Source organism: Urocitellus parryii, chromosome 9 (genome assembly GCF_045843805.1).
Source record: "Urocitellus parryii isolate mUroPar1 chromosome 9, mUroPar1.hap1, whole genome shotgun sequence".
NCBI lineage: Eukaryota > Metazoa > Chordata > Mammalia > Rodentia > Sciuridae > Urocitellus > Urocitellus parryii.
Genome location: NC_135539.1, coordinates 58,803,471 through 58,925,538, shown reverse-complemented (window position 1 = coordinate 58,925,538; position 122,068 = coordinate 58,803,471). Strand labels below are relative to the sequence as shown.

The 122,068-nt window shown below is 37.8% G+C and overlaps 2 protein-coding genes across 2 annotated transcripts; one reads left to right on the top strand and one right to left on the bottom strand.

The window, feature by feature from the left end:
• The first annotated feature begins 1,631 nt into the window (after positions 1-1,631).
• C1ql3 (complement C1q like 3) lies at positions 1,632-8,136 on the top strand. Its single transcript, XM_026408146.2, has 2 exons — positions 1,632-2,219; positions 7,957-8,136. Exons 1-2 carry the CDS (start codon positions 1,632-1,634, stop codon positions 8,134-8,136), a joined length of 768 nt encoding a protein of 255 aa, XP_026263931.1.
• A 2,607-nt stretch (positions 8,137-10,743) lies between these two features.
• Pter (phosphotriesterase related) lies at positions 10,744-71,653 on the bottom strand. Its single transcript, XM_026408129.2, is given in 6 exon segments — positions 10,744-11,523; positions 17,751-17,859; positions 17,862-17,890; positions 35,887-36,152; positions 37,420-37,893; positions 71,555-71,653. Coding segments are annotated over 5 exon segments (1,047 nt in total). The 5' UTR covers positions 37,852-37,893; positions 71,555-71,653; the 3' UTR covers positions 10,744-11,312.
• Positions 71,654-122,068: the final 50,415 nt, after the last annotated feature.

The window sequence follows — 122,068 nt, the reverse complement described above, 5'->3', positions numbered from 1 at the left end:
TTTATTGTAAGACTTTTGAAGGTATTTTGACAAGTGATTATTTCTCATGCATGTAGCACCTTTAAGCAAATGCGACTTCAAGTCCAAATGACAATATCTTCTGAAAGGCTGCTAGAATTGTAAGCCTGTAAGTCAAGTACATATGTATACTTTCCCCATTGTGCAGCACTTGTAAAAAGAACCAATACCCCTGCCCCTTCTTTATGCAGTGGACATGTCCATTTAAAATCATTGAGAAATGTCTTTTGGTTTTTTAGCCCATCTCACTGTTCACAGGGTTAACATCTAATTTCATTTAGGAGGCAGGGGAGAAAAATCATAAGGTTAAAAAAATCATATGTACCATCTGGAAAATTCTACAGGGCCTTCCTTATGTTAAAAGTGGTATTTTGAAAAACACCTGAAAGCGCTGACTGCGGGTGAGCCAGTACAGAAATACTGTCAACCAGGCCACCCTCCTTTCAACCTTCATTTCCACCCTCCACCCGAGGCTGCCAGCAGTGGGGACATAGAGGACTTAGGTGTGACCCTTGAATCCTGAAAGCTGTTGCACAGCTGTCTCCCTCCCCCAAGTATGTCCAGCGAGAGCACTGCTATCGCCTGGGTTCAGCAAGGGAGTATTCAGGATCTCACTGTTCATCCATGTGCAGAGAGGGAAAAAAAAGACAGGCCGAAAAAAAAAAAATCCCACATTGTCAGAGTAATGCCAAACTCTCTCTGAGTGGGATGAGCAGAGCAGATGCTGCAATGAGATGCCAAAGCGGCTCCCCTTCCTCTGTGCCTTGGGTGCCTATAAATTGCTCCAGCGCGCGTTTGTCAGCCTCCTCTTCTCCTGGCAGGTGGTACCCAGGCAGAATTCAGCGTTCAGTCTCTCTCTCGCTCCGCTCTCGGCCGTGAGGCGCTCGCCGCTGCTCGCTAGCTCCTCCACTCCAGCCCCGAGGCTCGCCTAGCCAACAGTGCCAGCCGCCGCCGCTGCTCCGCGCACCCGGGGGGCGCCTGGTCAGAGCTCGTGCGGCCAGCGCGGGACTTTGAGGTGCGCTTCTATTAGAGTTGTGGTGGCTGCAGAGGAGGGGGGAAAAGGCAGGGGACGGGCGAAGAGACCGAGCGAAAGAAGAGAAGGAGGAGGCAGAAAAAGGCAACTTCAGACGGAAAGTTGGTGCGAACTGGCGCAGTCTGCAAAAACGGAAAAGTCGATCGCAGGCAGCGGTGGCATAAAAGTGTGAGCGACCAGGACCAGCGCTAGAGGCAGCGGCTGGTTCTGCCCTCCGGGTGGCCTCCCCGGCGCCCGCGCCAGCCACAGGTGCGAAGGGGCTCGCAGGAGGCGAGAGGGCGCCCTGCGCACCCCTCCCCCAGCCCCCACCCTTTGCTCGGGACTTCAGCTCAAGTCACTTGGCGCCCTAGCTCCCTCCCCAGCCGCAACCTCAGCTGGGGGAGCAGGAGCCGGCGAGGAGCAGCCGGCGCCCGCCAGCCCAGGGGAGTTGGGGTTCGAAGGGGATTGTTTTCGGCTCTAAGGAGGTCCCCGCCCAACCTTCAAAATTTTGTCCAAAAGCAGACAAGAGGATCGCCCCGCGCTGAGCCGGCTGGTGGGCAGCAGGAGGCGCCTGATCGCCGCCGGGGCGCTGGGGGTGGTGATGGTGCTGCTGCTGGTCATCCTCATCCCGGTGCTGGTGAGCTCGGCCGGCACGTCGGCGCACTACGAGATGCTGGGCACCTGCCGCATGGTCTGCGACCCCTACGGGGGCACCAAGGCGCCCAGCACCGCCGCCACGCCCGACCGTGGCCTCATGCAGTCCCTGCCCACCTTCATCCAGGGCCCCAAAGGCGAGGCCGGCAGACCGGGAAAAGCAGGCCCGCGTGGGCCCCCAGGAGAGCCCGGGCCGCCGGGCCCTGTGGGGCCCCCGGGCGAGAAAGGCGAGCCGGGCCGCCAAGGCCTGCCGGGCCCGCCTGGGGCGCCCGGCCTGAACGCAGCCGGGGCCATCAGCGCCGCCACCTACAGCACGGTGCCCAAGATTGCCTTCTATGCTGGCCTCAAACGGCAGCATGAAGGCTATGAGGTGCTCAAGTTCGACGACGTGGTCACCAACCTCGGAAACCACTACGATCCCACTACCGGCAAATTCACCTGCTCCATCCCGGGCATCTACTTCTTCACCTACCACGTCCTGATGCGCGGAGGGGACGGCACTAGCATGTGGGCTGATCTCTGCAAAAACAACCAGGTGAGTGCTAACTGGCAGTGGGGAGGGCGGGGAGCGGGGATGAAAGGTAAAGGCAAGAGGGAGGAGACCCCGGAAATGGGGGTGGGAGCCGGCAGAGGAAGGGCGCGGCAACCCTGATCCCGGGAGCTACTGCTAGGCGGACGTGGTGCTAAGCCAGAGAGGCGGGGATGGGACACCGAGGAGGGCGCCCCGCGGCCTGGAGAGGGTGGTTCTAAAGTCTCTCCCCGGCGCTCCGTGAGCGCGCTTGTAAGCACTACCCTCCGGTAGCTCCAGCACTGGACCATCTACTCCCTCCGACGGTCCGCGTGCCCGGGGAGGTCCGGAGCAGGAAATAACCTTTTGAGCTTGGGATTTTCAGCAGTTTAGGGTCGCTAGCTTTCCCGGGAATGGGTAGGATTGTGAGAGCCCAGAATGGGCGTGTCGAGGTGACAAACTCCGGGGAGATAGATAAGGGGTCCTAGGAGAAAAAAGGGACCCGAAGGAGTGAGTCCAAGCGGGGCGCATCCAGGGCAGAAGCGGGACAGTTAAGACCCGGAGTCACAGGGCCCTTGCAGCGTCCCAGGCAGAGAAACTCACAAATAATAAATTTCACACTCGAGTTTAGTTCTTGGCTGAAGAAACCAGTTGTCAGCTGAAGAGGCAAGGAATGCTAAGAGAAGCAAAAGTTGAGACTCGGGATTTACACAGTAAAATCACGCACCCAAACACGGGACCCAAACTCTACTGACTGGAGTAAGAACTCGCACAGGAAGGTGGCCTGGAAGGCGACCAGTTTCATCGCCGCTGTGTGACAATGGGTCTCACCTTCAGGGAGACCCCAGCTACCTGTGAGAGAGCCTTTCCAAACTCAGCCTTCTGGCTCACCTAGGGAAGCAGCCGTGGCCTTGACTAAAATAGCCTCACATTAGTCTCAGTCACTAGGACCTGCTGTCCTGAGCTGTTAGCCTCTGACATAGGGGTCAGGGGTTTGCAGTGTTAGGATAGGGCCACTATACCGTTTGCCAGAGAAATTCGCGACCATTGCAACACTGAAGCATGTTTGATCTCTTAGTCAGAGGAGGAAAAGAACTTTTCTACTACCTAAAAGTGTAATCTGACCTTTTGTACACGGCAAATCAGCAGCCGCTGGGGCGAGGCCTTTCAGCTTGCAGCCTGCAGTCGGAAATAAGTTCCTGGGCTTTGCCTGCTTATTGAGTGGCACTGGGAATGGCCGGAGACCCCGCCATCGCCCTCAAGAGGCTTCATCTCACGCAGCAACTTTGACTTAACAAGGGTTACAGGGTTTCAGGTCACTGGCCCTCTGGGAATTCAGACCACCTTAGCTTCAACCATTGCAATGGAAAAATGACGTAATTCAGTGTCAGAATTCTTTCAAAAGTGAAAGACAAATGTCCGAAGATGTATAGGAGAAAAGAAAATTAAAGAAATAAAAATGCTGACCCTATCTTTTTCTACAAATAGTTTAGGGTACCCTAGGGCACACAGAACAAAAAAGAGGGGAAATGACCACCAGGAGGCACTGGCAGGGTTGTTTATTATAGTTATTATGCAGGAAAATAATGTTAGGATAAATAAAAATTATTCACGGAGCTGTGGGATAGTTATAGGTAAATGGCTGTAAAGGGCATGACTCACCATTACCAAAATAGAGCTAGTGTGTCACTCTGACAAAATGGTTTTGAACAGCCCCTCCACAGGCAGCCATGAGGCACCCCTTTATTTACAAATTGGCTGTCTTCTGACCAAAAGGTTAGGTCTGGGAAATACTATCAGGCTGAAGAGATTTTTTTTTTTTTTCCCTTAGAGGTATCAATTAAAATGGAGTAAGTTTCCAGTTTTGTCCATAAGTGTATAAAAATGGTCATATTTTAAGACATCTGGATGTTGCAACTGCATACACAAGTCAGAATAATACATAAAAATTAGTTTAAATGTTGATGTCTAGACTATGGAGATTGTTTATTGCAGGATTCTAAGCAAAACATTTTCTTCAGATACTCTGTGTGCATTTTGTTTTTAAAATTATTTCATTGTTTGGGGTATAAGCTGCTCCTTTGTATCACTCTAGCTTACACATTCTATGAGGATCAGAAAAACAAGGAAGGCAAAATAGTCCAACTACAAGGTATAATGCTTTCCGATGCCAATATTAAGCTGTATTTCTGCAAAAGGTGTGCAACAGGTAATTCAGAAAAATAAATAATATAGTGGTAAACAACATATTTTTTTAGTTTGGTGTGGACTATTTTAGAAAATGGTTCTATTTCAATATCATTGTTAAGGAATTTTATCTCTAGAACTATTTTATCAAGTCTGGTCTGCACCACTTATGAATAGGAAATCTTGTAAAAATCTCTTTTTTATTTTAAATAAATACTTTATCTTTGATTTTCAATTATACTCTTGTCTGATCACTTTTTAGAATGGCAGTTTTTCCTCACTCCCCAAGCTGAACCAGTTTGTTTTCATAAAATAAAAAACTCATGTCAGAGTAATGTTCTATGGTTTGAGTGGATTGAGAAGTGCAAAAAATAAACAAAAAAATACAGTTCACTCTAGGAGGAAGCAATGCCTTTGGACCATAACTGTATCAGAGCCATTTTTTAAAAAAATTCTTTGTATTGAATGTAGGATCACAGATGGAAACATCAAAGGCCAGTAAATTAACCTGATGTGCCACTTAACCTTTTGTTTATGATTCCACAGAAGTACAATGAAAATGAAATTATGAGAACATCAGCAGCAATTAATTAAATTAGCAAATGTTACCATCAACATTGTCTCTAATGATAAGCCCTCAACAATAAGATAATGCTAAAACTATACAACCTATTACATCCTCAAAACAGACCACTAAAAGGACCACGGTTCTCATATTCCCCATGAAACCATCAACCTAAATTTAATCTTACCATTTGTTGAGAGCCCATGACAGTGCATATTAAAGGTAAAAGTTGGACTCAAATAGCTTACAGAGATACAGGGAAAGAATTTTAATGCTTATATATTTGTAGCTGGAAACCTGAAAAAATGTTATATGAATACAATTATTATAATGCTGCTCTAATAAGCCCCTCTAATAAAAATGAAACTGGCTTAGGATTAGAATTATAAAATAATAAAAGACCAGTTTTTTACTCGTAAGAATTTATTAGCTATGGCAATAAACACGAAATATATTGGAAAAAAATGAGTAGTTTGTGGTTTGATATTACTTTATTAGAGAGATTAATGACACATCAGACTAATTATTTTTGTAGGGGCAGTGAAAGATGGACTAAAGATAAAGCAGAATCTAAATAGTTTACCTAATAAGAAAAGATTTTAAAGCAAATACAGGTAGAAATGAGTATATTATAGAAAAGGACACATTGTAGTCCCTGACAAAATGCTGAAATCAGTGTACATTTAGGAACCTGAAAATAGCCTTCAGGGTGAACGCATTACCTTCCTCAATAGTTTGATGGCTTAAAGGAAGAATTGCTGAAGTCACTGTACTAGATACTGGAGCTTGAAATTTCAAGTCCCATTATACCTGTAGAGTATGAACAGGTGAGTGGGCATACTCAAGCCCTGTGCACTGAAGTATGGAGATTACTTAATTGGGAAAGTCTTGTGATGGAATATAGGTTTAAATCTTAGAGAACTGCTTTCATTATACAGCAATCACACTGGCTTTATCCAACAAAGGAAGTGAAAACCGTTCAGGGTGACCGTCCAGTCTCTGGAATCTCTCCAATGCATCTTCAGGGTTTTGAATTGAAAATGGTAATGTTTATGTGGCTTTGTGATTATACCCTATAGAATAAAAACTACATTAAAAAAAGACTACTGTCTCTAAATTAAGTGATTTTTAATGTGTCCTGGTTGCCAAGTGCAATCTTTGTGTAGAAAACAATGATACAAGACTCATAGGATATTCACTAAATACACAAAGCACTGAATAAAATGTGTGTCTGGTTATTAATAATAGCTGAGATGTATATTATATTTGATAATTAATACATTACTAACATAGCTAAGTATTCTTTTGTATTTAAATTTTCTCATCCATTAAAAATCCACGTGTTAAAAAAAAATCAAGTCATAACCCTCTGGTGTAGATTTTTTCCCCTGGGATTTAATGACTAGATGAAATTAATTAAATTAATCAAAGCCTTCAACTTCTACAAACTGACGATTAATTCCTAGGAAATACTGTGTGTGTAAATGTGTTAGTATTTAGTGGTCAAGACCCATCACTTCACTATTGAGTCAATTGCCTCTGAGCATAATTGCATGGTATATTGCTTTCATCATATTAGTGCCAGTTAGCACACTGTTAAGCAGTTCTAAATCCTTTAAGCCCTTTACTCCTTTTGCTATGTGATATCCAAAAAGAAATTTTTAAAATACTGCTCATATTACTTCACAAGTTCAGCAGTGTCAAAGATCCTTCTCCTTTTTTCACATTTCAGCATTAATGTGAGGATATATCACATGAAATTTTAATTTGAGAACCTATCATTTAAATTTTGAAAGAAATGCATGGCAATTCTTGACTTATGTCTCATTTCTCTCATTTTGCCAAGTGATAAAATCCAGCATATTGTACCCCAAGTCATGCATTATTACATAGTGCAGGTTTACAAAACCACTAAATCACTTGCTATGTTATTCAGGGAAATATCCTTATGGTGGAATAGAAACAAGCCACAAAGTAGAAGATGTGTTACTGAAATAAATCAAATCCAAGTCTGCCTATTCAAAGAGTTTCCAAGGCAGAATCAAAATATGTCTAAATGAATATGAAGCCTAATTTGAGTTGAGGATGTGACAGAATGTCCATATTACATGATAAGATAGGCAATTTGACTGTTTGCAAATGTTTATCAGCTCACTAATGAGACCACAGGCTCAACATGAGCAGATTATAAGCAACCTATGTCCTCAAAGCAAAAGCACCTTAAAATATAAAAGGATATTAAATGAGCATTCAAAAATTCTAGAAATATGAGAGAGCTCAAATCATGGTGATTTAGTTCCTTCTATAACTTTTAGATATGTTGCAATTAAATTGTTGATTTAAATGCACATATAATTGACAAAAAAGCACAAATAGAAAAAAAAGAACTCTGAAAACGTGGGTGGTATAACTAAAGATGTTTAAATGAGTTGAGCTTTAGAAGCAGCCTGGTAAAAGGGGTTTTAAAATGTGTTAGATTTTGAAAGTCCTAAAGCAAAGGGCTTTCTTTTTTCTTTTTATATAGTAGCAGAATGGTACTTCTCTGGGTCTTTACCTACTGTGGATCTCAATTTTCTAACAATTGTGATGAGCAAACGAAGTTAAACTTGAACTTCGGTACTTATACTCAGTTGGTTAGAATATTGCTATTTGGTTTATATTAAAATGCAAAACAATACTATTACTTCCATTTCAAAAGATGATTGGGCATAGGGATTCAAGGAGTTAGAAAAAGTAGTGATGTAGGAAGAGATTAGATTGGTATGTTTTGTTTACAATGATAGAAAAGATTGCTGGAATAGCCCTCAGTGAAGCACCATTTTCTCCCTTCCTTTGCAATAACATAGTTGCAACTGTTACAGAGAGGGACTTGCAAAGTTCAGAGGCCATGTAGATGTCCCCACACTGTCTGCGCTCCAGTAGCAAGTCTGCTTAGGATGCTGTGTGAATGGCAAAAGACGAAAACTTGAGAATTCTCTTTTACAAACTCTAATTCTTGTCTATTTCATATAGGTGCGTGCTAGTGCCATTGCCCAAGATGCTGATCAGAATTACGACTATGCCAGTAACAGTGTGGTTCTGCATCTGGAGCCGGGAGATGAAGTCTATATCAAATTAGATGGTGGGAAAGCCCATGGAGGAAACAACAACAAATACAGCACATTTTCTGGATTTATTATTTATGCTGACTGATAATGCAGAAACTAAGCTTATTATTCTGAGTTTGAACACTGGATTTGAATGGCTACCGTCAGTGAATCAAGGATCCCAGGGGATGCCAATTGCAGGGCACCTCGGTTGTGTAAATGTGGGGAAATCAAATGCTACCTGACTCACATCTGTATCACTCAGAAACATTATGTAAAAAAGTATTTAAAGCAAGATAAGCAGATGTGTGATCCACTACCGCCAAAGCAAATACTCCTATCGTTAGTGTCCATGTGAATGAAGTCCTATTATAGATCACAAATTTTTATAGAAAAATCTAAGACACTGAATTATTTCTTCAATATATATGATACTTTGGTGTACTGTGATCTTGCTGCTCTTATCCATATGTCAGCTTTGGTTCTTGTGAGTTTTCCTGCTTATTATGATACTGGAGTCCATTCATAGTGTATGGAAGAATCATTTTACCCTGCAGGAGAAGGTCTAATTGAAGTAATGCTGCTTGTCCCCAAAGAAATTGTTTGCCTTGTACTCTTGTTAACTTTAGAGCTAGACCTGGGAAAGATTCAACTTCAAGCCTTAACCTGGAATTTTCTGGATTTGTGGGAATTCCCAAGCCTATGATCATTTTCACATTTTCCTTTTATTATGAATTTTCTTTTTTTCCTTTTCTAGTGATAGTCTTTAAAAATAGATATTGAAATTGTACCATAGGATTACCCTCTAAGTGTGAAAATGTGTAATTATGTATGGTATTTAGAAAATCCCCTGTGTGTCCATTTTGTCAATAGAATACACTTAGATTTACTTGGAAAGTCAGAGAAATTTATTCTTTGGTTTTAAATCAGACTGAGGCTTTTGCCTTTTTTGGAACAAAAGGTTATTCATAACCCAATGCACAAAGGTTTAATTTGAGCTTCTGCATGCGTCACCAAGGGGACACTAGGTAAGGCCTTCAAACAGTTACTACAAATCTGTGGCCTGAGGTTATTTCAAAATTAACAATTTCACATCTAACCAATATGATGACAAAGTGTATATATTTTATATAAATACCTGCCACACACATTTATATACATATACATATATGTTAGATAAAATATTATATATATATGGCTTCAGTCCATGAGGCACAGTGGCTGTACAGCCTCAAAATTTTAATTTAAAAAAGTATATGTGTATATATACACACAGAAACATGCATAAATTATTTGACTTATTTTGGATTGAAATATATTTTAGATGATGAAAATATATGGAGTTATCAAAATAATTAAAACAACTTCTCTTTAAGAGTTATACAGAAAATGAAATCTTAACTAGGTTAAAATGCCCTATCTTCACATGTATGTAAGTTAAGCCTATGGTTGCTTTATTACCATATGCCAATCAATACTTTAACTGCATTATCTGGCAGACTATTAATATCAGGACTGCAGAAATAAAGTGGCTCTCCTTCACAGATGTTTATGAATAATTTGCATTTGAGTTATCAGTTGTTTTCTTTTTTCTTAGTTGAATTGAGGCTGACGGTCAAGCAGATTTTTAGAGTAGTGCAAACCCTTTCTCTCTAGTTAAAACACACCACCACCCAAAGCCATCTCTTTAAGGAAAAAATTAAAATGCATGTTGATTTGTCTTAACTATATGAGAAATCGCTTCCTTTTTCATTGCCTTTGAAGACTTTGACAAGTAGATTTCAAAATCAGAGATTTAAAAATCTGCTTGTTTTACTGATGAAGGACATTTGCATTTTTCATTTAAAGGATTTGGTTTGTTATCCTGGCTCATTCCTTTTTGGTACTTTCTGTTCCAATACACGAAGAGCTTGATCATCTTTGATCAGCTGAAATATCTTTAATTTAACAAACTTCGACTTTCCAAGAGTTATTCATGGTGTTCCCTTCTGAAGGTGATGCTTGCTTTGTTTAAATGCCTTGGTCTGAGTAACCATCGTGATTTATACGATTAAAAACACTTAGCCCTTTCATCAAGAATAATGACGAATTCTATTTGGCCTTTCTGATATGTAAGATAGCTCACAAATGAATTAATAGTTTTTATTTCTATTTAACAATATGTATTTATCAAAGAGAAATTGGCAGTAAAAGTTTGGAGACATGTTCTAGGTACCAAATGGCATAGTGAGGATTCAATCAAATGATTAATTTATGAACAACAGTGAATATCAATTAAAAGTTTTAACTCACAGTTTTAAAAAAGGGTTTATTTATACAAAATATCAGGGCTGGATACCTTTTAAAGAGGTAGGCTTTAGAATCAGACTGTCATTTCCAACAGATTTGACCTTTTCTTCAGATAAATAAGCATTGTTTTCTCTGTTTAGGCCCGAGGACAAACAAAAAAAGTAAAGGAAATAAAGGGACCTTTTTTTTTTGCATTATATCTTATAAATTAATTAAATTGTGGCCTTTGTTATTATAAATGTAATGATTCATTAAACTATATTATGTAATATATTTTGACTTTAATGATTGAATTTTATAATTCACTGTTATGTGTTTTTATACAAACCTTGCAAAACACAACAAAATTTATAGAAAAAAAAATGGATACAAGAAAGCAAAAGGCATCAAAACTTATTTATTATGGGTATATGTATGTAGGTAGATGGTATATAAATAATCTTCCAAAATATTTTTATTGTTGTGATTTGGTAATTATATTACAGTAGTCTTTGATAAAAAGTCTCAAACTTTAATTTCCCTTACTGCAAAAGCTATTTTAAATTGCCATATTATTCATTAAGCATTAATTAAAGAACAGCAGGATAATTAGTAGGATCATCAATATTACAAGAAACATCAGATTGCTCCAGAAGGGGGCAATTTAACCAGAAACACTTTAAATTTTCTCAAGTAGTGCAGTTGATAGATTAGGAAAAAACCTAAAAACCCCACTTAAGGGATACAGGCTTTAAATCATTGTTTGGAAATACATAATCCTGTATTTATTTTGTTAAAGCAAAATGAAAGGGCTCAATTAGGTTCAGTAACTCCCCAGAGGTGCAAATCTAATAGTTGGCCAGTTTCAGAGAAGGCAAACTTCTCTTTCTCATAAGAAGGAAATGATCTGTCATTAGTTCTATGTAGCTCTGGCTAATATCTCACAGTAGGTTTGAAATCACTGAATGTTACCTGCAAGGGTTATACTCAAGGTGTAAACTCACACATAACATCCTATTTGAAAGTTAGCCATTGCTTAGGGTTTTCTATTAGTATCTTATCAAGTGCACGCTGAGTTATACCTCTAAGTAACATTTTAGGAACGATGTTGGTGAGTATATGAGAATAGCCGTGACCTCCATACTTCATGAGTCGATGCTTCGTGTGTATGTCATGTGCCATCAGAATTCGATCTTCATAGCCCTCCTCCACCAGGAGACGCACCCTGTGGAAAAAATTAACCCATGATGTGCCATTTGTCTCACGGTTTGGATTTTCAGGGTGTTTTAAACTTTCTGCTCAGAAACCTATTGTGCTTATGGTAAAGAGACTGTGGCATGTGTATTGGGAGACCCTTAATAAACATTGTGTGGCAATGATGGAGGTATTGCTGCATCCTAGCAGGAAAAAAATCTTTATTCTACGCACACAGAAATTTCTAGCCTGTGATATTTATGGCAATGCCTGGCAATGCTGCATTAAAGATAGCTTCTAATAGGATGTGCCAGTTCCAATGAATGACCGCGTTAGCATTTCACTAAATAACTTCATTCCAGATTTGTATTCAGCTCTGATCTCTCAAATGCCCCCCTTTTAAGCCCATTTTGAGATCTCATTCTCACTCTCTCTTTTGATCTAGCAAATAAAATCAGTGGGTATTTGGGATTAAAATACAGAAACAAAAGGAATCTTCATGATAAAGCCCTGGGAGAGTAAAAATCAGTTGGTTTGCAAATGAAGGGCAGTTGTACAGTCAGTGAAGAAGGGTTGGCAAAAGTACTTCTGTTTTTTGAGATTTTGTTCCTTTAAATTCTATGGGAACTATGACTCAGTACCGGTCTCTGAGCATTGGGTTAAATTGACCAAAAAAAAATTTACTCCACCTTTCTTCCTTATCAATAAGATTGCTAAAATAATAAGTGGTTCCTTTAAATTTATAATCAGTTGACAAAGAAACAGCTTCCTGACTATTGTCTAAAAATGTAATCCTCTTTGCTTAGTTAAGTGCTGTAATCTGTAGTGTGAGTCACCTCCCGACAGCCACCATCTGTATGTGTCTGGACTCTGGGCAGGGTCTGTCTTGATTCCCATGGTAAGGCAAAAATGAAACTTGCAAACAATGGTTCTTCTCTGAGATTCTTGTGCAGTCTATATGGGTGCTGAGAGTCCCAAATGGATGCAGCTGGGGAGACAGCACTTTCCTCCAGGTTCTGAGCATTTGAAAGATATCCTTTTGCTTTCAGTAGAAACCATTTCTTTGCATTCCCTGCATGAGACCTATTTAATAACTACCATGGTAAGCAAAAATGTAAGGCACTCACACAAAACACTCAGGCTCAAAGTCCTGCCCTCTGAGAATGTGCATTTTAGAATACATCATAACTGAAGATTAGATCTTGTATTTGCAGGTCAAAGGAATGTAAGTACCAGAGCAGAAGAGCCAACCTTGGTGCTTTGTCTAGGAATCAGCATTCATACCATGGGTATCCCATGCCTGCCCCATAAATGCACCGAATGCCGTTTGTGCCATCAGGTTATTTGGTTCCTTGAAATGTGCCCTGATCTGCAATTCCTTTTGGAACTAATTCTATTTAAGGGAATTATCTAGAAGGGGCATATGATCATTAGTGGAAAAAAGGGAAAGATTTGACAGAATGCATACAAGATGCTGAAAATTAGTGTGATGTACTTTCATCCACACCTGCAAAGGAATATTGTAGTACAGGAGCTTGTAGAAGACACTTTCTCCTCAATGTTTTATGAATAGTTTGAAAATTTTTAAAATTTCTTTTCTTTATCTGAGAGTTATGAGAACTCACTACCACAAGGGCACACATATGGATAAACAAACTCCTACAAGATGCCTTTTGTCAGGGCTGGGGATGTGGCTCAAGCGGTAGTGCGCTTGCCTGGCATGCACGGGGCACTGGGTTCAATTCTCAGCACCACATAAAAATAAAAGATGTTGTGTTCACCGAAAATTAAAAAATAAATATTAAAAATTCTCTCTCTCTCTCTCTCTCTCTCTCTCTCTCACTCAAAAAAAAAAAAAAAAGAGATGCCTTTTGTCATGTTTTGAAACACAAGGTTATCAAATTGGGAATCAGTAAAGAAAGAATATGGTGGGTAAAATGTTCTTATTTAAAACAGAGAACTAATAAAGCTCATTAAGTCAGTGATCTGGAGATCAGTTATCTCATGAGCCAAATCATGTTCTGGCTCTAGAAACATAATACTATTCTGACTACTAGGGAAACCTGCCTGATCATGCCTTAACGAAGAGATGATCTTTCATGTGGCACCGTGTAGAAGAACAGGAGTTACAGAGATGCCGCCAGAAGGGAAGAACCGCTACAGATGAGAAGACAAAAAATCACAGTAATTATAGAAATACAAATGAGTTAGTGTTTTGCAAACAAATATTAGAGAGAGACTACAAAGTGTGAAAAGGCAGAGATATAATAAGATTTGAGAAATGGAGCAGAAGATTGAAAACAGGTGTTAGACACAGAATTTGTGGTGCTGAAAACCAGAGGTAGGCAGAAGCATGCTTATATGTTTTTGCACTTCAGAGATGTCAGACTACTATGGCTAAGCAGGACTGCAGATGAATGATAGAAACCAAGATGTGGGAAACAATGGGGTATGGAGTACCCATAACCCACAAGGTCATTCAGCTATTAACATGAGCTGTTCTGGAGTACACAAAACACACAAGGTCATTCTGTTATTAACATGAGTGACCCCAAGGCATGGCTATAATTTAAAGAAATTAAGCATACGCACAAACACATACCTATAAACATATGCATATATGAAATAGCACATATGTATCCCATTTATATATATATATATACATATCTATTCACATATTAAATATTGATCTATGTTCATGTATTCAGAATAATTAAATTTGGCTCAATAAAAGATAACCAAAATTAAATTCTTGTTCTTGAACTACTAGTCAGAAGGTGCTAAAAAGGAATTCTGTGGAAGCCACTGGTCATCTTTTCCTCATATCTCCTTTATATATGCCCTTTTTCAGATCTCCTGTCTCCCAGAAGGTCTGGGAACCTCGTGGAAAGGCTAGGGGTGAAAGACACACATCACTTAGGAAAAGAAAGCAGATCCAGAGAGCAAACTTCCAATTTCCAAGATGAATTGCAAAACATGTTGAAGACATTCATCATGAAATCATGTTTTTAAGATCATAAAAGATAAGAAAGATCTACCAATCCATTTTAAATTATGATTATCTTTGGGCAAAAAATATTCCCTCCTGAGTAAAAACCAAACTGGTAGTTCCCTAGGGAAACCTGTTTGTCGATATTGGTATTCCTGAGCAAGAAAATTAAAATCATAAAATAAAAAGGAACAACAAATCTGTCATAGAACTGGTTTAAGTATTAAAAAAAAGAAAAAAGAAAACATTTGGCTTTTGGTTTGGGGGGATTGGCTTATTTTGCTTAGCATGATCCTCCAGTTCCATCCATTTATGATATGTGGATGCTAATTCACAATGGGGGGAGGACTAGGAAAGAATAGAGTTACTTTAGGTAGAGGGGAATGAAGGGAGGGGAGGGGGTATGAAGATAGGAATAATAGTAGAATGAATCAGACATTATTTCCCTATGTACATATATAATTATACAACTGGTGTGATTCTACATCATGTACAACCAGAAGAATAAGAAATTATACTCCATTATATATGATGCAGCAAATTGCATTCTACTGTCATGTATAACAAATTAAAACAGATTTTAAAAAGAAAAGAAACAGGAGTCCTGTGTAGTGTGGCACCCTGTAATCCTAACAACTCAGGAGAGGAATGCAGGAGAATCTCAAGTTCAAGGCTAGCCTCAGCAACTTAGTGAGAACTTTTCTCAAAAAAGGACTGGAGATGTAGCTCAGTGAAGTGCCCCCAGTTTCAATCTCCATTACCCAAAACAAAACAAAACAAAAAATCCTAGCTGCTAGCTTCATCAGTCAAGTCCATTCAATTGGTTTGCTCATGTAGAGTGGTTGCCACCTTACACAGCTAGCATAACATTTATCAACTAGCTCTGTCCTATGATATTAAACTTTAAGCACATTTTAATAGTACTGAGGCAAGGAGCAATGTCAATACACAGGGGAAGCAAAAGGCATGAGAATGTCAGGGTCAACCTCCCAGAGTAGCAATCCTACGGATGTTCCAACTATGATCACTGGCTCAGGATAGTTCCTTCAGCCCCAGAGCCTGCCATGTTTAACTATTGATTCTCAAGCCTCATACTCTCTGGACATCACCTCTCAATTCCAGTTTTTGCTTACTCCTATTTCAACCAACGTGTTACACTCATAACCATGTTCTAGTCCTTATCATCATGGAGAGCTGCTCCTCTGATGGCTCAACTTTCTGCTGCCCAGTCTGATCACGTGACCTCTGCCTACTGTTACTATTTACCCCCTTGCACTGTACATATTCATCCACTTCATTGAAGCATCCAGTTCCTTGCCCTGATGGGCTATTCCTATACATTTCCTATTTCTTTCTACATTTCTTCCCTCCAGCTTGATTCCATGACCCTCATGTCAACCCCTCCTTTGTTCCTCTGGCTATCACCCACATTTTTTTCAGATAGAATCCCAACCCTAGATCAGACTGTTCTGATGTTCTCATTCTACCCACAAAGTTTCTCTGAACCTATTCCAAAAACTCATTATTTTTTTTTTTGAAAACAATCCCCAAATCATTCGAATTGGTGGCCATACACAGTCATTGTAGCATGCTTTCCAGCCTCCACTGGGTCTCTCATGTCCCCCTCACTCACCAACAGCATGCCTTGCCTTTATTCCCCCTCTCCAAGATCCTTCCTTCCCTGCATCCACTCCTTCTTTTTCAGGAGATGACCATGTTTACCTTACCGGGGTACTAGAAAACCCATGGCTATGTGGACTCCATTTCCTGTTCCTCTCACTAAGACATTTTTCTGCATTCACACCATTGCTTGCTTGTGCTTGTTCATTGCAATGGAGAAAATCATCCTTTCAACCAATTTTCTATTTACTCTCCGGATTCCATCTATTCATCTTGTAAGGAGTCCTGATCTCTATTTCTTATCTCTCCAGATTTTTTAAAGTGAACCATCTATTGAATACCTCCAAATTCTGCACTCAGAAACTTTGCACACTTTATTTCATATAAGTTCCATAATTCTCCTGTGCAATGCCATTGCTTTCCTGGATCCATTCTTTCTGTCTCGTTTCTCTCTGTCACTGCTCTTGCTGTAAGCCACATAAGCCATTCACCTCTTAATGGACATTTCCAGAGATCCTGTGTTATCTTCTAATGTCAGCCCCACCTGCTTCCTTCTTTCTCACCTCCTCATTCTTCAAGGCCATACTTACTGACCATGAAAGGAAAAATTCCTCATTTTCAGATTTGATGGATACTTTCAGTCTTGATCTCATTTGATTCTCTCATATGACAGTTGTTTAACCCTTCACCTTTAAGCACACTTCTCCATGGACTTTCATAACACTTTCCTCTGATGTTATCAATTTGAAAATCTTTTCACCTGTTCTTGAATGGCTGTTCCTAAAACTCTATTCCACAAATATCTGGGTCCCCGGGTCCTGATCCTTATCTTTGCTGTGAGTGATCTCATTCCTTCTCTTGGATCAAACTATCACTTACCAATGAAGTCTAAATTTATGTCCCAGCCCAAATCAGAGACATAAATGTATGTTTCTGCCCTGAGACTTACATCCTTACCTCAGGGCCCCACAAGATAACAACAATACTTCTAAAGTCTTCATTATCAGACCCAAATCTGTTTCTCTTCCCAGGTTCCTGAGCTTGGTTCATTCAATCTTCATATGACCATGGGTAGTTATCTTTGACTTGCTAAAATTTTCTACATGATTGCAAAGCATCCTATTATTGTTTGCTTTATTACAAATTAAGAAATTTGGGGAGGTTGTATTTTATATGATATTGGGTGCTTGAACATTATATTTTTAGCATTTAAGTTGCAGTAGCACCTTTAAAGAATTCTTTGAATGAAGCATTTCAAATATTAATTGTAGGAAGTCCTGACTTTATTGTGGTCAACCTGGAATAGAAACAGCTTATTTCATTATGGGAAAGAGAAGGAAAATGTCTTTTGTTCTCTTCCTGTCGTGGCAGGGATTGAGTATTATATGTCTTATTTTTTTTTGTCAGTTGCCCATCTGAAGTGAACTTCTAAGGCTCTGCTAAGCCTTATCCTACTTAGGATGACTCATTTTCTCCTTGAAATAATATGTAGAAATTTTCTCCCTGAAACAGCTCAGATATATTTTTCTCTGAAAGTCTGTGGTTCAGCCTGCTTACTGTTTTCTAAATCTTTGCTAATACTCACCCAGATATGAAAATCCAAAAGGACTGGTAAAAGAGAACACTATGAGAGATTTTATCATATTTACCTTCTAATTCTTTTGTTATCATCGGGCATATCAATATCTGGGTTGAATTGATAATTGAGAAATTCAGTACCAAAGAGATCATATTCCAAGTAGCAGCCAAGTTGAGCAACTCCATTAGCTCCTTCTTATCAAGTATAGACCTAGAGACAATAAGACAGACATCTAGTTATTATTAAGAGCATATTCTCCACATACACAGATTAGAAGTTTTAAACAGGCTATGTACTTGAATATAGTTTAACCAAAAGAACTTTTGAGTTCCTTTTTATGATGTGACTATAAAATAGTAAGATCAGGGCTGGGGTTGTAGCTCAGTGGCAGACCACTTGCCTAGCACAGGTGAGGTCCTGGGTTCAATCCTCAGCACTACATTAAAATAAATAAATAAATTCATAAAATAAAGATCAAATGCTTTAAAAAATTAGTTCAATTTGTTTTTAAGAAACAAAAGGACTTTCCCACCCCAAAGGGAATTTTTCACTTCTAAAATATGTGGGAACTATATGGCTTATTTGAACTACGCTGGCATTTCTGAAAAATAATTTTGTAACCATCTTTTGGAACTGTCCTTATGATATGTTTCACATTCTTCTGAAAATCCTTAATGGGTCAAATTTTCATTCTCTAAGGATTTCCATGAACAGTGGAAACTATCAAGGAAAATTTGGTATTTGGTGTGATAAATTAGGTGAGTAGTACTAATCTGGGTGAAACCAGAAGTGTTACTCTAATGTAGCAGGGAGATTTCCTTATGAAGATTGTAAAGGGGCTCTAGAATTAATTCCAAAGTCTATGTGAATATCACTTCAAAAATTTATAAGGGACTTATACAAATATATATGTTTGGTTCTGTTTATTAAAAAATAAGATCATTTATGGTAAATTTTGTGGATATTGTCTCATTTTAATGGGTATATTAAATATCTCTATTTTAGGATACACATATGTATCATACACACATATGTACATCAGTGGGAAGACAGAGAAATGTAAGATAAGTACAGGTTACAGATGGGGAATAGGACATGGAGCAAGAGTCGATGACCTCTACAAATTTAGATTATAAAAACTAAAAACATATGCATTAAAGAAACTCTGAAGTATCATTGTAGGCATGAAGCCACAGATAAATAAGAATAACCATCCTGCCAGAGAACAATATGAAAACAAGATGTGAGGGCAAAGCACTGTTTAGACATTAAGGGAAGAGAGTCAAGGATCTAGAAAAGGAAGTGATTGTTTGGGATCTAAACTTGGCCTGGAGAAGAGTGGGCAGTGCCAGTCATTGCTTTATTTGGCTTTTAGCCAGGCTGACATTTCATCCCTTTGGCAACTCCAGATGCAAGAATTAATGCACCATTAAATGTCTATAAAATCTGCTTCTAAGAGGTCAGAAGTATTTTTAAAGCATTTGTTCCAAATCATGGGAAGACCAATTAAGCTTCCATGTGTCATGGGTACGAGGGTCTTCTACGTTCCTGGGAGTCGAGTATGGACTTTCACTCTCTGAGCCAGTATATTATTATGGCTGGCTTCTTTTTCTTCTATTCACCAATTTTTCATAATTCATAGTTTACAGTATTGCTTTAGGAAGGGAGGCTAAGCAATCTTTCCTTCATATTCTAAAATATGCATTAGCACCATGTTATCTTCTATTAATACTACTCTTTTCCCATCTTCTTACCATGGAGACCATCTTTTGCTTTCAAAATTACTAGGCTAAAAGAATATCTGTTTTTCTATAGTAAACATATTATGTTTTCCCCCAAAGAACCATGCTTAAAAACAAAATATACACAATTGAAATAGCATAAGGGAGAAGAGATAAGTTTAGTATTCTCCCTTATGAGTCAATTTGATTTGATTTGTTAATTACCCAAATATGAGCAAGGTACTGGGTGAGGGAAGTAAGGAGGCAGATGGAGGTACCAATAGGTTGGATCAGACTCTTATTTCTGTTTCTAATGCCTTTTTCCCTTCTTTTTCTCTAACATTCTACAACTAAGTTTTCTAAAATGAGGTATATACTTACTGAAAAATAAAAATGTAAAAATTATAGAAAATCTTCAGTCTTAGTTCCAATTGAAAATAAAAAGTAAAGTTGCCTATCATCATCATAATAGCTAACAATTTAAGAACTTTCTATATGTCTGGTATTTTACTAAGTGTTATACATTTATTATATCACTACTCTCCATAATTCTCTTGGGTCTCAATTTCACTGATGAAGAAACTGGAACTGAAGAGATAAGATTCATTCTAAGGCTGGCACCTATACTCTTCACCATCATACTATATATATTTCCTACTTCTGATTTTACTCAATAAAATTACAGTGCATAAAGCATATCACTTTGAGATTTAATTTCCTCCCCAAGACATCCTAAATGGCAGTTGAAAAAGTAGGAATTTACCATCAAGGGATAATATGGAGTAAGGAAGTAAAAACCACAGAAAGGCAAGAAAGGGTTAGCTTGTAGAGAACTTTAATTACCAAGTCAGAATGTAACTATGTATAATGAGCAAGATTTATGGTTATTTTGGACAAATTGAATGTCATTATCAAAGGACATGGAATAATTTCAGTCAAGATGGTTGCTTGCTTTCTTCCTATAAAACTCATATTGGTCTCGGCTCCTTGCATATATTTAGAGATACAGGACCACTTTCTATCACCAGATCAGACGTACTGTTTACATTTGATTTCCACTTAGATGTATAATAGTTTGAGCATAACATGTCCCAAACTGAACCCTCCATCCACCACCCCAATTGGCTGCTACAGTACCTTTCTGTGTCTCAACTGGTGGCAACTCTGCTATGGTTTGGATAAGGAGCCCCAAAGGCTCCTGTGTTAAAGGTTTGGTCTCCATCCTATAGCACCACTGGGAGGTGTTAGAACATTTAAGAGGTAGGGCCTAGTGGGAAGTCTTCCAGTCATTGTGGGGTGCATCCTTGAAGGTGATATTGGAATCCTAGCTCCTTCCTCTCCTCTCTTTCATATCCCAGCCATGAGATGAACGGCTTGGCTCTGTCTTGTGCTCCCGCCATAATATGCTGCTTCTTCCACCAGAGGGCTAAAAGCAATGTGTCCACCAGATCATGAATGGGGTCTCCTAAACTGTCAATCAAAATCAACTTTTCTATTTACAACATGATTTATATCAGCAATTTGCTACAGAAATGAATGGAAAGCTGACCAACACTCTCACACGCATCCCACCCAGGCGATGGGAATGGGGTTCCCCTTGGTGGAATGGGATGGCTACAAAATAAAATCTAAGAAAAATAGAATGCTGAGAAAGCTACAGGACACAGAAAATATTTTCAGAAAGCAGGGATGGGACAGGTTAGCCGATCATACAGATGGAGCCTGTATATTAAAAAGCAAAATGAACCCCGTGCTTGCTTTATTTATGTCAGGGAATATCAAAGGCCTTCCATAGAATGTTCTTCACCAAAAAAGGTTGAAGGTGGGCTGTCCAGTTCCCAAGGGGTTACACCCATCTTCGGAGCCACTGTGAAGGGTCTTCCTAGTAGATCAGAGATAAAGGTCATGTGCCTTGGGCAATCTTTTTCATGGGAGAGATACAGATAGTTCCCAAGGTTAAACCTAAAATCTCCCTGGCTGCCACACCAAGAGAAGACCCTCAAGTAATTCACAGGTGGCTTCCCGCAAACACAAACTTCATTCTACCTGCTTAGGCCAAAAAACTTATGGTCATTCCTGATCACTTTCCTACTTCCAAATTCCACATTTAATCTATCAGGATATCTTCTCAGCTCAACCTTTAAAATACAATGTTCAAAATTGCCTCTCTGGCTACCCCGTATCAGAAAGACCCCATGTCAGAATGCTGGATCCTTGCAATAGAGTCCCAAGTGCTTTCTTAGCTTCTACCTTTGCTCTATTATTGTCTATTTTGGGGGGAGGGGGGCGGGACCAGGGATTGAACCCAGGGGCACTTAACCACTGACCCACATCCTCAGCCCTTTTTTGTATTTTATTTAGAGATAGGATCTCACTGAGTTGCTCAGGGCCTCGCTAAGTTGCTGAGGCTGGCTTTGAACTCTTGAGCCTCTTGCAGCAGCCTCCCAAGCCACTGGGATTACAGGTATGTGCCACCATGCCTGGCTAATAACTGTCTATTTTAATAGCAACAAAAATGTAATTTATGCACCTAAGTCAGATCAAGCCTCTCCTTGCTCAGAACCCACCAGTGGCTTCCCATTTCCTATAGAGTAAAAACCAAGGCCTTATGATAGATAAGCTGCAAGGCCCTTGTGATATATTTCCACGTAGTCTTCCAAAAGCCTCATCTCAAGTGAATGGGGACTACAGGGACCCAATTCTCCACAAGGATATATAAATGTTACATTGTAAATGTAACATTACATTGTAAATGTTGTCTGAAGAATGTCCCCATAAATAGAGATTTGTTCCTAGAGGAAGACTAACACTGGTCAATGAGATTTTATGTACACATGTAAGTTTAAAAACAAAATAGGTAAATAAATAAATAAATAAATAAATAAACAAACCCTGAGAATTCTTACCCTGTAGAAAAGTACATAGAAATGAGTGTGACTTGCCAGGTGTCATGGGCACACCTGTCATCCTAGTGACTCAAGCCGAGACAGGAGGATCAGAAGTTCAAGGACAGTCTAGGCAACTTAGAAAGACCCTGTGTCAGAATAAAAATTAAAAGGGTGTAGCTCAGTTGCAGAGTACGTGCCTAGCATGCTTTACAGTCCTGGATTCCATCCCTAGCAATACACACACACACACACACACACACACACACACACACACACACACACAAAAGCAGTATGATTTTGAGGGAACTGGTTCATATGTAAAATATTCTTTAAAATTTTATAGTCATATGTAGTGGAGAAGATTTCTTTAGAAGGAAAATAATTAAATAGGTCTTTCGGACATTAGGAAAAGGTACTTGAAAAAAGAAAGGCAGACAAGTTTGTTGTCATTACAAATGTGTATCTCTATATGTAGTTATTTGTATTTTTTTAACTGCCATTTAGTGATATGATCTCCCTCTTCTGGATAACTAAACATTATTATTAAGCAATTAAGAAATACATTCATTTAAATTCTTCTTGTGGAAGAAAGAAACAGAGCAAAATCCATGGGAAGAAAACAGTCTAAACGATAATGCATATTTTTCAAAGGAAAGTCCTAAAAAACAGCAGGTGGAGGGAATAGGCATTGGATGCTACTGAAGATTAGGGTGGGGAATGTAGATAATGCCAGAAAATCAACACCTAATAATCACCAGTTATGTAATACATATCTAGTTCTTTTTACCCTTACAAAAGTAACATGAAGAAGGTATGAATATCCCGATTTTACAGATGAGATAACTAAGTCTCAGAAAAGTAACTGAGCTTTTGAATTGAGAGGTTGTGAGGAAGCCTAGATTACTTTTTGTATGTAGGAATCGTGTTCTTAAACCAATCCTGTCCATGATGAGGCACACACCCATCAGACTAGATCCATTCTACCTTGCCAGATCTCACTCTGTGGAGAACTATGCACCATCATGATGATACCTAGAAGCACCCTCTTCTACATTGTCTAACAAAGTGATGTAGTTACATGACATTGCCATAGGTTGGATGACCTCCAGGGACTGCCAATGTGCCATCTGAAATTTCATTTATGCAAGTGAATTTTTTTTTCTACTTGGAGAAAGAATTGACCCCAAATGTCAGGATGGCACCATGGGAACAAAGACTCTGCTTGATATCCTTCAGATGAGGATAAGCAGAGGTCTTGCCCTTCCTGGACATCCGTGATCTCACAGCACATCTGATCAGAGTGGAGAAGCTAATCTCAGTCTCCCTCATTTTATATTCCACATCCATGAATAATTCTATTTTTTTTCCTATTTTGCTCTTCCCCAGGTTTTAAAGTAGGTATTTTTCAGGTCATGCCCTAAACAGTGAGGTGTCTGTGACATACAGAAGAACTACTGCAGTTCACACTGAAGGATAATCCCTTCTTCAAGGACGGTAAAATAATTGCAATATCACTTATGAAATATCTTGGGCTTTACTTTCAGGAAAGTGAGATTTTGGTGTTTGTTCTTATCATTCATAGGAAATAATTTCTTCTACTGCATATTTTATACTTTTGTTCTCCAACTAATAAATTGGTATTACATATATAACATGGAATAAATTGATACATCTTTGCAAGGAACAGACATAAATTTAACAACAACATGTTGCCATCATCCTAGAAAATGGTATCTGAATTGATTTTGGCTATCTTCATTTTCAGAATATACATATCATTTACCTAGTGTCTTAAGGCTGGAATGAAAACACAAGACATTGATTCTATTTTTCAACCCCCTTTATATTCTAGATCTTATCCATGTGCTGAGGGGTTTAGTTGAATGTCAAAATGCACTCTTGAGTGGGAGTAAGAAACTGAGTGAAATGAAAATTAAGACGGGGTCTTTGAGCTCTCTAAGCAGAAAACTAAATGGCAGAGGAGAGGCTGTGATTCGTGGGAATGAGTGATAATAACCACACCTACCACTTGTCTTAAGATTTACAGTTTCAAAGAACTCCCAAACACATTATTTTATTCCATACATTCAAACACATCTCTGCAAATTAATTCGGAAAACATCTATTGTCACCTATCTGGTGCTATCCTTTGTGTTCAGAATACAAATATGAATAAGGAACTTCAGCTGCTGTCTCAGGGGACTTAAAGCCTGTGAAAGAAGATAGATATTTAAACTAATGATTGCTATTGTGTTAAAAGTTTTTATAGTACAAAAAATACAAAATATTATGAAAGAATAATGAATGAAGTAATTCACTTGCATTAATCTCCAAGTGTACTATTCATATAATGTGTGATGAGGTTCCAGTGTGGGGTGAGGGATGGACATTCCATAAGAACATCTATTGAGAGTCAAAGAAAATAGTTTACTATTCTTGATTTATAAGACTGTAGCCTAACAGAGGTAAAATACATGAGGGAAGAAACCTCCATCCATCCATCCACCCATCTACCCATTCATTTTATAAGAAATTGTCAATCACCTATTTACTATGAAGCATGAGCAGGAAAACAAAGACAAATAACCCACAGTCCTATTCTTCAAGAGTTCAATGTTTACTGGGGAAAAGAGAAATGGAAACAAATAATTGCTATATAGAATTTACCAAGTATATTAATAAGAATACTTTTAGGAACTGGGCTAGCAAAGAGAAAAAGATAACAAACACAGCTTGGCTATTTCAGTAAAATATTTGGAGAGAGGAAAGCCTTTTGTGAGTTGACTATTAAAGGAAGACTACCAGCGATTCGTAGCGAGGTCTAATGTATGGGGGAAGCCATAATAATGACCAGTCATGGCACTCAAAGACATGGGCAGTGTGGCTGTAGCCCAGATTCTGTGTGGTTCCTGAGGAATGATGGCAGAGGTGGATGAGAAGTGAGGAATCTAGAGCATAAGGGACTCATCGAAAGACTTTAGGTCAAGGGGCAGGAAGGTAATCACATTTGCACTTGGAGAAGTGATCAATCTGGTGGTTTGTGGAGGTGAGATTCTGGAAGAAAGCCAAGGGAGTGGTTCTCTTCTGCAGACTCCTAAGAGTTCAGATGAAAAATGAGGGCCTGAATTCAGGTAGTAACAGAGGAACAGGCAGGGTTGTATTTGGAGATCTTAGTGAGGTTGACAAGTCTTATCAAGTGGGTGTGAAGGGAAGGAAGGAATTTAGCTACACCTTTGGGTGTACAGTACTGTCCTTGACCAGAATAGGGAAAGGAGGAGCAGTAATTAATGAGGGGCACTGTGAACACAATAAGGATGAAGGAGGAAACTCAAGGGCAGGTTTTGGGAAAATGATTAATGCTATTAAATGATACCAAGAACATGGAAGGAGTAGGCTCTGAAACTCATTGAAAAAACTGGTGAAATAATTATGACAAATAATAATGGTGTTACAGAAATGAAAAACTAAAGCATGGATCTTTTATGTGATCCACAGCCCAGTTATTCCAACTCCTAGTCTGATGCTCTTTGCTTTATGATGTGCTGTGACTTGATGGTAGGCTGTCAGCCATTCTAATCTATGAATTCCTGGGTACCCAGAGGTTGGGTACCATGAAGGCAGCTCTGTTTTGTTCACTGAGCTAGTTAGGGCAAAGCATGAAACATATACCCTGATAAACCTTTTATCTTTAATCAAATAATTTTTTAAAATTGGCACACAAATGCAACAATACTCTTACATATGACTAATTTAAAAGTGAATTTCAATGACTTACCATTATAAAAATTGTCTATCAAAAAAAGTGATTCCAAAACTACTCTATTCTCCTCATCCTTGAATTTCTCAATTAAAAACCAGTGGATGTACAAATATACAGATAGAACCATACAAAATTCTTTATTCTTCTCCTTCATCTTTTTTAGCCATTTTCAACTGCAACTTAGAAGAATTACTAAGCTAGAAATATTCACCTAATAACTGAAATGAATTTTAAAATATTTTTGTGCAATTTTAAAGAAATTAATAAGTGGTTATAAGCTAATGCTTATAATCTAATTTACTCTAATCTAATAAAGTCAATATTGGCAGTTTCAAAACACGATTCATATGTTCTCCTACACTGCTAATGGCAGCTCCATTTAAAAGATAAACTCTGCAAATTATTTATTTATTTATTTATCTATTTATTCATTTATATTTTTGTGGCGCTGGAGATTGGACCCATGCTAAGCTCTACCACTGAGCTAAATCAACAGTCCCTAAAAACTTCTTAATTGATGGATTTCACTTCACTTTATTTCAACTAATTAAAAGTAAATTTAATTAATTAAAAATAAACTTAAATGTCAGAAATGATATGTGATTTAAACATTGCCAATTATTCTTTTAAAAAATCATAATTTGCTACTTCAATTAAATATTTACCAAGAATTTTTCTTTCACTTAAATTCAATGATGCATTCACACTAATGTACCAGCTTATGCCTATAGATAGATATGTAAATATTTTAAAGATTCACTTCTGCTTTTTTAATAGGATTTCTTTTGCATTAAGCCATTACTTTAAGGGAAGAGGACTTTCAATATTAGAGATTAACTGGGAATTAAAAAGACAATAGAAAAGTAATTCAGACTGCCATTATCTATATTTTATCAAGTGTCTTCTGCCCACACTTTTCAGTTCTCTGATTGCTTAAGTCCATATTTGATGACATCATAGGAAGGAATGATGTCACACTTTCAATATTATGACTTAAGTGTAGGTTTAAGCAAAAGGAACAGATGGCTCCAAGAGAAAAACCCTTGCTTAAATTAGACCAAAACGAGAAGCTGGCTCCAAATTGCAAAATGTAATTAAAATGTTATTTTAAAATACATTTCACAGTTTATACATCTGAGGAAGAGCTTTTTACCATATGAACTTTCCAGCTGCCACAGAGCACAAAAGAGGTTGCATTTTTCCTGTAAGGCGCTACACAGTTCAGGGAATGACGGTATTGAAGAGAGTGAAGATAAATCTCATAGACATGGCAATCCTATTTGTTAAAATGTCACATTTCATGCGAATGGTGTCAGAGGCATGAAAAATTGCTTCAGAAAAAAAATTACTAGAGCCAGTTTTCAGTGGTAGAATATACTGGGTAGAATCCACAGCCAGGGCTTTCTTTGCCCTGGCATTGGTAGAGCTGTTCAAATGTCTTAGTTAAAGAGTACAATTTGGGACACTCAGCAAATGTCAGTAACCATCATAACGTAATTGCATTTTCTTAATGTTGGGTGTTTCCTTTGTGAATGGCACATTATAATTATACATAATAGTGGGACTCATTATGCCTTATTCATATACGCACATAACATAATTTGGTCAATCTTGTTTCCCAGGATTTTCTCTTTCCTCTTCTCCCTCTCCATGATCCACTTGCTCTATTCTGCTAATCTCCCTTCTATTATTATTCAAATAGTGCATTATAATTTCATATGTGTACACACACACATATATAGACAAGATTCATTGTGGTAGATTAATACATGCACGTAGCATAATTTGGTAGATTTCATTCCCTAGTACTTCCCATGTCCTCCCTTCCTCCCTCTTTCTGGATCTCCTTCCTATATTCTATTAATCTCCCTTCTACTTTCATAATTTTTTTAGAAATTCTTTCTCTCTCTCTCTCTCTCTCTCTCTCTCTCTCTCTCTCTCTTGGCAATTGCATTAGTTAGGCACTATTTATGTATATAAAGAAGTGTTGCTGTATTTCACTTTGTCAAATGTTTGCCTGGATTTATTTCTTCTCTCTATCTCTGTCTCTTTATATAGGTCTCATATTGAGAGGAAATCCATAGTAAGTAATAACAGAAAGGGAAATTTACATAGCACTTTTAGGGTTAAAAATAATTTTTCTTAACCGCTTTGACATATGAGCAAACAGACTTTGGAGGCTTAGGTGACTTGCTGAAAGTCACACAGCAAGTAAATGCTAGTGTCATAACTTGTAACCAGGCAACCTGGCTCCAGTATCCTCTATTTCTCCATCGTCCCTCATGGACATGAAATCTGTGTTGCATAAATGAAAGAATAACTGTACCCAGTGTCATCAAAAAATGTATTCAAGATTTGTGTCAGTGGGTACTCTTTATACAATGATGTATATTTTTATGTAAAATTTATCACCTGTATCCAAACATGCATGTGAATGGCCATGTGGCACGTTTAAGAACATCTGGATTTTCTTAATTAAAAAAAAATCTTCCGTCACAGCAAAAACAGAGGATATGCACTTTTCTCAATGCACTTCATACATTATGTATATAATGTATGCATATACATAATCCTAATATGAAACTGTTAACAAATACAGAACCACATTCACAGGACTCTAAATGTAAGAAACCATTCCATGTGGATAACATTCCAATTATTCTTTTTAAAAGTGCTAGTATACTATTTAACTGTATAAAGATGTTTCATTCAATTTCCATTTGCCAAACATTTGCTTGGAATTGTTTTTGAATGACTTCACATTAATTCACTCGTATTTATTGAAATGAAAAAAAATGTACAGTTTCAAGGATAATTATTTTGTGGCTTTTCAAAGACAACCTTAAGGTTAAAATTCACCACAATTATAATTAAATAATCATTTTGAAGGCAGAGAATGGGTCTTTTTTCTGGCTATAGTTCAGTGTCTAGTATATACATATGATAATTAGTCACTCATATGTTTGTTGAATGAATGAAGTGATATTCCCCTCTATTTAGTAAAAAGCATGAAAAAATGTTTCAAAATCGTATCATTTCAAGAGTTGGTTTGATTTGGCAGGAACGATCAGAGGCAAAAAGAATTAAATGTGCTGTTGGCCCATTCCCTGAGTTTTCCCTTCTTGTCATCTTTCAGACTGCCACAGGTCAAATTTCTTTATCTTCCACAGGGAACAATTTTCAAAGAGAGTGATCTTCCTACACTTAATTTTTATGCCCTGAATCAAACCCTGAGTCCTGGATTTCCATCAAATTCCTATGGTTGGTTAAATAGATAATCAAGAAAGAAAAAAAGATTCAGGTATAGCATCCATCTATTGCACTCTCGGAAGCTCAAAAGTTTAATCAGTACATAGTATCCAAATATCCACCAACCATGTCATTTTACCTGGCTATCACTAGTCATGAAAGAATTTTGTTGTCATAAAAGCACCTACAGCTACTCTACTAGTGCATTAAGGTAAAAACCTAAAGATGAATGGCATACATATCAGAGAGGTGTTTGTTTAGTCACACATAGCCCATATATAGCAGAGGGGCTGCAGTCATTGTCCGCCACTTGGAAATACAGATAGAGTTTTAACAGGTAGTAAAATCATTATAAATGATTAAATGGTGGAAAGCCTTGTGGATTAAAAGTCCAAACAAGATCACAATAGCTGTTGCTATTTTCCAATAAATGTTGACTTTGGGTGGCTGCATCTGTCAAGGGCAGCCCCCTGCGATGTCCCTGAGGGTTAAATTCACAGCAGTCAACTGGCTCTTCAACAGGCCCATGTTTCTTCAAGGGAACAGATGGTTAGGGGAGGGCCTGGACACAGGAGCAGATTTATCTTGTCAAGCTGTTATCTCCTGGTAAATGACCTTGAGCAGGTCACAAGTGGTCACATGACAACTATGTGGTTCAGAGGTCTCCTAAGGTGATGGCCATTCATTAACTCTTTCTTTTCAGTATAGCAACTGTCCCTTTTGGACAGCCATGTGGCAAGCTGTTGTTGTACTCTGTGTGTGTGTGTGTGTGTGCGTGTGTGCATATTCATGCTGTGTGAAGGTGTGAGTCCCAATGAAGTTTTTATGTACCTTCAGAAATATTTAACTGTTTCACCTTTTGGACATACTGAAATATCTTATTTCATGTTCTCAAAAAAATTTGAAGTACAACTTTGAAACAGGAAAATAAACATTTTATAGGTGGTCAAGGCCACGGGTCTGTCTTGCTGGAGAGCGCCAGTGTTCTGAGAGGGGCCGTGGGGGCAGAGCCTACTTACTGTCTCATAAACATAACAGCCTGTGGCTTCAGAACGTTCTCCTCTGTACCTGGAAAGGCATGGTGGGAGAAAGGAAATGATTTTGTTTTGCTCTGGGTTTTGTTTAGAGGCCATGTTCTCAGGAGGATCTTCTTTTTGTCTATCCTCTGCATTTTGTTGCATGAAATGCATGTCTGTCTGTGAATTGTCCCCATTATAGAAAGCTGAAGTCCTGGGCCCTCTTGGTTCAGATCAGGTAGTGTGCATGGCCCAGCCCCATGACCCCAGAGTGTGGGAAAGGGTGACCTCGTCAAGCTGCAGCCTGCAAGCTAGCTTGCTGTGAAGTCACTTTTGAGAGCATCTGCCTCCTAAATGTTTTTTCCTGTTTCTTCATTTGGTTTGTTTTCCCAAATGTACTAGTTTTTCTACAGCTATTTTCTGTGCTCGCTTCCCCACAGAAATGCTTCCATGTATTTCTTTTTCAGACATCTAGAACTCTAATAATCCATCAATAAAGGTGGAGAACGGGCAGCTGTTGTAGCAATGATCTCAGGATTTTCTAGAATGCTCTGAGTTTGTGTGATATCAGATCAATCATTCCACTCAATCCTGAGCCATCCAAGAGGGAAATATTGAAATTGCAGCCAGTGGAAGTAAGGTAACATACCTTTAAAAGAAAAAAATATGTGTACATTTCTATGTATATTCATGTCATTTATTTAATGTATGTACAGGTATGGTGTGCACGTATATGTATATCCTAGGAAATGAACACTTGTACTTTATACATTGTTTGATTTTATGAGCCAGGAAATATTACTGTGGTAGGAGTTAAGGTTTATTTCACAATTTACTATGAAAGCTTATTTTCTATTTATGCCAAGCATAATTTTCTAACTCACATATACTTCCAATTGTAAATAGATAGGGAGAATAAAATTCTTCTTTAAGAAGCATCTTGAGCCAGTTTCAAGCAGTATGGCAGACTAAACATTCACAGAAAACCTTTCCAGCAGAGTACATATAAAATACTAAATAAAACTGAAGAGAAAAACACTCATATTTTTAAATGATTGGTTGAGTGATTGAGAAGTTAAGACTTGCTCAGGAGGTAAGAACAACAGGAAAGATGATCAAGTGTGGACCAAAGCGAGATCTAGCATTGCTTTAGGGGTTATTAGTGAGTTGCGTGAGACAGAGTTGGCACTAAACAGGGAAGGAGATCAAAGTACAGATACATACAGGGAGCTGCCCTTCACCTAAAGACAGCACCTTGCGGATGAACTAGATAAAAGCTTGGCTCGAAGATCTCTGTGTAGAGATTATAGGTCTTTCTCAGTCTGTCTTCTGGTGAAAGGGAGGCAGGCAGAGTGGATGGTTGGGGGACTCTCTTCAGAATCCATAACCACAGAGGCAAGGGGTGGTGGTGGGGTGGCATACGCATGTAATACCAGTGGCTTGGGAGGCTGAGGCAGGAGGATCAAGAGTTTAAAGCCAGCATTAGCAAAAGCAAGGTGCTAAGCAACTCAGTGAGACCTTGTCGCTAAATAAAATACAAAATAGGGCTGGGGATGTGGATCAGGGGTCCAGTGCCCCTGAGTTCAATCCTTGGTACCACCTCCCCTGCACCCCCCCCACCCCGAAAAAAAGAGAATCCATAACTCACCAAGCTCCAAGCTCAGGGATTCATATCAGCACATGAGTCTAAATCCCTCAAGTAAAAAATTGAGTTTAAAACATTGCAAAAATCTTTGTGTGACTCCAGTTCTTTGAGACAGTAGGGCAGTCAGATTCATAGAGATGGAACATAGAATGATGCTTGCCACAGGATATGGCAGGGAATCTACTTCATGCGATGGAACCGTCTGTCCACTGCACAGTGTTTAAGATGGTTAATTTTGTGTCATGTATATTTTACCAAAATTTTAAAAATTTAAAATTTCTTTAAATTTAGTTTAAAGTAGTCTCAGCTTGGTCAAGCCTCCTAATTGCCTTCCACAAACAATCAAAATGAATAGCCATAAAACCAGCCACAAGAAGAAGAAAGAAACACAACCAACCCACTTCTCATAATTTCCACAGAATCTGAGCTGTGCTGATAAGAAAAACATTCTGGCATGCAAGGAAATAACCTTAAATGAATGACTCCAGAAGAACAAACACACTTTATAGTTTGCCATAGTCATTACAGTAGTTTAAAAAGATAGAAATCAGAGTTATCAATTATAAGCTAAATATTGGATGTTAAATATTTTTAAAGATTTAATTGAAAACATGTTGGAATAACAAATCAGCAAATGTAAACAAGCCGACTTGAAAAAGAACTAAGTAGAATTTAATGAGTAAAAGAAAAATTGTGTCTTAATCTCATAAACCAGATAGGGGAAGCAGTGGATTGATTCTGCTAGAAAGAGAATTAATAAATAGGAAGAAAGAACTGGAGAAATGACAGCTCAAAGATGCAAATGAATGGAAATATGAGAGAGATGTTAAAAGTTATGAAGGGTAGGTAAGAAAGTCTTACACACATCTAGATGCAAATAATAAAGAACATGTGAGTGAAGCAGTATTTGGAGAAACAATAAAAAAATACATCCTCATCTTCAGGAATTACAGGCAATGCCAAGCATACAATAAAAAGAAATTTGCACTGATTTCAGATCATGGCAAAAATGCAGAATACCAGAAAGGAGGATGTTGAAGGAAAAGACAGAGAACTTCAAAGGAAGAGCTAGTTTCAGCTCACTTATCAACAGGAACAATGTATGTCAGTTGAAAATGAAATATCTTTGAAGGGCTTACAAAAATACCTTGTAAATGTAATTATTTATTTGCATTAACAAATTTTATGACGTCATCTATTGTGAACAAAAGAATAAGGACATTTTCAGATAAATGAAAGCTAAATATTATGACAGACCTTCACTGAAAGAATATCAAATGAATGTACTTCAGGAAAAAAAGTAATTACAGAATGAAGACCTAAGATGCCTAGATGCAAGAAGGAACAGCGAGCAAAGAAAATAGCAAATAGAAAGATTAAGCTTGATAAACATCGACCATTTATATGCTTTATAATAGCAAAATAATGTCTAATCACTGGGCTTAAAACAATCAGGCCAACTCAACATCCTGGAAAAAAATAACATCTACCTTATATGGTTAATAGAATTGAGGATTCCATGGGTATTGTATCATTAGAAAGAAGGGCAAAAATATTTATTAGATTTAAAATTTGATATAATTAGAGACTAGAAATAGTAATTAGTAATTAGTAAGGACTAATGAGGGAAATAATAAAAAGAAATCAAGAAAGAATAACTAACTCTGAAAAAAGCCTAGAACAAGCCTATTAGTAAACAGTCTATGAAAATAGACAGATTTCTCCATTAAAAAGAGAAATAATGTGTGAATAGGTAAACGCCAAACCAGCCACAGGTTTTGTATATAAGACACAACTAGAACATGAAGACTCTGAAATGTGGAAAGTGTGATATGAAGAAAAATGTAAGTGCAATGCTAACACAAATATTTTTGCAATAAAAAAATATTTTTGTTAGAGTTTACATTAGTAGACAAAACAGCCTTTGAAGCATAAAACATCACTTGCATTGCTAGATGTAAGACAGCTCAACATATTTTGATACAAGATTTAGAAAGACATAACAATTTGTGTGCCTACAACAATACACCTTCAAAATATAAAGTATGTACAAGAAGGAAACAAAAATCCATCATGAGAGACTTCAATATATTATTAGTAATCAATAGATCAGTAATCAATAGATCAGAGTAAAAAAAATCAGTGGGAATACAGAATATTTGAGCAATTGGTTTTATCTATTTGTTTATTTAGAGATACTTCTCTCTGTTGCCCAGTCTACTCTCAAATCCCTGGGCTCAAGCAATCTTTCCACCTCAGCCTCCTGAGTAGCTAGAACTACAGGACAATCAATATAGACGACCTGTCACTGTGCCCAGAAATACATTGTTTTAAATTCAAATGAAGCCACCCAAGATCTCACAACAAATGGTAAAGTTATGATTTAAAGGTCTCTCTGGGTCCAAGGATTCTAGTCTTTATTTTATGCCACATCACCTCTATGACCAGTATTTAGACTCACTCCACTGTTTTATGAGTACAACTAGAAGATTCCCGAAGATAGTCAAGTATGGATCTGGATACCAACCCAGTTGCCAGGAGTTCTACCTTTACCTAGCTGTTCTTCAGTTTCTCCATTTATTATTGGCTTCTCTGTTCTGCAACAATTATAACTTGTTTATTCTTTTCTGTACAGGATTTTGCAATATTTCTATTAAGTGGAAGCATTTTATCAAGACATTCTGTAGGTCTGTTCATTTATTAAATATCAGAATGTCAGGACTGATGATCAGGATTTATCAATCTGTTAATATGGCTTTATTCCAAAATGCAAGATAGAACTAAATACAATATATTATTAGACTCCCTAGTATTTGTTAATTTTTTAAAATAATCTAATCTACTCACTTAAGACTAGCCTTGGCAACACTATTAGGTTTGTTCATAAAATTAATGGTAGCCAACACCTGTTCATGTAGGCATTTGTTTGCTGGCCCCTATGCATCTAATATAGCATAAAAGGGTTTGAGTGGTGGATCCTCAAAATCACATAGACATAATCTAACCCTTGGAACTCCTGAAAGTGACCTTATTTGGGAAAATGATCTTTTTGGATATAATGAAGTTAAGGACTTTGACTTCTGAGTGGGCCCTGAGCAGATCATCTGGGTAGCCCATAAGTCCAATGACAAATGTCCTTAGAAATGACACACACAGAGGAGAGGGCCATGTGAAGAGAGAGACAGAAACTACACCTGTGCAGATACAAGGTAAGGAACAGCCAGATTTACCAGACAATGGACAAAGCCAAGAAGGATTGACCTCCTTTGGGGGTCACATCAACACTTTGATTTTAGACTTCTGTCTTCAGAATAGTAAGAGATTAAATTTCTGTTATTTCAAGGTGCCTGGCATGTTGTAATTCATTAAAGCCACCATGAGAAACTAATACACTGTATTATCAGATACCACATTCATTAATCTTATGTTTTATAATTTCATTTTCCAAATCATATTCAAATCATAAATAGGTGTGCAAACATAAGCATTTATAGTAGTAGTTCTTTCCAAGGTAAAACCATTGAATTTCTCTCCCTTTATCTTTGTGGATATATTTATTATCCCAACTACTGACAAGCATCAGACAGGTAGAAATGGCAACTATTGTGATATCATACTGTAAGATAAAGAAATGAAGTAGACAGTGACATCTACTATGTAAAGCTATATATGATTAAGTAAGCTAAAAGAAAGACCCATGAACTCTAATGCTGATACTATCTGAAACTGGGGGGGGGGGGACACAAAAATGGCAGGTTTGACTTTTATTTATGCTAGTTTGTAACACTTTATTAATACTGTCTTTGAGGTGGTGAGTTTCCCTTATATGATTAGTAGTCCATTGATTTTATTACTGATGATTTTTAAATGTCGATTCTCCATTAATCATAGGGTGGTTTACACCAGTTTGTAAGATAGCCCACTTACCTATCAAGGTGGCCCATAACTGTTTTCGAGATGTCTGCACCAGCTTCTTGCAATACTCGGATAATCTGAAATGGTGCACTTGAATTCCGTCCAGGATGGATTGTAACAGGACAGCCAAGTTGAGCCTGTGCGTGAGCTGTTGCCTGCAGAACCTTTCTTTCACTCTCTGTCAAAGGCCAGGAGCAACCAATTTCTCCAATAACGCCACACTTGATACTGGTTCCATCAGCTCCATGGAGAATTTCATTAATAAGGACATCAGTAAGCTAAGCAAGTGGGAGTGAACATGCTTTATTGATGGTGGAATTTATCAAAATAAATTCATCATAGGACATGAATGAATTCATTTATTCAGTCATGCACTCTTTTGAAAGCATATTCAATATTTATTCAATTAATATTGGCCAGTGAGAAAGGTATTTTGTTGGGCAAATAGCAATTCAACAAGTTATTCTAAATTTAAGATTCAATAACATCCTACTGTGATTATTTCACAAGAAATTCACAGCTCGAGGAAGCAAAAGGAAAAAAAAGTGACTCTATGAGAGTACATTCAGTTGGAGAAAAATCTATAATTTAATCTGGAAGCAACATCTATGAATGGCACTGAATCTATGTTGATTGAATCAAGGAATTCTTTATTTCTCTCTCTTATTCAGTACTGTCAGCACACAATACCAATATGACACATTTTGGTTCACATGTATATTAATGTGTAAGAGTAGTTTGTCAGACATAATCCCTGTCTTCAACTTAGTCTTTAAATAATATAAATATATTAAAAATCAAATTCTAATTAGAAAATAATACAGATGAATATTTCAAATACAAGTAATTTTAAATTTTCAGTGATCCTTTGTGAAAACTTCAAATGAACATGTAATGAAAGACACACATGAATATTACCTATTGGTATAAACACATGTAAACAGACTTGTGTGCATTTAGAAAGAGCCCATACTTGTGCAAAAAAAGCTTTGCCGCATATTTGCAGCTATTTTTTCATGAAAGATTTTCTTCCTTCTGCCCATTCTTGCTTAAGATCATATTATGACAAGAACAGGAGAATGGATTTTCTCCCACCCCTCCTGTTTTGTAAAACGAGAAGGAAACATATTTGCAAAAGTGCCAAGTCTCTGCCTGCCAAGTTTCACCCTACAGTGAATTTTCATTGCTGGTTATTACAAAATCCAGGGGGAAAAAAAAATCAAGGTTGCATAACTGAAGCTTATGAGGGGAAAGTGAGGTTTACAAATAGATTGTGGTGCCGCTGCTGAGGACTGATATGGTAAACTTAAATCTAAGCATTAATAGGAACAGTTTTTTTAATGACTAAAGCATTAAGATGTCCTTCTTCTAAACTTTTTCTTTATGAAATAAAAGGTTATTAATTAGAGGCTCAATTGGCAGATGCCTTTGCTAGTTAGCAAATTTTTGCTACATGCCCACTACTTCTGAGTCAATGGCATATCCAAGGTTTGGGCTATTCTGAATTGAAACACAAACACTGTCAAAGAGCTTAATGCTTTTTACCTGCTCCACTGACATGGCTCTGGTCTCTGCAGAGTGAGTTGCATCCACATAAAATCCAGCTCCAGCTATGATGTGGACTCCAGTCTGTTCCGCAAGCCGCTTCAATGTCTGCACGTCTCTGCTAATCCCGGTGGTCGTGTTCTCTACCAAGGCCCCTCCACCTTTAGCTTTAAAATACAACAATTCTTCCTTGATGGCTTCTGTCTCCTGATTCAGCTGAAGGTTCTCTTTATGGGAATAAGGATTATTCTGAATCCAAAATAAATTTTTCATCATGATCGGTTCCTTAGAGATAGCTTCATGGCAGGGAGAAGGTGGGCAGTAAGAGCAATCGAAGGTCATTGTCAAATGTTCATGGGTCAGGGTGCGGCCCAGTTTGCTTGGTTCCACAAGGCCCAAAACAGTTTGCACTTTCCCACTTAAGGAAGACATTTCTGATGGTACCACCAGGAGATGCTCTGAAAGGAGTGTCTCCTGGGACGGGGGAGAAAAAAAAAACAATAACCAGAAAACTTAACACACATATACCCATAGGGAGTAGGGGGCTGTGAACATACACCCATGTGAAAAAGAGAATCAACCTCACTTATCATCCTGCCAAAGTCAGAGTCCACCCCTGTGCAGCTCTGAGCGCCATGAGAGGTACCACGCATCCCCTCCACTTCCACTGAAACTTTGCCTCTGCTTGATTTAGTCCCAACTTCAACTCTTGGAAATATTTCTTGATATTCAATACTCATTATTTATTTATTTTCTTGGTACTGGGGATTGAACCCAGAGGTGTTTTACCACTGAGCCACACCTCCAGCCCTTTTAATATTTTATTTAAAGACACAATCTTGCTGAGTTGCTTAGGGCCTCACTAAGTTGCTGAGGCTGGCTTTGAACTGTCGATCCTCCTGCTTCAGCCTCCCAAGCCACTGGGACTACAGAAGTGTGCCGCCACATCTGACTCACATTTATTTTTTAATCGAATTAAATTTCATTAGTTATAGTTATGCATTTTTGGATAATTCAACAATAATCATCTTAAAAAAATCTTCATGGCTGGATAGTGTAGGTCACTGTGTCTAGCCTCCAGGAGGCCTTAGGTTCAATTCCCAGCACTGCAAACACTAAAACAAAACAAACAACAACAAAAACCCACAACTCTTCGTAATCAATAGTTTGCATCAAAACCAGCCCTATGTCAGTACTGTTTCATCAGTTTTCAGCTAAAGTTAAGTGTGCTGAAGCTACCAATTATTTTATTATTCATTTGCAATTACGTGAACAAACTTCTGTTGAAGGTCCAGTAAGCACCAGAAATTGGAGCAATAAAGAAACATGAGACCGCTAGCCTGCGTGGTTTCAGAGAGGATGTCCCCAGAACAGCCGAGGGGAGAGGGAAAGTACACCTGGGTTTAATAATGAGATCCCTCTACCTGAGGTGGCTTATTGTCTAGGGCATACAGAAAGAAACACTTCAAAAATTCTTAAAAGCAAAAAATTTTTTTTGTCATAACGAAAGCAACTGTGATGCCATTGATACTGAAACTGGGTGTCCTAAAAAAGAGCACAGACCTCTTTATCCTCTACATCCTTCCATTTTTACACAAATTAAGTATTCACCAAGTTTCTATCAGTGACAGCATGAACCCCAGTTCCAGCACTTTCCTGTTAAAAGTCCATTTCCTAAGGGAAGGGACAGGGCTGGCAAATAAAAAGGTGCCGCGGAAAGTGGTGCCTCTAGACACCCACGTGGCCAAGAGCAAAACCACTGCGAGAAAGGATGTTCCATGCCGAGCACCAGCCAGACACGTTCAGAGGATGGTGGAAAAAATTGACTGGGAACTGAGAGGAGAGTGTTTTTGAAAGCTCTGAAACTGTTCCTACGCAAGGAAATCTGAAATCATTATTTTTCCCCACCACCCTTTGAAGGCCTTGTCTGATGTTCTGAGCACCTGTTTTCTGATCAGTAAATGAGAATAACAATGTGAATTTCATAGTTTGTCCTAAGAATTAAGTGAGATGAGATAATCCAGGTAGAAATACCTGTCGAAGTGTTTGGAGCACAGCCCATACCAACAAATCCCAGCTCTTTCCTCTGGGTCTAAGAACTAGTTTGCATTTCTTGGGTTGTTTCTTTTCACAAGAAGAGGTTGATGATTTGGGGGAACTGTGGAAAAATTGTAATCGGTATAGAGTGCATACAGAGACAAGGTGAAAACACAGTTCGAGGTCAGGGAAGGAGGGTTATAAAGTTATAGGTCAGTTTACTTACAGTCACTGAAATTATCTTGAACATAGATATTTGAGCTATATTGGCTCCATGGAAGTACCTGATTTAGACATTGTTCTTTTTTTTTTTTTTTTTTTTTTTGATACCAGGGATCAAACTCAAAGGTGCTCAATCTTTCAATCTTCTGAGATAGGGTCTTACTAACTAAATTGCTTCAGGCCTTGCTGAGTTACTGAGGCTGGCCTTGAACTTTCGATTCTCCTTCCTCAGACTCCCAAGCCACTGGGATCACAAGTGTGCACCACTGCACCCAATCTGACTTAGACATTCTGATAGAGCACTTAGGACCTTGTGACTAATGTGTCCACCAAGTCCTGTTTGATGGCGCTCCTCTACAAGCCAAGCCTCTAATCGCCAGGCCATCCACGTGGTGGCCACTGATGACATCTAGGCAAGTACTGTTCAATGACTCCTTGTTATCAGGAGCAATGAGCATGCCTTTTATTCCTTCAGTGGATTACATCATAGCACCACTAATGATAGATCCAATCCTCCAAAATGGATTAATTTGTTGTTTTTTTCCTTCTGGCTGTTGGTGTCACAGATGTGTTTCAGAGAGCCACAGAGGGGTTGAAATTAGGATCAACTGATAAAACATCCCCATTTTTACGAGAAAAGTACCAAACTGCATATTTAATTGATGTATATTTGAAAGAGCAATGTGGTACATTTCAAGCTCACAAGCTGTGAGTCTTTGTGAAAAACAAAATCACTTAAGAAATGTCATCCCTTCTGGGAACCTCCTCTAATGCTCTCAGACAGAGCTTGTTGATTGGCTCCTCCTATGATCATACACAATGTAACACACGCTCAAAGGATAAAGGAAGATTAAAGAACAAACTGGCCAACATCGCTTCAAGTCAGAGTGCGTCTGCGAATGGGATAAAGTACACACCTAGAATTCATGATTCCTGTGCACCAGGAGAGCCCTTTTCTGCTTGTATTTAGCCTGGAAGTTGCTCTCTTTTTAACAAATGGGTCTGTGGCTGTTCAGGACCTTCCACCACAGAGATGAGTTCACAGAACCAGGAGGGAAGTCATGAATGATGAGAGCAGCAGTGCACGGCTGTGCAGACAGGAGTGACCACCAACAAGAAAGGGAGACTTTGGGCGTATTCCCCAGCATCTCCGGGAAGCTTTGGTATTGCACATACCTATGCTAGTGGGAACAGGGATAGCTGGAGCTGTTAATATGTAACCAAAAGTTTGGTTGTACTTCAAATGTGAAAGATGAACCATCTGGAAGACAGAGGATAGTTGGAAATTTCTATTACAACTTGACCTAAGATAATAACCCTTCTAATCCTGATGATTCTAGAATAAAAAATTAAAAAAAAAACATATTAAAACAAAAAGGACAGGAGGAGGAGAATCAGAGAACCTAACAGTACAACTATTATAACACAATTTTAAGCCAGAAACAATTAGTAGAATTTGACTGTTTCGAAAGTATATGTGTAATCCCAACTTTTATGAAATATGTAGAAAAGTTTGTTGCCTAATTGATGAAGATTCAGCAAGGAGAGGGAACTTTGGAGAAAATTTTAGTTTTAGCTTTTTAGATTTGGCCACAGTTATTGCAAAACTGGGCCATCAGGCTTAAGATTGGTCCGTGTAGTTAGCTTGAATGTGCATTTCAGTTGCATTTCACATTGAAGAGGGGAGGACTTTCAGAACTCTGCATACTTGATATGTTAGATTTCTTTTAAATGCAATACTTCATATATATCTTCCACTCAATTTTGTAGACAATGTTCTTCTCCTGCTCCTGTCTCTGCTGCAGTGGCCCTAGACCTGGTTGAAGGTACTTGTCTTGCAGTTGTAGCTACAGAACTTAACTTATCAAACTGAGTTTTAGTGAATTGCTTTGCAGTTAACTCCCCCAACTTCTTCCACAACTGGAAGTCTTAATCCCTATCCCAAATCCCTTGTTTCATTTCACTCAGTTGTTTCCATGAACAAACCCTTGCTGATAAAAAATGGGCAGGCATTTCAGACTTTGGCATGGGAGAAGAGATGGAGTGAAAATTCTGGTAGCTCTGTGGGGAAGGGATGGATGAGAATCCAAGGGAGCCTGCACAGAGATCCGCAGGGTATTGCTATCAACCAGGAGAAGATCAGGAGGTGGCTTGGTCTGAGGTGACATCAGTGGAGATGGCAAAAAAAGCAGAAGCAGGAAGAGGTAGAGCAGATGGAACTTTCTAACTGGACTTTCTTGATGACTTGCTGCTACTAAAAAAGTATACTTCAAATAAATGGTCCAAATATATCAGTACTTCTATTTTTTTATGTGTTACATCATGCAGTACAGCAGCACTCCATAAACACTGCACTTAAAGCTGACATTTGATTTGTGACAAAAATGTTTTTTAAACTGTATAATATTTTTTAAAGCTTGTTTGAATACTTTCATCATGCAGGTTCAGATCTGTGACAGGTCTTCTCCCAAACAGCATGGGTCTGGTTGCTGAACAAGGGTGACACCAGGAGTCCCTCTGTGTATGCAGCCACTGAACTTTCAGTTTCTCAGATATTTATGATGAAATAGTTCTACTGCATGCAGATTTACTGTTTTTAATATTAAACACTTTTCAAAAAAACTATGCCCAGATAAAGAGAAAGAAACCCAACCTCTTTGGTACACAAAACAATAAGGGGACCCGGCCCAGCAAGTTCTGCAAACTGTGACACAAATAAAACAAAACTGCTCAGAGATACAAATGGACAGTTCATATCATATTCAGAGGAAAATGGTGGGTTTCATTCCTGAGGGTTTTTTTTTCCGTTTGGCTGAGAAAGTGACAATCTGGGGATATTATTATTAGACAAGCTGGAAAAGATATCAGAGTGCTTAACTAAGGAATCAGCTTATGACATCAGTGGAGACGGCAAAAAATTGATTCTTCAGGTCAGTCAAATATGGGCCATCTGGTCAACCCTTCAAGTCAGCACACAAGGTGGATTCTGGTAACTGGTACTACTGATTTCTTCAATTTGTTGCCTTTTGGTAAACTAAATACAAATATGTTTTAATTTTAAAAAGAAAAGGAGGGCTGGGGCTATCGCTCAGTGGTAGAACGCCTGCCTTGCACATGTGAGACACTGGGTTCGATCCTCAGCACCACATTAAAATGAATAAATAAAGATATTGTGTCTATCTACAACTAAATAAGTATTTTAAAAAAAAATAAAGAAAAGTAGGAAAGGAGGGAGGCAATGGGAAGAAGAAAACAGCATCTCTGCTTAGGTCAGAATGTAACATATTCATTATTTACTGGAGTAACAGCCTAGAGTTGGGACAAGTGGAATAGTATTGTCAAAATATTGGCAAAAAACCTGACATTTTGTTTTTCCTAAGTTGAAAAGCCAAGATCTGATCTCAGCCCTTCTACCTTTCAGAAGAAGTTTCCACACTCAATGCTGTCAGGTCCATATCTTGATTTCACTACTAACATATAGTCCTGAGAATGAGACAGTTACCTAGTTGCCAGATACAACAGGTATGTCTTTTCCTTTCCTCCAAGAACACTACACACTGAGGTGAGACCTCACTTTTTTTTTTTTTTTTTTTGGTACTAGGGATGGAGCCTTGGGGTACTTAACCACTGAGCCATATCCCTAGTTCTTTTTATTTTTTATTTTGAAACAGGGTCTCACTAAGATGTTTAGATCCTAAATTTCTGAGGCTGGCCTTAAACTTGCAATCCTTCTGCCTCAGTCATCTGAGTTGCTGGGACTACAGTTGTGCTCCATAACACCCAGCATCTCTCAATTTTCTATAAAAAGAATTTTGTCCCATAGATTCCTAGCAATTGGTTGTTACCTAGAAACAGCAATATTTTGAAGAAATCTTATAGTGGGTATGTCACTTTATTTTGTTAATAAAGAACTTTAAATTGTTGTTACTTTTAATTCCTAATGTGTTAAAAACACGAAAGGTCCATATTTCTCACACAATTTCATTTGGAAGTCTGCTCTTAAGGGGGCCAGGTCTAGGTGGAAGAAGAGTTGGGTTCAGAGTCAAGAGTTCTTGTAGCTCTTCCATTAAATAACTGTGTGTCACTTTGGGCATGTTTTTTCCTATCTGTGTAATGGAGAGTTTGAGTCAGTTGACTTTTCAAAAACATCTGTGCTTCTGTGCTTCCTTTAACTTGAAGTGGATTTTATTGGCCTTCTATAGATACTAACTATCACTGAAACATTCTTTAAGAATGGTGTTTCAAATGTGCATTTTCTATACGTGTACAGACATACATATACATGTAAAGGGGGAGTTGGATTTCAGTTTCGGGGGCTTTAAAATTTTAAAGAAAGCTCTAGAAGGAAGGAATGGTTTGAAAGAACCAGAAATTTAGGGTCTTGGCTTCACTGTTTCCTTACTGTGTGACTGTGGAAAATTTAAAAGCTTCTGATGAGTTATTTTCCTCACTTGAAAACTAGAATAAAACCTGCCTGACCTACCACATAAGATATGAAAAGCAAATAAGATGATACTTAAAGGCACTATTTAAATTATAAAGCACCCTACAAATGTGTGGAATTATTATTGTACATCAAACTTTGAATTATTTTCCAAATATTTGCTTAGTATCCTTAGGCAAATGAACCTAAACTTGTTCTTTTAAAAAACTAACAATAGGGGGTTGAAGTGTATGAATCAAATGGAGGCTCTAATTTGCTTAAAAATGAATGCCTTCACTTCAGGCCTGTGATTGTTAAAAGTAGATTGACTGTTGCGATTGACATCAGAACTCATTAGGCTTTTGGACATGCCCACCAAAGTGATTACAGCTGCAGGAGGTCCTCATTATCCATGGGCAACTGGAACTGGAAATGCCTTTTTAAATGAATGCACTTAATACAATGCATTAGGCAGACTCTATGGATGGCCTTCGGTGAACATGCTTTCCTATCTTCACCCTTGTGTGTGGCTCCTACCACTCTGAACTTGATTCATCTTAACCAAGAGAATATGGCAGAAGTGATGCAATACCAGTTTGGGTCCTAAATCTTCCGAAAACAGCTTTTGCTTTTGTGCTTTGGGAAAACTTGAGATGTAGTGTGAGAAGTCTGGCTATAGCTTTCTGCAGAGAAAGAGATGCTCTGAGACCACAGGGAGAGGGGGCAGGGGGGCTCCCAGCAATCCAAGGTCCCCACTGAGCCTCAGCCTTGTGACTGTTCCTGTGGGATACCAGACAAGTAAGTGAGCCATCTTGGACATTCAAGTGCAGCCAATATCCTGACTGTCTGCAGATCCAGTGACACCCAAGGCTAGCCCACAGAGTTGTGGGAGATAATTAAATGGCTGTTATTTGGTGCTATGGATGGAATGCTTGAGTCCCCCCTCCCCAGAATTCATACGCTGAAGTCCTAATCCCTCTCTAGCTATAACTTGGAACCCATTGACCAATCTTTCCCCATCCCTCTTATTCTCAGCCTTCAGTAACCACTATTCTACTCACTTATTTTTTTTCTTTCCTAATTTGTTATATATGACAGCAGAATGCATTACAGTTCATATTACACATCTACAGCACAATTTTTCATATCTCTGGTTGTATACAAAGCATATTCACACCATTCGTGTCTTCATACATGTAATTAGGATAATGATGTCCATCTCATTCCACCATCTTTCCTACCCTCATGCTCCCTCCCTTCCTCCCACCGCTTTGCCCTATCTAGAGTTCATTTAATCCCTCCCGACTCCACTATGATCAGCCTCCTCACATCAGAGAAAACATTCAGCATTTGTTTTTTTGGGGGATTGGCTAACTTCACTTAGTATTATATTCTCCAACTCCATACATTTACCTGCAAATGCCATGATTTTATTCTCTTTTATTGCTGAGTAATATTCTGTTTTGTGTATATACCACATTTTTTTTTATCCATTCATCTACTGAAGGGCATCTAGGTTGGTTCCACAGTTTTGCTACTGTGAATTGTGTTGCTATAAACATTGATGTGGCTGTGTCCCTGTAGTATGCTGTTTTTAAGTCCTTTGGGCATAGACTGAGGAGTGGGATATTTGGGTCAAAAGGGGGTTTCATTCCCAGTTTTCCAAGGAATCTCCATACTGCTTTCCATATTGGCTGCACCAGTTTGCAGTCCCACCAGCAATGTGAGTGTGCCTTTTCCCTCACCAAAGTTTATTGTTGTTTGTAATATTCTACTCACTTCTATGAGATCAACTATTTTAGATTCCACATATGAGTGAGGTCATGTGGTATCTGTCTTTCTATTCCTGGTTTATGATCTCTAGCTCTATCCATGTTGTCATAAATGATAGACTTTCTTCATTTTTAAGGACTGAATAGTATTCCATTTGTAGATATAATACATTTTCTTATTCATTTATTAGCTTCCATTTCTTGGCTATTGTGAATACTGCTGCAATGAATATGAGAGTTTAGATATCTCTTGAATATACAAACTTCATTTCTTTGGATAAGTACCCAGTAGTTGGGGTTGATGAATTATATGGTAGTGCTATTTTTTTTTTAAAGAGAGAGAGAGAGAGAGAGAGAGAGAGAGAGAGAGAGAGAGAGAGAAATTTTTTTAATATTTATTTTTTAGTATTCAGCGGACACAACATCTTTGTTTGTATGTGGTGCTGAGGATCGAACCTGGGCCGCACGCATGCCAGGCGAGCGTGCTACCGCTTGAGCCACATCTCCAATCTGGGGTAGTTCTATTTTTAATTTTTAAATGCTCCTCCCTACTGTTTTTCATAGTAACTGAATTAACTTAAATTCCCTCCAGCAGTATGCAAGAATTCCCTTTTCTGTAAATCCTCACCTGCACTTACCTTTTGCCTTTTTGATCATATTCACTCTAACTAGAGTGAGGTGATATCTCATTGTAGTTTTGATTTGCATTCCCCTAAAATTTAATGATGCTGAACATTTTAAAATTTCCTATTGGCTATTTGTATGTGTTCCTTTGACAAATGTCTGTTTAGGGTGATTGCCCATTTTTAATTGGATTATTTGTTGTTGTTTGTTGTGGTTGAGTTGTCCGAGTTCTTTATATATTCTGGATATCCTTTTGTCAAATGTCGAGCCTATAAATATTTTTCTCTCATTCTGTAAGTTGTCTTTTCACTCTATTGTTTCCTCTACTGGGCAGAAGAATTTTAGCTTGATACCATCTCACTTGACAGTTTTTGTTTTCATTTCCTGTGCTTCAGTGGTCTTATAAAAAAAAAAATCCGGCCCATTCCAATATCCTGAAACTTTTCCATTATATTTTCCTCTATCAGTTTCATTTCAAGTCTTAAATTTTAACTTGATTTTTGTGTGTGGCAAGAGAATGGAGTGAACTTTTATTTTCTGCATGTGGACATCCAATTTCCCTAGCCTCATTTCTTGAAAAGATGGTCCTTTCCCAATGTGTGTTCTTAGCTCCTTTGTTGAAGGTCAGTGGCTCTATAGATGAGCAGGTTGTCTTCTTAACTTCTTATTCTGTCCCACGGGTCTACGTGTCTGTTTGTATGCCAATATCATGCTGTTTTGTTTACTATAGCTTTTTAGTATATTTTGAAGTCAATTCATGTAATACCAAGGCATTTACATGGAATTACTACTGCCAGATAAGTCCAAAGACATGGTGGGGAAAAGGGTCACAGTTTTTGTGAACTTTAATGTATACAACATTTAAGAGACTTAACTTATACAAGCAACACAATGTAGGGAATACGAAATAACCAATTGGAATTTTCCATGAATAGAAATCTAGTTTTCACTTTCCAGGAAAAAAAACCCTTACCATTTTACATGGTTACTTAGTCCTGAAAAATTACAGAAGTTGCCACATTGTGGGATCCAATAGAAAGCATAATTTGAGACTCAGCTATAAGACATCTGGCTACTTTATTGACTAGGTAAGATTGTAGTGAACACAATGATACAAGAGTTCTCCTATATAGAATGCTGGCAAAATTGAGTTCCCCCAACTGTAATGAAAAGTAGTTTAGCAATATTATTTAGTCTTAAAAATGTTACTTGCCACTAGGAATCTGTCTTCAGGAAAGATCTAGACAGGTGTAAAAATATTTATGTGCAAAGATTTCATCATGGTATTATTTAGAATAGCAACAAAAATGTATAAGAGAATGATTACATATACAATGTATAACCATTCACATTGTATTTTCAAAGAATAATGACATAGGAAGATGCTCTAATTATAATATGTAAAAAAGCAAAACATAAAACTAAGTATGATAAATATTTGCATGTAGAGAATACCAACTAGACATACAAAAAATGTTCTATTAGATAGATCATTTTGTTTCTTCTTTATACTTTAGTATTTTCTAGTTTTTTAATGCTTATCTATGACATCAATAATCAGTGAAAGGGAATAAAATGGAAAAGGATCAATGTTACTACTGTACACCCATCAGATGCCTATAGGAATGTCACATGTAAAATCATCAATTATAGATTTCAAATTTCCCAATTAAAGCACACAGGTAGGCAAAGATTTATGCACTCAAGAGTTACTTTGGATGGATTCTTCTTTATTGTCACAGATTTGCTGATTTCTAGTCTTTCCTGGGATTCAATACTGTTTGTTATGCAGATATTTCAGATCAAATTGCATGCCATTTCAGTGGATAAGGTCATTCTGATTAAATTCAAACTATTTGACCAAGTCCTTAATGGATTTGACCTTGAAGTTGACCGGCCCTGAAGTCCAGGCCTTCGGGTGGAAGTCCTGGAGCCTAAACACAATTCTGGAGAAGGCTCAGTGTCATGAGTAATTCTTATCACAAGTGAGCCAGACAAGAGCCAGGATCTCCTGAAAACACTTCTATGTGGGGTTGGGAGTAGCAATGGCAGGGTGTTGTTTTTCATAAGATGTTTTATAAGAAAGGGTCAGAACTTGTGGCTCAGTGGTAGAGTACTCGCCTACCATGCATGAGGCGCTGAGTTTGATCCTTAGCACCACATAAAAATAAAATACAGATATAGTGTCCACCTAAAACTAAAAAAATAAATATTTGAAAAAAAGGAAAGGGTCAGAAAATATAAATATCATTCATTTGTAAGTGAAAAAGAAGAATCAAGAAAAAGACATTTTAAATTAGGATAAACCATGTAATGATAGAACCATAAGAGCCTTGGCAGATGAGCAGAAAAACAAGAAGATGAAATAAGAAACAATTGTCACAAACTTGATAAATAGTTACTGAGCATCTGTTAAGTGTAAAATGCTAGGCTGGGTAGGTAGAGTCTATGGGAGATAAAAAGAGTAATAAGAGGGTTCTCGACCCTCACTTTGAGGCTGGGGACAACATGATGCCTTTTATTCATTTACTGAGCTCCTACAAAGTGACAGGTGTCACTTAAAGTACTTTGAATCAATCAATCTCTCTCTCTCTCTCTCTCTCTCTCTCTCTCTCTGACTTTATTTATTTATTTTTATGTGGTGCTGAGGATCCAACCCAGCGCCTTGCAAATAAATGCTAGGTACACGCCCTACTGCTGAGCCACAACCCTAGCACTTTGCATCTGTTATCTTGAATTCTCACAAATGCTGCCAGGTTGATGTGGATGAGGATACTGAAGCCAAGAAAATCTTAAAAACTTGTCCCAGGGCTGAAAAGTCACAATCTAAAATTAGATGAATTTAAAGGATGCTAGTTATTGATTATGAATGGCACTTTGGGGATAATTCTGTTAAAATTAACCAGACCAGTTAAGCCTCCAATGACAACATTGAATAATGTCAATAATAATAATAATAATAAATAATAAATATCAACTTTTGAATAATTATTACATGCCCAACATGGCATTTGGTAATTTACACAGGTCATGATATTTAGTCCTTAGAGTTTGGCTGTCTATATTCTCCATGCTCTCTCTGACACTGCGTCTACCAACACACATGTAAACAAACAAACAACTCTGATTTTATCCAAGATTCCTGCCTCAGATATCCATTTGGTTTCCAAATCTGTAAGTCTGACTCCCTGTCATTGATCTTTAATTCATCTTTTCCTCTTTATCTTCACGGGCACTGCCCCAATGGGAAGCTCCATCTTGTCAGGATGCATTAGTGCGTAATGGTCTTCTAGCCTTCCCAATGCACCACACCAAGCCTACACAGTGCTCTCGGAAATGTACACGCATGTGTGTCTCTTCCCGAGCCTCTTCCTACTTTAGAAACAAATCTAAAGGTAGAGTCTGATAACACCCCGGATACCACTCTGCACTTCAGGCAGGACTCAGAATTGCCTGCGCTTCCACAGACTACCCAAGCTCTCACCTGCCTTGAGCTCTTTAAATGGTTTCTGCTTCCCTGGTCTCAGATGGCAAACCCATCCCAGCCCTACTCTGCCTCCCTAACTCAGTCCCTATCATGACAGATTTCCACCTGGTCTTCAGGATGTGACTGTGGCCGATTTCTAATTAGAAGCTTTTCCTGATGTTCTTCATCCCTGCCCAAGAAATCTGAGTAAGGTGCTGACTTTAGGCACTCTCATAGCACCTGAAGCTTAACCTTGAAAATGGACTTCTTCTGTTTTGTCTCTTTGGGACTTGGAAATCTTGGAGGGCACCTCCGTGTCTTATCTGTCATCAGTCCTCAGCTCTCTGCAATGCCTGGCACATAGAATGGTTTAACTAATATTTATATGCCTGCTTATTTTAACCCAGCCTATTCCACACATGACTTTCACAAAGGAAACATATAATGAAGAAATCACTTTTTTTTTAAAGCAGGAGCAAGAAAATTACAAATAGAAGTAGAATCGAGACCAATAAAGAACAATGTAAATGTGTAGTCTATAGCAGTTAACAATTCTTAGAAAAGAGCTGCACATTTTCCTTGGAAGAGTTTTTTAAATATATTTCTGACAATAGATAATTCTGAGATCATAACAGATTCTTTTATGGAATATCACATTACCTCCCCAAATCAGAACACTTAAAAATGATTAAAAAGCATGGAAAATATTTTCCCCTGGGATTTGAGGCTGTGGAATTTGAAGCCAATGTTTGTTCAACGTTTTTGTGTCTTCACTCTCCCAGTTCTCAGAAGATAATGAACATGCCTTTAGCTGATTCTTCTGTGCCCACTACACAGGAATATAAACCCTTTCTTTCTTTCTTTCTTTCTTTCTTTTTTTTTAAACTTCCTTTAGTGAAAACAAGACATTTGAGCACATAAAAATAACAGTCAGTGACTTCATCTTCAAGGATAGTTCCTTTCTGAATTAGTAGAAGTCAACTGTAAATCAGAAAACTATAAATACCTAGTAAAATTACAGCAGGTGATTCATGGTCACGGGCATTCCCCCACATGGAGTAAAACTGGATAATGACTCTTATCCTAATGTTTTAAATGTACAGACCATCTACACTAATTTCTTTTTATGGCAATTTAATTTTAAAATAATCTCCTTTGAATGGCAGAAAGCCTTTGTGATTCAGTTACACAACTAACTATATATCTAAAAGGCATTTCCCACAAAATCTTCTCAGATCCTTTATCTTAAAGGCCACACAGTAGACTCTTTTTAGAAAAAAAAAATATCTTGATTTTTGTTGCTCTGCTTAGCTAATTCAGACTTAAAATGAACCATACCAGGTATGTTTTTACATGGTCAGACCCAGCCTGGTTGGTGTAAAAAATGGTAGTAAGGCAGGAAAAGGTCTGAGTCACTGCAGGGAGCACTAGAGACACTTCCAGTGATGCCAGCCCTCCTTGTCTTTCTTTGGAGAGCTGTGTGCTGCTTACCTGGACACCCGTATGAGAACCACCATGCCATACTTGGTGAGAGGAGAGTCACCAAGTTAACTAGCTTTCGTTTGATAACTCCTTCAACTCTTTCCTGTACACCGAGCTGTAGGTACCAATGGTGAGCTCTGATCTACTTCAGGAAGAAGTAGATGCTCAGTCAATATCTATCCCATCAAACAACCGATGTTTTGTTCTATCTTACCCACTTTTCACTTCTACACTATAGAATGTCACCTTACAATCTGATATTTTCATTATTCTTGTGTCTTCTTTATAGTCTTATGACCAGGTATGGCTATTCTTATGAAATATTAGCAAAAGCTGCTATGATTTACAGATCAGAGGGGAAAGTTTGGGCTATAAATTCTCCATATATAGGATGCAGATACAGGGAAGGCAGCTGTCAAGGCACCAGCATATTTCACCTGGTAACATTTCAGTTCAGTTGTAGCCAATGCTCCATGATGGTCTACTGTATCTGAAGGAGGAGATTAAGGAATACAAAGACCATAAGGAAACAGTCTTACTCCTAGCAAATTAAAGAGCCCTCAACACAATGCCTGCTACACAGTGAACACTCAGTGAGAGATTGATACATTAAATATTCTAATGAGATGCCTAGTGATGTAAAGCAGAGTGCCACCAATGTTAGGAAGTAAGGCCCGGAGCAAGTGCCCTGTGGGATGGGTTTGGACAATACCAGAGGAACTGAGAAGGCTTCTTGGAGGAGGTGGCATGGTCACAGCATGAGCAATTAAGGGCATGTCTTAGGACTAAAAAGAAGCCTGTAGGGGGCTCATACACAGGGTCCACTGTGAAAAACACTGACACGTGGGGCATGGCCCAGAGGATGAGACCTGATTCAGGGATGATCATTAAAGGTGGAGTGTGGAGCGTAAGCTGAGTGCTGGAGAGACAGACAGCCAGGAGAAGAATTAGGAAATGAAAGCAATTTTCCTGGTTCCTCGGGGATCTTCAGGGCAGGACTACATTTCAAGACAAAGGTAAGATTGACGAACAATCTTTTCCTTTGGAACTTGCAAAAGGATTGTAATGACCATTGTCTGAAAATAATCGGCGAGTCTTAAAAGTTATCTAAAACCAGAATGACTTGATTACTGAACTGACCTCTAAAATGTGTGATTTGTTGATGGAAAAAAATTAAATCAGAACACTTAGAACAGTTACAGAAAGTTCACAGTAATTGAACTCTGCACTCTGAAACCCTTCGCCAGGACCTTTACTAATGTAACAGTGTATGAACGTGTCTTCATAAAATTCTAACTGTATGGAGACCTCAGCTTTCTATATTGCTGGTTTCATTACCTTCAAGAGTTTCTGGAATACTAAAAAAAAAAAAAATGTCATTTACAATAATAATGCCAGGCATTTCCCTGAAGAGCTTAAGGCACTATGTACACTTTAATTAAATCTCCTAATGTCCAGGAGAAGTCAGCAGGGGACCAATGGGAGGTGAGTCACCAAAAAAGTATCCAAGGGTGGAAGATTGGATCATAGCATGCCTGCTTTCAGATGAAATCCACTTTTACTGTTTTTGTTGTTTCCATTTCACCAACAGGGAAAGGGGGTTATTTTTCACACAAGGACAAGGAGCTATATGCTACTTTCTCTAAAGGCAGAACACACTGCTGCTGTAGGCGCTGGAAGCACCCCCGAGAGACTTTAAAAACAGTACGACAATCGTGACCCCAGAGGGTCCTCCTCTGAGAGTCGACCAACACTTATAAGTGAATTCCTAAAATGTGGGCCAAAGGGAAAATACAGACTTTTTTTCTTTTAAAAGCACATAGGAAATGAATCCCTGTTCGTTATGATGGATAGCTCTCAGCCTTCACTGGTCATCAGAAGCTCAGCTGAATTCTTAATTTACTGCTTCCCTCCGTCTATCCCCGTATTTTCCTCAGTTCCAGAGGGGTGAGTGGCACTGGGCTTCAGGAGGTCATGTTAGGAGTTGGGCTGATGATGTTGAAGACATGGCACAAATTATAGAGCTAAAACATTGAGAAACCTATGGTACGGTTTGGATATGATCTGAGAGTGTCCCCCAGGGTTCATGGTTGGTCCTCAGGATGGCAATGTGAGAAGTGGTGGGATCTTCTTGAGACCGAGTCTAGTGCAAAGTAATTGGCTCACTGGGGTTACTGCCCTTGGAAGGAACGGATCTAGTTCTCCTGAGACCTTGGTTAGTTCTGACAGTACAGTTGTTATAAAAGAGCAAACCTGACCCTTCCTGCATCTCACTGGCTTCCTGTTTCTCTACATGATCTCTCCCTTTCACATGAGCACTTATATACTATTCCCATGATGTGACAGCCAAAGGACTCTTGGGGAATTGAGCTGATGTTGGTGTCCTGCTCTTAAAGCTCAAAAACTGTGAGTTAATTAAATCTCTTTTTAAAAAAAAAATAAAATACCCAGTTTCAGGTATTTTTGTTATAGCAACAGAGAATGGGCTGATACAAACTAGAAAACTCTGAGCAAGTTCTGACTCTTGCTACTTCCCTTAGGATAGAGTATAGAACCTAAAATCAGACTGTGAAAAACAAACATGTATGCAACTATCATATACAAGTCTGGTATACAAACCAACTCCCTTTCTTATAAAGGAAATTACCAGACTATGATACCACTCTGTCAATCAAACTACCTCCTAAGGTCCAGAAAATAGAATCATGGTTTCCAGGGAAATAGAGACTTCTATTTGGAGAAAAAAAAATCATAAACAAATAAATGCTGGTGTTTTGGGGGAATAATTTGCTATTATTAAGGTCTTAAAAAGAACTAGAGATGCAAATAATGAAATCCTGTGGCAATTTTGGCTGTAAAATGGATTTAGTGATCCGGAATGTTTAAAATTGTTTAGACTATCAAGGCAATGAAAACCCAAACCAAAAACTTTGTTGACAATTTGTGAAACTTTTAAGTTTGAGGGGAAAAAATGCTTTAAACATAAAGTTTATTAATGGGTCCAGGAAAGAAGTCAAAGTAGAAAATTCTTAGTCCTAAGAGAGCATGGCACTGACCCAGAGATCCTATTTTTGGGAAAGACTAAAAGTAAGGTAATGAACAACTTATTTCTTTTCCTGAAAGCTTATTTCCTATGAAGGGATCAAGGGCAAATCTGTAATAACTCCCCATATCTTAGAGCAATAATTACTCTTCCCAGTGTTTGGGATGACTGTAAATAAACTCTAATGGAGTTCTAAGTTCTCTAGAGAAAAAGTCTCACAAAATTAGGAGAAAATCCAACCACCAAATAACAAATTTTTAATTAACTAATCTATGCACACACCCCCCACACATAGACATACATGTAAATACATTATTATTTATTCATATATTTTCCCCATAAAAATAAGGTGACTTAAAATATTTTAAAAGATTTGTCTAGCACTACATTTTAATTTTGTACTTCAATCATTGTATCACCTGCTTCTAAAGAATTCATAACTGTTTAGATACTTGTTTAGATACTTACACAAATATCAACTAGTTGTTTAGATTACTTAAACAAACATCAAGGAGATATTGCCTTTAATTGTAGTTTTAATTTTACTGGGTCAACACTGTCAATCTACCAAAGAACTATAATTTTGATCACTTTTTGGATTTGATTTATATTTTCAACTTTAATAATTTCAGTAAATTTTCTAAATAAAAGAGGCATTTTAAGTCAAGTCACAAATCTACTACTAAGGGCTGGGGATGTGGCTCAAGTGGTAGCGCGCTCGCCTAGCATGCGTGCGGCCCGGGTTCGATCCTCAGCACCACATACCAATAAAGATGTTGTGTCCGCCGAAAACTAAAAAATAAATATTAAAAAATTCTCTCTCTCTCTCTCTCCTCTCTCACTCTCTCTTTAAAAAAAAAAAAACAAATCTACTACTAAAAGATGTCATATTGTTAAATGCCTTTTAAGTAAAGTATGGTTTTGATTTTAATTCAAAGTAGGTATGATATTAAATATTCTTATTAAATATTGAAATGTATATTTATAATAAAAATATTTAAGATTCCTTTAATGTTATATGCTATTTGATCACAATATTTTTGAAATGTAAGGAACCAGGAGGATCATTTTTTTCCATGTCTTCATGTTTAGATGCTAAGACTGAATCCTTGATTTTTTGAAGGTCAGATAACCAAGACTAGAGTCCATTGTCATTTTAGTGTTCTTTTCATTAATCCATGCAGATAGTTACTATGAACATCATGATTGGTTAGCCCAGTTTCCATTTATATGGAAGTACGATTGACAGAATAACATTACTCATTGGTCTCAAAAAGAGGCCACAACCACCCAGAACCGGAAAATCTATTCCCACTCCACTGTTTACTGGGTGATGTGAAGAAGGCACTGCACAGCACTTTCCTTTGCCTAATTATACAAATGCAGATTCTAGTAGTTTAGTCCTACCATCTTAATTTGGTTGTTGCAAGAAATTATCATAAAAATAACTCTAAAGCATACAGCATAGCTAAATGTAAACTAAATACTTCATAACAAAAAGTCAGCTCAACTACATCGAAACCACACCGCAATAAGAACTTGAAGTCACTATTAGGAGAGAGTACACATGAGCTACTGGGTTCTATTCAGAGAAGCTAGTGCAAGTGTGTATTTAATGAGGATGTATCTGACTCCTAGATTTTCTTAGTTTTTCATGATCTATCTTTATGTTTACCTATGCCATGTGATAATTACCACCTGAGAACAAATTAGAAGTCTCACTTCCCAAAGGCATGACTGATTCACCAACAGAGCAGTGCTAAGTACCTATAGTTTCAGAATTTGAAGGATTTATTACACGTTCATCCTATGACTAATCTATGGAGAGCATCCCTGCCAAATATTGTTCCCTAATAGTAATATACAGTTTCCCAAGTGATACACAGAATTGGCCAGCCTGATCAGTCCTTTAAAAACAAAAACATATCAACTGGATTCTCTTGGGTCTAGAAATAGACCTTGCAACTGGAAGGAGTGAGAAGAATCAACAAGTAGGTTTTAAAAGCATAGAATACATAGTTTAAAATTTTTTTAAAAAATCAGTATACTATGTACAGAAAATAGTTTGGGGGATGGGAGAAGCTCAGTGGTAAAGTGCTTGCCTAACATGCACAAGGCTGTGGATCCTTGATACTACAATAAATAAACAAACAAATAAATAAAATAACAAAGTCTGAAAGAAGATATCCAGAGATGCTAATATAGGTCATCTCTGAGGAGTAGAAAATTTTCGGCAACTTTTAAAAATCTTTTTCTTCTTTGTGCCTGTCTTTTTGAACACAGCATTCATTTTAATTTTCTCTGGTCTCTTCTATTGATGGATGTACTGTGATACCCACATCAACAATGAAACAAGAAGGCTGGAAATGTTAATCAGTGGTTGTGATAGGAATGGAACTGGATCCAGAACTTGGTACCAGTCTTGATACTGCTTGTCTGTGGAAGCCACCCTGATGTGAGCTTTTCCGTCTAGTAAATACTGAAGGGCAGAGCTGCTGATTGTTTCTAACCAATTCTAAGCTTATACTCGGCTTGCATTTTTTTTTACCCACAGTTTTCATTTCTGAATTGTATGTCTCCGTCTCAAATTTAAACAAGCATTGCTTTCAGTGTTTAATTACAATTTAATGGAAATACTACTTGCATTCAAATTAGCTTTTAGTTTTCACATCACGAATGTGCATCCAAGTTATTGTGTCATTATAATCTCATGTTATAATGGCTTCATAATGCAAGTCCCTGCAGGGTTGAATTAGTAGTTTCCTATGGTAATCGCCCATCACTATAATATCATAATCACATAAGCACGGTTCCCACATGCTTCCACTGCAATCATTTTGACATTGTAAGAGCATTTTAATAGTATTAGCATAGATTCTCTAGAGAAATCATCTCATTGTCACTGCCTTACCAGATACGATTAATTGTGATGGAGCCAAGTTGTGATATGAGAGCTTAAAAAAAAAATAATGCTCAGCTATAAGGCATTGAAATTTCTCAAAAGGTCAATGCATTCTGCGGTAAGGTCACCAAACTACACTTAACTGAATATATGTTCTTTCCCAAGATAGCAAGCATTTGGATTTTGTTTTTGTTTGCTTGCTTAGGATTCATACAACACTAATAAACTGGGTCAGTCTCTCTCCATGGCATAGAAATAAAAAGCAGATGGTCCCTGACTTCAAGGAGTTTACAATTTAATCAGGTTTACAGCACATTATGTACAGAATGTAGGTAAACACAATGGACACCCTTGTGATAAACAAAGTGTGTTGAAGTATCTGGCATGACCTGAGTAAGAGTAACAAAACTAGGTTTTCCTGAGGAAGAAATGTTTAAACTAAGAAAATAATTAAATGTCATGTACACAATGACTGTGGCCAAAATGGAATGTGTATGCTGTGGTTGGTAAAAGTTTGGTTGGCATCTTTATAGTCACTAACTCTGGAAAGAAAAAAAAAAGTTCACTAAAGATATGGATAGTAGATATGGCCAGAGCCCCATCTTGCAAGAACTCTAGGCAGTGCTATGAACTGAAGATGGTTTGTCCCCACCAAAGAACATGTTGAGACCTAATCCTCCAATGTGACAATATTGAGATGTGGTGAGACTTTTAAGAGATGAGGCCTCCTTGGAGGTATTGGCTCATGATCACTGTTATGGATAATTTAATATTGGTCTTGTGGAATGGGTTGAGTGGATTAGTTCCTAAGAAAGTGGGTCGTTATAAAAGAGTGAGCTTGACCCCTCCTGGTCTCTTGCTTGCAGTCTCTCACACATATGGTCTTTCCACACACACATACCTATCTATCTGCCATTTTGTGACATGATGAGGGGGTCCTTGCCAGACATGCTGTTGGATTTTTCCAGCCACCAGAATCATAAGCCAAATAAACTTCATGTCTTTATATCTTACCCAACTTCAGGTATTTTGTAATAGCAATATAAAATGGACTGATGCAGGCAGGAAACTTTTCTGCCAGAACTTCTATTGGTTTGGGGGCAAAAAATGGAAGCTGGACCTTGTTCTTTATTTCTAGGAGAAGAATTAGCAGAGCTGTTCTCATGAAACAACAGATCAAGGATCAGAAAAAAACAAACTCTGGTTTGGAAAAGCATTGCCCAGCCTCCAAGTTTCCTTGGTTTGCTTGCCTTAGTTGAAATTACAGTAGAAAATGACTATCATGTGTCAATGACAAATGACACACACTGCAGAGACTAGCAGGATATTTTGTTCATTTGAGGGGCCTCTAATCTTCTAGTATTCTCTGGGGACACAACAGGAGAATTGCAAATGGATTATCATAACTCATAAAGAATCTGCTCTGCTCAATGTTTAAGTGAGAAAAACGTCACCGGCAGCATTTAGCACCATGCCTGGCCCCTAGCAAGCATTCTATAAATGTTTATGGGTGGATGAATAAATTAACTTGACTGGAAAGAATGTACAGGTTTCAGAGCTGCTGTGGGTCTGAAAACAGAATAGATTTGAAATATGTACTCTCTGGTCGCATTAACAGCAGAAGAATTAACAACTGGCATTGCTTCTCGTATTATTAAAACTTGCTTGCCTTCTTGGTTATGGCAAATCACAGCGTTCTGAGGAATAATGGCCGCTAATTTTCCCTTTCTCGAATTGTGTGGGCCTGAGAGACCTCAGAACTATTCCAAAGCTCTGTTTCCGAAAAGAAGTAATAACAGATTTTTAATTGGAACACAGTAAGGATAAAGATATGCTCTCTGAGTGCTCAAAGCTACTTTCACCAACAAGCTGTGGAGTAATATAAACCTATTACATAAACAAAATTAGCTGTCCTTCCTTTGGAAGTTATTTTTAACTTCATAGGTAAAGACTTCATGGCGCTTGCGATTCTAATCTTCTTTGAGTACTTGTTTAAGCACAACATGAAAGTAAACTCTCACTTCTTGGTTTACTGTTTACAATAACCTATCTCATAAAATTTTCATTATGTATTAATATTAAAATGTATTATTATTACATAATTATTAAATTTTATTATTGGTTGTATTACTAGACATAGATTAAAAAAATCAAGAACTTGATATGTTTAAACCCACATATACTTGCCATGAGAACAGAAATTACCCTTATTATGTATGGCATATTTTGAGACTATCTAGAAAAATATCAGAGTTTTTCTCTTGCAAGTGTATTAAAAGAAACAGAGATAATTCCTGACTAAATAGGCTAATTCCCTAATTCAGTAAGTTTATCTTTTATTGATATAAATGACAGTCAGTAGCTATAAGATATCTCAAGTATCACCAAAAATTGTCAATTTACTACATTTCAAAAATGGAAGAATGGACACAGATGGTTCAACATAATGCTTTTCTGAACATATCATTACTTTCCCAAGGGGGAACAAAAGCTAGAACTTTGCCAACTGCATAAATGTTACAGAGTCAATATGCTAAATTCATATCTTTGAGCAAATCATTTAGTCTTGTGGAAATGTTTTCTCATTATCAACAGAAAGTTAAACAAAGTGATTTCCAAAATCCCTTCCAGGTACAAGTTCTGTGACTCTGTGTGGAACAGTTTAACTCGGCCTCTGCATTTCCTCCATTAGTTCAGTTTGTCCAAAATTTAATAGGGGTGTATGGGTAGTGGAAAATTAGACAGAATATTTCTTACAGGGAATATGAAGTCTGTTTAGGTCTTTCTCTATAAGAGTTATTTTTTTGATATCCCATTAAGCAAACCACACTCAAACAAACCATATTATAGTATTTACTTGACTATCAACTTACTATAAACAACAGATTATTACTAACAGATGAATAAAATAAAAATACTTCAAAACCCAGAAGTTACAGATTGTTAATTATTTATTATCATCCTTTATACTGCTTGAGTGTTAGAATAAATTAAAGGCACAAGTAAAAACTAATGATGGCTTCTTGAGCCCTCAAATAAATGATGCTAAAGAAACTGAAAACTGTTTGTTATTTCTCAAATAACAGCTAAGAGGATCCATTATCCATATGCATCTCTATATGTACACATACACAGTTTTATACAGTTTCTAATCATCACATTACAAACACAGAAACCATGCTGAAAATCTGGGGTTAACTGAACAACAGAGAATTATTTTATTCTCTAGTGGATGATGATATAAGTAAAAAAAAGAAAGAAAGAAAGAGAGAGAGAGAGTGAAAGGTCCATAATCTGCTAGGTATTTGTCAATGTCTTTTCAAAAGTTTGACATATATCCCATTGGTGGCTTAAAATGATTTTAGGTGACCTATGTGCATTTAAAAGTGTTTAAGCAAGTATTTATTCACTTTAATATGTTCTAGGAAAAGCAGTAATAAACATTATAAGCCAGTGATTTCGTAGGTATTGCTTAGGATAAAGCTAAAGTTAAAAAGTGAATTGGTTTAAAAAAAAATGTTAAGTAATTAGTAGTACTAATTAGGTAGTACACAGGTATCGCAAACCCTCCTAAAGAGGATATGGGAATTATTCAAGCTTCAAGAGAATTGACAAAAATCACACTGAATTTGTGAAAATTAAAGGGCCTATAGATCTCTATACAATATTTTATATCACATTCATACAGATCGCTATACAATATTTTATATCACATTCATTTTCTTTGGCTTGTTAAATGACTAACTCCTAACATAGAATTCAACTCATAAGAAATATAATCTTGACTTCTAATTAAGCAGAGAAAGCTATTATCCAATTTTAACTCTCAGACCTTTGTATTGATCCTATAATTGTTGACATTACTTTAAATGATGTTGGTTTAAAAATATAAATATGATATATGGTTTAAAGAATATGGATCAAGACATTATTGTCAGACACAGTACAGCTACTTATTAAACTCTGCAATATTTATAGACTAAAACTTTAATACATCATTCTTTGTAAGAAACCACATATAAGAAACTCTCTTTATGTGGAGGGCTGGGGTAGGGGTATGGCTTAGTGGTAGAGGACATGCTAAGCATGCATAAGACCCTTGGTCCAATCCCTAGCACTAAAAATAGAAAAGGCAAACTAATAAAATATTGAGAAATTATTCTATTACATAGGAATAAGTAATGTAAATTTATTTTGGCTAACGTATTACCAACAAAAATAAAAATAAAGTGGGAACAGTTTCACAAAAAAGTACAATGTCATCATATAACACATAAAAATCACACATACAAATATTTTAAAATCCTGATTTGGCTTATCAAAAAAGAGTTTAAAAATTAATCTATTTTGACCCCAACATAGCAAGAATGAGTAGTAGCAATGATTCATAAAGTATCCCTAATGTGAAGAAACGGTGCATGTTCTTTTATATTACAAATCTAATAATTAAATTAAATGCAATGGAGCAATAGAACTATAGAATTTTCATGGAGATCATTTTAAACTGGAAGTGTTAGCTTGAAATCATTTGATCTCTGTCTACTCAAAGACACTGATGGACAAAAGTGAAAGGCTAAGGCCAGAGAGTTATGAAAAATGTCAAAGAAGAGCATTGCCATTCTATTTGCAAGAACCTTCTCATTCTATGTATATCTGCCATATCAAATATGGTTGCAGAGTCAAAGTGTCTATACTGTCAGTACTTGAAATAGCAGGTTCTATACTACTGACATGCTGAGTTACTGCAAAATATTAGTACACAGGAGAAAGAGGACCACTCTTGAAGTTGAACTTTACTGAATAAAAATGGGGCAAGTTCAAAGCCACACAAAAGCAAAAGGAAATCTACATCAGGCCTGAGACTTGTGCAGAAATGCGAGACTCACAAGTGAGGCCCAGAAATAGTTTCCAATCTTAGATGTGAAGACTGGGAAAACGTGGATAGGCTCTGCAAGTGACCGAAAGGGAAAGGACTTCAGAGCATGACTCCTTTGCAGAACACTCGGGGAAGAACTATACTTTCCTAATGACATTCTTGTCTAATGTCAGTAAGATTCCTTCTGCAACAGCAGAGGATGTTCTTATAGAAAGTACTGGGAAGAAGGCACCAGCCAGACATGGTGCATTGGAGGAAAGTGCCCTCTTCGTAAGTTCCTGGGTTGAGTGGTTTGTGCAGTGGCAAACAGAAAGTCTCTGAAATCAAAGACTGAACTTGGAGGAAGTGCAGTCTGAGAGCCTGGGAAAATCTCTAACTTATAGAAAATCACTGGCTCATAAAAGTCATAGACATACTGTATGCCAGAGCATGATGAATAAATATGTGTCAAATAATCTAGGCCAAAACTAGGAAAGGAACTCTCAGAGCCATTCTTGGATGAGAATTTCAACGGTACTGTTCTAGGGAGCAACTGGTAGTTAAAACCACATTCTACTTACATGTGTATTGTCTAACATATGCATGTCTATATCTCACTTAATCTGTCCTGAAAATGTACCCAATTTTGCAGCTCGGGATACTATGTTCATTTCTATGTTCATTTTTTTCTTTTTTAAAAAGTTCTTTTAAACTTTTTAACATGAACGTTTTCAAAAATTAACAAATGTAGAGGCTATAGCATTGTGAACCCCTCTATAGTTACCATTAAAACAATAACATCCAATGTAAAATAATTTTTAAAGGTAAAATTCATCCTTTTACAACTTATTTAAAACCACCAATATCTCAAACTTCACTGACATCCTCTTATATACCCACAAAGTGATCCTATACGATTTCTGCCTTCTGGTTTTCTAGAAAAGGTTGTGTTTGGGGTTTTTGTTTTGTTTTGTTTGATAGAAACAAAAAATGAAAACCTATGATTCTGTTCTTTTTAAAATTTTCTGGCAGTTCTGGGATTTGAACCCAGGGGCACTCTATCACAGAGCTACATCCCTGGTCCTTTTTATTTTATTTTATTTAATTTTTGAGACATGGTTATGCTAATTGCCCAGACTTTCTTGGAACTTGTGATCCTCCTGCCTGAGTCTTCCAAGTAGCTGGGATTACGGGTGTGTGCCACCACATCCTGACTGTGATTCTGTTCTGAAGGAACAGTGCAAAACTTTCCAAAATCCACACTAGTATACATGGCATATGTGGACAGATAATTGTGAAACTGATGTCTTTTATTCTATCCCATTTCCCACTATCTTCAAATGTAAGGGCTTTGCTAGCTCCATGGGCTCACTTCTCGCTTCAGAGACTCCTGATTTCTTAGACATTTTCAGTGATGATATGGAGATAACAACATACAACACACTAAGCACCATAAACTGAAGATACCACCTCATGGAGAGAAGAGCTGAGACAGGCCCAAGCACATTCTATTCTTTTTCCTTTTAGCTGGTGTGAGTCTGAAGACTAATCATAGAAACTTTTTGATCCAGAAACCATATGTTTGGGTAAAAATATCTGCAGGTTCTTAAATATTTTGATGGTTGTAGTTCATTATGTATGTTTTTTTTTTGTTGTTGACTGTTTAAGAATCTCTCCCAAATTCATTTAATAATGTTGCTTCAGTTTCTACCTAATTCTTTCAATGTTTTAAGTCATAAGCATAAATCTCTCCCCCAAATAATGTTAAGGAGAAACTAATAAATTGAGCGGATCCTCCAAACATTTGCAGTCATCACCTGGCTGCTCATATAAGATAATCAAAGGAAATTACTCCAAAAATGGTCATTTTTCAAACAGAGACCATTATGAATGCAGGGCAGGATTATGGGCTGAATTTGGTCCCCCAAACCTTCATGTATTAAAGTACTAACTCATGGTACTTTAGAATGTGATTGTACTCACAGATAGGGTCTTTGCAGAGGTATTTAATTAAAGTGTAGTTGTTATTGTGTTCGTAATAGAACTAGTGTCCTTACAGGAAGAGGGGGTTAGGATAGATACAGAAACACACAGAGAGAAGACCATGTGATGACCAAGAGAGGGGTTAGAGGGCCATCTGCAAGTCCAGGAGAGAGGCCTTGGAAGAAACCAACTCTACTGATACAACGATCTTGGACTTCCAGTCTCCTGAACCGTGAGAAAATTCATTTCTATTTTGTAAGCCACCCAGTTTTCATATTTTATTTTGGCAACCCAAGCAAAAATATATATATAGTCAGTACTGGAGGTCATTTAATGTAAGCTACAGAAATGGCCTTTAATTACACCTAGGGGTTCTGGATCTATAAACTGAACAGGAAATCTGTAGAAAAGCCGGCTGAACATGGAAATTGCCTAACTGTTTTTGACACAGTTTGTGACAATCAGGTTATAGCTTAGGGTATGGACCTAGACCAAATAAATCATCATTTCAATTATTTGTCAGGGTATAACAGGAAAGCTTGTTGAAAAGTTAAGCAGATATCACAACATACAGAGAAGCTGTATGATATAAAATAGCCCTGAACTGAGGATCTTTCCTCCGAACTTTTAAACAGTAAGATGGACAACATTTAAATTTTCAGAAATGTGAGAAATATAATGAGACATACAGAAATGTGAATTTTTAGAATTTACGGAAATAGTTATAATATTTTAAAAAATCAATATATAAATAATCTTAGTAATAGTAAACAATATCAGAAAGCATCCTTTGTTGGAACCTACTAATACTGAGGATTTTGTAAATGCAATGCGATTTCAATTACACAGAAGAGAATTAAATTAACAATATTTACCAATATTCCATTCAAACTGCTTTTCAAACACCAAATAATTACCCAATTAAGCCACTGCAAGATAAGCTGTTTTACTCCAGATTTAGTGAAAAGACTAATAATGACTATTTTAACAGTTTCTGTGAAGAAAGACAGTGTTTACTGTACACAATTGAGCACACCTCACACCCTTTTAATGAGTAGGAAATTGAAAAAAAAAAAAAAGAACAGAAGGCTGATTATCTATGTGAATTTAGTGGAAAATAGAGATGGTTAAGAACTAAGAACCATGACCTGTGAAAACAGAATTTAATATGCAAAGCAGAGACCAAAATTGGCAGAAGCGTGCGTATTTATGAATATTGTCAATATTCTGCATCGCAGACTGACAATAGAGAATCTTTGGTCGTGCCCTGAACAACACAATTCATCATGCTAGTGCTTGGGGCAGTCATGTCCAAGCAATTTATCATCATCATATCACTCGTCGGAGTACGAGAGGGGGAGAACTTTGATTGTTAACCTCTAGGGAGGCTGGATTTATAGCCAACATCCCTCAGAATGCAGCGCAGCTCTGCCCAAAGCAAAATGCTCCCTGCTTCACTTCTGTTTAAGTCACAGTAAAACAGGGAACACATTGCCTCCAGGATGAAAGTCGAGGTCTGATACTCCTACATCTGAAATAAGAGAGCCAGGAAATCATATTTAAAATATGCTCTAAAGCTGCATAAAAAAAATAGTCAATGGTAAGTATATAGGATTCATTTCAAAAGTTCTTTGGTGACAAAGTGATTTCTGAGATGCTTCCACTGATAACTACATTTGGGAAGAACTATCTTTGCGCAACTCACCCATGAGTTAGAAAACTTAGCAGCACACTGAAAGTTTTAAAATATATAAGCTGTATCAAACTAAAAATTAGGGCCTTAATTTCTACCTCTTGCAGGTTTTGAGCCTTTCTACTTTAACACTGGCTGCCCTTACAGAATGTAATTAAGCACTGAAATGCTATTTTTTGCCCCCTTTGATTAAAATCACAAGTCTGACCAAAGCATTATGGGAACTCATGCACCTGCCATCTCTCCAAAAGTAAAAGAGCACTATTTATAAGATGAGCCTGTGCAGCCCCTTCTCTGAGGCTCCCAAGTCTGGTCAACTGGAGACAGAAATTCCTGGATATCTGTGGTTCAGACCTTCACCTGTGTATGGTAGGTAGGCTAGGTGAGGATGGGTTGCAGTAACAAACAGAGCCTCAAATCTGAGGGTCTAAATGCAATAAATATTTATTTCTAGCTCATCATATATATACCTAATACAGGGTGGCAGGGGTTTATGCTCATTGTCCTCATTCCATGGCCCAGGCTGACAGAAATGCCACTATCTGTAGGCTCACTGTGACAGAGAGAAAGAGATTCTGATGGAGCTTTCACTGGCCCTGAAAACTTTCACTGGGAAGTAGCACACATCCCTCCACTTATATTTCATTGGGTAAACCTTTCACATGGCCATATGTGGCTGGAAGGGGACATAGAAATGGATAACACTCATGACTCCCACACTGGGAAAACAGGATATTTGAGAGGCATTTATATCTAGGGAGGTATGGCTTTCACAAACAGGGCCAGTTTATACCAGGTGGCCAGGTGTTTTCTTCTTTTTGTCCTCCTACTTCTTCATGTCCATGAATGAGACTTTCATTCTTTTATTCTAAAAGTTTTTTTTAGGAAAATCCTAGACCATTGAAAATACAAAAGAGCAGCAAATAAATAAATAAATAATTGAGCCACATTTTTTCGTTATATGAAAAAATAGACATTAACAACCATCTCAGTCAAGTTCACAGGGCCACTGCCAGGATAGAGTTAACCAGGAATTTTCAATATGGTTACTCTATGGTTTATTGAAATATTTGGGAAGAATGGCTCCTCATGTAAAGTACACAGAAGCAAGGGTGAACACAGTCCAAGTTCATCTCATGCTATACAGATCATCATTTTGTCTTCAGATTTAATTAGAAGAGCAATCTCTAAAATCTTTGCATCAAAATGCTATTTTTTGCCTCCTTTGATTAAAATCACAAGGCTGACCAAGGCATTATGGGAACTCATGCACCTGCCATCTCTCCAACAGTAAAAGTGCATTATTTATAAGATGAGCATGGGCAGCCCCTTCTCTGAGGCTCCCAAGACTGGTAAATTGGAGACAGAAATTCCTGGATATCTGTGGTTCAGATCTTCACCTATGCACAGTAGGTAGGCTAGGTGAGGGCTTCTCTACTTACTATCTTCACAGGGACCTATTGACAAGTCCCAGACCAGGAGCATACCACACACACATGTACTTCTCAGGATTCTAAATGTCAATCTCTGTGTGTTCTCTTTCCTGCTACCGTCTGGCTTAAAATTTAACTCCTCACACTTTAAATTGAGTTAAATTATACTTTTATTTCAGAAATGATTTCCACTTCAGCCAAATACAAAATATTTTTCTGCCCTTCCTGTGGAAGGGGACACTTATTCAGTGAAATCTAAATATACACTGTCCTGATCATCTTCTTCCAGCCCTGGTCACACTTCTACTGGATCCTCTTTACTGTCCTCGAAGTGTTAGGCTTCTTGGGACCAGGTCAAATGTCCTCTTCCTCCCTATATTCTCTCACTGGGTCCTCTTGTATATTTCCAAAAAGTTTAATATGTCATGGCTAATGACTTCCAAATAATTATCTGTATCCCAGACCCTTCCTGTGAGCTATAGTTTACTGTACCCAACAGCCTATGTGGCATTTCCATTTAGACATCTAACTTAGTCCATTTTGTGTTGCTCTAACAAAACATCTGACACTGGATACTTTTAGTAAAGATTTAGTTAGTCCACAGTTTTGGAGGCTGAAAATCCAAGATCAGGCAGTCCCATTTGTTCAGCCGCTGGTGAAGGTCTTCAGGATACATCACAACATGGCAGATGGCAACACCTGGTGAAGGTGCACATGAGAGTGGCAAGCGGCATGTGCAGAAAACAGCAACAGGCAGAGTAGAGTGGCTTTGCTTTATAACAGGTACCTCTCCTGTTCACCAATCCACTTCCACAAGACCTAATACACTCCCAAGAAATAGGTGTTAATCTCTTCTGAGGACAGTGTTCCTATGATCTAATTATCTCCCACTATATCACACCACTTAAACATTCCACTGTCTCTCAATGCCATTACATTGGGCACTGAGTGTCCACTGCTTGAACTGTTGGGAGAATAACCACATTCAAACCACAGCAACCTGACCTTGTAGCAGGTGGCCTCTATAGTGCTCCCAACAACCAACCCTCCTGGCACTTACCCCTTGTGTACTTCCCTGCAGTCCATACCAGGTTTGGTCTGTGTGATCAGTTGCATATGGCAGAAGTGATAGCATGCCACTTCTGAAATCAGGTTCTAAAATGACTGTGGCTTCAATATGGGTTCTCTTTCTTTCTTGGATTCACTCTGGATGAAGCCATGTTATAAGCTGCCCTCATGGAGATCTATGAGGTAAGGAACTGAGATCTTCAGCCAAGAGTCAGCTGTAGTCTGTCAACAGTCATATGGAAGAGCTAAGCAGCAGATCTTTCAGCCCCCATTAAGCCTTGTGATGACGACAACCCATAAGAGACCTTGGGCCAGAACCACCCAAGCAAACTACATGCAAAAATCCAAACTCACAGAAACTATGAGATAATAAATGCCTGCTGTTAATTTGCTAAATTTTAGGGCACTTTAAAAACGTAGCAGTAGATAACTAATCCACGTACCACAGACTTAACATGTATGAAATACAACTTTCTAGCTCCCATCCTGATCCCCAATTTGTTCTTTCCCTTACCTTCCTCTTCTTGGCAATTAACATTGACATCCGCCCTGTTTTTAAGCTAGCAAACGGAGAATCACCTTTGAATTTTCCTTTTCTCTCACTACTATATTCAATTCATCAGCAAGTTCTACAGAATCAAAATCCAAAATACTTAACAAATCCATTCATTCAATAAATATGCATTAAGATCATACTTTGCATAAGACACAGCATTAGCTGCTGGAGAATCAACAGTAAACAAAACAGGCAAAAAAAATAAAGAAAAGAAAGAAAGAAACTCAGTCTTCAAGTACTTGACATTCTTAAGGGAGGAGTAAATAACAATTTACAAATAAAACATACAGCATATCATACAGGAATAAATAACATGGAGGGAATGTAAAGGGAGTAGGAGTATGCTAGGGTGTGTGAGGGGTACTGTAAGGTTCTTTTAAACTAGGTGGTCAGGAAGGCACTACTGTTAAAGTGACATTTGAAAATTCTACTTTCTTCAGCTCCTCTGTACTACCCCGACCTGAGCCATCATCAGCATTTGTTTGGGCTTCATCATAGCCATCTTCATGTTACTTCCCTGTCTAAAATCTTCCAGTGGCTCCCAGTAGCTATTACACTAAAATATAGAGTCCTTAGCAGACTGCCCAAAGCCCAGCACAACCTGTCCCATGCAGCTTTCCAACTTGCTCTTGGGCCAATCACTCAAGCTATAGACACTCCAGCCTTCTGGCAATTTCTAGAGTGTATCATCCTTTCGTGCCTCTTCTGTCCTTGTTGACTCAGTGATAGAAATGAACATCAAGTCCTTCTCCTTCCAAAGCAATCTCATTGATGAGGCCTCTTCTGTATCACTATGTCCAAAGTGCTCCCTTCTCCATTTTTCTGGTTTTTTTTTTTCCTGGTCTCTATTGTAGTGCCAGTGCATATCTAGGTACAAGCATATATTTATTGATTGAATAAATCCATCCTTCCTGACTACTTGATAATTTCAACATCAAAGAATACTGAAAATATCATTAAATGCTAAAATCAGGATCTGATTTTCATAAACCCATACACTATTAAATCAAGCAGAGACCTAGAAATTAATTACCTTCATGTGCCTAGACAAGATAAACAACTTATACAAAGTCACAGAGCTGGAACAAGAGCTAGAATTAGAGTTTCCTCATTATAGGTCCAAAGTTCTTTAAAACAGCAACCACTCTCACTGCCCTGTACCTTTAGTCCTTGTTGGATAGAGGGCAGACGAGTGATGTACAAAGTGTGGGGTGGTCCAAGGGTAAGAGTACAGGTTTTAGAGTCAGAAAAACATTTTTTTTTTCTGCCTTTAAACTTTTGGGCACTGTGGCTCCCTGTGACTTACTTAACATTCTCATCTGTACCATGCGAGTACAGTGCTGTGTTGTAGACAACACTACAGAGTGCAGGACTCAGACACCACTCCTCCTGGCCATTAACTTCTATGGTCAGGGGAAAAAAGAAAAGAAAAAAGGAAAAGAAAAGAAAAAAAGTAGGTGTGAGCATGTGGTCATTCCTATAATGATTTTAAAATCAAGCCATAGGAATAAAATGTATTTCCTCATTTATGTAAAAAAATCTATATTATATGTTTTAATGACATCTAACACTAAAGCATCATCCAACTTACACAAATGAAAATATAATTTTATAAATTCATACTTTGCAAATCTGGTGCTTCAACTATCTTCTTAAAAATTAAGTTGCATGTTTTACAACAACAGTCAGCAAATATTCTAATACCTCCCCCCTTTAAAAAAGAAATTTGGGTTTTTATTTTTTTGCAGTTTGCACTGGGATTTCTTTTTGAAAGAGGTGAGTTATTTCTGGAATTACACCAGGCCTTGAGGATAGCTGCCGAACATGCCTACTGTCTATGTAAAATCAAATGTAACAGGCTAAGTAGACGTCATAAGTCCTAGGCCTCTTTTCTTACAACATTCATTCTCTGCGACAAGGAATGTGAAGACCCTTTAGGACAGGAATAAATGCTTGTCAGTTTCCTCCACTCTAGAAGTGATTTAAGGACGAATGAACTAGGATTTCTACATAACACGAAAGTTCCCATCTGCAAATGTCCTCCCAGGCAGGTACCACTGCACCTGAGGCGTGTTTACAAACACCCAAACCACGCCTGCGCATACCTGGCCCATTATCCCTAGGGAGGCGCACACGAGTGTTTGGAATATCTTTATGACAGAAGAACCGAGAGACGGTAAAAATAAATGCCAAGGCTAAGGCCCTAGGCTGAGCGGTATGAGGTCCAAAGCTTATTAAGGGAGCACGAGCAGAGAACAGGCCCCCCTGCCTCGGCACAGATGCCCAAAGACACCAACAGCGCGGAGCTGGCGCCTCAAGGGGCGACCCTCAGTCTCTCGCCTTCAAGTCAGGCTTCTAGGGACTTCAGACTTGGGGCAAGCAGCCGTCGGAGCCCAGGACAGCTTCCTAGGCCAGGCTCCTGCAGTCTGCGCTCCCAGTCTGCAGCCGTCCCCGGGCGCATGGGGAGGGCAGCAGAGCCTCAGCCCAGGCTGCTTCAAAATCTTTCTCCTGGGCTGCCGCCTCCGGGCTCCCCAGGCCTGGTCCCCGGCCCCAGCGTCGGGCCCCACCCTTCCTACCAGGCCCACAGCTTCCGCGCCCGCTCCGGTTCTCGGGCACCTTCCCTCCACTCGCAGCTCGCCGCCTTCTCCCCAGGGACCCAGGGCAAGGCCAACTTGCCCGCCTTTTCCGTCTCCCCACTGCCCTCCCACTTTACTTTTCCCTTTGGTCTTTTCCCCGCCCCTAGCCCTAGACCACGCCCAAGGGGCCCCGGCCACGCCCAACCTAGTTCAAAGCCACGCCCAGCGGGCCCCGGCCACGCCCTACCTAGTCGAAAGCCACGCCCAGTGGGCTCTGGCCGAGCCCCGCCTCCGGTCCTAGGCCACGCCCAGTAGGTTTCTGCCCTGCCAAGGTCTGTGTCCTGACTGTGTCTGGGCTCCAGCTAGCTGGCAGCCTACACCTATGCAAGCAGGCTTGCAGCAGCAGAATGGGCTCTGCGGCTGGACTGGGAGTCCACTTACTCATTGCAGGAGTCTATTATATATATAATAGACTATATATATATATATATATATATATATATATATATATATATCTCCCCACATCTCATGCAAAGAGAGATTTCTTATCTGTCTTTGGTTTGGATAGTTTGAAAGAATTAAGGTCAAAGGGAAAAGGAAGCAGCTGCATTTCCCTCAGATCCCAGTTCTGAACAATGGGGCCTTTCACCAAGGAAAACAAAATCCAGAGGTGGTGCCAGCAATTTGGTATCATGATAGGTTCTGGATCCCTGTGCTGAATACATAGAACTTTGAGTTTAAATTCCCATTTCTTTTTTTATTTCATGCCCCTGGGCCAGAGTTTCCTCATCTTTAAAATTAGCGGGGTATATGACAGCATTTGAACTGGCCCCTGAACTTTATGTGACTGTTTGAAATAGGCTTCAGAAATATGGGTGAGTCTGTGCAAAACATGGTACTAGGAGCCGGTGTCACAATAAAGAGGAATACCTTTAGGTAGTACACCACACTCAACTTTCCCCTGAAATTTGAGAAAAAGAGGATGGTCATTCATTGTTGGAAGAACCCAGAGAAGTCATTTCAAAGGAAGGTAGAGTTTTAAAAATAATCAATGATATTTGTTGAGATCAACTCTGTCAGACTTTATAACAGGTATAGGTAGGGTGCCTTGTTTGATTTTTAGAGCATGGTAGGAGCTATTTCCCTCCAATTACAGATATAAAGCAGACTAACAGTTTCATTAATATCAACTGGTTCACCATGCCTTTTTAGTAGATAATGGAGTATTTTGATAGAAGACTAGGAAATTTACCATTTAAGTCAGGGAAAAGAAGGAGGAGGAGGAGGGAAATACATAACTTTTGAAAATTTGTTTCGCTTTGCTTTTCTGGGAGTGTAAAAGTAGGAGAAGTTATTGAGAAAAGGGGCTGGTTGGTAAGGGATATGCAGAAAGAAGATATTGAGGAGAAAAGACAGTGGAGCTTAAGGAGTATGATTGAGTAACTCTTAGGACAGGGATGGGGAAAAAGTAGCACCCAAGAATAGGAGAGACAAGAACAAATGTAGAGGTTAAGAACTGCAGAGGTATGAGTGCTGGGAGAGTTGAATATTCCTAGAATGACTGGGCTCCTACTGAGATTGTATAATGAACAGATGGATCGAGGGAGGCTTCTGAGTGATTTCAGTGCTGGCTATCACTCTGATTGCATTCACTGCTACCATAAAGCCATACAAATGTGTACCTGATAATGGTTGTTAAGGAGAGGCCTAAAAGTCCATTATTTATAATGTTATGTACTTTAGTGGTCCATGCTGCCAGATGTAAAATTATACACAAGGCTCATGCTAAAAAATGACCTTGGTTTTTCTTTATGGAAGTTACTAAATTCTCTGCTGCCTATATTAAACTCTTTGAGCAAGATTTGTAATGAATTTCACATGCTGATTGTATTTCTATGACTTTACCCCTTTAAAAGATAGTGTTAAAGAGAAAACACTCTAGGTTTTCTCTTTGAAAGAAATGTCCACAAAGGAACTTCAAATTAAAATGCAAAAGATTTATATCAGAAACTGTATCAAACTATTTGAAAAGGCATATTCTGAACAGTGGCAAGAAGATCATATGAACCCAAGGTATGACAATGAAAAAATTGAGCAGATAGTATCTGGATATATACTCTAATCTCATTACACATCATAAGTAATTTAAGCACTACTGTGCTTAATTGAGCACCAAATGCTATTGTATTTTAAAATAAGCAAAATAAACATTCTTCAGTACAGACCTCAAAATGTGCCAGCCCTGGATATGGGCAAACATGAAGGATTTTTTATGATGTTCTGCTAACAAAAATGATAATTTGGCCCCAAACTTGTGCCCAATTTCACTTTTAAGTCTTTCCTTCTGGAGAAAGAATTTGGAAATATTTTTTGAAAACTACAATATCAATGCCCTATAGTTAAAATACCAAAGTTAAAAATCAGAGTATTAAAGAACCAAAGGTTTCCAAATTAATCTATCAGTTAAGGGTTTAGTTCAAATACACTCTCATTTCTGCAGTACTTGCTTTTCATTTTCATAGTATCTTTGAATTTCAACAGTACCTGTCCTCAGAAATGCTAAATTGGCAGAGAGAATGAAATCCAAACCAAACATTCAAAGCCCCTTGCTGTTTGGGTTAAATTTCTAGAATGTGCCCAGGTTTTCATCACCCTAGTTAGTATTTTAAATATTCACACAAAGCTAGCCTATAGAAACAATCTACATACAATAAAATATAAAGTAACCTAGATGAGCAGCAGGAAAAAAGCAAGGCCAATTATGTCAATTCTTCAAGTGGCATTGCTGTCAGGTTTTTATTGTTAATTAGAAGTTAACATTTACAGTGGTACAGAGATATTTACATTTCAGTCATGGTGGGATAAACCATTCTTATCATTTCTAGAAAAACTTTTAGATACAACTGTCATTAGAGGCCCAGAACTTTCAGCACATATCATTTTCTATCAAATTCCTAATATTTTTATATCACAGAGAACACAACTAACTATTCAACATATTTTATTATTTCACTTAATAGTGGAAAAAATGAAATTGAAACTATCCTATTTTTATTTTTTTTTAAATTTTTTATTCATTTTAATTAGTTACATATGACAGTACAATGACCTTGACATCATATATTTGAATCAGATGGGATATAATTTCTCATTTTTCTGAGTGTACAGGTTGCAGAATCATATTGGTCATGCAGTCATGTATATACACACAGTAATAATAATGTCAATATTCTAGTTTTTAAAGAGCTAAATTGAAAACATATAACCCCTCAATTGAGTAAACTTTTTAAATAGGGACTATGCCCTTATCAATAAATTACTATACTTTTTTTTCAGAGATTTGATTACAAGCTTGTCTCAAAAAATACTTTTACTGCTGCTTTGAAAAACTGTATGGCACTTCCTCAAAAATTAAACTAAACTAAATATAGAATTGCCATGTGATCCAGCAATTTCTCTTCTTGGTATGTATCAAGAAGTGAAAACAAGTACTCAAAAAGATATTCAGACATCCATGTTCATAGCAACAGCATTCACAATTGCCAAAAGGTGGAGACAACCCAAATGTCCACTGATAGATGAACAGATTAACAAAATATGTTATATACATGCAATAGGATATCACTTCATCTTAACTTTGCATGAACCTTGAAAAAAGCCATATTCTTTACCTATGCAAAGTACCTATGATAGTCTGATTCAAAGAGACAGAGGTAGGATGGTGGTTGCTAGCTAGGGGTTACTAGCAGGGAAAATGAGAAGTTATTTAAAGGCACACTTTCTGGTGATAGCTGCCCAACAAGGTGAATATACTTAATGCCACTGAACTGTACACTTAAAAATTGTTAAACTGGTAAATTTTATTATTAGGTACATTTTATAACAAGAAAAAAGTGCTTGACTTTAAACAGCCATTTGTAGATATCCTGTGAAACCTTGAATTGGAACACCTATGACTCTCACTAATGTTTGCAAGTATTAAATAATGTAAGGCTATCATTTTAAAATACATTACCATTAATGTAAAGGAAAAAAGGTGTTAATGGAATTGCCTTTTTTATGCTTCTAATTTAGCAAGCCCTTTTGGCATTTGTGACAAAGGCTAATTTGTATGCTTACTAAATCCCTTTCCTCCTCCTGGACGCATAGGAAATATAGTGTATTTCCCAGCCTCCCTTGCAGTTAGATATGGTCCATTGGTGGCTCTTGGTAGAAGTGAAATGTGCCTTCCAGAACTGAGCAGTCAACAAAACTCCCATCCAATCACCATCCCCTCTTCTCCTGCATCTGTGGTCTGGATGTAAATAACTCTAAGGATGTGGGGAGAGAAGCCACCAGAGGTCAGGAGATTGTATCTGAATGACTCTGGAGCTAACTGAGCAGAACTTTAACCAGTGATAACTGTAAAAAATATTAACCAAAATCATGTAGTTTTGTTGTTTTAAATCGCTGAGGTATGGGAATTACATATTTGTTACCACAGATAGCCTAGCCTGACTAATAGAATATTGTCTTGTTAAGAGAATTGGATGTACCCATTTGCAAATTGAAAACTACTCTCCATTAGCCAGGCATTAATAACTTAATATTAAATGGCTTCCAAATCCTTGAGATAATTATTTAAATATTAGAGGAATCTATTAGTACACAATAATGTTATTATTGATCTTTAATAAATGCAGTGTTGAAAATTAGGTTAAACAGAATGAATTAAATCCAAAAAAGTTGGCAGGAAAGCTGTTCATTAACTGTTAAGTCCAAGAATATGTGTCTTGTCTGTGTAGAATACCAAATGGTAGTTTTCCCAGGACTGAACAGCAAAACAATGTAGACTTGAACCAAATACTGGAAGGATAACAAATTTATAAATCAAATAACTTTTTTTCTTTAAATAAATGAATCTATTTCTTCCTGTCATTTGAAAATCTTTGATTCCCCCCCCTCGTGGAATTAGTTTAAATTTCTAATCAGAAACTTTTGTTTAAATGCTGTTTTTAATCATTGTTCCACATAAAGAACACAAGCCTTCTAGCTAAAGAACTCTTTTGCACGTGTAGGTTGTGAAGATTGTTGCTTATGTAGCAAATGTTGTTAAGAGAGTTATTGGGGCATACAAAAATCATGTTGTAGCTCAAATAACTGAAGAAAACAATGTGCTTCAATCTCCTACACAGAATGAGCAGGGGATCAGGACCTTTTATTTGGAAGGAGTCTCCTGCCAGGGTGTGCTGGTGGTAGCTGCATTCTCAGGGAACATGGGGACACAGGCAGTACTCACAGTACATTCACAAGTAACTGTGCTGTCAGATGGACGTCTTAATTCCTGGCTCTTCAATTTTCTTGTAATGGAAACTCTTTAATTTTTGTGAGTTACAGTGCTCGAATATAAAATGGAAATACTACTGTCTCTAAGATTCAGTTTCCTTTTCTGTCACACTAGTAATTTAGCAGGGCTTGTGGCCACTCAGTTAATAATACTGCTTCTGAACTCTGTGGAAGCTTGGCAAGGCTATGGAACTAGGCAGATTTGACATGTGCTCTCTCCCACTGGGAAAGGATGAGAATTGAAGAAGCTGCCTCCTCTCAAAGAAAGGTCCACAGAGAGAGTTTACCTGTTGAAGATGGCCAAGACTTTCATACCTTCATGGGGTTGGTGTGTAGATTAATTAGAAAGTGTCTTAACTAGAGTCTTCAGAATCATATGGGGAGGTTTGCTAGACAGGAAAGAGTAATTAATTTCAGTACAGAGAAGCTGGAAATAGCAAACGGAATTGAGTAAGCAATGTGCTTTTAGACAAGAGGGTAGATGGGCTTCGGGTTTCCATACTCTAAGAGAGCACCATGCCAGGAACTGCAGACAAAAGCTCAAGATCCAAAGGTCAAGAGGCTCCCAGCCTGGGCTCAGGAATTACAGACCCTGGATTAAGAGCCTAAGAGCAAATATTTAGGAACTTCAGTTAAACATAGTGGCAATCCAGTGACACTTGGAGTAATGATAATAATAATGGTAACAGAATAACCATCCATTTACTGATAGTCTCTGTGTCAGTCTGTATCCTGGTAGCTCTTTGTAACATTTTAAAGATCTTGTATCCATATAATCCTCCATTTTATACAGGCTCAGAGACATAAAGTCTTTTGGTTCAATGTCGAAAAGCCATTAAGTGGCTGAGATTCAAATCTAGGACTTGGTAACTCTTCAACCCAAACTTTAAGAACTATTCAGAAATCTGAGGAAACTTTAGCACAGTGCATAGTGAAGGGGTCAATAACTTTTAGTTGTTAGATCAGCAAAAGCAAGGTTAGAATTAACCTGGAGACCGTGTGTGTGTGTGTGTGTGTGTGTGTGTGTGTGTGTGTGTGTGTAGGGGAGCAGCCAGAGGTAGAAGAAGGAAGTGAGTAAGGAAAGTTGATTCCTATCAGAGAGTTGAGAGAGAGAGAGAGAGAGAGAGAGAGAGAGAGAGAGAGAGAGAGAGAGAGAAAGTCAAGGATCAAAATTCATTCTAATTCCAGAGCATTCTTCTTTCTCTTCACTTGTGTAGGGAAGGAACTAGATACTTTTATAATGACAGGATATTGGAAAGGGAAGCTAGCACTTGCCTTGATTATCACAGAATCAAAGATTTTTAGAGCTAGAAGAAGATCTTAAAAACAACCTAGTAGCCAACCCTTTCTTCTTGGAAGTAGGGATTTTTAAAAAATCACCAACTGCTGAGAAACAAGTAAACTCAAAAGGGCTTTTAACACAAAGAGCCTGAAGTCCCAGAGAAAGGTTTTAACCTTAGAGAAGCAGGATGAGTCGGAGAGCACTTTATAATCATTGCATGTGTGAAAGAGGAAGGTTGGAACATGTGTCAGTAGTAACAGATGTAATGGGAAAGCTTCTATATTAGGCTTTGGCATTCTTGCCTTAAGATTCCTTAAAACATTTTTTAAATAGAGTGTTTCATTATTCTGATTTTTAGGTGGTAATAGGACATGAGGTTGGCGTGGTCATCTCCATAAAGAACTGAGTTTTCTGACTTAAGGGGTACGAATGTGTGCAAGCTTTAATAGACAGTCCTATTTGAACATCAGGCACATTGTATTTCTAAAATGATACAGAAGAATATATCCAGTATGTATTATATAAGTTACAAAGCCTAGTAGTAAGATAAGCAGCTGTTATCACCCTGTCAATATTACCAGTGCCATTAATATCCTTTGCATGGCCTTATCCCCATTTCACCCACTTCCCCATAGGAGGCAGCCACTCTTCTGAACTTTATGGTAATCATTTTTTTTTTTTTTGTGATTCAGAGAGAGACCCTGTATTTCAGGCACCTTTACCACCCCCATCTCCTGCATGTAGCATCTCAAATAGTGGGAAAATATTACCACTGTAAATTGGAGCTGCAAAGTGACACCATATTCCTTAACACGGTTTTGCCAAAATTTAACTTGTCTTTAAAATTAACTAATGATGGCAATTTTCACAGACATAGAAAATAAGGCAGAAATAACTTTAAGTCACATTGGACTTGAGGATTCCTCTTAATCTAAAGTAGATGAGGAATACCATCATGGTGTCACAAGAGAGTGGGCAGCTGAAGCTCCAAACCCCAGTTCTTGCATTCCAATGAAAGAAAACTTGAGTCAAATGCAAAAGTCAGGCAAGAGAATTTTATTATGAGTGAAAGTGAAACTCATGCTGCTTCCAAATTTATTGCCGCTTTATCTTAGCTTTGAAACTTGGTGTCGACTTTCTATCGTCTTGGTCAATCAGGTGTGTAACTTCTCCTTCATATCAGGCAGGGGAATTTTTGACCTTAGTGGGTCCTCTCTGGAACTGTCCCGTCCACCATCCTGTTCAGGCGGGGGCTATATCTACAAGTCAGACCTGCTGGGGTCAACGATCAGTCAAACTTTACCACAGTGTGATGTACTACTGAAGACATTTCCTTCTGATATACATTAAGACATCTGTGGCCATACATTCTAAGTTTATAATGACCTCAGTAGACCCTGTTTGGAATTAACCCCATTGACTCATTTCTTAATTGTCTCCCTTTGTTTCCATGTGTTTATTCTCAGGGTTTGAACACCTGTTATTTTTCTATAAGTTACTTAATTATTCATTAGCCTTAAAAGCAATTTAAAGAAAACCCGTGACTGTGCCATGCTATTGGCTTGCATTTCACTGGTCATTACTAGCTACCATTTAACAATGGGAAGTCCTTCATCTTAACACTGCTTGGGCCTGTCCAAGGAAACATCCTGACCCAGGTCATTGTAACAGGAAGAAACATGGGAACTAGAGACACCAGGATGGACCCAATGATGATTTGCCATAAGAAGTCATGTGAAGTGGAGTGGGAATGGAGGAGCGAACAAAGTAAGCAAGTGTCGACTTCATCTTTCACTCCATAAAGTTAAATGAATAGATAAATAAAAGGACAATGATGTTATATCTTGTTTCATTATTTTGAGTGGAGTGGTATTTTCATATCATTGGTCTGAAAAGTAAAATTAATCTGTCTTGTTTTGCAGCTAATTTTGACACACTTCTCATGACCACGGGCTGTGTATAATAGAAACTGTGCTCCAGTGGTAACCTTGGCAAAGATCTCAGGATGAAGATGCTGGTGGCTAATTTGTGCTTGTTTAGGACAGCTGTACTATATTTAAAAGTGGCCCTGTGCTGCTGAGAGTTGCTGTGAAATTCCTCCATCTGATTAGCAGATTGGCTAGAAGTCCCTTCATCTGTCTTGGGAGTTGATTCTTGCTCATGAATTGCATGACAACCTACTGTGGCTCTTCATTGCCTGCTCCTGACCTTGCAGTTGGTCCTGAACCCAAGCCATTCTTGTGGTTCATTTCAGATTCAAGATCCTAAGTCAGTCTTATCTAAAGATGACCTCTTGATTGATGGGGGATAGATAGAAGACAAAGATGGAAAGAGGTGGAAAAGACAGAGTTTGAGATTAGTCAGGGACTTATTTAAAAGGGCAAACTACTATGACTCACATCATTTAGTATAGTAATAGAAGACAACAATTTTTTTTTACATCAGGCAAATTCAATATTTCACAATACATCATGTAGGAATAAGATATTACTTAGACCCCTCAGAGATGGGATTATTACTTTCCTTCTGGCATGGGTGAAGTCATGGAAATGTTTATTTCCCTAACTTTTTTGCTTGCCGTCTTTCCTCTTTCAGATAACAGGACAGCCTGACTTATCAGCATAAAAAAAATATTTCTGTCAGCACCTAGGGAACATGGAGTAAGTGTAAAAAGAGAACAGTTATGTCAGCCTGCACTATTAACCTAAGCCCAGACACCAAGAGCTACAGTAAATTTTTTAAAAAAGTTGCAGGCTGTCATGCTAATTAACAGTTGATAGGTACAAATATTTTAGCACATCATATAATAGGCAGATTGTGCCTTTTGACAGGCAGTAGGAATTTTACATGAAAATATTTCATTGAATGTGAATATTAGGTGGAAAATATGGGTGGGAAGAAGAAGAAGAAGAAACCCTCTTCTTACAGCAAGACACATTTATCCTTCAATTGGAAAAGAATGCATCTCAAAGTGACAGTCCACATGCACATCTTGTCTCCATTGAATCATGGTGCTGATGAGATACGTCATTTCTCAAAACAAAACCCCTATCATTGCTTTCTTTTGACCCATATTCAGTTATAGTGAGAGGTGATGTTGTAAAGTTCTTTTAGGATAAAGAGAATCCCTAATCATGTAAATGGAGAAATTAAATTTTAAAATCAGAATGGCATTTGCATATTAATACAGAGTCTTAACTAAAACTTCACTTTACAGAAGAAATTGATATTCCATGGGAGAAGATTTTGGGTGATTTTCCTTGGAGGAAAATCTTTACCTCCCATCAGAAGAGTAAATTCAAAATACAGTATTAAAACTTGCATGGTTTGAGTAATGTTTTTAAAATAATGAAATCAACTAGTTTTCCATAGAAAAAGGTGGGAGTTAAGATGTAGTTGATGGTCAACTTTACAGTATCGGAGCGTCATAAACATATACAAAGTTCTCCACTACTTTGCACACTGGGATTATACTCTATTTGACTCAAGAAATAATTATTTTTAGGTAATTTCCTTATAATCAGGGAGGGCTAAAATGGCTGGCTGTGTCTGATAGTAAGAAGTAGTGTTTTATTTATTTATTTGTTTGTTTTCTGGTAAGGATGGTTCTGGGCCCAAGATTTCCATGAACAAAAATTGCCCCTAGCACCTCTCACCATTTTCACAATTCACTCCTATTTCAGTATCTCTGTTGATTCTCGAGCGTGCTCCCTGGTTTATAAACTCCCTTCTCAGCATGAGATTTCTTATAACTCTTTCTAAGTAGTTTTGTTCCTGGTGAGCTCACTAGTCTGGCAATATTCCTCACCCAAACCCCAGCACCCTCTAGTTGGCAATCATTCCAAAATGAAAATTCTGTTTTGCTGCAAGTGGTTGTTCTCTAAAGTGTTATTTTTGGAAAACAAATCTGTGCACAAGTACATATGCATGATCATCGATCTATGAGTGGTTCCATCTAGTTATGATATTTGCAAACTTCTATGATTTGAATATTTATGTCCCACCCAAATTCATACATCAAAACCTAATTCCCAATGTGATAGCATTAGATGGGGAGGACTTTGGCGTGTGATTAGGTCATGAAGATGGAGGCTTCAGAAATGAGATTAGTGCTCTAGAACTAGAGGGCCTCTTCCACCACGTGGGGGCTCAGTAAGTAAATGCCGTCAATGAACAAGAGAACAAGAACTGTGAGCAATATATTTCTGTGGCTTGAAAGCTAGCCAGTTTTGGGTATTTTTTGTTATAATAGACCAAGACACATCCAAGATACCAAGATACATTCGTGGACATCTGTGACCACTTTTCTAAACTGAGGAAAACCAGTCTATCAAGATGCATTATATAAAACACTATCTCATGACCAATCAAGTTTGGAAAACTTTGCCTATTATATTCCATTTATTGGTGATTTTTAGTTTTTCCAAGCACCAGTAAGTCCAACAGAAAAACAGCTAGTTGTTTAAATTAGTATTTCTCCAAATTTATGGACATTAATGAACACCTGTGTGTAATTTATTTTCCTTAGTACCACACCTGCCAATGCACTATGGAGAACACACTTAGAGATATACGCTGCCTTCATTCAAAGTAGCGCTGGTCTGATGGTGCAGATTTCAGACTCTGTGGTGGCTCTTTGAGGTAAGTGCTTTGAAGTCAATACTAATTAAAGTCACGCCAGTTTACCTTAATAGATAGTCAATTCTGTTTTTAAGTTAAATCAAACAAATCATCACATATTCTTTACCCCACCCCAGAATTTTGAAGCCCTCTTCCAGCTACATCCAACAGAGGAGTGTACAACCATGAAGAAAGGCCTGGACAAATGGTGACCACTTTTCACACAGAGGAGGGAATCCATGATATTGAAGATCATGGCCTTGAATGTGTAACTCCCACCAAATCCAATTCTAGTTCCAGCAATCACAGCTGGGATCTGGAAAACCGAGAAGATTGTTCATGTTTGGGGGGTTAGGATGGCAGGGCTGTGCTCAGGAAATTGCATCTCTTCTCATGCTTTTGTAGATTGGTGGTAGAGTTATTTTGTACTTGGAACCATTTTTATCCCCCCATCAGAAACTCTGGACTGTGCTGGAACTCTTTACCTCACAGATTAGGGTCATTTAATAAACTTGAATCTCACCTGGGTTGACATCAATAATTTTATTCCTCTACAAGTTAAAATTGGAAAGATAAAACCTTAATAGAACCACAAATACTTGTCAATTTAAACCACTCTAGGATATATAATTTCTGGTGAAAAGTAAATAACGTCATGCACTGCTTAATAAAGCAAACAATCACATAGCAATTTACAGAAAAAAAAGGTAGATTCTCCTATTTTTCTTGAATATTATTTGAGCATCTATGGGGGAAGATATTATTCTACAAAAGCAAACCAAAACATAAAATATTTGGTTAAAAAAAAGACACACATTAGAATCTTAATGTTTATTCAAAAATACTATAAAAGTTTTTATATTTGTCTGTATTTTCTTAATCTTTAACATGACTTAAAATTTTGCTTAGAAATGGTCAATTTTACTAATAAAACCAGATCAGATAAAATGCTTAATTTTTAAAATATGTGGTTAAATCCAACTAATTGGGAGGTTTATTGAACTCTGCTGTCTCAATTTTTCTCTCTGTGAAAAAGAGAAAAAAAAACACTGGCACTTTTCATGAATTATAATAATGGAAAAACATTTTATAACAAAAACATGAAGCAGGTTAAGTAACTGTTACAATATCCCAAATTGTTTTTAGAGGAAATTTGTAAGAAAGTAAGCTTTTTAAATAAAACATACTTAAAAGAAACCATGATCCCTCTGCCAGTATATCAGAAGCCCAACTATACTCCAGTCCAAAAATTGGAGTTCTGAATATTTGACTTAAAACATTGGCAGACTCTGGATTAATGAGAACACACACACACACACACACACACACACATACATATATGTATATATATGTGTGTATATATACACACATGCATATACACATATATATATACACATTATTAGTTTGTTCTTGATATAAACATATGCATATATATATATATGCATATATGTGTATATATACACACACACACATATAAGTATATACATATATATACACATATACACACACACATATATATATATATATATATATATATATATATATATATATACCCACACCTCCTTCTTAGCAAAGAGTAAATGCAGTTTGGAAAGATGTTCAACAATAAGTATTGCCATAAAAAGGGTTTTCTGTTTAACTTAAAAGTTAAACAGAAATTTGCTATTGTTAACAATTACCAAACACGTTCAAACTATCTTTTAGTGAATATTTACTCTAACCCAGGGGAATGTGACCTTTCAGAAGAGGACAACTTTCTAAACCTTTGCTTTGAGAATGCACAGTGCAGGGGAGGTGGCCAAGACATCGCCAAGACATCGCATAGGCATTGATGGTGCTAATTTAATAGTCTTTCCACAGTATATTTGGTCTCTGTGAATTAGAGACTCTGTGTTAATCTCATCTGAAGGCAAATTAGATCTACGTAGAGTCAACCTCTGGTATTCTGTGAACTAGTATAATCTTTGTCAAAGATTTTGTTTGTTTGTTTTAAGAACCCTTTACATTCTTTTTTGTTTTTGTTTTGAGAGAGAGAGAGAGAGAGAGAGAGAGAGAGAGAGAGAGAGAGAGAGGGAATTTTTTAATATGTATTTTTCAGTTTTCGGTGGACACAACATCTTTATTTATTTTTATGTGGTGCTGAGGATCGAACCCAGAGCCCCACGCATGCCAGGCAAGTGCGCTACCGCTTGAGCCACATCCTCAGCCCCCCTTTACATTCTTAAACTTTATAAACTCTATGGAGGATCCCCAAGTACTTTTAGTGTATTGGTTATATCTTTCAGTATTTATTGTATTAGAAATTATACCCTGCAGACATTTAGAGCCCAAGAATGGCTGGTGCATCCTCTATGAGCTATGTGAGCATTGAAGCCATCACAGGGCACAAGGTCTCTGAAAAGCTCCACTGTCCACTCATGACAGAAGAAGAGCAGAAAAGGTGAATCACACCCAAACAATGGTATAAAAAGGGTTTGGCATTCTGGACTCCCAGAAAGGGACCCAGCAAACCTCCCGTGTTTCAAGTCACATGTTGAGAACTGCTGACCTGAAGTAAATGGTCTCTTAAAATCCAGTCCCTTTGGCCTCTTGGTGGGTACAGGGATCACCCAAGGGTATTGGTTAAAATGTCGATCTCCAGGTTCCTCGCCAAGGGATCCTGATTCAGTTGATTTGGGACAAGTCTCAAGAATTTTCCTAATACAAAATTGCTACCTCACCCCTCACATCCTCACCCCCACCCTAGCTCTCTCTGGTGATTTGATGCAGGACATCACAAATGCGTATTGAAAAATCTGGCCTAGGCCTATATCTTATTGCTGGAGTGTGAATGTTCATCTTTATCAAACTTATCCTGGATACATGCATGCAGAATCCTGGATCAGACCCTGGACAAATTCCATATTATACACTTCATAGTAAACAACAAGTTTGCCAGTTTCCTTTGCTTCATTCAATCTTACCCCCAAGGTGGCAGGATGAGAACCAGGTCAAGGAACCAGCAAAGACAAGGAAAATGTGTTTCCATTTTTTTTTTCTTTTTTGTACTAGGGATTGAAGGCAGGGGCACTAAACCATTGAGCTACATCTCCAGTCCCCCTCCCTCCACCCCTTTTTGGTATTTTATTTAGAGACAGGATCTCACTAACTTGCTTAAGGCTGGCTTTGAATTTGTGGTCCTCCTGCCTTAGCATCCTGAGTTGCTGGGATTACAGGCCTGTGTTACCACACCAGGTGGTTTCCCTTGTCTTTCAAAAGAAGGAGAAGCTGCTGATGACTCACCTCCAGAAAAGAAGTCTGCTTTCCTCTAGTTCTTTTTAAATGTAAATAAGACCTCCACCGGAGCTGAGTGTCTCTGCTTTGATAACCTTGAGACCCTCTCCAAGTTCCAGCTTAGGCTCCTTCTCTTTTCCTCTTTGAAATGCAAAGATCTAGGGATATGCAGAGCTGTCTTCCTAGGACCTAGTCAGGACTCTATTGGGTCCTTTTGAAGAGATTAGAAAAGTTAGTATACTTTTAGATCAGAGTAAAGAGCTAGACAAATTGCTACAGCTGGAATTCTCCTGGTATGTCAACAGTCATGGCTTTTTACAGAAACACAGAAAAATCTCAGGGTCATTTCCTTTCTCCACTTACCATTTCCTTTCTCTACATACCAGGAGGAGAAAGAGAAACTTCATAGCTGATTTAAGCAATTCGCTCATGGGGCCTTATGATTTAGCATCCAGAGCATCTGAAGTGCCTGTGGTTTACTGGATTGGGTTATAGAATTTGTGAAAAGCCCTGGTGGATTTAAACTGTGAAGTACCCATTTTTATGGATAGATGTCCTATGACAAGCATTGTTGGGAAGGAGATGAATAAGACCATAAATAAGGGGAAGAAACTAAGACTATCTAGTGTGCAGGACCACAGAAAGTTCTGAGAAGGGCATTGTCACCTTTGATTCTCCTTAGATAAAATGCCATTGACACCTTGAATCTAGGCCAGAGCAGACTGGGTTCTGCTCTTTAGAAGGACACGCACGCACACACACACACACACACACACACACACACACACACACACTCTGTCACCTACCCACACACCAGGCCATACTTGACATTTGGGACCTGGCACTCAGTGCTGGCATAATGTGACTCATAATCCTAAACATCTGCTTTTGAGGCTATGCCATTTAGGGTCCAGGAAAACACTTGTCCACATCTCCTGCTCTACACAATACTGTGAAGCAAAAGGTGACTATACACAATACTGTGAAAATCTGTGGGTGGTATCCCTGCCAACATAGCTTCCAAGCACTGGGAAAATTTGAGCAGAAAGGAACTTAGGTAGCAAGAGAGTGGAATTAACTAGTCAGATCCATCTCAGACACCATCAGTGCAATATATGCTTACTTAGGGAAATAACCTTTCTCAGTGTGCAGAACATTCATTTTCCTGCTTTGCCTTATGTTCTAATTTGTGAATACTGAAGATGCACATTAATTAATGCGGTATTCACTATATACATAGGAACTGAGGACATTTTCTGTGTTATATTCACATTGCTCTTAAATTTGCATATATGTAGGTCTAATCTACCATTATTGTTTCTGGAAATTGGATTTTATTGTCACTGCTGACAAAGGACTTGCCATTATCCTCCCATTCTAAGTCCAGGGTTTATGTATTGACAGATGAAGGAGATTTAACCTGTCATCAGTTATGTTAAATATTACTCAGCCTCCCTAGCTGCCAGGAAGCCTGTGAGAGTGAATATTTGGTATTTTGAGCTTTCATAGTAGGAACTGAACTTTGCCTCCTACCAATTACCACAAGGTAAATATTACCCAGTGTAAAAAAAAAAAAAAAAGACCAGATGTTGCACAATCAAAAAGCCAAACCAAATCAAAACCATCAACAACTACCCAAGTCTGCTACACTCTGTCATGAATATTGTGCTATGGGAGAAATAGAACTGTGTTTCAAGAGTGGTTGGTTTACACTTGGATATTAAGTAACTTTCTTTCATTAGGAGACTATTAGGAGACTTGCTCTTGCTACTATGTAAAGCAATAGCATTTGAGCTTTTGGTATTCTGTGACCTAAGTACATTTGTTGAAACTGAACTTGTAGCTGGTTATATTATGCCCATGTCCTTTTGTTGTTATGGGGAAAAACTACACTCATACATTGCTGGCTGGAATGTGAATTGCTGCAACCATTATGGAATGTGGAATGGAGATTCCTCAGAAAATTTGGAATGGAACCACTATTTGACCCAGCATTCCAACTTCTCCGTTTATACCCAAAGGACTTAAAATCAGCATATTGCAGTGACACAGCCACATCAATGTTTATACCAGCTCAATTCACAATAGCCATATTGTGAATACACACACACACACACACACATATGATGGAATATTACTCAGCCTTAAAGAAACATAAAATTATGGCATCTGCTGGTAAATGGATGGAGCTGGAGAATATCAGGCAAAGCTATAAAATAAGCCAATCCCCCACCAAACAAAAGCCAAATGTTTTCTCTGCTAATGCAGATGCTAATTCACAAGGTGGTGGTGGTGTCTAGGGAAGAATAGAGTTACTTTAGATTAGGTAGAGGGGAGTGAAGGGAGGGGAGGGAGTATGGGGGTAGGAATGATAGTAGAATGAATTGGACATTATTTCCCTATGTACATATATAACTATATAACCGGTATGATTCTATATCATGTACAAGTAGAAGAATGAGAAATTATGCTACACTATATATAATGTATCAAAGTGCATTCTACTGTCATGTATAACTAATTAAAACAAATTTTAAAAACTTTAAAAAATTTCTATTCTTGGCATCCAGGAATAGTCATGGTAACTAATTTTTCAACACGATGCACAAACCCATTTCTTTTATATAATATTTTCCCCTTGGGGTTACTTGATCATTTATGTCTGTCATCTGGGTGGTTGTTAAAAGTGCAGACCACTAGATTCTCCCACTGAACCAGTGTTTCTGAAGGTGTGGCCCCCAGTTTTGAAGTTCTGGGAGATTCTTTTGCTTACTGAAGTTTGGAGCCACTACTTTCTTGTTCCTTTTTCTTTTACTTACTTTCATCACAAGTTTCTTCTGGTTTAAATGGGGAAAGCAAATTTTTTCAATCCACAAAGAGCCCACCCATTTTTTTTTAGATGACAGAGAATGAAACAACTACTTAATAACATGAAAATGCATTATGCAGTGAGAACTGCTGTATTTTTTTTCTAAATATTGGGACCTGTGTCACTTTGAAGTGAGTCCAGATGCACCCCTCTTTTAACGTCTCAATGAATTATTCCTGAAAAAAAGAGGAGTCACAAGTGTGTGACAGAGAGTAAGCTATTTATTTTAGTCAGCTTTGTCGCCCCTGTGACTAAAGAACCTAACAAGAACAATCAGAGGAGGAAAGGTAAGGATGTTCACAGTTTCAGGGGTTGTGCCTTATAGATGGTGACTCAGTTCCTCAGAGCCTGAGAGGTGGCTACAGTTACCACCCAGCTAGTTAATCCCTATCAGAGGATTAACACACTGATTCGGTGAGGGCTCTCATAATCCAGTCATTTCAGTCGGAAATTTTCTTGCATTGTCTCACACATGAGCTTTGGGGTGGGGGGCTCCTCATGTCTAAACCATAACACTTTTCTTCCTTTTGAAGCAGTATGAAATGTGCTTAGCCTATAGCCAGGGCTAGATGCCAAAAAGCCTATTTGTTTTTAACCCTTAATTTTCCTGAGCATTAGTTACTTTGTACTCAAGGTAAGACAATTGAGAAAAATTATCTGTAAATTTCATTTGAGTACTCATATTCAGTTGATCATTTTTTTTTTCTCCAGAGGAAGTAAAATTGAGTCAGAAACTAAAATGGAAATGAAGGTAGAAATTCTCTTGAATAACAAATAGTCAAGATATATGCTGTTTTCCATCTAAATTCCCTTTGTATGTTCTTTCCTAAAATGAAAAATGTAACTAGGTAGCAGTGATAAAGAATAAAACATAGGCACACACATCCAGTTGGATACATCTCAGGAAATACTATCCTATGAAAAAAAAAGTCAAGTTGCAGAAGAATTCAGATAGTGGCTCCATGTATAGCAACTGGGAACATTTAACGTTTGTGTCAAATGACAAACAAAATTAATTCAAGGCAGTGCTTTCCTCTGTGGAGAAGTTGTATGACATCATGCAATGACGTATGATGTCACACCTCTATACGTATCAAAAGTGTCATGATTTACCTCCAAAGGTACCAAAAGCACTCTTATCCTAGTCGTTGGGCACATGGTTGTCAGTTTTGTCATAATTTGTTGTACTGTATATATATGTACAAATATTTGTTGAGATTATTTCAGTTTTTTTTAGTAAAAACAAAAATAAATCCAAATATGCAAATCTTGATAAATAATGAATTTCTCTCTTCTATGCACATGTTTCCTTGCTCCTTCTCTTTTTCTTTATGGACTTCTATGTGTAAGTAAATAGATGTTTCACAAGCCATATGAGACAGAATCTCTTACATCGGTGGTTCTTCATGTAAAAAATAAAACAGCTAACAACAACACAAGGTAAGAGAACATCAACAAATATGTAATGAGTACCTTTGCTAAAGTAAACCAGCACTGTATCAATAAGGATTGAGTACGGCATGCACCGTGCAAACAGAAATTTCGTGCCAGATTTCCATAGCATCACCCTTTAGAACTATTATTAGTTCCTACATTTGAATAAAGCGAATTCTGTTTATTCCTAAATATTGAAAATTAGGACTTACTCTTCCTCATATCCTCCATCATTATCCATTTAAAAATTTCATTATCCACGCATTGCCTTGCAATAACTATTTTTCACAAGAACACCAGGTGGTTCGAATGCTGAGTCTAGATTTCCCAGCTGCACTGTTGAACCTAGGAGTCTCCTGCCAGTGGATTGGTAGGTTTTGAGGCTTTAGAAAACATGATCTTAAATGTTTATGATGATGTCCTTACTGCAGCTGAACAGTCTTCTCATTCACAGGAGATAAAATATCTACTAAAGCAGGGGAAATGACAAAGAGCAGTGATCACTGAGATTTTAGACCTTGTGAATTTCCTCCCATTTTAAGGAATTCACCATCAACCACGGCACCATGTTTTCCAACATACAAACACATTACATCACTTCCTTCTTCTTTTTAAAAAAGTTTTGTACCAGGGATTGAATTTTGGGGCCCTCAACCACTGAGCCACATCCCCAGCCTTATTTGGTATTTTATTTAGAAACAGGGTCTCACTGAGTTGCTTAGTGCCTTGCTTTTGCTGAGGCTGGCTTTGAACTCACGATCCTCCTGTCTCAGCCTCCCCAGCAACTGGGATTGCAGGTGTGTGGTACCATGCCCGGCCCTCACTTCTTTCTTTACCAAGATGGCAAAGAAATGCCCTCCATTATTCATATTCTGGGGGTCGTATATATAGCTAGCTGTGTGTATGCCTGTGTGTTCAAGTTCCTTAATTACATATCTAACTTCTTTATCTTTCAAATTCTATAAAAAGAAAAGAGTCTCCTATCTCATGGGAGCACATAGAAAAAGAATTTTACTTCCTTAAAATTCAGTAACTATGACTAGTCATGTTAAAAAATACAGTTAGAAAACATAAATAATTTACTCTGTTGGTATTGAGACACATGATAAACTCTGGGGTTTGTCCTACTTGTGAATGACATGGGAATGCATTTAAAAAGCAAGAATCAAAGTAACTCACAGCCATTTATCCCAGAAAATGCAAAAGAAAGCCATATTCTTTCTTATGCCTTGTTGCTATGGAAAGTTTCACAGTTTGTATATGTTTCCTGATCTGTTTTAAAAAATGGAACAGACAATGCAATAAAAGTGAAATTCATTGTCATTCTAAACATTTAAAGCAGAGATGACATTTGATAATAAAAATTTATAGGATTTCTCTTCTAATCAGATGAAAAATAAGTCGGCTCTATTTGTAATTTTTATAAGGGCAAGGTCTCTTTTGTCGTTGTTTGAAAATAGAGTGATAAAACTGGATGTAGCAGAGATAACATACATGACACCTAAAAATGGATACGATAGGAGACACACAGAGCAACTGAAGAGAGAGGCTGTAGAGATGTGGATGGAATACTGACCGGAGGAAGCACAGAATTCCGCCAAGTCATTGCCAGATGCATATTTGTTTAAACTGAAACAAAAGCAGAGAAACACTTTCGTGAGTAGAGAAATGAGATAATGTCATGTATGTATTACAGTCCTTTTTTTTTGCACAAGGCGAATTAAAGGACTCTGTGGTCAACGTGATCGGAAGCAGCTGACATTTCTAATGCAAATAAGATCTGGAAATTTTGGCAGAACCTGCTTATGCTTCCATTCAGGCTCCCAGAGAAAGACCCTATTAAGTCAAACTAAATTGTACCAAGTGCCTTAAAGCGATGCCTGTCTGTTCTAATTTTCCCAACACTCCTCACTGAGACTTGGTCTAATAGTGATTGTATGGGGCTATTAGGAATTCGAGGTGATTGAAAAATGCAATTGTCAGCTTCTGCTTTATAATTTTGACGCTATACAATATTTTTTCCCCGACTATTGTTACAGTAAAAGGGTATGTTGGCCTTCCATCTCAAGCCCTTCTAAAGCAACAATGGAATTTTATAATAATATTGGATTTAAAGGGCAGATTATAAATGCATTTATCTTCAAACCTTACCCAATTATCATTAGTGTGCTATTCTAGACACAAATAAATCCACTTTACAAATAAATTTAACAATGCAATGCATTCTGTGTTAATTTTTTTCTTTGAACTCTAATTCTTTAAGCTCTTTGGATTTTTAACACTTTCTTTTTAAGATGTAGAGTTGAATGACTTATATGTAATAAAGACTTTTGGGGCACTTTTTCTTTTTCATGTATTAGAAAAATAATTGCAAAGGAAATGTCACATTTTAATCAATAATATATCTGTTTTTTATTCTGAAGTGATGAACCATTAGGAGAAACACTAAGTGGGAAAAAAATCAATCTAAAGGAAATGGGGAGATATTTTGCAAACAGGTAGCCGCTTATAAATTAGTAAGAAAATCAGTGAGGTAAAAATAGTTGACCAGGGAAATACAGTGAAGTAAAAACAGATTGAACCCTAATCGACTGCTTGATTTATTTTTATTTTAGGCACAACCTAGTAGAAACCAGCTGCTTCTACTTCCATTTTTGTACATCTATAATTTGGCATTTTCTGGACCTGACCATAGGAACCACTAAACTTCTTGCAAATGAAACAGGTGGTCTGGGCCCACCTGTGTTCCTGCCCATCATTCCTGACTTTTTCCTTCTGAGTAGGACTGATTTTGATTTTTATCCTAGTTTAGCAAATACTCTTTCAGCTCCAAATGGACCCTTCTGGTTACCTGTTATTATTCGGATCTGAAATGACCCCCAAAGCTCATGTATGGAAGGTTTGGTCCTCATCGAAATAGAGGTGGGGCCTTGGGAAGTGATTGGATCCTGAGGGCTCTAACCCCGTAAATGCATTAATCCTTTGATGAATTCATAGCAAAATGGGTGATGGAGAGGTGGTGGAAACGTGAGGGGGTGGAGCCTAGTTGGAAAGAGTAAGGCACTGGATTGTGTCCTTCAAGGGTGCCTTTTTACCTCAGCGCCTCTCTTTCTCTCTTCCTCCTTCTCTTTCTCTCTCTTTCCCATTGTCTCTGCTTCCCAGCTGCTATGAACTGAAAGGCTGTCCCCCTCCATGCACTTCTGACATGACATTATGCCTCTCCATAGATCTAAAGGCCATGGGGCTATCTCACCATAGATGAAACTTCCAACTGTGATCCAAAATAAATCTTTCCTCCTTTGAGTTGATTTCTCATAGGTGTTTTGTCACAGTGATGGAAAGCTGACTAACATATAACCCTTAAATTGTAAGCAATAAATTTTAATTTCTCATGAAACCAGTACTTTTAGACTCTGGTAGAGACTTTACATATGATATCATTTAATCAGCATCAGTTTCATAGGGTGGTTATAATTATTCTGTTTTCTTTCTCCTTCTCCTCCCTCTCCCCCTCCTTCTTCTTTCTTTTTTCTTTTTCATAGAAAGTAAAGACTCGGAAAGAAAAATACTCACCTCCGAATCTCCTGGCTTCTCAGTGGCAAAGGCAGGATTTGAACCGGGGCCAACCAACTATGCCATAAGTTTTCTTTCCCTCTTGCTAGGCCACAACCTATAGATAGAGATCTAAAAAGAGTTTGCTGGGTGTCTTAATCTGTTCTGGTGGCTATAACAACCTACCCTAGACTCAGTGGCTTGTAAACTTAAAAAAAAATATGTCTCACTGTTATGAAGGCTAAGGAAATTCAAGATCAAGGTGACAGCAGATTTGGTGTCTGGTGATAATGCACTTCCTGCTCAAAAATGGTGCCTTCTCTTATGGCAGAAAAGGTGGGGAACTCTCTGGGGTTTCCTTCTTAGGGGCACTAACTTCATTCATGTACTAATTACCTACCAGGGTTAAGTACTCCCTCATGACCTAATCACCTTTCAAAGGCCCCATGTTCTAATACAATCTCCTTGGGGGTTAGGTTTCCACATGTGAATTCTGGGGAATATAGACATTCAGACCAGAGCGGCTGCCAGCTAAATGCCTAAGGAAACAAAAGTGATCCATACCAGGACCATCTTAGGGAAAAATCATGTTTAGGGTGACTAACTATTGGGTAGGCTGCTCTGGGCCATTTGGAGGTGAGTCTTGAGATATTTGAGTCCTTGGTGGTGGTGACAGCCACATCTTACAGAGTCTGAACAGATGGCAGGACGATGAGAAGAGGGTGCATTCTCAGGCACTAGTTCTGAACGGGGGGTGATTTTGCATCTTTCCACTCCCAGGAACACCTCGTGCAGTTCATTTGGTTGTCAAAACAGAGGTAAGGAACGCTACTACCTTTAGGGGCAAAAAGACCAAAATGCTGCCAGACAGCCTACATATGCAGCACAGCCTCTGTGACAAAGAATTATCCAGCCCCAAATGTCAATCATGTGAAGATTGACAAACTCTGGGCAAGGGTCATTCAAAAGTATCTGTGGGAGAGAATGTTGCTCTTACGCGGTGCATTTCACGGCAATGAATTTTATTTTGGGGGCCAGTTATTTTCACTTTAATTATTTTCATGGAGTTGGATTTAAATTACTTCAAAATGAATAAAGCAATTTTCAGCCTGCTCAGTTCTGATGGGTTGATAGCCATAGGTGCAAAGTCTTTAGCAATTTATCAATCTGCAATATTCTTTGACCCCAAGGACTTTGAAGTAGCTACTAACTTGACATAGGTCTCCACTTTGTGATAGAGGAAACATCCTTACTCTGTGCATTGTTTTTAAACCATAAGGCTTTCTTTGCAACCCCCCTTCTGTTTTGTGTCGAATCTCATAAAAATCCGGGATCCTGTGACAGTTCCTAACAGGAGACGGGCTTCTCAGAGTGTGGTATCACACCATCCAATCTTCAAGTGAGGACACTTGCTCTTCACTCCCTGTAGGTTTCCTTTCAAAACACCACAATGAAATCATTCCCTTCTCCATCCAAGATGGAATCTCAGCTCTAGCCGACTATTAGCTCCTAGAGTCATCAGATGTTTTTTTCTTTATTGGAAGATAAGGTTTCTTCTATGTCGAATATGAAAAGGCATTTTAATGCTATCTCTCTGACTTATCCCCCTGTGCATTTATTTCCCTTCGCTTGTTCGCATTAGTCACAGCAATATTCGTTCTTCTTTCTTTTTAAAAGTGTGGCTTTTAAGTTGAGCAGACCCTGGTGGAAATGATCAGGGAGGATTTCATAGAAATATTGCTTCTACTGCAGGCTTTACTTTTTCTCCTCCTAAACAGATTGAATGAGAACAGGGTTTGTGTTCTTGCAGCCCCACGGTACAGAGAATGTTTACTGCTCTGCTTGATCAAAATCTCCTGCTCTGAAGGTTCTTGAGACACAAATCAGAAATAAGTTGTTTTTTTTTTCCATTTCAGCTATTGATAGGCCATTCACTGCTAAAGAATATTGATTATAATCTTGGATAGAGAACACAGTCAAGGAATGGAGGGGAGCTGTCCTTTGCTCTGGGGCTCATTTTCTTTCCAACGGCTGTTTGCACAAAGCAGAGTCATTCAGTGACATCTTTCTTGGGGCCTTGTGTCCTTATTTGATGGAAGTAATGCGAGCTGCCTCTTGAGCCTCCACCACCTATATACTTGATGCTCCAGAGAAGGATGCAGAATAGCTGCAAGGTCATCAGGAAAACAGCTCTTCAACAAATATTCTCAAGTGCCCAATAACACAGTAAATGAGGGTAGAACGAAATTGTTCCCGTGTAATGCCCGTGGGCTGCCCCAGATCAATGTCCATTGTCATTATCATCACAATTAGGTTCAAAGACCAGATGCCCTGAACAATATTTTAAAGAATATTGGAAGTACGTTGCACTTAAGTCAAAACCTTCTCATTTCCGGGTAACCCCAGGAACTGTAATTCATACTAGGGAGTCACAACCTGCCAGTAAGGTATTATCTCATTTTACTCTCCTACTGCAAAACTGTACCTACTGTGAAAGTCATTTTTTTCTGCACATTTCCCTTCTTCCTACCACCCTAAAAGGAAGATTTACTGTAATCCAAACAAGCCCCCCCTCTCTCCATATACAGTTTCACCTTTGTATGATTTATCAAATGTTTCACCTTTGTTCTTCAAATATTTATTAAACATTAATTATCTACCAGGCTTAAGTACTCTGGCATTTCCAGAAAGTAGGAACCATGATTAGCTCTTATTTCAGAAGTAACCGACTGCAATTCAGATAGTTAGCAACTTGCCCAGGGTCATCCAGTGAACAAATTGTAGATCTCAACTTTGTACCCTGATTTCAGATTCAGTGATACGTGCTGTAACTGACAGACGGGGGCTCATGCTTCCATTGCCAGAGAAATCAATCAGTAGTTAATGTACATCTTGCTCTATGAACAATCCTTATCATCCATGAGGCCTAGAAATAGGTGGAACTATACCTGTACTCTCATGGCTTGTCAAAGATCATTACACTCCCAACTATAGCAAATGGATACCTTTGTATTTTCTTAGTAAAAAGAGATGTGTCCTGACTTCCATTAGGTAGAGGCCAAAGATTTTAGTAAACAGTCATGAAACTAGAATCAAAATCCAAATTTTTGGGAAAATGTTAAGTCTTTTTTTTAAAAAAATGCACATGAATTAGGGATCATTTCACTTATTTACAAACTCATTTTATGTCATAGAGGAACAGTCTCCTGACTGGATTCTGACATCCTACCTCTTCCCATCACTAAGAGAGAGAGAAGGTAGCTTCCCTTCCCACATCCTGAGCTGACTTTCCAGTGGTTCCAACATTTTATTTCTAGAGAATTTTACTGGAACCTGAGATAATGTCTATTGCTTTTTAGATGTGTTTGTTTTCTCATGATGCTCTTATGAAATGACTGGTCTTTTTGTTTTGTCTTGATTTTTTGGACCCTGGATAAACCTTCATTTTGCTTAGAGAAAATTGAAGGCTTCTATTGCTAGAAATAAGAAAGATGAATTGATAGTTAGATATATTAAATAAAAAACATTATGCTTAGCTGCATATGAGAGTAGCAAGACATAAAAAGTACCATTATAATATATTCCACTTTTCTTAATTTGACACTAAGCTGCTTGCTTTCTTTCATCTATAGTCAACATCGCCTCACCAGAAGGTTGGAAGTTAAGAAACAAGCTGTTAAATATTAAAGCTGTATCCATGTAATTGAATGTTTTTGGTATGGCTGTGTTCTAAATATATGCTATTAAGATACTGTTCTGCAGAGATATTTAATTACTGACATCTAATCATGTTACTGCTGTTTCTTTAACCAAGCGAAAATATGAAGTGCTGGAAAGAAAACAGTTTCATTTTAAACAGCAACATTTTATTAATCTCAGCAATAAAACCAGACTCAAACCTCCAAATGAAATCATCCCGTTTTTAAAGATAGCTCTTCTCAGTTTGGTAATCCTTGTGTAATGCTGAGATATATGGCTGTACTTAAGGCGTTAAAACATTCTCACAAATAATGCACACAATAAAAGTTAATTATGCTCGTTTATTACATCAAAATAAAACCCAAAGTATGAAATTCACAAGGAGAATTTCACAATCAACTGCGGGACATTATTTTATATCTTTATGACCCTCACAGTTTTAACAACCATAGACCATTTGGGAAGATGTTAAGACCATAATCATACAATAATAATATCTTCCACTTGGATCTTGCTTTCTTGAATTCACAAATATTTCCTTATTTTGTTACAGCTTGCTATGAATTAGATGGAGAAAATACTGTTATAATCAGTTTACATAGGGGGAAATTGAGGCCATGGGGATTAATGTGACTTGTTTTAGTTCACAGGACAAGTAGCAGCCAAGTTGGAATCATGATGGAAAACTCTTAATTTCAATGTCTGAGAATTAGCAACTGGGTTAAGTATGAGAAATTTTATAAGTAGTGGTGTCTGATGCTCAATCTTACATTTTTGAAATTAGAGAGGTGCTATGGTTTGGCTCTAAAAGCCTCCACAAAGTCCCATGTTGAAGCCTTGGTTCCCAATGGAACAATGTTCAGAGATGGGACTTGTGGGAACTGATTGGATCAGAAGAGCTCTGACCTCTGCACTGAGTTAATCCAGTGATGGCTGCATGATCTCCTGGCATGTGCTGGGAACTGGAGTTATCATGGTTGGTGGCAATAAGATACTGGGGCATTACTGGGAAGCGTATTTCTTATTCCTGGCCTTTTTCTCTTTGTCTCTGGCTCTCTCTGTTCTCTCTCTTTTTCCTTTCTAGCTGCCATGAAGTGAATAGCTATGCTCTCCCACACTCTTCCGTCATGATGTTCTTGCCTCAGACCTAACACAATGGAGCCAGCCAACCATGGACTAAAACCTCTGAAACCGTGAGCCACAATAAGTCTTTTTCTAAGGTATTTGTTAAAGTGACAAAAAGCTGACTAACACAAAAAAAGTAGTATTTAAAGTGACAAGGTAAAAATGTCAATGTTTTTCTTCAGGTTACATACACTAAAAGTTTTAATTTTGCACAAATACTGAATGTAGTAGCTTTAAGAAAAATGTAAAGCCATTCTTATGAAAGGGAAGTATTCTGAAACACTCATTTTCATTTGATTTCCTCTTACAAACAAAGAGAAGTGACAATTTCCCTCCAGTGCCTCTAAATGCCCTTCAAAGAGGCAAGCAGAAAGCAGAAGTGATGCAGACTGAATTCTGAAGTAATTTTCTAAGAGCATCATTTTTAAGTATTGATAGGACAATTTGAACCAAGAGGTCATAATGGTGGAGTTAGGAAAAAAAATATAGTTGGTACCAGGGATTGAACCCAGGGAACTTAACCACTGAGCCGCATCCACAGAACTTTTTATTTTTTATTTTGAGACAAGCTAAGTTGCTCAGGGCCTCCCTAAATTGCTGAGGCTGGCTTTGAACTTGTGATTCTCCTGCCTCAGTCTCTTGAGTGGTTAGGATTACAGGTGTTCCACTGCACCCAGCAGGAAATTTGAAGTTTGATCATTGCTTAAGTAATTGGATACACTCCTGTTATTCCAACCATTAAAATATTTAAAATAAACAAATGGAGACTATTTATAATTTCATGACCAAGGATTAGAATACTATATCAGCTCAGAAATCCAGCAGGTAAGAGGCAGCCCGGCTAAATAAGTAGACATTTCATAGCCTTGGTAGTTGAATATGTGAATTACACTTTCAGAATGGTTAATCTAATCTGCCTTGAACAAAATTATGATTTAACCTTTCCAATTATCTAGACCAGATTATCAGCAAACACTTTATGTAAAGGGCCAGGTCATAAATACTTTAAGCATTCAGGACATACAATTTCTATTTCAACTACTCTACTCTACCAATAGAATACAATAGCAGCCATGGCTAATACATAAACAAACAGACACAGCTGTATTCTAATAAAACTTTATTTATAAGAACAGGCAGTTGTGGGCTAGAGCTTGCTGACACCTCATCTAGACCGGTTGAATTTTATTTTGTTGTTTTGTGTTTATCTGTGAATCAGTATACCAAAAGGATTAATTCAATTGCATTTCCCTAATCATTTGTTTTGGCATCTATTTGCCGATTATATTTTCTTGTCAAACAATAGAGTTAAAGTTAAATTATCCTTGCTCCTTTTTTTTCTTGCCTGTAAACATTCACATTTAATTTATGGAACATCTGTTAACTAACAAGAAAAATTCTAGGCACTAGAGAAATAATTTGTAGTCCCAAGATACCACCCTCTAGGGGATATTAGCTTGCTAAGGTGACTTCTGTAAATAAAATATCCTTGAGTGCTCTGCAATTAACATGAACATTTGTATCAGGAGAGTGGGGCTCACATGGGGTATGGTATACAGAATAATGGTCCCCCAAAGAGGTCCATGTCCTAATCCCCAGACCTGCCAATTTGTGACTTTAAATGGCAAAAGGGACTTCAGAGAGGTGATGAAGTTAAGGATTTTGAGATGGAGAGATTATCCTGGATCCTCAGGGTGCGATCATTGTACTACTCAGAAACATCCTTATAAGGGACAAAGGGAGGCGAGAGTCAGTTGCAAAGAGGGAGATGTAACTAGGAAGCAGAGATCAGAGTGGTCTGAGGAAGAGACCAGGGTCCAGGAAATGTCGGCAGCTTCTAGGAGGTGGGAAATTCAGGGGTGCACATTCTCCTCTCTAGAAGGAACACAGTCCTGCTAACACCTTGATTTTAGGACCTCAGGTCTCCAGAACTGTCAGATTATAAAGTGTGTTGTCATGAGTCACCAACTTTACAATAACTTGTCACAGCATCAACAGGTCATGAAAACCAGGTGAGGCAGGGCAGGGAGTTAGCTCTCCTGAGTGCACTGGGCCCTGGGAAGGAGCCTAATGAGGGAGTTCCTGAACTGGGTTTTGGAAGACAATGTGGTGTTTTGAAGGGAGAAAAACCATGGGGGAAGAAAAGGCCACTCCAGGTAGAACGATTGATACAAGAATTAACTCAGAGGCACAAAGTTTGGTGTGTTTGGGCAATTTAGAGAAATTTACTAATCCACTTGCTGATTTAATGGAATTTTTAAAAGCAGGCCTCTCTAGGGAACATAATAAGGTGTGTGTAGAGGAGAAATGGATAAATTTGTAAGTCACGGTGTCGTAAAGCAGTGCTCCTTCTTCCAGGGACAGAGGGACATACCTCCAACGTCACAGCTAGAAGGAGAGAGGACCAGCCCAGTACCTCTGCTTACTGTCACTCAATAGTGGCAGCTAGAGCTCTCAGCTGCATCCCTCAGTTTTCACACCTTGGTCATCTCCTAAGTGGAACTTACAAAGGGAACACAAAGAAACATGGCAAAAAGTTTAATGTTTATTTATCAACCTCTTTTGGACCAGAAGATAAATTCTGGGCACCTGGCCTAAAAGAAAACACAGCCACATACCCGGACTGTGCTTACACAACTGACTCTGTCTTTATACTAAAAGCCAATCACTGACCCTGAAACAGAAAAGAAAAAATAAATAAATAAGATGAAGCTATTGCTTTTACTTTTTTAAAGAGAGAGAGAAAGAAAGAATCATTTTTAAAGAGAGAATTTTAATATTTATTTATTTTTTTAGTTATTGGCGGACACAACATCTTTGTTTGTATGTGGTGCTGAGGATCGAACCTGGGCCACACGCATGCCAGGGGAGCGAGCTACCGCTTGAGCCACATCCCAGCTATTGCTTTTAATTGAGCACATTATTAGGTATTTCCTTAAAAAACACAAATGCATAGTACCTTACTCTGTGCTTAGGTCTGAGATAAATCCTGTTCCCCCAAAAAGGCAGCCTGGAGTTTTGATCATGTGTAGAGATCAGTTGGTTTTCAGATAGGTATGCCGCTGATCATTGGTTGTTTTTCCTCTTGGCAAAAATACATGTCAAACCAAGTCTGCTTGTTCATTGGCTTTGCGTGAATAACCTTTAGTCTGATAAGAAGAAATGAAGGTGTATTTGAACTTTTGCATTTCAAAATAGGGGCCTGGTTGCCAAGGACAACTTTTCACATGGGACCAGTTCTGATTTAGGGACACACCATCAAAATAGGAGGATACAGAAAGATACTTTATTAGCGTTTCAATTGAAATGCTGTTGGCTCACTTGTCCTTCATTCAGTAGGCGCTTGCTTCCCTGGGGTTCCTCAGGAGTAAGTGCAGTATTTGAATGGAAACTACTTGAAGGTGGAAATTGGATCCTTCTTCACTGTTGCAGCTTCCATAACTCCTCGTACTGTATCTTTCATATTCTAGGAGCTTAAGACAGTGAACGAGTGAGTGAGCAAATGAAGAATGAGTTAAGACCAAAGGAATGAATGGATTGCTTAGTTCGTGTGGGTGGAGTTGAAGTGGAGAAAACAATGGAAATATCAATGACATTTTTAGTCTTATCATTTATTGCCATATTTTATCTTCTTTTTCCCATTATCTTATTGTATCAGATTTCTTTTTTTCTTCTCGATGACCCCCTTTTTAGAAGGCTAGCACCTTTTCTTTTCCTAGAGACTGCTGAAAACAAAGCCCCTTAGGTTCACATAGAGTTGAGAGGTCTTTAAACAGGAATTCAATCCAACTCTGGCAAACTATTGAAATTCTGATCCTCTTCTCCCATCCATGTCTGAACTGTGAGGGAGGATATCATATTGCTGAACTTGTAATAAGATTCAGTCATTCTGATAAATATAAATTATTTATCGCTTACTCCCCATTTTATGAGCTTGATGGTATTTAGAATTATATTACCCAGCATCATCAGGCTTCCTTTCCCACTTCCCGCAGGATTGACCCCCCTCTGCAAAAGGGACAAATTGGCAGACGCAGCACAGGAGTGACAGGCTTTCAAACAAATAGATGAAGTGATTGTATAATGTAATCCCAGCCACTTACCGCACAGAAGCCTTTATGAAGGAGAGAATCGTGGTAGCAATTTTTCCCCTTCAAGGATGGAAGCAAGGTGATATTAATCTTCTGTGATTGAGGTATTGGTTTGACGGGTTGGCAAAATGCAGCGACCTTCACCAAGAGGGAAGTACTGTATGAGCTATGTGGTTGTTCGTCTTCCCTAACGGCCTGATGAGGAGTCCTCGGCTAGCTCAAATCAGTGAGTGTCTGGCGAGAGGTCCCCTGGCAGATAGCTGAGCATCTAATTCCAGGGAGAGAAATATGAGTGCACTAAGAAACTAAAGATCAATGCGTAGCTGAGGTTATTAATGCAAACCCCCCTATAGTTGACCTCCAGAGGCCAGCAGCTCCGTTCCTGGAGGTGAGAAGAATTAAGCAGAAAACAGACCAAAAAAAAAAAAAAAAAAAAAAAAGCAGAGAGAAAGTGGGACATTACCTGGATTGTTTAAGACTCTTAAGAGTTAGGGCCATTCACTGCCAAATATGCACACGGGGAATAAAGACTTGGAAAAATACAGTTGTAAAGTAAAGCAATACTAGAATTAGGACTTGGCAAGAATGTCACATTTTTTCTAAAGCGAGGCCACCAAAAACGGGGGTTCAAGATTATTTAAGCTGAGGTTGGAAACAGAAGCTACCAGAATCAGGCAGCTGAATATGTAATTCAGGTAGAGGGTAGGATCGCAGGTACATCAAAGATGTACACACGGATAGAACCCACCATACGTTAATTGGAAAGGAAGTTTCTGGCTAAAAAGACAAGAAAGATGAAATAATCAATATGTCAAAGGGCACTTGTTTGCCTGATGGATGAAACATCTGGTAAGTGGTGACCCTGGAAAGCGGTCAATATCTATGGAGTTAGATGGTCATTGGGGGATGTTTAACAGGGGGGGGGGCACAAAGGTGCTGCCCTCTCTTGAATGAACAGACTGCAGTGCTTCGAGGAAGCCAGAGAAATCATAATGCAGAATACGTTTCACTAATAAACAGTCTTGGGATTTATTTGGGCTGAAATGTGTTCATTGTAAAAAGTCCTTCTTGGCACAATTAAGCTCCCATTTCCTTCCCCGCATCCCCCTTTTTTATTTTGTGCTCCTATAGCAGGAGCAAATTACCTCTCATAATGTTCTCCTTAAAGAATATAAGTTCTCTGAGGGTGGGGATTTGGGTGGAGTTTTTTCCTTGACTGTGTCTGCAGAATGCAACCTGGCTTTTAGCCCAGGCTCCAAGCATATTTGCTGAATGTCTACATTCTCCTTTGCTTCTTCCAGTTCCTAGTTGCTTACTCTTCTGCTTCAACTTGCTGCCTGAAACCTGATTTTGCTAGGATAAGACAAATCGTAGAAACCTTCCTAAGCATTATCCACCCCGCACTCTCAGTACAGAGAATCTATTTTGCAGCAATTCTGGCTGTCATCCTTCTGTCTGCGCTTGATTACCTTCTCAATGGGGAGCTCACTTCCATTCTGGATTCTTGGTTGCATTTCTGGAGATACTTAGCTATTCATTTCACTGTCTTTTCTTATATTTAACTTAATAAGCCTTCTCACAACTCACATATCATGGTCTTACTTAGTACCAACAGACTAGGTCTACACACAATCCATTATTTGAAGAAAGACAAATCTTTTTTCTTCCAAGCTGAACATAGTAGTTTTCTAGGTTCCTCCTCATCCCTGCCATCTACTTTTGGCTCCTTGGTAATGTGAAGATGTCTCTTCTTAAAATGTCATGCTCAGAAATCAATCTGTTAAAAAAACAATAGTACTTTCAGCTGCATTGAATAGAGTAGGATTATTTTATTCTAAAAACAAAAAAAAATAACAGTAAAACTGTTGCAATAGCAATATCTTTGTGTTGGCTCAAATAAACTTGTATCAATGACATACTACAGGTCCAGCTTCTTGAGATTACTTTGTAGCTTGATTACTACACATTTATTCCTTCTAGATTTTGTATCCTCTGCATATCCCTAGGTTTGAATCTTCCTAGATAAGGCAAGCATGCTTCTTAGGTCTCTCTTTTTCCAAATTGTTGATAACAAAGATGAGTTATGAGCAGTGTTTAGTCAACCCCTTAGAAGTCCTGTTTTAGGCTTTTATGGCTGTTAATTTACTTTCTTCAGCAGGATGGAGCTTCTCTGAGAAGTAATATGTATTTCAGCTGATATTAAACCATCTCATCTACAAGAACATAAAATGATTCCTAGTCTTGTTGTGTTTTAGTTAGCTTTTTCACTGCTGTGACTAAAGAACCAAACCAGCACAACTGTAGAGGAGGAAAGGTTTATTCAGGGACTCAAGGTTTCAGAGGTTTTAGTCCATACAAGGCTGGCTCCGCTCCTCAGGACTCAAGGTGAGGCTGAACATTATGGTGGAGAGTGTGGCAGAGAGAAGCAGCTCACATGGTGATCAGCAAGCAGAGAGGTCTCCACTTGCCAAATACCAATATATACCCAAAGCCATGCCCCAATTCCCACTTCCTCCAGCCACACCCACCACTTCAGTTATCAGGGGATTAATTCACTGATTAGGTTAAGGCTCTTAACCCAATTAATTCACTGATTGGGCCCAATAATTTCTCCTCTGAACCTTCTTACATTGTCTCACACATGGGCTTTTGGGGGGACACCTCACATACAAACCATAACCAACATAAAGTGGCTCCTAGTTTTGCTGAAATCATGATGTGAGTCTGAATAGCAAGCTCATTAGCTTCAAGCATAGTAGACCTGTCAAAGAAAGAAATGTACAAACCAGATATAGGTATCTTACCATGGAAGAGAAAGGTTATACTGTTGGTAGAAAATTTGGTCTTCTTCTGAGCTAGGCAGGAACCTATATGGGATCCTGAAAAATATGTGATCAGTTCTCTATTTCAGGTTCAATAGACAAGCAGTTCTTAAACTAAATGGATTCAGGATCACCAGGTAGGGAGAATCCTGGGTGCCAACACTAGAGTACTGATTTAGAGACCCGGTGTAGGGTTGTGAGATGGTGCTCTCATTAAGCTTCCCTAGATGGTTCTGATGACCACAGATTGCATGTGGACAAGTGGTGCCACACAGAGTCCATGCTGGGCTCTTGTTCTTTACTCTCACTCCCTCCACATCCTCCGTGATAAGAAACCCCTGGAACCCTGAGAAATGGTATTATTTGCTCTTGACTTTTATGTTTCTTCCTCCACATTGAAGTTAGCCCTTCTGTGGTTTATATACAGTCTAACATCCTAATACATCTAAATGTGATTACATGTTCAAAATTAGGGTTTCAACCACGGAGGCTACTAGAGACTGTTTTAAATATTCCATGGACTAAGGTATAGCATATTTTGGAACAGGTTAAACTTTGTGCAACTTGTAACCAATGTCATTATATGGTAGCCTTCCCTGCATTTAAAGTGAGATCCAAATACATGGCCTTGAGTTTGTTAACAACAGAGCCATTTATTGGGGCATTGCTTTGGGCCAGTTACTTTATATTTATTATCCTTTTTAATCATACCAAAGTACACGTGGGTTTGTGGGAGCTGAAGTATATACAGGTTGAGAGGCTGTTTTTAAGAAAATGAATACAGTATTAGGTATGGGGCCTTGGAAGAAATCCACACTTATTGTGCAATCCTAGAGATCACCTTTGTTGAGTTCTGTCAGTCCACCTGGGTCTTTGACAATGCTGAGAGATACTTGTGTTTCACCTGTGGTGCAGTTGAGAGATCTGCGACTTAGCGTGTTTGAACACCTTGCTGGAATTGTATGGCCAGATATAGTAGAACTGGGATTTCAAATTCCATTTGCCTCATTCCAAAGGGTACACCCTTAAGTGTCAAGAATTGCTCCCAGCTGCTTTTGGTTTTGGCAGTATCTTGTTTTGGGATATCCTTGCACACTGTTTTTTTTTTTTTTTTTTTTTTTTTGTACCAGGTGTGTTTAAACACTGAGCCACATTCCAAGCCCCCTTTATTTTTTTTTTTTTAATTTTGAAACAGGGTCTCAATAGGTTACTAAGAGCCTCGCTAAATTGTTGAGTCTGGCTTTGAACTTTCAATCCTCTGTCCTCAGCCTCCTGAGCTGCTAGGATTACAGGCATGTGCCACCACACCCAGCTTGTAGACCCCATCTTGAGGACAAGGGAGGGTGAAAAAATTTGAAATGAGAAAAGATATTTGGTTGATTTGAAAGACAAATATATCTTGAGGAGTTATGTAGCTGTGTGTTTTCTGCCTCAGTTTCCCAAGGGCTCACTGAATTATGATTCTGAGGGTTTAAAAACTACTTGTTTTTGCATGTTGCTATTATGAAATAGCAACTAGAAGTAAAATAGAATTTTTGTTATTTAAGGATATTTGACACAAAGTTTTGATAAATATTGTTAGTGGAAAGGGAGGGAGAAAGAAGTAATCTATATGTTTTGGGAGACTATTACATACTAAGCATGTAATCTTCACCACTAACCTCTGGAACAGACACACAAAGCTCAATTTCTTCAGTAGTTAAAGAAACCGAGACTTACAGATCAACTAAATAAGTCAAATTCTCACCACTCTCACAGCAAAGAAGGGACTGCAATTTAAAACAGAGCATTTCTACAAATTACTATGTCAAAACTACATCGAATTTAACACAATATCAGGGTTTTTCTCCAAATGAATAAAAAGATGAGCTTTATTTCTACAGATGGAATATAATTTATCCTGCATAGTATAACATCATTGAAATTCTTTAATTGCAGTCTATTAAAGGGGTTAGTTAAAAAGACTTAGAAGGACCTATTAACACCAGAACAAAAATGTGACAGAAAAGTACGAGAACAGACAATTCTAACTTCTAATTGTGGAATCACTCTGTGTTTAGGTTCAATGAAATTTTCAGCAAGCTCATTAAAGTCCTGCAAGGGACTATCTTTCTACCCAGAGCTGATTGCCGGGAGCCCCTCTGAGAAGTGGTCTGTTGGCCCACGTCTTTCTTGTCTTTGGGGCTATGTGTCAACCTCTGAACTTACAAGGGTGGGAACTTTCCATGAGGGCTTAGAAAATATTTCTCTGCCTTGATTATCTATGGAAAACTTTCCCTAGATTATTCTTGTCATTGAAGAAAAGTAATGGTTGTGAATGCAAGTTCTAAAGTCCTTTGCATGTACAAAGTAATAAAAGTATGTATGTGTCTTACAATAGGAAAGGAGAATGCATACATTCACTATGGCCTGGAACAATTTGATTCTGGCTTTATTGAGTGAAAACATGCCCCCTTTGCACAGTAGTAGGAAGCTGGAGTTTTGGTCTCGTTTGGCACCCTGGACATTTAAGTTATTTTATAGAGGTTGTATAATAGATTCATGTTTTAGTTTTTCCCCCTTATCTATATTTTCAATAGTAATTCCTTTCTGGGGATGTCTCAAACAAATATCACCAACCTATTTAGGGTCAGTATCATGCAGAAATATTTAAATGAGTTTTAGTTTGCCCTTAATAATTATGAAATATTTAAATTCAATATAGTTAATCCTTTCATAGTTATAATCTCTACAAAAATACTGTAAAATCCAACAACTCACAATTACTGTAGGGTTTAGGTCTGGGTTCACGTTTCTTTTTCTAACGTGTGTATATAGGATCAGGTTTCCTGCATCCTCCCGCATCCCCCACACCACTGTATTGCTAGCAAGGTGGTTGATTGATTTCTACCCACATCTGTGAATATACATCAGAGCCCTTTCCTGGGGCTGAGCTGGTCTTATTCTGAGTGCTGACCCAGACCACCAGAGCAGAGGCAGCTGGGCGGTATCAGAAGTTGGCATGTTTTCCCCACTCAGTTTCCAACCATATGCCTCATTTTGGCACAGGCCCTATGTGCGAGTGTAGAAACAGCCTAATCGGCAGCACAGCCCACTCCAAGGAGGCAGCCCTTCAGAGATAATCAGATATGCTTCTTCCACTGCTCTGTGGATTTTACCTTGCCCCTCTATAGGGCGAGAGCCTCTGATTATTGCCATGGTGATCAATTTGTCCCCTGGGAACCAGCCAGAGACCATCACACAGATTCTATGCAGGCCATTAGGTAATGCTGAGAATCTTGGAGAGAATTGCATTTTTGTATGAAAAGAATCCCTGTGGACGACCAGCGCTAGGTTTAATTGGACTGTATAGTTAATACTGACTGAGAGGGGACAAAGGGTCTGGGGAAATAGTCACAGAAGTGAACTGACTGATGGGTTAGTCATATTCTGTACCATTGTCCTTTTTCCTCCCTTTTTAGAAATTCAGCAGGAAGGAGGTGAATCTCAGTGTTTTAGGGCCAAAAGCTATAGGCTATTTGCAAGTAATGGATTTGCAGATAACAAATACTTGGAAAATTTTTGGAGTACGCATGCATTTAGGTCTTCATTGACAGGACACCTGAAAAGTAATTGTTGCTTCTTAGAGACCAATTACTAGATATCAGCCCAGCTGGAGACCACATTCCCTTCTTCCCCAGTTCTTGCTGAGATTTTGCTATAGATGAAACAACCATTCATGGGCTCCTTTCTGGACCTTGGGAACCTCAACCCTATTTTTGCAAGCATTGTCTAATCAGCTCTGTTCTGGAACCAGAAAGTCCATTGTGGGTTTGAGCACCATAATCCTCTGTGAGTTTCTACTGCAGTCTTCAAATAGTGATTGTAGGGTATTCAAGCTGGTAATAGTGTGTGTGGATTCATAGGTTTGGCTAATTGGTTCATTTCTCTACTATATACAGGTATATACGGTTCTGTAGGCTCTGAAGTAAAAGTCGTCAAAGTGCCTTGGTCATAGCGCCAGGTAAATGAGCAGGTGGTAACCTTTGGCTGAAATTAAATTCACTGGATGGTTATAGGATTCATTTGCTTTGTTTGTTTGTTTTCTTTTGTTTAGCGTTTTTTTTTTCCCCCATTACTGGAGATTGAACCCAGGTCCTCGCACATGCTAGCCAAGTACTCTACGACTGAGCTACATCTTCAACCCTCTGTTCAGATTTCCTAACTTTAGTGTACGTTGAGTTATTCTCACACGTTCCCAACAATGCTAACTCCTGTGTTCAAATGCTTTTCCCTCACAACTGGAATTTCCATGCCTAGAAAATAAGAATATTAGCAAAGTAGATGAGCATCCCAGAATGTGCCCAAGCCCACCCCCTCAACCTTCTCCTCCAAATGTGATTTTCACAGTCATCTTAATCTGTTTCTTTGAAATTGTTCAAGGTTCTCTGCTATGTAACACCATCTTCCCAGAGAGCTTCCTATAAGTAAGCCAATGGTTTCCACCTATCTGGTATATACACAGAGTGTCCTTAAATGGGCTGAGGCCCCACCTAGAGCCCTCTTCTTTTTCTCCTCCCTGCAGGCTTCCCAGAGATGAAAATAAAGCCCCCCCCCCCCGCCCTTTGCTGAGTCACTTCAACTACGTAGATGCTTTCTTTTGTGTTATCTCGATGATGCACATATTAGTTTATGTTGCCAAGATGGTAGTACTCTCCAAATAACTACAAAGGGGCATATTATGAACAATTTTTGATTATTTTTCCCATTCTATATTCCTATACATGATGATCTTTGTCATCCTACCAAAACAAGTAGTAAAATACATTTGATGTGTAAGAATTTGATATGCTATAGGTAAAAACAAAAAGTGTAAAATTACTGCAAAAACAAAAGTCAAAAATAACAAAACCAAACAGGACCTAACAAGTCATTCACAATTGACATTTACTAGATGCTTTTGGAAGATGATGGTGATGGTTTATGACATTTGGTTAGCAAAACACACCTGCTCGGAACGTGATTGAAAAGTTGTCTAATTTAAGTTGATATCTTCAGAACCCTTTGAATTGTGGATTCTATTACTATTATGTATTCTGTGTTATCCAGCACCTTCTCGTTTTATTTAATATCTGTGAAGTTTTATTTTCTTTTTTCCTAAAGGCCAAAACTTCTTGCTCCCTGCTTCCTTTCATTTGATGGCTATTTTTTTCTTCTTAAGGCTTAATTTCTGTTTCATATTCATTTTCCCATAGCTTCAGTTCTGCCTGAAAAATGCTTTTGTCATAATCAGCATCATCCTTCAATCATTTCTCTATATTCTGGTTGCCATAGCATTCTCTTTTGGTGCAAACACTATAAGTAACAGAGGGACAGACAAATTCTTGACTCATTAATCATTTGCTCTGTTTCCAAGTCAACTGTGCCCATAGCAGAGGTTAATCATGAAGCAGATGTCCATCCGTCCAGTATGGTGCTCACTGACAGCGGTCACCAATGAGTCATCTCTAAATCAAGAACTTCTGTAGATGATTATCTACTTTTCAAATAAAGGTCAACCACTGGGTCTAGGTTAAACCCCTGGTTGAGACAAAGTGCAGAAAGTCATATGCAGTCAAAAAATTAGTCAACAATGTAGTAAAAGTAAGTTTACAGTGGTTGTAGATTTTTGCATTTTCCTGTAAGTTTTTTTCTTTTAGCATAACTTTCTATTTCTTTGTCAAAGAATTCCATAAAGCAAGAATAGTTTCAGATAGCCCTGTTTCCCTTCTAAGATTTCATTAAATTATATTTAAGTTTGTTTTATATCTTGTGAGACTTTCCACCTTATGAAAATTTCATCACTTTTTAAAGTTAATTCCATTAATCTTCAAGTCATTCCTTGATCTTCTTATGAGATATGAACTAAGGTTATGAGGTAGTCTCTGTGAAGAAATATGTTTATACCTGCTTACATTTCTTGTTAATTTCTAATGAAATATGCTTAAATGTTAAGATGTAGAAAATATTTCATTGTCTTATTTTAAAAGGTAGTTCCTATCAGAGATGAGGCCATCTGAGTTTTTAATAAATAGATTTTTAATTTAAGCATCAAATCTGAATTAAAAGTTACAAAAATAATAACTTGGGTAGAGAGTTGAGATAGAAATTGAATTAATGGAGGAAAGCTGTCTGAGTAAAAAAAAAAAAAAATAGAGACACAGAATAAGCCCAGAAAGAAAACAAGGGAAAGATGAGGATAATGAATCCCTGACATCTAGCAAACATGGTCTGAAGTCTTGGCCCTCCTACTAACTAGCTGTGTGACCTTGGGCAGGTGAGTTAACTGCTTTGTTCTCTACTGAAGTGGATGTGAATGAATTTTTAGCCTTCACAGATTTATTCCAAGGAACAAGTGAGTAGAGTGTTTTAGCCAGGCACATGGCATATACTAAATATTTCATTTTTTTGAGGGAGTAATTATTTACTTTCTGCTTTTGTTTATGTTTAGAAAGTAGATAAAGTCCTCCTGATTGTTTAAAATGCTCATCAAAGGTTGAAGGTCCAACTGAAGATATTTCCATGCTTAGGAAAGAAAAACACTAAGGTTACAATTCAAGCCTGAGCTGTAAAAGAAGCACCATTTTTGTTGATAGTAAATGAAATTTGACCTACGATAAATCTTTTAAAAAAATTTTAGTTGTAGATGGACACAATAACTTGATTTTATTTATTTTTTTATGTGGTGCTGAGGATCGAACCCAGTGCCCCATACATGCTAGGAAAGTGCTCTACCACTGCGTCACAACCCTATCCTCTGACCTATGCTAAATCTTGATTAGCCTTTAAGACAGAAGTTTTAAAGTAAATTATAAATTTATGTCTTCCCCAGGTCAGGAAACTTATAAAGGGTTAATAATCAAAAGAAAATATTGTTTTTATTTGAACCATAGCCTAAATAATAAATTATGTTCAATAGTGCATTCTACTCTGTATGCTTAATTTTAGAGAGTTTGAAATTTTAAAAAAAGATGTTTTACTTACCTTGTCAGCTGTTTGGATCATGGAGTCATTAACTGGGCATTATTTCTCAGTTGATAGTAACAATCCTGAATTTCAGAGATTATGCAGATGAAGAAGTAGTACCCCCTAAAACAACACTCTTGAAAGCTCAAACATGCCAAGTGATTAAAAACTTTTGTTTTTCTTTTTATGGAGTTAGAATTTTTTTTTTGAGACTGTTGAATAAAAGAAGAAAACAGTCTAGAGTTGGACTACATTTTGTTTGTGGACTGGGGCTAAGAATAGGCAGTTCTTTCCTGATTATCACTTGTAACCATGACATTTGTAATATACTTATATGTTTGTTATTATAGTAGAGCAAGTCAGTTTGTATAATTCAAACATCAGTCTTTAGGATGAGTTGTTTCAGAAATGCTACCCACAGTCCATTTTTGTCTAGGAAATTTGGATTCATAGACTACCAAAGTTTTTACCATTGCCTTTGAGTTGAAATTCCTTTGGGTGGGCATGGCCTTTCCAGTTTGTCATGGGCTCCATCACTGCCTATTGTATTACTTTTCACCTAGTTCCCACATTTCTCCTATCTCTAATCCACTGGTCTAGGTATGAGAAGCATGAAATCAATTCTTCACAGTAATAATTAAGTGAAGATTGAATGGTAGAAATTATAATGATAATTTTATGTGTATGGACATATCTATTAAAATTTAATCAAAGTTTCAAAATGGAAGTAAAATAGAAGGAATGCAAGTAGAATAAAGAAAGGGGTTCAGGGGAAGGAAAATGGGAGGAAAAGGGGAAGTACTGAGAATTGAAATGGAGCCAATTATGTTATATGCCTCTATGCAGATGTCAAGATTAACCTATTATGTATAACTCTAATGCACTAATAAAAACATAAAAAACTTAAATAAATGTTTAAAATTTTCAAAAAATAAATGTTGAAATAATTTCACTTAAAATTTAAATTGAATTATTAAATTAAAACTTTGAACATATATTTATTCTAATTCATATTTCCCCTTATTTTATTTAGTGATACTCTTTTAGAATAAAATAACTTTTAAAATAGTGTATGAAACATTATTCAATCTTTTACATTTACATTATTTTCCATTTTGGATGAAAATGCACTCAAATTTTGGACACAATTAAAACTTTGAAAATTTTTATTGGTACATTATCATTATACATAATAGACGGATTCATTGTCATATCTTTGTACATACACTTGACACAATTTATCAATTTTATTTCCCAGAACCTCTTCTTTTCTCTGTTCCTCCTCTCTCTTCCTCAAGCCCATGGTCTTGCTTCTATTTTTCATGAAATTTCTCTTTTCCTTATTTCTATTTGCCACATATGAAAGAAAATACATGACAATTAAAAAATTTAAAAATCACTACATTAAAAAATACCTTAGAATAATGTAATGCTACATTTCAAGGTCCTAGAAAAATAGAAACAAACTAATGCCAAATCTGTAGAAGACAAGAAATAATTAAGATCAGAGCCAAAATTAATAAATAAAAAATTTATTTTTTAAGGGTCAATGTACCAAAGAGTTGATTAAAAGATAAACAAGAATAACAAATACTTAGGCAAACTAAGCAAAAGAAAGAGAAAGAAGACCCAAATTAACAAAAATTAGAAATGAAAAAGGAGATTCAACACAGACATTCATGAAATCCAGAGGATCACTGGAGACTAAATTGAAAATTTATATTCCAATAAGTTAGAAAATCTAGAAGAAATTGACTATTTATAGACACATATGACTTACCTAAATTTAACCAAGAGGATATAGAAAACTTAAACAGACCAATATCAAGCAATAAGTTTGAAACAGTAATAAGAAGCTTCCAATAAAGAAAAGCCTGGAACTAAATAGATTCTCCGCCAAGTTCTACGAAGCCTTAAAGAAAAACTAATGCCTATCCTATTCAAATTATTCCAGAAATAGAAAGAGAGGGAACACTCCCAAATTAATTCTATGAAGCTAATATCATCCTGATACCAAAAACCAGTTAAAGATACAACAAGAAAAAGAAACTACAGAACAATACCCCAATAAATATAGACAATGCTCTTAATAAAATATTAGCAATACACATTCAAATACACATTAAGAAGATTCTACACCATGAACAAGTTGATTTTATTCCAGAAATTCAGGGATGGTTCAACAAAGCCAAATCAAAAAATGATGCTCATCACAGAAATAGAATTAAGGACAAAAATCACATGATCATCTCAATAGATACAGAAAGAGCTTTAACAAAACCCAGTGACCATTCATGTTAAAAACTTTGAAGAAACCAGGAATAGAATCAACTTACTTCAACATTATAAAACCTGTCAATGACAAACACAAAGCCAACATCAAACTGCATGGAAAAAACCTGAAAGCATTTTCTATAATGATGTTCACTGAGGATGTGGGGAAAGAGTACACTTTTAAATGATTCAAATTTGCTCAACTACCTTGGAAAGCAGTATGGAGATTTCTCAAGAGACTAGAAATAAAGTTATCTTATGATCCAGCTATCCCACTTCTTGGGATTTATCCAAAGAACTGGAATCAGCACACTCTGGTGATACATGCATACCCACGTTTATGGCAGTACAATTTATAGAAGATAAGTTATGGATCCAGCCAGATGTTTATCAACAGATGAATAGCTAAAAAAAGTGATATATACACACACACAATGGAGTTTTATTCAGTCATAAAAGATGAAATTGTATTGTTTTTGGGAAATGGATGGAACTGGAGAACACGATGCTAAGTAAAATAAGCCACACTTAGAAAAATCAAGGACCAAATGATTTTTCTTGTATGTGAAAACTAGAGAGAGAGAGAGAGATTAGGAATAAAAAAGAGATCTCATGAAAACTGAAAGGAGACCAATACAGTAGAGGAAGGTGATGGAGAAGGATGGAGGAGAGAAGGAAATAGGGAAGTACTGGGGAACTAAATCTACCAAATTATGCTATGTCCATGTACAAATATACCATAATTAATTCTGCTTGTATATATGATTATAATGTACTAATTAAAATAGAAATAATAATAATAGAAAGGAGATTAGTAGAGTAAAGTGAACAGATTGGGGAGAGGGAAGAGAGGAAGGAAAGGGAAGGTATTGGGAATGAGAGTGACCAATTATGTTATGTGCATAAATAAATATGACATGATGAATTCCACAATTATGTATAATAATAATATACCAATAAAAATAAATTTAACAATACAAAAAGGTTAAAAAAATCCTTGGGTGATTACTGAAGAAAAATCATGTAAACATATTCAGTATAATAGCATAATTATTGATTATGTGGCAAAAAAAACCAAAATATAAATTATGTAATTATCTATAGGAATTTATGAACTATAGACTTTATCTTATTGTTCATCTACTCATCACTGGTTCATTGACAAAATATTCTTATACATACAAAATAATCAAATTCAGTTACCTGCTGTTTTATCAATTTTTAGTTATATGAAAGCCATTGCTTTATATACAATTTTCTATTTTGATATTATAAAGGTATATTTTACAAAGTGGGAAATTTGTTTATTTTATAGCCTTTTAGCTACATTTTTAATGAGAAATATTTAGATAAATATTACATGTATCTAGATCTGTCAAGCTAACCCCTCATTCTGTAAAAGTTGGCAGCAGTTCTAGATGGAGACATGGTAGAGCATCCACAAGGAAACATTGACTTCTATTTCCTACTGACTTCTAGAGATGACTTTACAGAAATATCTTTTATGGCTACATGACAGTAATTGTTTCTTCCCTGCTGACCTCATAGACGATGACCCATGTATTTTTCTATGTCTGTTAATCATGGTTCCATATTCAAAGCTGTTGATTTCAGAAGTTTCTTGAGCTGCTCTATTTCCTTTGCCTATAGAAACATATCCTCTTGTAGTAGAATCATGTCAAATGCTGATTCAGAGAACAAAACTATTAAAGGCTGCAACTAATGATACTCTTCTAAAAAGAAAGTGTGATTGATATCCTGTTGTGGGAAAAATTTGAAACACTTTAAAGATGTCATTTTACCTAAAACTATGCTTATGTTTTATGTCATTTTGAGGATGAATATATTTATGTACTATTTCTATGTAAAAAATGTTATGCACCTACTTACTGTGATATTTACATAAAAAGGAAGCCTCATGGATGTCTTAGTAACTGTCTTATCACAAGAGGCATGCATCATACTGTTATTACGTGTATTCAAGATAAAAATACATTCAAAGTGCATTCTTTACAGAATTTAGAGTATAATTTCAGTTCTATTTTTTGCTTGTAAGTACTTTGAAGTAAAAACAGAGCTTTTTGTTTTATCAAAAAATACGTCCTTGGGAATGTGTTTGCATCTGTACTGATGTTGAAGTCAACCCAATTTTCTTCACCTTACTCTAGTCTGTCAGTGAAATTGATCCAGAGTGATTTAGGTGTGAACCACGTGCCTTGCCATTAGGGAAATCTCGACTTTTCTTCCTAGTACCCGAGAACAAGTGTTTCTCTCTCTTCTGTTGCTCGTCTCATTCTATGAAGAGACTCCTGATGAAGAAGGAGGCAATTGAACAAGTCTGGCAAGTCAGTTGATCCCTCCTAGCTATTTCTAAACTCATCTCCCAAAGATAAAAGGTGATTTTTTGCTAAACTGATCTTTTAAACAATGGCTACTGCCTTTATGGGAAGATGCCCTTGACTGTGCCTCTCCATGACTCTATCATACTATCTCTTGAACAATCTCCTGTCCAGGCATCCCGGCTGCAATACTTTAACTTTCTAAGTGTCTAACCGTCAATAAAATGCCTTTATCGGTTGTATTGATTCCATCGACTTGCAGAAAGCATGAATTATAAATGCTCCATGCCTTTTGACATGCTTAGTAAATAAATAAGTATAATTAAGAATGAAATCTCAGGACGTTTATGTCCTTGGTGCCATATTATAAATTCCAAATGCTGACCTGGAGAAATGTGTGAAGTGGTCCAAGGCACTTACTTCAAAATCACCTGTAAAGCTTTTAAGAATTCAAATTCCTGGGTTCGGTGTTTAGCTACCAAATACAAACTGGTGGTGATGGGGCAGGGAGAAGGACTGGGGAGTTGCAAGTTATGCATCTGGTGTTCTAGCCTCTCTACAGGTGTGCTTCAGTCTTCTTCCTCTGCTCTGTACCCAAAAGTCTGATCTGCAGGAACATTGCTGAGCTCCCTTGCCTTCTGGCTTCCAGGTGTGTTCAGCAAAGGGGACTGACTCACAGGAGGGAGGGAGGGAGAAGGGAGTCTGGGTATTTATCCTCCCTGTCCCTCCCCCTCCCTGAAGGCTGTTTCCAGCTGACTACTTCCTCCTAAAGCCAGCCCTTCCCTGATCTCTGCTCTATGTCCTGGTAACCACTGCCTTCCTGGTCCCTCTAGTCTTAGGACTTTGTCCAGGTCTTTTAAATAATTCCTTTACTGAATTCTTAATTTACCAAATTTGAGTGTCTCTCTTCTCTCACTCTTCCCCCTTTTACCTCCCTCCCTCTGCCCACCCCCTCCCCAAATCCTGATATGGAGTTTGAAATATACATCTATAATTTGCAAGATGTCTCTGTTCCTGGAGATAATACATTGCTATATATTATATAGGTTCAATGAGTTTACTTAAAATTGTTTCTCATTCTCTGTATATTTGTAGCTAGTGACTTTTTTAAAATTCACTTTTGAATTAAAATTGGTTGCACCCATTTTAAGTATATAGTTTGATGAGTTTTGAAATAGTATACACCTGTGTCATCACCTTGACAATTACCTTAAAGAACATTTTCCTCACACCAAAAAGTTCTCTTCTCTGCCAAGCTTCTCTCTATACCAGCCCCATGCAGGAAATGATCTACTTTCTGTTACTATAGATGACTTTGCCTGTTCTAGAATTTTGTACAAATGGAAGTATGCAGTACATATTTTTGTCTCTTTCTACTCATCATCATGTTTTTGAAATGTATCCTCGTTGTTGTGTCTATCAGTGGTTTATTCCTTTTTTACTACTTAGCAGTATTCCAATGTATGGACATACCACAATTCAAATAAACCTGGTATGAATATTAATGGTTATCCTTCTGTGGATGTATGTTTTCATTTTTCTTGGGTAAATATCTAGAAGTGGAATTGATGGATCATAAGTAAGGTATATATTTAGCTTTAACTGAAATCTTTATGATATTGACCTTATAACCAAAAATGTATCAATTTACCTAAATTTTGTTTAATTTCTCCCAGTGAAGTCTTAATAGTTTTTGGTGTAGAAATCTTGTATAATCTTTCTTATATTTATCTCTGACTTGTGTTATGTATTTTAATGCTATTTTAAAGGTGTAATTTTTATAATTTCAATTTTTATTTGTTGCTGATTTAGAAACACAATTGACTTTTATATGCTGATCTTGGAACCAGTGACCTTGTTAAATTTACTTAATTTTTCAATAATTTTGTTTTCTTTTATATCTTCAATGGGCAAAAGAATCATGCTAACTGCAAATAATGAACAGTTTTATTTTTTTTATTATTCGTATACTTTTTTCTTGCCTTATCATGCTGGCTTGAACCTAAATGATTTTCCCCCATAGAAATGCCAATAATATCCTTGTCTTTCACTCAATTTGGGGAAAACTGAATATTTCACTATTAAATATTGGGTTTGAGGAGATATTATTAGAGCAAGGAAGTACCTATCATTTTTATTTTGGTTTTTCCCTGTAACCATGAATGAATTTCCACAAATACCATTTTTTTGGTGGATTTATTTAGATCACTCTCATTTTTTAATCTCATTTTTAAATCTGCAGATTCGTTAAAAAATTTCAGACCCTGTTGTTATTCTATGTCTCTACCATCACTTGGATAACAATTTCATTTGATGGCCTTAAACTTATTTGCATATTTCCCCCAAACTATTGAGAAAACACTTTCTTATAGTGCTGAGTTAAGAAGAAAGTATGTTAATTCAATTCAGATTTTATAATCTTTGTAGACTTTGATTAGCATCACTTTCACTTTAAATTTTTTATGATGAATACCTCAAAACAAGTTTAAACTCTTGTACCTATTTATAGGTTCAATCTGTTATAATATATATGAGTTGTCTTATTTCCCGTGAACCTACATTTCAAATAATTATTGCACCCAATTTTAGGACAAATAAGATTAAGAAAAATATGAGAACCATATGTGGTCAAAAACAGGAAGATGATAATTAGTAAAAATGAACTTTAGAAAATGTGCATCTGCAGAGTTCTTTATGTGCTTGAAATGCAAAATCCTTTATGAGTTCTGAATCCATCTGATGCCTGATATCAGAGGTCACATTGTCTAGTAAGCAGGCTCTGAGATGCAGATTAGATTGCAGGAGGTTTGTTAGGAATGATGCATGTAAGAAAGTGAGGGAAGTCAAAGTGGATCCATGCAGAAGCCCTGATACAGTGCAGTTATAACAGATAACAGATACCTCAGTAATCCCCACTTCTAAAGCTGAGTTGGTCTTCATGGTGAACCCACCTGAGGCAGGAGGTCTAGATTTACTTCTCACTGAACCAGGCATCGGATATGGGCTGCCCCCTGAAAGGCAAGCAAACCTTCTATTAAGATAGTTCCCAGAAAGGGACTGAGTTAGAGACTCAGTTGCCAGCATTTCCGGCAGCTAAGGAATAAGGACCTTCTTCCTGAAGGGGTCGGCTGGGCAGCACATCACATCATCCACTGCAACCAAGATCTGACATCAAGCCAAATATTTTGGAATTGGGTTAATCCATTTTTTCTTGATAGGGCTTTGATTTTGTTTATATTAGTGCTCTACAATACTTTTGACTGAGCTCTGATGGAAAGAGAAGGTACTGGTGTCCGGAATCTGTGTTTTACGTTTCGATTCTGCCATTTTGCTGCTCTATGTATGCTTGTAAGTACAGTCACTTAAGGGATCTGCATCTTGGTTTCCTGCCCAGTTAGAGACAAAGAATAGTATTTTAAAGTATAAAGGCACAGACAATTGGATACACTTTAACTGACACTTTCCTTTTGTATTTTTGCTGAAAGAACTTTCCAATTGATATCTGCAGATTATTTATTTAGCTATTTCCAAACCAGACCCATAGAGTGACTTTTAAAATTTGATTGCACTGTTTGAGAAGTAGTGCGACGTGGCTGATTTGGAGTACCTCTGACTAGCTCAGTTTCACATTCACCTGACTTTTCCTGTAATAGACAGAAACTAAAAGGCAATTTTGAAACTAAAACAGAAATGAAAAGCCATTTTAATAGAACACCTACTTACAAACCATGAAGAACTCTGCCTTTACGACTAGCGTCGTGCTTAGTTTCAAAGGAAGAGTCCGTCTTTCCTGGAAGATGAAAACGGACTTTGCAAGTTGATATTATTACTGTGCAGTGGTGCATTTTTTATATTCAAACCCGAATGTTAGTATACACAATGAGACACATGGAATAATACATGCTAAGGAAGTACCAGTTTCTAGAAAAATGCCCTCTAAAGTTTCCCTGCTGGATTGCCTTGCCTAGTGGCTTTTCTCTGAAAAATCTTTTCCTAGTCTCATAAATGCAATAATCACTCATTTCCAGTTCGACATATATGGTCATCTTTCTCTTTTTGTGGCATAGATTATCAATTCATAAGCAGTGGCTGTTTCAGGCTGAATTTTAATTTCTCATAGATGAAGCTGAACATTTTTCCTATGGCTGATCTTTAAAGAACACAGTGAATGCAGAGGCTATACCTGGGTTCTGAGGGTGACATGAGGTGGAGGGAACCCCCCCCCCCGCCCCACCCCAGTATTAAATAACAGCTAGTTTTTTTAGTCTTCTGCAAACTTTGTTATTCTACAAGCTTGTGAAATGTGTTACATCTCCTAAAATCTACTACAATTCAGTTTCTCCACTCCTCTCCCTGCCCCTGAAATGACATTATGTGATTTCCTCTTGTTTGCAAGTTAGTTAATAGCTAAATTCTGTCAAAATCAATTTGTGAATAAGTAAACGCCTCGTAATAAATAACACACTTTCAAAGCACATGTTGTTTGGATTGATCTAACATCATTCAATAAGCTCGGCCAATACCATTTCACGTTAACTTCTGTCATGTTTAAATGCACTTATAGGCTAATAGGGCAGTTTGTAATTTTGCTATACTTACACTATTGCTCAAAAATATGGCATATAACAAATAAATAAGAGGTGAAGGAATTTGTATTGAATGTTCACTGAGGGCTTCCTCTCTTACTGCCCTCACTCACAGAAGCTACCCTGGGAGATGAATGTGCCAGGATAAGTTATCTGAGGCTCATAAAATCTTTTTCAGAAGATTGAAATAAAGTCAGTGCTTGCAGAAGACAAATCAATTGTGACATTTCTGAATAGAG

Bases quoted from the DNA above. Each gene is read 5' to 3' on its own strand.
- C1ql3 (XM_026408146.2), top strand. From the start codon at position 1,632: ATGGTGCTGCTGCTGGTCATCCTCATCCCGGTGCTGGTGAGCTCGGCC. The intron at 2,220-7,956 runs GTGAGTGCTAAC...TATTTCATATAG, and splicing joins ATCTCTGCAAAAACAACCAG to GTGCGTGCTAGTGCCATTGC.